General features: G+C 36.0%; 6 protein-coding genes across 6 annotated transcripts in view; all 6 read left to right on the top strand.

Moving 5' to 3' along the window:
* Positions 1-69: 69 nt before the first annotated feature.
* On the top strand, positions 70-483 carry LOC132543715 (uncharacterized). The gene has a single exon (XM_060207234.1). It carries the CDS (start codon positions 70-72, stop codon positions 481-483), a length of 414 nt encoding a protein of 137 aa, XP_060063217.1.
* Positions 484-21,492: 21,009 nt separating this feature from the next.
* Positions 21,493-37,095, top strand: LOC132543714 (uncharacterized). The gene is made up of 6 exons (XM_060207233.1): positions 21,493-21,506; positions 21,892-22,041; positions 30,481-30,564; positions 33,287-33,463; positions 35,693-35,776; positions 36,773-37,095. Exons 2-6 carry the CDS (start codon positions 21,924-21,926, stop codon positions 37,093-37,095), a joined length of 786 nt encoding a protein of 261 aa, XP_060063216.1. The 5' UTR covers positions 21,493-21,506; positions 21,892-21,923.
* A 23,248-nt stretch (positions 37,096-60,343) lies between these two features.
* Positions 60,344-80,911, top strand: LOC132543681 (serine-rich adhesin for platelets-like). Its single transcript, XM_060207197.1, has 6 exons — positions 60,344-61,596; positions 61,863-62,227; positions 69,047-73,732; positions 74,058-74,215; positions 74,643-74,755; positions 75,089-80,911. The coding sequence occupies exons 1-6, from the start codon at positions 60,344-60,346 to the stop codon at positions 75,231-75,233; spliced, it is 6,720 nt and encodes a 2,239-aa protein (XP_060063180.1). The 3' UTR covers positions 75,234-80,911.
* A 1,800-nt stretch (positions 80,912-82,711) lies between these two features.
* Positions 82,712-93,692, top strand: LOC132543684 (alanyl-tRNA editing protein Aarsd1-B-like). The gene is made up of 13 exons (XM_060207200.1): positions 82,712-82,750; positions 84,398-84,526; positions 84,945-84,962; positions 86,208-86,349; positions 86,895-86,952; positions 87,366-87,525; positions 87,745-87,864; positions 88,105-88,235; positions 88,559-88,625; positions 89,534-89,625; positions 91,596-91,650; positions 91,883-91,977; positions 92,813-93,692. Exons 1-13 carry the CDS (start codon positions 82,712-82,714, stop codon positions 92,961-92,963), a joined length of 1,257 nt encoding a protein of 418 aa, XP_060063183.1. The 3' UTR covers positions 92,964-93,692.
* Positions 93,693-97,617: 3,925 nt separating this feature from the next.
* LOC132543719 (uncharacterized) lies at positions 97,618-100,915 on the top strand. The gene is made up of 3 exons (XM_060207237.1): positions 97,618-97,682; positions 99,296-99,649; positions 100,490-100,915. Exons 2-3 carry the CDS (start codon positions 99,322-99,324, stop codon positions 100,648-100,650), a joined length of 489 nt encoding a protein of 162 aa, XP_060063220.1. The 5' UTR covers positions 97,618-97,682; positions 99,296-99,321; the 3' UTR covers positions 100,651-100,915.
* Positions 100,916-116,879: 15,964 nt separating this feature from the next.
* LOC132543692 (bone morphogenetic protein receptor type-2-like) overlaps positions 116,880-144,179 on the top strand; it is a 79,928-nt gene continuing 52,628 nt past the window's right edge. Inside the window, exon 1 of the mRNA XM_060207210.1 lies at positions 116,880-117,183. Coding sequence (XP_060063193.1) covers positions 117,129-117,183 — 55 coding nt within the window. The 5' untranslated portion in view covers positions 116,880-117,128. The remainder of the gene's footprint in view (positions 117,184-144,179) is intronic.

Below are 144,179 nucleotides of genomic sequence, written 5' to 3'. Positions count from 1 at the left end.
ACTAAGTTCACACCTACATTTTTCAAAGTGTTTTCAAAGTCTTTTATCGATTGTATACCGCGTGCAGCTATGCCTAGACGACGAATTAGTAACAATGAAAGGTGGCAAATCATTGGCATGCATAATACGGGAATGTCATGTAGGGAAATTGGACGACAACTCAATATTACCCACACCGTCATCAGTCGTCTAATACGAAAGCACGTGGCTACTGGGAATGTCCAAGATCGACAACGAAGTGGAAGACCCAGAAAAACAACTGCTCGTGATGACAGAATGCTTTTGAGACTGGCTAGGCAGGAGCCAAGATCGGCAAGTCAACGCCCGCACGTTGAAGCGGAGACTAATAGCTGTTGGACTTTCTTCACGTCGTCCTATCCGACGTCCTCTTCTCACCCAGAGACATATCCAGGACCGATTGCAGCGGTGCAACACACGGCGCGGTCGGAATATTCGGTCATGGAGACGTGTTCATTGGTCTGATGAAAGTCTTTTGCACGTTATTGACTGGAGAAGCCGGATATGGCGACCACGAGGTACTGCCTACCATCAACATAACATCCAGCCAGAAATTCCATATGGTGGTGGGTCTGTGATGGTATGGGGTTGCTGTTCATATGATTGTAAACTTGATCTCGTCCAAGTCCAAGGCAGCCTCAATGGCGAAAGTACCAGAATCAGATCCTTCAAACAGAAATTGTGCCTCATTTTGATAACCATACGCTGGCGAGCCGACCCATCCTAATGGACGATAATGCCAGACCTCACCGAGCCCTTGCAGTTAGGGAATATCTTTAGCGTAACGCCATTGACACTCTTCCTTGGCCGGCGAGAAGCCCTGATCTAAATCCCATAGAACATTTATGGGATACTTTAGGCCACCGTGTGCGAGCACGAGTCCCTGGTGTGCAAAATCTGGCAGAACTTGCACAGACTCTTCGGGAGGAATGGGATAACATCCCCCAAATGTAAATCAGACTCATCACCAGTATGAGGAGACGTGTTGAAACTTGCATTCGTGCAAGGGGCGGTTACACCCGATACTAACAAATATTTGTGTTAACAAAGAGAGATGTATCACTAATTATTGCATCACTTTTTTGATGATAAAAGATTGACTGGTTTTCGTTAAGATGAAAACATATTTTGGTTACTAAATTTGATGAAAAGTTTCAATTTTAAATTACTGCTGATAAAATATCAAATATTGAATTCATGTCGTCATTTATAATCTAGATTACGAGTTTACAGTCGTACAAATACAGAATTAACATTTTCAACGGTATTTGTGCAGAAACTATTGATTCTCAGTTATGGTATTTTCAACCCTGTCCAAAAAATCTGGGGGTGCTTAGAAGAAAATGTCAGATAATAGCTGTATCACTCAAGATTATAATGTCATAAAATCTGTTGCACACAAGGAAAGAGTCTACAAACTACTCGCACTTGTCAATGCAAAATGAAACGTTAAATTGTCAATATCGTTGATGATAAGTCTGTATGAAAAGTTCAAATGATGATCAGTGACTAGAGATCAGTTCCTTGAGTCCTACTTCCTTTGGCACATGTATACCAAATGTCATGAACATAGTTCCATAGTACGGAGCTCCCTGTAGAACGATGGACACACAATCTTAACAGTAAAACTGCATAAACAACTCAATTGAGATAATTCCATCAACTGTCATTCACTAATAGAATTTGTCTCTGCTGTACGATCTCACGGGTACTCCATTCATGTCAATACAGAAAGATCACAAAGTTCGAACATCACATAAATGTCAATGAATCTTGAAAACCGTGCTAGAATCCCCAAAAGGTTTTTGTAAAACTTTGCAAACGTGCTGGTATTGCTCCATCCAGCTGTACTTAATATTGAGGTTATTGGTACCTTTAGTCTAGATGCTGCAGAAACTGATGCTGCTCTTGTGCTATGCGGTGTTAAGATATTCATATCTATACCAGCACTAGCCAACGTTGTCTTAATCCATCTTGTTAATGTTGCTTTAGACACTGATTTGTAAGGCTTTTGAAACACCAAAAACAGTTTTGAGTGTTGTCTTTAAGAGGTTCAGTTCTTGTTAGGTAGTTTTAACATATTGACACAACACATGGCTGTTTGTCCTCAATCTGCGAAAGGGTTATCTCCCTTTGTTTTAAACCTGGGCGAGTCTGTTTTAGTGCATCTCCAAATATAAGTTTCAGACTGTTAGGGAAATGTTCTTTATATCCAACAAATGAAGGGATTGTAGTCGTTGGCCTGTTAATAATACCAACAAACCATGAAACATTGTTCCTGGGAAAAGCCGATCATAAATTGAAAACTCCTTCCATAAATCTCTTGATTAAGGGATGAGTGCCATTACCTTGGTTATTAATAACAACAAATGTGGACAACATCGACCTAGCGCTGTTAATGGCACTATAACCAAGTCCTTTGTGGTAAAGTGATGTTAAAAATCACAATCTCTTATATTAGGCGAAACGACACAAATGTGTTCCAAACTCGCAAATGTTGTCCATTTTTTTAAAAAGTGTTGAATACTGCATGACTGTTGATGGTCGCCATGATGACAATATGATCTATTCAACATCTGGCGGAATTGACAACATTTGGAGGGATCTCCTGACACCCAACAAGCCATTAATGTCATCTTTGGAAGGTTGTTCCTGTCCCTGGTTCCTCGGAATGGATGTCTGAGGATTCTGTTGACCGTAGGTAAAATAAAAACACAATGAATACAGTTCAGAAGATGTTAATACCATGGCTGAGTAGGCCACATTGGTGCTATTAATAAAGCTTGTGTTTTATCCTCACATATTTTGTGTCGAATTTTACCCAATAAAGAGAATGGCGGAAAAATTAAACTGTATGAGTTCCATGGTAATGTAAAAGCATCCACTGCACATGCAAAGGGATCAGGCTTCCAAGATAGATACTTAGGAAGCTGTGGATTCAGTCTGGAAGCAAACAAATCAATTTGTGGTCACCAAGATTTGAAAAATATCTGTATTTTCATGTTCATGTCTACTTTTCGTATCAGCCTTAACATTTCCACGACCTGGAGTGTGGGCTGCGGGTAACCATATATGCCTATCAATAGCCCAATTCCAGAGTTTTACAGCCAACTCATTACGGGCTTTTGTTTTCTTTCCCCCCATGTTAGAAATGTATGCAATAGCCGTTGTATTGTCAATGTTCAGTCGAATATGTACATGATGTAGGTCTCTACACAATGCCTGACATGTAAACCATGCTGCTTTCAACTCCAGATAATTAATGTGATCAAGGCTTTCCTCAGGAGATCATCGTCCACCTGCTTTAAGTTTGACCTTCCCATCATTATCAAATAATGCGCCACCCCATCCTTTTTTAAATGCATCGGAGGTAAGGATGACAGTGGGTATACCATGGGAAATAGGGTTTAGGGCGGTATGTACATTATTCACCCACCATTCTAGGTCTACTTTACTCCGTGGTGAAAGTGACATATGAGCCATATAACTACCATGTGCAACTTTAAGTGCAAGAATGTTATCTTCCTCTAGAGACCTATAATGTAAAGTACCATACAGCACCCCTGGAAAACTTGACACTAATACCCCAATACATGGAGCTATTGATTGAATACTATGTTTGTACCCACAAGCAAGGTTGAACAGACATTGTGTTCCTTATCTGTCTTTTTGTCAGTTAATCTGGTTGTCATGTCTTCTGAATTTAACATGAAAACTAAGTATTCAATTTCTCGAGTAGGTACAAACACTGGTTTTTCTGGGTAGACTGTAAAACCTGTAAGATTGGACAGCAACACTGTATTCATAACATTCTCTCTACATTCTTGAATACTATCCCCAATGAGTAGGGAATCATCAATGTATGAAGTATTGCTATATCCTAGTTTACGCAATGTGGAGAAAAATGGTTTTGTAACTTTTGTAACCATTCTGGGTGCAGAAGACAGCGCATTAGGTAAAGTATGGCCCTCTAATTGAAAACACAAAACTATTTGAAATTGTTTGTGTACTGGGATAGAATAGTAGGCATCCTTCCGATCAATCAAAGCCATGTAACAACCAGGTGTAATAAGGTTCAGAACACTCTGTAGAGTGTTCATCTTAAAATGTCAATATACCACAGATTCGTTTACATTTTTTCAAATTTAAAATGAGCCAAATAGTTCCATCTTTTTTTTTCTTTTTAAAAATATTTGACATAATATGTTTAGCAGATGACTACTTCTATCAAAACTTGTTTTTTTAGTAACTTGCTAATTTCAGTTCGAATTGTTTCTTTTTCTTTCGCACTGAATTTGTATTGTTTTATTTGCGATTGCCCATAAACCTGGTCATGACAAGGTTCATCAATAAATTCTATTTTTACACCCTGAATATTTTCCAGAATAACAAAATCTGATTTGTTTCCAATACTCAAGAATTTACTGACATTACCAGCAGTGAAGGTTTTAACTTTGTCAGACAATACTGATCTGATAATACTAAAAAAAAACTTCCAATCATGTTCACTTACCACAGAGATAGGAAAAGTGTCAGCTGGGGCAATGTTTGACGGGCTTCTAACTTCCTGTACTGTCCTGCCCCTTAATCAAGTTTTTAGACTTTGTTGGTTTTAACCGTTTTGTGGTTTTCCTGGATATTGAAAACTTCTAGATGGACGGTTATCGTATGGCTGGAAACGACCCCTGTAGCCACATACCTTTCCCCTGTTTGAGAATTTTGATTGTCCCTTGTATGTTCCATAATAGTTCCCGTACGAAACCTTGGAAGCCACACGATTTGTTTCGCTGATTTCCTTCATGGCCCTATGTAGGTCATCACCAAACAGCTGTGTTGTTACAGGGCTGTTTGTAGAGCATAATGACGAGAACTGGTTGTTCAAATCAGGTTTGATCAGTTCCCGTCTTCTCTGACTTATCTCTTGCGAACCCGCACTGATAAGCATAAAGCTGTCGAGTGTAGACTTCATCAACTCGTCCAGAACCGCGTTCACATTGTTATCCGTAATTTTCTGTCATACGAAAGTGATATTCTGGAGAATTCTAGCAAGGGGAACTAACCCTTTCAATATTTTTTCCTGTGCTTTTTGCATGCGCAGGTCTCTGCTCTTATGGCAAATTTTCCGCCATATCTCCGGGTTGGTTCTAGGTGCCTAGAGTAGTTGGACATTTGCAGGTCGGGGATATTCGTCCATTTTAACTTTAGTTTTCTCGTCTGCCATTCGTTTAACTAGCAGATTCCCGATGAGATTTGACAGTTGTTCATTTGAAAGCTCGGGGCCAGTGGCGTCCACGTTTGAAAGATCTTGTGCTAGGCTTTTCATGTACTCAGGTAGTTCATCACCATGATTAGCACCTTGGTCATTATTACCCCGCAGCGGGTCTATTCTCACTTTTTCTCTTCGTGGTCAGATTCACTGTCCCCTAATAAAGCATCTATCCGATCGCACTGATCGACGAATCCATTGTCAACATTCGTGTCGTCGTCGGAACCGTCCCCCGTGATTAACGATCTCTGATCGGATGTTTGCTTTTCCGCAAACATTTGCATTTGCTAGGCCATCATGTTCTGCATATTAGCAAGAACAGACGTGAGAATCTCTTGAAAACCCGTAGAGAGTTGTAAACCGGACGGCCCCAGCAGCGATGGCTGTTCCGTGTCCATAGACACTTGGTTGGTCGAGCCGACATCTTGTGCCGAATGTTTGTCGGCAGTACCCTGGGAGGAAGAAGGCTTCCCGCCAGTGTTATGCGTAACATTGGATTTTTTGCTTTTTTCGCCTTTTTTGTTGGGGTTTTCCGTGTAAAGGGAATCCGTATTGTTGAGAATGTCCCCAACAAAATCAAATTCACTCACGATTTTAAGTTTTTCCAAGATGGCAGCCATAAAGTGCGCCCGAGAGGGAGCCCCTCCTCACAAGAAAACGTGAAAATATGCCGAGACGGCAGTGTTCAGAAATGTAAAAAGTATTTACACGAACAGTGAAAACCAAAAAGTAAACCCTAGAGAGCCTCTGGGGATATAAAACAAAATATGAAAGTATAAAAGAAGATATAAAGTCAGAGGAGACGCAGGCTATGACTGCTAACGATGCGCACGCATCTCATGGGATCCAGGATGTACCATCCAGGAGTGAATGACAGAATATGTATTTTCTGCTCGTCAACATTTTCCTAATATACATCTGATGCCCATCTCTTTCTTTTCACGTACTTCACCCTATCACTTTTTGTTTGTCTGGATCCCGAAATGATTTGTTTTACCTAGTCCCCGACACACTCTAGAGAGGATGATAAATTCAATTCAAATAATTTGGTATCTGAAATCCACACAATCACATAGCATCACCCCTACAAAGCGGGTTTAGATCTAAGCGAGGTACCAACGATCATTTGTTTAGACTTGAAACCTTTTTGCGTCAAACTTTTTCTAAAGAAGGAGCACTTGGTTGCTGTTTCCTTCGATTTGGAAAAAAGGCTTACAATACAACGTGGAAATACGGATTTACACGATAGAAGCATTAGAGGTAATCTACTAAATTTTGTTTCAAATTTTCTATCAGATAGAGTATTTCAAGTCCGGAATGGAAAGACCCTTTCCGATGTTCATCAGCAGGAAATGGGTGTACCACAAGGCAGCATTCTTTCGGTTACACTTTTTAGACTTAAAATTGACAGTATTGTCGAAACATTAACCTCTTTAATATAGGGGGCTCTGTATGTCGATGACTTCATTATATTGTATCTAAGCATATGAATACCATCGAAAGACAACTACAACAATGTCTGAATTCACTACAAATTTGAGCAGATGTAAACGGATTTCAATATTCCCAATCAAAAACAGTTTGTATGCATTTTTGTCAAATGCGGAAACAACACGACCATCCAAATCTATCTCTCTGTGGTGTACCCATTCCGGTTGTTGTGCAAACCAAATTCCTAGGTGTAATATTCGACAGGAAATTCCAAATATAAAACACCTTAAAGCCAAATGCCTTAAGGCACTGAATATTCTAAAGGTGGTGTCCTACACTGGTTGGGGAGCTGATAGAAAAGTTTTCCTAATACTTTATAGAGCTCTCATCAGATCAAAATTAGACTACGGTTCCATTGTGTATGGATCTGCTTAGACCTTCATATCTTATTTATTAGACACTGTTCATCACCAAGGTCTGAGACTCACTCTCGGAGCCTTTAACAACACACCTACAGCAAGCCTCTATGTAGAGGCTAACGAACCATCACTATATAGCCGTCGAAATACATTAGCTCTGCAATACACCATTCAGCTAAAGTCAAACTCTTCAAATCCTGCTTTTTCACTTATATTCGATCCTAAATATAAAACATAGTTTCTACACCAAAGACCATTGCACCATGCGGTATTCGAATTTCCGCTCTTTTACAAAACACAAATATTGATATTGACCAAATTCAATCATTTGGAATAATAGAAATTCCGCCCTGGGTCTTGAATTAACCTGAAATTGACTTTTCACTTCATGAAATGGTTAAATCAGGCACTGATAATTTCACATTTCGTTCATCCTTCTTAAAGTTGCAGTTAAAAAATAAAACATTTCTACATTCATAAAATGATGGTTCAAAAGATAATGATAAGGTTGCCGCGGCCATGATTACACAGGATGAAACCTATGAATGTCGGTTACCGAACAACGCCTCAATATTCGAGGCTATCTACCTCGCCCTTGAATATATTCAAACAAACAAAGTAATTAGAGCTGTTGTCCATTCAGACTCTCTTTCTGTTCTTCAAAGTCTTAGCAATAGAAATATCGTAAATATTTTCATTCGTAATACATTGGTATTATATCATGAACTTGCCTCAAACTGTCGTATTGTGTTTTGCTGGGTTCCTGGGCACATGGGAATACCAGGCAATGAAAAGGCAGATCGTGCCTCAAAGGAAGCTTTATCGCTACCACCTGTTGTTTTTAAACTTCAATTAACCGATTTTGAACCATTTATTAAACAAATTTTAAAAGCTCAGTGGCAGCAGGAATGGAATACATATACCAATATTAAATGGCACTCCGTAAAACCTATTACCGGTTAATGGTCTCCGTGCTATACAGACAACCACCGAGACGAAGTTGTCCTTGCCCTTCTTTGGATGGGTCATACATACCTTGCACGTTCATATATGTTGAAAGGCAAAGATAATGCTCGGTGCATAGGATGTGTTGGGCCATTCACCGTTAACCTTTTTTTTATTGAACTGCACTGACCTTCTGTCTACACGAGAATGTTTTTATCGTAAAGTAAGTCTAAAAACCCTTTTTGAAATTTGTAAAATTCTAGGTTACCTAACTCAATAGAAAATATATTTTCCAAAAACGGGCATGGACTAATTAGTATGTGGGCTTTTGTCATCCGGTCCGAAGGGACAGGACGACCTAAAGCCCTTTGTGTTTCGTCCATCGTCATGTGCCGTGTGCAATGCCTAAAACTTTCCATTCAAATGAATTCTTCTCAATAACTAAAAGGCCAAGAGGTTTCGATATTTTGGTCTTTGCACTGCTGGGTAAAAGGGCAACCAGGTTTAATCATATTACTGATTTTGACCCAATTTCAAGGTCACAGGGTTTAAATGTTGAATGGCCTCTTCACAATAATCAAAACACAAAGGATGCTGATATTGGTCCAGTAGCATGCTTACATGCAGGACTATCAAATTTGTTTGTATTATTAACCTTTACCCAATTTCAAGGTCACGGAAATGAAATATGTCAAACTTTTCTCAATAACGAACAGACACAGGGTGCTGATATTGTGCATGGGGCATGCTTGGATGAAGGGCCACTGGTTTGTTAAAACTTATTACCTCACCTTCAAGGTCACTTTCGAAATCTATTAAAATTTTTGGACGACTTCTTCTCAACAACCAAAGGTCCATGGTGCTGATATTGGGCCTGTATCATGCGAAAAGAACGGCTAAAAAGTATGTTTGCAACTGACCTTGACCCACTTTTGAGGTTATAGGAATAAAAAAAGTCAAAACCTTTTAATAACATTTTGAGCACTATTAAGGTCACAGGTGTCAAATATGTCAAAATCTTCAACAACTTCCCAACAACCAAAAGACGCTGAGTGCTGATATCAGGCCTGCAACATGCTGGGATGAAGAGCAACTAAGTGTGTTCAAATTATGGACCTTACCCACTTTCAAGGTGACAGATGTTATATGTGGCAAAATCTTTCAATGTCTTCTCAGTGACGGCAAAGACAAGGAGGTTGATATTAGGCCTATAGCAAACTGGAATGAAGGGCTACCAAAGGTGGGGTCAACATTTGGCCCCCACATAGATTTTTATTATTTTTTCGCCATATGTAGATACATGAAAATAACCTACAACTGCATATAAATGATTAGTTTTTATAACTACTTATAGTCATACTGGACCTCCTTCTATAACACCAGGATGAGTGACAAAGGTACCCTTACACAATGACAAATACTTGCTACATGAAAATTTTAAATGAAAATATTTATACGCCAGCTTAAAGAACATAAAATGTCCGTTTTTATACCACATATGTTATATTGGCATAAAAATGTAAGCATATTGATATCTTTGATTTAAAAAAAATGCTAAATTTTCACAAAATAAAGAATATATCAAAGTTTGTCAAGTTCCTTTTGTGGAGTTGCAATCTCAGTCTATATTTCATACTTTTTTACAACCTTTCTACGTATATATGCTGTCTATTAAATAAAATTGGTAAACTATATTTATAGCAATTTAAGCATGCTTTTTACATGATTTGCCATAATCATGAAGATTTAATTTCGTTGTTTTTTGTGCCAAATACGGCTATGTTTTCCTGTTTTGTGTAGTACCAAAGCACATTAAGTATTTTGTATTTGTTTTGAAATTAAATTCATTTGGTATAAAATAACAAAGTGTTTTCTGCACTAGAAATCTATCCTCTAAAGAACGACTGACAGTTTAGTTTGTATTATAAAAGCTTAACAAAGATTAAATAATCAGTGTTACCGATAACATGTTATCGTTATTCCACTTTTCTTCGTTTATCAATAAACATAGCAATAAGGGATATAAATTAGTTAGATATTCTAGTTAATAATTAATAAATGAGGCTAGAAATGATAACCTTGTCTGCTACCTGAATGTGCAAGCATTATAATTTCTTGAAACATATAAAGGTATTACTATAAAGTATTTATATCATTTTTGCTAAGTATCTATAGACAATTACATAGACAAAGTTAGACAGTCATCAAAGGATTTGTTAACGGCTGCTAGTTAAATCTTCAAACTGTGAAACTTGCACAAAAATGTCTTTATTTTAACAAATTTCATTTGTGAGACCTTGTACAGAAGTCAAGTTCAGCAATGTTAACCAAACTGATACAAATTGACATGAACAACCACCCTGTCAAATAGCAAGACCTACAGACTTTTGGTTATTAAGCTGTCACTTTTTTAATGAAAATGAAAACAAAATCAGTGTTTTTTGGGTTTTTTTTAAGCAAATGTGTAAAATGACAAATTAACCGGTTTTCATTTTTTCCAAGAATCCTCGTTTTGAAAGATATCATCTGTGGCCAACTTTTACGTTTCTCCTGAAAAAGTGTGATATGTGGTATCAAAATGTTGGTTGGTACAATGTTCACACATTAATGACATAATTCTATTGGAATTGGAACATAATAATGCACTAGAAGGAATTACATAACAATGGCTTTAACACCCACCAAGGTGTTAGTCAAGGAGCTCCCATTTTATAAGAAATCAATTTCGAGACTAAATTTTCCGTATTTAAGCTTCTGATACCCATATCGTTTTATGGTTATCATATTTTGAAATTCCAAGTGGGGCCGATGCTAATGTAAAATTCTCATATATGTTGACCCCACCTTTGTTCATATTATTGACCTTGACCCACATTCAAAGTTACGGGTATAAAATAAGTCAAAATTTTCTCTATATCCAAGAGACCCAGGATGTTCATTTCAGGCTTGTGAGTCAAATGACTACATTGTCCCTTCAGAAGAAATTCGTGCCTTGTTTTTGTTGTTATCTATCGATTCCCTTAGTCCTTTTGTCAGACGTCGACGTTTAAGCGAAATTCATTATTTTGAAAACACATCGAATTATTGATTATCAACATATTTACACCATACGTTATAGAAATATACATATATAATATCAATATATATAAATATAGAAAGTATAGCGATCCTTGTCTTTGTCTTTCTTCCATTGTTCTATTCATTTTAAGAATCAGCGTACAGAGTTGATACGAAATGCAATTTTGAAATATGTAAGATTAAATTGTTTCTTGCCTTGATTTGAGCTTTTAAACATTATGTTAGTAGCATTGTACATAATGCACATATCCCTTTGATTTGTATTTATTTTAGCAAGTGCTGAAGCATGCGTAATTGCCCCCATGATATACAAGTGAAATAGGGGCTTTCTCGGATGGTGACGGAGCATGCTGATAGAATCGATATAGCCTCATAAATACATGTGAATCATACGTTAATTGCTAGTGCCCTGGTGTATATACATAAGTTGCTTTAACGCGATAGTAATTATTTCTTACAGCTGTACACACGAGAGATATTGTATAGGAGGGAAATGGTAAACCAAGAATGATGTCTATGATGTAAGTATATCATTATTTTGTGGCAGAAGACTTCGTATCATCATGAATCTTATTTACACGTTACTCTTAGTTCTCCGCCACTCTTCCGTATCATTAGTCTTTACCAACTTCTCAATGGGGTTCATCAACGCTTAATAGTCCTAAGGTACATTCTGTTTAGCTTATCACGATACGCTGCATGAACGGTTCCATTCGAAACCAGAGGGGCAGAAAATGAAGAAAGTGAGGAATTGTTAGAAAATCAGTAACAGGCTTTGCTTTTACATAGTATATTTACAATGATTAACAATCTGCAAAAAAAAATTCAAAAAAGTGTTTCCTTTTCTCCTAAATAAAATAATATGTAACAAAACACCGACAGATATACAAAACAAAAACACACTGATTACTATATTTCTTCAGATTAATGAACAATGAATTTTTTTCTTATTTTCATTTTTTTTCAGACTTTCATTGATTAATCATATTTTGGGTTTCCAAGCTGAGATAGAGAACAAAGGAAAATCATATAAATGTAAATTCATATTTCATATTATAAAAATCAAGACTTCAGAAAGTGGCATTATTTCATTAGTTGCGTGAATTTTGACAGATTTTAGAATCTTGGGTTAAAGGGGCTATGACAGGACATTTCCTTGTAATACGAGTATATATATGTCATATTTTACCCCAGTTTCATTGAATTTGAGTTTGATTAAATTTTCTGTTGACATGTCGGTATGTTCGATAGATGGAGGTGCCCACTGCATGTGCACGTAATCTGTCTGTATGCCAAGTTTATACCACGCCAGGTAGTAATGTACATTGATTTAAGTGCTAGTCATAGGGGACGAATACGACATCTGCCTGGAAATAAGCCCCCAGGCGTGACCATGGAGATCATTTAAAGCCCCTAGAGTCTTAGCTTTAGGGAAATATCGTGGAAACCCATCGTTAAACTACACCTAAATTTGCCGAAAACGGGCAGACAAATTCGCCCATCCATTCCTAATTGACTCTTTCGTGATCCCTAGCCCCGGGTTTCCTAGCACGGAGATTAAATCTCGAAATCAGTTGGTATCCCCACCAAATAACTACAAATAAATTTGCTGAGAAAGTAGAGACGAATACACTCATGCCTTCAAAACTGACTTGCTGGACATTCCTGGCCCCTGCGGTCATAGTCCTGGGAGCGTAAACCTGGAAATAAAACACGGAAATGGTTTGCATCCCCATCCTAAAACTGCATGTATGTATACATGTACGTTTCTTCATAATTTAACCAGGGGCATTCCTGGCCTCTATGGTCTTAGCGCGGGGGTAGATGCATGAAAAAAGTTGGGATCCCCTAGCCTTTAACTGCACATATATTTACATAATATAGAGAGTCGGATATATACCTTAGATGTTCGCTCGCTGGACATTCCTGGGTCTGGGGGATTTTGTCCAGGGTCATCGCGTGGAGAAAATATACATTTACTGAGAACTGAGGATCAAATACACAGGTACATTCGGATTAACATGGGGTATTACTAGCCTCTGGTGTCTTATCCCAAGGCTCAAAACAAGTAAGCAGATGGGACCCAACCCTTTAACTGCAACAGGAAAACCGTCGCTAAGTCGGGAAAGACGAGTATATTTACTGAGACAGGCGAGGCAAATGTAAACCTGCCTTCAGAATTAACATTACTCACCTATGGGATCATAGCCTGGCTGTCATATTAAGTATGGAATCCCTCTCATGCAATTCATTATACTTCAGTTTCATGTACATGGTAGTGTGACGCTATCCCATTTCTATTTAACTGTAACAGGTGAAAATTACAACAGGTAGTTTCATCCAAACGACCAGTCGAAAAGGGACCAAAGAATATGACGTACCTTTCTCCCATAAAACTGACCCCGGGTCCATATCCAGCGCTGAAAAGGACGCTCATTTCTGGCTCTGTTAGTGGGGAAAATGGTGCTATATTCTATTGGAAAAGGATACTACATTATGATGCACATTCTTTTTATAGCATTAAGATACTACGGTCCTATTTTCACCGTTGGAAAATGACTCCCGAAAATAGAAAGTCGCTCATTTCTTGCTTTATTATAAAAATAGGATCACGGCTCGATATTCAACATTTACAAAAGACTCCAGAATTTGAAGACGAATAAATCATTTTATATTATATAAAAATGATATCACAATATTATGCCCCAAATCATCATGAGGCACATTCATTGATATATTACAAAAATGGTCCTGCCCATAAATTTAGTGTTGAAATAAGGCTCCAGAATATCATGAGGTGTATGTCTTGATATATCAGTATTGAACATTGGTGAGATACCCTAAAGTATTTTGCTGCATTTTCTCTTGTCTTCTCATACAAAAATACTCCAATCTTGAAAACTGAATTTTATGTCCCTATTCCTGTTAATCAAGTTCACAATCGTGTTTTGTCCGACTTGAGAAGGGACTCTAGAAAATAATGACATGTGATCCCAGTTTAAAATTCTATGTTTAGAATTGATGTCAGATTGCTTTGACTCTATTTCTTATTTAGCCAATAATAATCACAACCTGTCGATGTTCACCCGAAAAGATCCGGGGATATTATGATGTATTTGTTATCTTATCAGAAGCTACCCTACAAATAAACATTGAAGATGGACCCAAGAGCATAATAACTCTGTTTACTGTTGAGCTTAACGTTTAAATCAGACCCAAGAATACACTGACACAATTTGATGGTCTAAATTGGAATTTTAAGTATCTGGACGAAATAATTTAAGACGTTGAATGAAGCAAAACAGTTATATATAAACGGATAAAGCATACGATATTCAAGGTCAATATATATATTGAGTTATGTGACTGTCATAGGTTCATAGAAATAATGCATTGCTAAAGGTAGGAAACAACTCATCAAAAGCAATAAAGAAAATATCAACATGTCGGCAAAATATGAATGTTTGGTGGTTCTAGAAGAAAAGATGAACACAAGAAATATTTACACGGAGATTCCTCGAGAAAGAAATGGAGAGTATTACCCGGTGTCCTGGAGATGTAACTGTATTTCGGTTAAACGACGATATCTGCAATGTAAAATCATGTACAATCAAGTAATGTCACGTTCCCAAATGAGGACAAGGTTAGCAAAACACTGAACCAACAGGCACCAGTAACGAGCACATGACAGGCTCATCCTGAAATCAGACAAGGACATAGGTTATTTTCCATATGAAATGGACGCGTTCGATGTTCGTTAGTTTGCCTGTTGGTTCCGTTGTTGTATACATTGTTCTCATTTAAGAACGAGATATCACTTTCTGTGATTGACCAACATTTACATTGTAGGTGTCTTCAATGAAGAGGAAGATAAACACATTTCCCAGAACCTTACGTAACATCCGGTCTTTTTCTCTGGTTTACTTTTTCAGGAGCCTCCTTTTAGATCTTTCCTCTGTTCACATTTTCCCCTAGTGGTATTAAATATGTGATTGTGTAATGATTTTGTTTACATTTCCCCCTAGTTATATCTAATCTGTGATTGTATTATGATTTTGTGCAGATTTTTGTATTTTTTGTTATTATGTAAAACTTTCCCACTATACGAAAGTCCTGATATTTCAAACAAACCCTTAAGTATGGAATCAGTTGCTACTTGTGAAAACAATACGGAAATGAAATTACTACTTAGATATTGCATTGGATGAAAGTTGTCTTATTGGATCAAACCATCCAACAGATTGGGAGATTGAATAATAAATGTGTCCCTATCAAAAATACAAAAATACAAAGATACAACAGCACATATATGATAATTCTAATCAAAAACTTAAAGCAACATACCAGTGGTACCCTGTAATAAATCAGATTCGATGTCAGTTAATTTTACGTTAATGTTTATCAATTTCAGACGATCTGAATCCTTTGAAAAGTCAGTAGAGCTATCGGTTGAGGAAGCAAGGAAGCAATACTCCATACTGAAACAGCGAGGTAAGAATGATCTACTGTCAACAGGATCAAAGGGAAACAACTCGACAATCCTAGGTGTTATGTAAACCAATCACAAATCAAATCAGTTAATTAACCAGGTTTATTTCACGTGCCTTCTCCATCAACTAAAATAGCATTAATTAAATTTAATATTTAGATATAAGGATTATGAGGATGAATATATAAATATATAAATAATCTAGTAAGTAATATCGACGGTATGATCTAATATTGGTTCTGGATCCTAACAAAGTTCGTTGGTTGCGTATTACTGTGATAGATATAGGCTCAATGAAGTAATAGCAACAATTAATTGTTAATTTGCAATCACATATATGTTCAGTATCGAGAGTGAAAAACATACCTAGATTTATGTAAACATTTTTGATATCTTAATCACATACAACAAACTGGGATGGTTTTTGTTCACTATAAAGGGCCTTCGGCGTCCATCGGCCAAAGGGATTATCGAGACACCTAAATTTACACAACTGCTCTCGATTTAGATTTATAACTTTGTATCTGTTTTATGTTCTATATACGTAATGTAATTTATGTCATATTTGTGTTTTGATAAATAGACAGGTTGTCTCGAAAATTTGACAATTCACTTGTCCGTACTGTCGTGATTACTTCATTGATTATATATATTGGTTGAATATCCATAATAAGAGCTTCTAACGGAAGTCAGATTTATAGTAGCATCTGTTAAATTGTAACTTACCTGAAGCAATTAGCTCCAAAATGGTTACCAAATGATTATACTCAAAAGATTGCTAATGGAAAAAAAAATTCAAAAAATTATTTTCCCTGAAGAAAGCTTGTTAACATACCTTTTTATAACATTAACAATTTGATATTAACTATATTTTATTGCGTGTGTAGAAGGTCCATGACAGGAGTGGGATTAAGACAAAATCATCGTTTAAGGCCATTTATGTTACAATCCGATCATCCGTTCGTTGGTAAAGGCTTCATTTCATGACCAAACTCATAACCGTAGATAAGACGTGTTATGTGTGAGAATGTTGACATTAAGAATTGCTATGAGAGGATAAGAATAATATAGAGACGAGGTAGAATGTGTCGTGGTTGAATGAGATGAGGTTGGAAAGGTTAACTTTAAAGAAAAGAAAATTACTTATACTTATCTGGTTATAAGGAATAATGTGTCATTTTTCAATTGATTATATGATAAGGAAAATGAAGAAAATGTGGTGATGCATCATATATTGTATTTTACATCTCTGCCATCTGGCTGCGAATAAAATAGCGTATACGCTTTAGTTTCCAATATGGCGCCGGACTTCACGCTTCAGCGAGATTACATCATCACGTGTTAAACGTGTCTTCAGAAAGTTCACATTAAAAGTCAAGTACATAAAATATGCAAAAATATAATAGTAAGAGATGAAATCAGAAAAAAAAAATAAATTACTAAAAATGCATTAAGACTCACGTGTATGTTTTGCCGTCTGCATGTAGACAATGCCATTTGGTTCGGACAACGACAAGAGCTGGACAGAACTGGATTTGGAATTAAATAATACATCCAAAGGTATACATTCAATGAGATAATCGGATGTACTGTTGCACAGCTTCTAACAATGCTACCAGTAGCAATAGAGGAAGAATGCTTACAGATTTGGGCGATGTTCCCCCAACTTCGACTTCGGACAACCAAATAAGGGAAAAGCCATATTGAAGTTGGAAAGAATACATCCCCAAAACGATTTTAGAGCGTGAGTGATGAGAAGAGGAACGAAATTGAAAAGTTTTCTCAACCTATCTAAAAACACATACAAGAACATATTATGGGAAGCGATGATTTCCCAGGAATGAAAATATGAGATAATTGAACTGAAATAAACAAACGTTAACCATGGAATAGAGAAAAGGACGGTTATAAGTATTAAAATCAGTTAAAAACCATGTATTTTTACCACAACTGAATAGAAATGGATTACCTTGGCCTTAAAAATGTCAAATGATTTGATGTGTTATTGAATCCGTGTAAAAGGCATAAAATGCTCAAGTAATCTTATTTCACAGCAATTATCAAGCAATTTAACCTTTTACACAGATGGCACTTAGCTTCATTTTCTCTCCAGATTGGAGTACAGAGGTGTTGTTTTCCCGGAAAGACGTTTTCCGGGAACATGCCAATTATTGGCAAAAGTGAACGTTTGCATGATATTGATATGGTAGAGGCTGGAATATCTCAGAAAGCATGATAGTTTGGTGCGCCTGTTCACATGTTTACTGTGGTGGCGCTTTCAGGAGACGAACACAGTACAGGGTCGCCTACCTATAGGACGTCCGCGTGTGTCGTCACGTGAATACACATGGACGTCGCACTTGCGTAACTGGTGCCATTCTTCTTCATGGACCGGTTAGTACATTCCAGGACTTAGATGAATCAGTTTCAGGAACGCTCGAAATAATTTCCGACGTCCTGCTCACCGTTCAGTTTTGTTTCAAAATCACAAAGTTACACGACATCTGCGATTCATTAACAGGGACTTGTCTGATGAACTATTCGCAGATGAGTCAAAATTTTCACCTTGATAGCAGGGGCGGCATTATTCGGGCCTGGGGCGGCATTACAACGCAAGGAAATTGTTTGGGATGAAATCTGGAGCGACGTCTGCGTCAGGAGCCAAGCTATCATGCAACGCTTGGCGCATTGTGTCGTACAGTGTCGTGGGATATGGCAGCATTTCAGCGTTATTTATTTAGTTCCCTGAGTCTTAGAGGTGTAGCACGCATCCATAAAAATGGTGGTAATACACAGTATTGAACTTTGTGAAGCTGGATTTACATCCTCAGTCCCCCTTTTATTTCAGTAGCTATTCATTACCAATTAGCCGACGTTCAGATTCACTTTGTTACTATGAAGATGAAAGATACAAAATGTAACATATAATTTTGTGTATGGATTATTAAATTAAACGGTCGAAATGCACGGTGACCATTTTCAAATTGTATATGCTATACGTCTTGGTGCATTCGGTATCGGGTATAAGATGTATTTGAGAGCACTGTAAGTATCGATCAGTCACGTTTCTCCGGTCTCAAATTTACAACTTACGATTTAATGGAACAGTCTGGTCGATTACACACGGTTTCAATTGGCATTTCAATAGCTCTTGTAATATTTCTTATCACGCAACCAGTAGAAAATTTGAGTTTAACGTTTCGACGACTACAAGGTCACTTTTGTGAGTCAAATGACCAGTGTGATGCGTACGATTACCGTAGGGTCATGGGAGGATTTCACTGGGAATTTCAATACCATATATACTACCTGCAGCATCAATTTACCTATGGTCATTGCATGAAACAGCCATGAAATCTCACAAGTCTCTTCGAAATGTCCCAGTCAATCCTAAGAATAAAAATATCCCAAATAGAACGTCGAAGAGAGCTATACAAAATCGGACTGCGACGTACCACTCAAATCTTCTTCCGGTTTTTTTTTATATACAATCCGTTATTCTCATTATACAGATGGTTTACTGTATTTTCTGTGTGAGGGTTTAAGTTTTAGTAAGACTATAACTGCTTGCACACGCACAGCCGTCATGTTTGCTCTTCGGGAAACAAGATAGACCGAATTTGTTTCAGAGACACTATACCCTTTGCAGAAATGACACTTGTCCAGGGAACATGGAGATGCGCCTCTGATTATCCACCTTCTCACGGAAAATTCAGCTTCAGCTTTCCAATGTGAGGCAACAAGTAATGGAACGAGAACATTTTCCGAGTTCGAGTATTCTGGGAGGTTGTTTCGTCATGGGTGCAGAACTTCAAGAGTCCACGTGGTGTTTCACGCTGTCAGCCATTTAATACCAGATCACTGAATGTTTGAGTATCAAATATTTTGGTCTGCTCAACATGAGTTTCATCCAGAAAGGCCTGTTGTATACTTCCTGGAAACAGAAACAACAGCAATGATCTACGTTCTAACATCCTATCTACACACTGCGGCTGCGACCGATGTCCCCACGATCTACACGTGATTTCTAACACCCTATCTAAACACTGCAGCTGTGACCGATGTTCCCACGATCTACACGTGATTTCTAACACCCTATCTAAACACTGCAGCTGTGACCGATGTTCCCACGATCTACACGTGATTTCTAACACTGTATCTACACACTGCAGCTGTGACCGATGTTCCCACGTCGAGTTGCGAGACTCGCCAAACGCAGCTCGTTCTCATTAGAGATTCGGTCCGACTCCAACCTTGATATCAGGGTCGTCAAGTCCGGATCTTACGGTTTCAAATACAGTTCACCTCGTCCCTTTGTTTCTTGACCATCCCTTGCAAGTGATGGAAAGGAGTTTTTTTACTTGATTATTGTATGTAGTTCACCATCAAACGCCCAGGTGTACTCTATACGGCCCAGGGTAAGACAGTAAACTGAACTTCAGGTTACGCTTAGTCCTTGGTGATTCTTTGACACTTGAATTAACCATCGTCCTCCTGTCAGAAATTGTCCCAATTATGTTCGCTACGGGTTTTTGGCCATAGTTTTTCAACACTATGTTCTTCAGCAACTCACTGCTATCTCCCATCAGGTCCAAGGGAGGTAACTGCTATGGTGACAGGCACTCCAAAATGCAAATACAATAATTATTTTTAAGGTAGTAACATTAGCCACTATACAAAAAATTTATCCCTGTAAATATTGACTACATTTCACGATTTCATAGGAGGATACAGAGGGGAAAGCACCGTCGCGCGCCCCTATATAATTTGCCAAGTGACCGTTATTTGTAAGAAAAATTAACTGAAATTCCATCATCACATCCAGTGTAGAGATCTAATGTAATATTCAAATCGCATACGTATAACTCGATTGAGAACCATAATTATTTTTACTCAAAAACACTTCGGAGTTACTCCCCGAATTGCATCTTAAAACTTGACTTGTATAACTGTTAACTTTACCAGAGTCATATACTTCAGTAATTGTAATATTTTGGTTATATGAACACTTTTTTTGAAATATATTGATCGATATCACAGAGTACGTTCATTTATGTTCAAACTAGTTCATCTTCTCTCTCTTAAGACAAGAAAAAGTAAGTAATCTAGCAAAATTTCTAGTTGCTGCTTCTAAGGTTAGATCAAATGTCAAATCCTATTGTCCATCCTCCATAATATGTCTGTAATCACTCACAATTGTATCATAATACGTTGTAACTGTTTGAGCCGAAAGGCTAAAGGCCAGTAAGACCGTATAGTTGCATAACCAAGACTTAATGGTGCGAAATGTACATACTATCGAGGGATTGTCTCCAGTCAGTTAACGTTATCATATTTTGAAGATATTTAAAGAGTTGTAACTGAGAACTATTGCAGAAATATTACTCCTAAGACGAAATCATATTAATACCGAAAACAATGTTGATGATAACTGCCAAATTGTAGCTATGATTTAGCTGTAAGTGTTCATTTCATGTATATAGGAGCTATTAAATTGTACCCCCCCCCCCACCCAAAATTTTTTTTTTTTAAATATTATCAATGTTGGCTTTCATCCTTATTGGCACTTGTTTCTACATATGTGTAAATGGATTATGAATGATCTTTGATATGTGCTTTATGAAAAGATCCCGTTGGCTGTTTATAAAGTGATCATTCTCATCCATTGTTCTCTCGTGTATCACCTTAATCCTATATTATTTTATCTGGATAGCCAAGGACAAGCTGGAGTCTGTGAGGTGGCCAAAATCAGATGGAGAAGTTAAATCTCCAAGTCATTCCATCCCTGACCTTACTGTTTCGGACAGTATCGAACACCGTGCCATCAAGTCACCGTCAAGACTTAGCCTTGACACAGATGGTAATACGCCAGTCTATACAGTCCTTACCGCCGAATTCTCTGTAAATTATTTGTTGTCATTTAAGGTTCCCGATTAGCTCATGTTTTATAAGGCAAAGAAAGATGTTGTTATATGAAGACAATGAGAAATCAAGCCACACTTTCGATTTTGGCTCATTTTGTTTTCATTGTCAAATTCAACTAAAAGTATTTCACCACAATCAAAGTACGAATCAATGATCCTAGAATCAAAAACAATTTACCAAAAGCCGTAAACATAGTACATAACACTCATGCTATGTAACGTAATTGACCAGTTCGGTATGAATTTATTCCAGTCCAAAGTCGGATATTTAAATGAAAATTCTTACTGTAAGAGAATATGATAAGTGACGTTTTTTAACAGATAGCGACTTGGACGGCGCACCTGCTTCTGCCATGCCATCAGATGACCCCAGTAATTTACACGCCGTAGCGTCAGAACTATCGTCAATGGAGCCGATTCCTGCTACAGAAATCACTTCAGCAAATACGGAAATAGATGACACGCCACTGGGTAAGATCGATTGTCTTAGCTCTAACAATTTATCAGTTGGATATTCCGGATTATCTGAAATATGTCTATAAATAAGATCAGTATCATAGTGACATTTCAGTGATATCAAACGTCTCCGACACTTAAACATAGTATAAAAACAATAAACTTTACAAAAATGGTCTGATTTGTCCAACATTGTGTTTACCGGACTTTAGATGTGTCCAACATTGGGTTACCGGACTTTAGATGTGTCCAACATTGGGTTACCGGACTTTAGATGTGTCCAACATTGAGTTTACAGGACTTTAGATGTGTCCAACATTGAGTTTACAGGACTTTAGATGTGTCCAACATTGGGTTACCGGACTTTAGATGTGTCCAACATTGAGTTTACAGGACTTTAGATGTGTCCAACATTGGGTTACCGGACTTTAGATGTGTCCAACATTGAGTTTACAGGACTTTAGATGTGTCCAACATTGTGTTTACCGAGCATTAGATGTGTCCAACATTGGGTTACCGGACTTTAGATGTGTCCAACATTGAGTTTACAGGACTTTAGATGTGTCCAACATTGAGTTTACAGGACTTTAGATGTGTCCAACATTGTGTTTACCGAGCATTAGATGTGTCCAACATTGAGTTTACAGGACTTTAGATGTGTCCAACATTGTGTTTACCGAGCATTAGATGTGTCCAACATTGAGTTTACAGGACTTTAGATGTGTCCAACATTGAGTTTACAGGACTTTAGATGTGTCCAACATTGTGTTTACCGAGCATTAGATGTGTCCAACATTGTGTTTACAGGACTTTAGATGTGTCCAACATTGTGTTTACCGAGCATTAGATGTGTCCAACATTGTGTTTACCGGACTTTAGATGTGTCCAACATTGAGTTTACAGGACTTTAGATGTGTCCAACATTGTGTTTACCGAGCATTAGATGTGTCCAACATTGAGTTTACAGGACTTTAGATGTGTCCAACATTGGGTTTACAGGACTTTAGATGTGTCCAACATTGTGTTTACCGAGCATTAGATGTGTCCAACGTTGGGTTACCGGACTTTAGATGTGTCCAACATTGAGTTTACAGGACTTTAGATGTGTCCAACATTGGGTTACCGGACTTTAGATGTGTCCAACATTGAGTTTACAGGACTTTAGATGTGTCCAACATTGTGTTTACCGAGCATTAGATGTGTCCAACATTGTGTTTACCGAGCATTAGATGTGTCCAACATTGTGTTTACCGAGCATTAGATGTGTCCAACATTGAGTTTACAGGACTTTAGATGTGTCCAACATTGAGTTTACAGGACTTTAGATGTGTCCAACATTGAGTTTACAGGACTTTAGATGTGTCCAACATTGAGTTTACAGGACTTTAGATGTGTCCAACATTGTGTTTACCGAGCATTAGATGTGTCCAACATTGTGTTTACCGAGCATTAGATGTGTCCAACATTGTGTTTACCGAGCATTAGATGTGTCCAACATTGAGTTTACAGGACTTTAGATGTGTCCAACATTGAGTTTACCGAGCATTAGATGTGTCCAACATTGAGTTTACAGGACTTTAGATGTGTCCAACATTGAGTTTACCGAGCATTAGATGTGTCCAACATTGAGTTTACAGGACTTTAGATGTGTCCAACATTGGGTTACCGGACTTTAGATGTGTCCAACATTGAGTTTACAGGACTTTAGATGTGTCCAACATTGAGTTTACAGGACTTTAGATGTGTCCAACATTGTGTTTACCGAGCATTAGATGTGTCCAACATTGTGTTTACCGAGCATTAGATGTGTCCAACATTGTGTTTACCGAGCATTAGATGTGTCCAACATTGAGTTTACAGGACTTTAGATGTGTCCAACATTGAGTTTACAGGACTTTAGATGTGTCCAACATTGAGTTTACAGGACTTTAGATGTGTCCAACATTGTGTTTACCGAGCATTAGATGTGTCCAACATTGTGTTTACCGAGCATTAGATGTGTCCAACATTGTGTTTACCGAGCATTAGATGTGTCCAACATTGTGTTTACCGAGCATTAGATGTGTCCAACATTGTGTTTACCGGACTTTAGATGTGTCCAACATTGAGTTTACAGGACTTTAGATGTGTCCAACATTGAGTTTACAGGACTTTAGATGTGTCCAACATTGAGTTTACAGGACTTTAGATGTGTCCAACATTGTGTTTACCGAGCATTAGATGTGTCCAACATTGTGTTTACCGAGCATTAGATGTGTCCAACATTGTGTTTACCGAGCATTAGATGTGTCCAACATTGAGTTTACAGGACTTTAGATGTGTCCAACATTGAGTTTACCGAGCATTAGATGTGTCCAACATTGAGTTTACAGGACTTTAGATGTGTCCAACATTGAGTTTACAGGACTTTAGATGTGTCCAACATTGTGTTTACCGAGCATTAGATGTGTCCAACATTGAGTTTACAGGACTTTAGATGTGTCCAACATTGTGTTTACCGAGCATTAGATGTGTCCAACATTGAGTTTACAGGACTTTAGATGTGTCCAACATTGAGTTTACAGGACTTTAGATGTGTCCAACATTGAGTTTACAGGACTTTAGATGTGTCCAACATTGAGTTTACAGGACTTTAGATGTGTCCAACATTGTGTTTACCGAGCATTAGATGTGTCCAACATTGAGTTTACAGGACTTTAGATGTGTCCAACATTGAGTTTACAGGACTTTAGATGTGTCCAACATTGAGTTTACAGGACTTTAGATGTGTCCAACATTGAGTTTACAGGACTTTAGATGTGTCCAACATTGGGTTACCGGACTTTAGATATGTCCAACATTGAGTTTACAGGACTTTAAATGTGTCCAACATTGAGTTTACAGGACTTTAAATGTGTCCAACATTGAGTTTACAGGACTTTAGATGTGTCCAACATTGAGTTTACAGGACTTTAGATGTGTCCAACATTGTGTTTACCGAGCATTAGATGTGTCCAACGTTGGGTTACCGGACATTAGATGTGTCCAACATTGGGTTACCGGACTTTAGATGTGTCCAACATTGAGTTTACAGGACTTTAGATGTGTCCAACATTGAGTTTACAGGACTTTAGATGTGTCCAACATTGGGTTACCGGACTTTAGATGTGTCCAACATTGGTTTACCGGACTTTAGATGTGTCCAACATTGGGTTACCGGACTTTAGATGTGTCCAACATTGGTTTACCGGACTTTAGATGTGTCCAACATTGGGTTACCGGACTTTAGATGTGTCCAACATTGGGTTTACCGGACTTTAGATGTGTCCAACATTGAGTTTACAGGACTTTAAATGTGTCCAACATTGAGTTTACAGGACTTTAGATGTGTCCAACATTGGGTTACCGGACTTTAGATGTGTCCAACATTGGTTTACCGGACTTTAGATGTGTCCAACATTGAGTTTACAGGACTTTAGATGTGTCCAACATTGTGTTTACCGAGCATTAGATGTGTCCAACGTTGGGTTACCGGACTTTAGATGTGTCCAACATTGTGTTTACAGGACTTTAGATGTGTCCAACATTGAGTTTACAGGACTTTAGATGTGTCCAACATTGGGTTACCGGACTTTAGATGTGTCCAACATTGGTTTACCGGACTTTAGATGTGTCCAACATTGTGTTACCGGACTTTAGATGTGTCCAACATTGGTTTACCGGACTTTAGATGTGTCCAACATTGGGTTACCGGACTTTAGATGTGTCCAACATTGGTTTACCGGACTTTAGATGTGTCCAACATTGGTTTACCGGACTTTAGATGTGTCCAACATTGGTTTACCGGACTTTAGATGTGTCCAACATTGGGTTACCGGACTTTAGATGTGTCCAACATTGAGTTTACAGGACTTTAGATGTGTCCAACATTGGGTTTACCGAGCATAAGATGTGTCCAACGTTGGGTTACCGGACTTTAGATATGTCCAACATTGAGTTTACAGGACTTTAGATGTGTCCAACATTGAGTTTACAGGACTTTAGATGTGTCCAACATTGTGTTTACCGAGCATAAGATGTGTCCAACGTTGGGTTACCGGACTTTAGATATGTCCAACATTGAGTTTACAGGACTTTAGATGTGTCCAACATTGAGTTTACAGGACTTTAGATGTGTCCAACATTGGTTTACCGGACTTTAGATGTGTCCAACATTGAGTTTACAGGACTTTAGATGTGTCCAACATTGTGTTTACCGAGCATTAGATGTGTCCAACATTGAGTTTACAGGACTTTAGATGTGTCCAACATTGGGTTACCGGACTTTAGATGTGTCCAACATTGAGTTTACAGGACTTTAGATGTGTCCAACATTGAGTTTACAGGACTTTAGATGTGTCCAACATTGAGTTTACAGGACTTTAGATGTGTCCAACATTGAGTTTACAGGACTTTAGATGTGTCCAACATTGTGTTTACCGAGCATTAGATGTGTCCAACGTTGGGTTACCGGACTTTAGATGTGTCCAACATTGGTTTACCGGACTTTAGATGTGTCCAACATTGGTTTACCGGACTTTAGATGTGTCCAACATTGAGTTTACAGGACTTTAGATGTGTCCAACATTGAGTTTACAGGACTTTAGATGTGTCCAACATTGAGTTTACAGGACTTTAGATGTGTCCAACATTGGGTTACCGGACTTTAGATGTGTCCAACATTGAGTTTACAGGACTTTAGATGTGTCCAACATTGAGTTTACAGGACTTTAGATGTGTCCAACATTGGTTTACCGGACTTTAGATGTGTCCAACATTGAGTTTACAGGACTTTAGATGTGTCCAACGTTGGGTTACCGGACTTTAGATATGTCCAACATTGAGTTTACAGGACTTTAGATGTGTCCAACATTGGTTTACCGGACTTTAGATGTGTCCAACATTGAGTTTACAGGACTTTAGATGTGTCCAACATTGAGTTTACAGGACTTTAGATGTGTCCAACATTGAGTTTACAGGACTTTAGATGTGTCCAACATTGTGTTTACCGAGCATTAGATGTGTCCAACGTTGGGTTACCGGACTTTAGATGTGTCCAACATTGGTTTACCGGACTTTAGATGTGTCCAACATTGGGTTTACAGGACTTTAGATGTGTCCAACATTGAGTTTACAGGACTTTAAATGTGTCCAACATTGTGTTTACAGGACTTTAGATGTGTCCAACATTGGGTTACCGGACTTTAGATGTGTCCAACATTGAGTTTACAGGACTTTAGATGTGTCCAACATTGAGTTTACAGGACTTTAAATGTGTCCAACATTGAGTTTACAGGACTTTAGATGTGTCCAACATTGGGTTACCGGACTTTAGATGTGTCCAACATTGTGTTTACAGGACTTTAGATGTGTCCAACATTGAGTTTACAGGACTTTAAATGTGTCCAACATTGTGTTTACAGGACTTTAGATGTGTCCAACATTGGGTTACCGGACTTTAGATGTGTCCAACATTGAGTTTACAGGACTTTAGATGTGTCCAACATTGAGTTTACAGGACTTTAAATGTGTCCAACATTGAGTTTACAGGACTTTAGATGTGTCCAACATTGGGTTACCGGACTTTAGATTTGTCCAACATTGGTTTACCGGACTTTAGATGTGTCCAACATTGAGTTTACAGGACTTTAGATGTGTCCAACATTGAGTTTACAGGACTTTAGATGTGTCCAACATTGGTTTACCGGACTTTAGATGTGTCCAACATTGAGTTTACAGGACTTTAAATGTGTCCAACATTGAGTTTACAGGACTTTAGATGTGTCCAACATTGGTTTACCGGACTTTAGATGTGTCCAACATTGAGTTTACAGGACTTTAGATGTGTCCAACATTGAGTTTACAGGACTTTAGATGTGTCCAACATTGGTTTACCGGACTTTAGATGTGTCCAACATTGAGTTTACAGGACTTTAGATGTGTCCAACATTGTGTTTACAGGACTTTAGATGTGTCCAACATTGGGTTACCGGACTTTAGATGTGTCCAACATTGGTTTACCGGACTTTAGATGTGTCCAACATTGGTTTACCGGACTTTAGATGTGTCCAACATTGAGTTTACAGGACTTTAGATGTGTCCAACATTGAGTTTACAGGACTTTAGATGTGTCCAACATTGTGTTTACAGGACTTTAGATGTGTCCAACATTGGGTTACCGGACTTTAGATGTGTCCAACATTGGTTTACCGGACTTTAGATGTGTCCAACATTGAGTTTACAGGACTTTAGATGTGTCCAACATTGAGTTTACAGGACTTTAGATGTGTCCAACATTGGTTTACCGGACTTTAGATGTGTCCAACATTGGTTTACCGGACTTTAGATGTGTCCAACATTGAGTTTACAGGACTTTAGATGTGTCCAACATTGAGTTTACAGGACTTTAGATGTGTCCAACATTGAGTTTACAGGACTTTAGATGTGTCCAACATTGAGTTTACAGGACTTTAGATGTGTCCAACATTGAGTTTACAGGACTTTAGATGTGTCCAACATTGTGTTTACAGGACTTTAGATGTGTCCAACATTGTGTTTACCGGACTTTAGATGTGTCCAACATTGGGTTACCGGACTTTAGATGTGTCCAACATTGTGTTTACCGGACTTTAGATGTGTCCAACATTGTGTTTACAGGACTTTAGATGTGTCCAACATTGGGTTACCGGACTTTAAGTGTGTCCAACATTGGGTTACCGGACTTTAAATGTGTCCAACATTGGGTTACCGGACTTTAAATGTGTCCAACATTGGGTTACCGGACTTTAAATGTGTCCAACATTGGGTTACCGGACTTTAAATGTGTCCAACATTGTGTTTACAGGACTTTAGATGTGTCCAACATTGGGTTACCGGACTTTAGATTTGTCCAACATTGGGTTACCGGACTTTATATGTGTCCAACATTGGGTTACCGGACTTTAGATGTGTCCAACGTTGTGTTTACCGGACTTTAGATGTGTCCAACATTGGGTTACCGGACTTTAGATGTGTCCAACATTGGGTTACCGGACTTTAGATTTGTCCAACATTGGTTTACCGGACTTTAGATTTGTCCAACATTGGGTTTACCGGACTTTAAATGTGTCCAACATTGGTTTACCGGACTTTAGATGTGTCCAACGTTGTGTTTACCGGACTTTAGATGTGTCCAACATTGGGTTACCGGACTTTAAATGTGTCCAACATTGGGTTACCGGACTTTAAATGTGTCCAACATTGTGTTTACAGGACTTTAGATGTGTCCAACATTGGTTTACCGGACTTAAGATGTGTCCAATATTGTGTTTACCGGACTTAAAATGTGTCCAACATTGGGTTACTGGACTTAAGATGTGTCCAACATTGTGTTTACCGGACTTAAGATGTGTCCAATATTGTGTTTACCGGACTTAAAATGTGTCCAACATTGGGTTTACCGGACTTAAGATGTGTCCAACATTGTGTTTACCGGACTTAAGATGTGTCCAATATTGTGTTTACCGGACTTAAAATGTGTCCAACATTGGGTTACCGGACTTAAAATGTGTCCAACATTGGGTTTACCGGACTTTAGATGTGTCCAACATTGTGTTTACCGGACTTTAGATGTGTCCAACATTGGGTTACCGGACTTTAAATGCTATTTTAGAGCAAAGCGTATGCATTTCCGCATGTTCGGCAGCAGAACAGAGTCTAGTTAAACACTTAAAGTGAGCACAAAGGCACGATTACCTGTCGCCATTTGTTTAGATCAAGAAAGATGATAGAATAAAGTCACTTTTTCAGCATCGTTAAATCCTAACCTGACTTTATCATCCCAATCTTCATGTAACATATATAGGTACTTCCTAAGTAAACATTCATACCGTTAGTTACAAAGCTGTTCCCGTGTTAACGTCAACACTATTTGTATGTAGTATTGATGGACACGGTACTATCTATAACAGTAACGTTATTTGGAAGTAGTTGGACAGCGTGAATATGTCAGATTAAAAAAATAGTTTTGTGTTACTTGTGCACAATGGCTTTTAAACCTACGTACGAATGAATGAAGCATTGAAATACAGCATTTAACTGTATGTAGATGTAGAAACTAAACTTATCTGTTGATGTCGTGGATTTACACACAACAAAGAAATACGTATGTTGAAAACTCTTTTTCACTTTATCTCTTATTTGTTCATACCTGTTGTCTATTTTTTTTCAAGTTATTTAAGCAGTTTCCATATCCATCTTATCAATTTAACGCTGTTTGTAAAGTCATTTGCCGCGTTTAAATATGGCATAAACGATATATAGACTAATGTTCAATGATGAAAGCTGAAGTGTACCAAACAGTTCTTTTCCGTACATCTAGCACAAAAGATAGAGTGATGGAATGTAACTTAGAACCACGTCTTATTTGTATTAAAATGTAACCTCTACGTGTAACAGGTTACCGGTCACTGGTTAAAGCACCAACACTTGAAAGATCAGTTGAGGAGGCTCGGAAACAGTACATGATTTTGAAACAAAAAGGTATGTACCTATGATATCAAAGACCAGAACATTACCTGCCAATAATATATCCTAAAACTGCAATACATACTAAATGTATGCACTTACCAATCATTATAGACCGAGAAACAGGAACAGTTTGTCTCTTACCAATCATTATAGACCGAGAAACAGGAACAGTCTGTCTCTTACCAATCATTATAGACCGAGTAACAAAGGAACAGTCTGTCTCTTACCAATTATTATAGACCGAGAAACAGAGGAACAGTTTGTCTCTTACCAATCATTATAGACCGAGAAACAGGAACAGTCTGTCTCTTACCAATCATTATAGACCGAGTAACAAAGGAACAGTCTGTCTCTTACCAATCATTATAGACCTAGAAACAGAGGAACAGTCTGTCTCTTACCAATCATTTTAGGCCGAGTAACAGAGGAACAGTTTGTCTCTTACCAATCATTATAGACCGAGAAACAGGAACAGTCTGTCTCTTACCAATCATTATAGACCGAGTAACAAAGGAACAGTCTGTCTCTTACCAATCATTATAGACCGAGTAACAAAGGAACAGTCTGTCTCTTACCAATCATTATAGACCTAGAAACAGAGGAACAGTCTGTCTCTTACCAATCATTTTAGACCGAGTAACAAAGGAACATTCTGTCTCTTACCAATCATTTTAGACCGAGTTACAAAGGGACAGTCTGTCTCTTACCAATTATTATAGATCGAGAAAAACAGAAACAGTCTATCTCTTACCGATCATTATAGACCGGTAACCAAAGGAACAGTCTGTCTCTTACCAATCATTATAGACCGAGTAACAAAGGAACAGTTTGTCTCTTACCAATCATTATAGACCGAGAAACAGGAACAGTTTGTCTCTTACCAATCATTATAGACCGAGTAACAAAGGAACAGTCTGTCTCTTACCAATCATTATAGACCGAGTAACAAAGGAACAGTCTGTCTCTTACCAATCATTATAGACCGAGAAACAGGAACAGTCTGTCTCTTACCAGTCATTATAGACCGAGTAACAAAGGAACAGTCTGTCTCTTACCAATCATTATAGACCGAGTAACAAAGGAACAGTCTGTCTCTTACCAATCATTATAGACCGAGAAACAGGAACAGTCTGTCTCTTACCAGTCATTATAGACCGAGTAACAAAGAAACAGTCTGTCTCTTACCAATCATTATAGACCTAGAAACAAAGGAACAGTCTGTCTCTTACCAATCATTGTAGACCGAGAAACAGAGGAACAGTCTGTCTCTTACCAATCATTATAGACCGAGAAACAGGAACAGTCTGTCTCTTACCAATCATTATAGACCGAGAAACAGGAACAGTCTGTCTCTTACCAATCATTGTAGACCGAGAAACAGAGGAACAGTTTGTCTCTTACCAATCATTGTAGACCGAGTAACAAAGGAACAGTCTGTCTCTTACCAATCATTGTAGACCGAGTAACAAAGGAACAGTCTGTCTCTTACCAATCATTATAGACCGAGTAACAAAGGAACAGTCTGTCTCTTACCAATTATTATAGACCGAGACACAAAGGAACAGTCTGTCTCTTACCAATCATTTTAGACCGAGAAACAGAGGAACAGTTTGTCTCTTACCAATCATTATAGACCGAGAAACAGGAACAGTCTGTCTCTTACCAGTCATTATAGACCGAGAAACAGATGAACAGTCTCTTACCAACCATTAAGGACAGAAAGCCTTTCACATACCAATCTGTTAGCAACAGACAAAGAGTCTCTGATCATAATTTTCAGACCGAGAACAAAGAAATCAATTACAGTTAGAAAATAAAACCTCTCTCAGCAATTAATTACAAAGCAAGAAACATTGAAATAATTATCAAATACAGACAAATACACTGATAAACAGCCCCAAAAACTATTCATATCAGAGCCACATGCAGAAAATCGGCGGTAAATGTGTCACGGGAATTAATTCATTTCCACGTGTTATTCTCATTTTTTCTTGGACATCCTTTTTAGAAATCCTTTCATTACAGGGTTATAGTATGATAGTTGGATGTTAAATAAAATGTGTCAAAAGGTTTTGATTGTCTTTCACGAGCTTAACACTGTAAAGCACCAAAGCAAAAACGAAACAAACAAAAACAAACAGGAAACGGGATGAAATTGATTTCGGCTCCGAAAAGGAAAGTCATTCATCAATTCGAAATTCACAAATTTGAAATCTGCGATTTATAGCGATAATTCATGGACGATTTAATTGAAATATACCCCAGACTTCCACAGTTATACTCCAGAGAATACCTTAGTAACCAGAAAACGTTGAAATCGTTGCCACTTTTGGCCTAGTTACTCTGTCAACTACGCTGTCAGAAAATCTAGACCTCGTGCGACCTTTATTAAAAATGTCTTTAATGACGCCCCATTTTCAGGTTATAAGTACAAGTATAGATTTAGAAAAGTACAGCTTTAGAAAAAAATATTGCGCTGAAATATGTCTCCCTTCGGTCAGAGCAGTACATCCTTAATAATGAAAAAAAAGAGTTACAAGTCTTAACATCTGTTAATAATAATATAAATATCAACATAGATGAATAATGATAATTGTTGTTCAAGAAATAAATGTTTTATTAAAGATGACTCAATCATAAAACTAAGCAAGTTTTACTACTGATTGCGCTTGACACAGAATTGATTCTGTCAACAAATGCTCACTTGTATCATATTCTTATTTCTTATATCAAGCCAAGGATAAATTGGATTCCATCCGATCGTCCAAACCTTCTGATGACAACAAGCCGATGTCACCAATACATGCACCACCAGAGCATCCGAACTTTTTTTCAAGCTCAGGAACATACATGTCCCAATCCGACAAGATTTTGGAGTCTAACAAGGGTGTGGAAGGACTAGATATGGACGGTAGTGTACTTTCTTGTATTAAGAACATAGATTAATCATTTATGCAAAATATAATACCGCATCAAATAAACTTGTTCTAAAGAAAATTGTATAACCAAAAGGTCTTACATCCTGCCAACTAAATCTGTTCCTGTATAGGAACAACAAGAACTCTTACGGTAAGTGTTCAGTGGTGTCGTAAGGTCACGCACAAATTTCGCGAAACACAAGTAAGCACAAACAACGTAACCATGTTACAGCTAAAACTGGTCATTCGATGTTTTAAGATATCAATTAAATATGTTGTAAAATAAACTGAAATGAACACCAGACAAGAGAAAACAGAATTGTTTGCCATATCTTATTCGAAAAAATGATAAGGTTTACATAAATCGTGGTGCTATCGAGTATCAAAATCATTTATACAATAAAAGTAATAATAATAAAACCTGTTTACTTCAATATCAGATAGGGTGCAAACGAGCATTGTACTTCAACAGAGTTCAATATCAGATAGGGTGCAAACGAGCATTGTACTTCAACAGAGTTCAATATCAAATAGGGTGCATACGAACATTGTACTTCAACAGAGTTCAATATCAGATAGGGTGCAAACGAGCATTGTACTTCAACAGAGTTCAATATCAAATAGGGTGCATACGAACATTGTACTTCAACAGAGTTCAATATCAGATAGGGTGCAAACGAGCATTGTACTTCAACAGAGTTCAATATCAAATAGGGTGCAAACGAGCATTGTACTTCAACAGAGTTCAATATCAAATAGGGTGCATACGAACATTGTACTTCAACAGAGTTCAATATCAGATAGGGTGCAAACTAGCATTGTACTTCAACAGAGTTCAATATCAGATAGGGTGCATACGAGCATTTATGTTTCCATCCAGAAATTATTTCATGACCATGTTCTTAATATAGATGTAAAATAAGCATGCATACTTTATATATGTGGTGAGTGTGTAATCTGAACAAAGTTCCAGATCAATTTGTCTTATATCACTGTTAAGTTTACTTAACCATTGGATAGCGGATAGACTGTCGTTTCCAGTGAGACTTATTACAAATGACTTAACTTGCTAATAAATACATCTACTGATAGAAATTTCGCATTTGTATTTGGTGAAAGGTCAACATGAGCGACTTGAAAACATGTTTTGAAATTATTCATTAACCCAATAAAGAAACATCTGTGGACAAGTCATGCGAAAAGGAACGCGCTTTTGCTAGTAATACGGAGATCAACACACAACTACATGAGGAAAGAATGGGTTGTCACTAAATGTAACATTTGGCCGCTCACAGACGAAGTCTGATGATTATTCGAACGAGGTCAGAGTCATTCATACTGCTGTGACTGTCAGTTCTTTTATTTCTCAGTGTTACATGTGATGCCGATATAACATGGTATTCCCCAGCTAGCACCCATGTCTGTCCGTGTTGTACGTCTTGTATGTTTTTGACAGGGTTGGAATTTCAAGTGCTTTTAGAATCAGATGATAATATTGTGAAAACGATGGGAAGAATAGATCAAACGTTTACCACGAATCGACAAACTCGTCCCATGCTAAAACCAGTTTTATCACATTATCTAGAAAGCAAACAAATAAAGAAAATGAAAATTTGTTGAACAAAGCTGTAAAATGTGTTATTTTCCATAATTCTATTTTATAATAAATAATTAATTAGCTTGACATACAATCAAATATAATTTACATAATTTATAGGACGTATGAAATTATGTGTCTTTTTAGAAAGGGTTTTACCAAACGTATTCTCTGTAGATGTACATGTACAAGTGATGGTCACGATAAGCCGATGTGTGTCACCTCCCTTATAGTCTTACAGAAAGGTGTCAAAAGATCCTTTATATCAATGGTTTTGCTTAATGTGGTTACCGTATCTGATCTACTGAATACAAATATACCCAAAATAAGGCTGAACCTGATATAATGGTTCAATTACACAGATACATCGCTTATCTGATTTCATACACTTTACGGTCACACCATTCCGTGGAAAATTATCCGACAATCAAGGGGATGTTTCATAGTCTTCTCCAAACACGTTAAAATGCAATTAAACATTAATATAAGTCTGTAGCGAACGCGACTATCGACATTGTTCAAGGTTACGTTGATTTTTCTGAGTCTTAAAATAATCAGGTCTCAGATTGACCTTAAAACCATTCTAACTGAGAAAAATTCTTACAATCTGATGTTTGTTCTTCAGACAGTGACCCAGACACCGATAGAAGGTATGATGTTACAACAAAGTATGGAAATGGGAAAAATCAATCTCCGGATGGCAAAGGAGGTAGGTATATTAGTCATCTATCCGCAATACCTTGCATCAAATTAGAGAGGATGGGGAGGGAGCGTCAAGTACGGTTATCACAATTCTTTCATCAAAATCTATATTCCTTGACTAGTCATAACAGAAATAATAATTAGTTTTTTGTTCCTTGAACGGAAAATGCAGCTTCTTATTGATAGATTTGTAGTTATTTTTCAATGAAAAAGATACATAGCCATAGGCGTATCCCAACTATTTGGATTGTCATCACTTTATCTCAACAAGTTACAAGGTCATCACTTTATCTAAACAAGCTACAAGGTCATCACTTTATCTCAACAAGTTACAAGGTCATCACTATATCTGAACACGTTATAAGGTCATCACTTTATCTAAACACGTTACAAGGTCATCACTTTATCTAAACACGTTACAGGTCAACCCTTTATACAATCATACTTATATTAAAAGTTTTTTCGTGTTATAAAATTTACCATCCGTTAGATTTTCGTTTTGTGTCTTCTCACTCCGATTGTCCCGTGGCCTACATTTTGTCTCAACACTAATGGTAATTCTGTGATTTATGTTCCACTGCAACAATAAAAATCTAACTTTGAATTCAAAATTTATATAGGTTGAAAATTAATGTAGATGAATTACATACACGTAAACTGAATATACAGGATATAGTAATTAATATATTTTACAAAATATAACCCACATACTTATGTTTCGCATCTACATAATCTATGCTTAATGTAATGAATTGGAGAAGTAACGTCATCAAACATACATGTATAGTAATCATTTTCTTTCTTTCTTCGGATGGTAGATAGAAATTGCAACGACTTTGAAAATTAGAACAAAAAATGATTGCAGTTATTGGAAAGAAACACGCGGTTTATTGTGGTCATTATAGCAGTATAGATTTTTTCTGCCTCCTCCAATTTTATAATTGGAAACAAATACATGTCAACAGTATTGTATTATCAGGTTATTTTTCGTTTCTAATTGTAGGACAATTCAATCAAGCCCAAAGGAATAAACATCACTTTCATGGGCCACGTGTCTCCGCCACTCGAGGGGAAACAGCCAATAAAGCTAAGGCACATTATGTACAAGCACTTTCGAGAACAGATCCTGACCTTGGACGATATGAAAGAGAAAAAACTTTGTTAGAAATCGTTAAACTTGGAGAAGAGATCCAGTACTACAAAGGGAGACAACGTTTGCTTGAAGACGAAAAGGAGATATTTAAGCTTAAAAGGGAAAAATCGAGAATAGAGATCGAGATCCTAGAAAAACGGTTGCTGGGTCACATCAAACAATTCCGCTTATGACTATGATATATCTTGAGGAGGGAGCGTTTCTAACACGTTATATATCTATGGTGAACAATGGTGATGAAGTAATATAGTAATTAGTCTGATGTATATGGTAATGCCTGATTAGTAGTAAAATCCTTCGTATTTATATTTATTTTCTAGGTACCTAGTATGACCTTATGACGGATACCCCCTTATTGAGCAAGATATAGATAATGTCCATGTCATGGAATAAAATCCAAAAGTTTGCAATAAAATATATGCTTAAATAAAACAGCATTTTGAGTTAATTTGAAATCCATGGAAAATAAGATACGTCAAATCACAAATACCCCGCTAGGATGGAAACAGACAATAGATCGTGAAATTACAGCATGTAGCTCTCGGATGGTTCCGGTGAAAATATAACAACAATATTTAAAGTGTTATCTTCAAATCACAAATAATCCGTACATGCTAGGATGGAAACAGACAATAGTTCGTGAAATTACAGCATGTAGCTGTCGGATGGTTCCGGTGAAAATATAACAACAATATTTAAAGTGTTATCTTCACAACTACTTGTCCGTGCAGAACCAATCACCACCCTCTTTAGTTTGATGATGATATTTCTAGCGCACTTTATGCATATCAAAAATCCATGTATGTAATATATGATCAACGTAGAGGATGGAATGTAGAATCAATGTAGAGAATGGGATGTAGGATCTACGTAGTTGACAGTAGTTGACCTAAGTTAAATACATTAATCGCAGTTAGACTTAGTTCAATGTCAGGTTCCAAAATAAGTTTGTCAGTTAAAAGTTGACTTCGTCCGTTAGTTTCCTTCCAACAACAATGATACTAATATCTAAATATCATAACTGTAGCTAACAATTCAATGTCATCCCCACTTACCAAACCGTACGATAACGCACCTTCACATTTGTGAGTGAACATACATTAGCGAAACTTTAATGAAAGAAAAAAGAGTCGATATAATACAGAGAAGATGTTATTTGATGTAATGGACTCTCTCTGACTAAGTATACCTAGGACACGTGTTTTGTAGAATCTTCCCCAGATTCGATTCGTTACAGTTCCTTACAGTTAATCAATTATAAGGAAATCCTACATTTTTAATCATATTGACAACGCTTGTGAAATATACTCACAGGAAGAGATGTTTTTTCTCACCAATTTACCGGAGATACGCCATTACCCATGCATATTGAATTGAATATTTTATATATTCTAATATGAAATAATACATTGACTTCATATCATATTTTACACAAACAGAATGTCAGATAGATGTCCGAGATAAACCCCGTGGATAGCATCAGAATGATATAATTATATAAAATTTTATAACACTGTCACTTTAAAGAATTTATTTTTATATCAATATTATGCTCTAATTCAACTGCATAAGATATGTTAATACATATTGTCATACAACGTACATTTGACAAGAAACCACATATGAAAAGATCAGCGCTTCCGTGGTGCCTCATCGTCCAGTTATAGCTGTTTTCACATTTTCTTCAAGTGAGTAAGCGAGGTCATCATAAATACCACAAAATCTCACAACACTGAAAATGAAATATAGAATCATCAATAAAACACAGCCAATACGTACAAATACTACCCTGCAACTCTTTATGATAACTTAAAACCATATCATTGCTTGAAAATTAGGTTCGGACACAATCCTGTCACAGCTTATTAATGTCCTTTCTATAGCATAGGTATGCTGCCAATAATCGCATCATTAACAACACTGAACATCATTTACAAACAATTTGGAAAGTAGAAGAAATAGAGCATTAGGAGTCGAACATTAGGTATGTAAATGTCGGTATTCTATTACGTGTAAACTCCACTAGAAAACATTCAAGCCACTACCTTAAAATATTGATCAGATGACTACACTGTTATCAGTGTAATAACATCCATTACATAAGTTTTGGTGAAAAAGAGACCTCTTGCGTGAAATGATATGTTTTAAGGGGAGTGAACCCTGGACTCCCAACCCTGGCATTTCTCCAATCTTGTGTTGAGGGAATAGCCCTATATGAAGAAGGTTAGTAATTGGAGAATACCTTGAATAATATTTATACTCGACTGTTGCTCATGATTTTGTCATTTAATTGACACAGTACAGCGAGATAATATACATATATGTAGATTAGATTACAAAACAACAAACTGATGTGGCATATAGCATTGTGGGATGCATGGGTAAGGGTTTCGCATGAATAGATATTTTTTATTGATGATTTATGAGTAATATCTTAGCACGTGCCAGCTGAATGAGCATTACCAAGTTTGACAATTATTCAATGTTACGTCAAATATAAACTCCGCACTAGTGCTGTTTCGTCATTCTGGATGTGTTAAGTTTCAGAAAATACAAAAGCATGACATTATTTAAGACTGATGAACCTTAACATCTAAATTTGCATTTCATAACATTGATCACATTACGTTTGCCGTAGGCAGTGCCTACTTTATATTAGGAGTAGATGATTCCAGAGGTCTTCTAATCACCAATCTCTATGAAAGGTGACTGCAACTATTTGGAACCAAACGGACATATCATGAACTACGTCATGGACTTTTCATTTGTTAAGGAAATGAGTTCCTTCAAGGAATCAGATTTTATCCACTGATCTAAGATAATATAAAGCAAATTTTGCTAATCAAGACAACGAGGTTTCTAACATTTTCCACAAAATATACAATAATGAACATTAAATCCCTATAACTTCTATTCGATAAATTTACAAAAACTAAAGAAGAACTAAACAAAACAAAAAATTATATAAAATCCTATGTTATATTTCTCATAAGTTTTTCATTGCAATTTGAAAAACAAGAAGACCATGAGCGTTAACAGTCACTTGAGGTCTCCATGTCTTTTAGAACCTGTCGATCAGTCCCAGCATTGGGACAGACAGAACAGAACTGATATAGGCACACTTACAAAGTTTTCATTGTTTCTAAATTTGAAGGCTTAATTTTCAATTAAACGGACTGGAAAAAACTGCCCACTTGTTGCGCTTTAGCATATCTAGACCCTGTGACCTTGAATAAAGGTCAATGCCATTCATTTGAACAACTGTGATAATCCTTCATCCCAGCATGCTACTGGCCCAATTTAAATACCCTGAACGATTTGATTATTAAGAAGTCAAACGTTTGACGCATGTGATTTTGAATATAGGTCAAGGTCAAGTCATTCATGTGAACAAATTCGGTAGCCTTTCATCTCAGCATGCTACTGGCCTAATATATCATGATCCTGTGTCATTTTGTTATTGGGAAGAAGTCGTTTAGAGATTTTTAATACATTTGACACTTGTGACCTTGAAAATAGGTAAAAATCATTCATTTGAACAAACTAGGTAGCTCCCGGCATGCTTTTGGCCCAATACCATGACCCTGGGCCTTTTTGTTATTGATAATAAGTCGAAAATGTAAATTCTTTACGACGCACGACGCCTGACAAAAAGGATATCATCATTTCATATTTCGTAACATTTTCTTCGGGTTGATAATTTCAAGTGTTCTTTTATCACACCAGTAAATGATAATTTAAGTGTGACGTTTCGATGACAACACGGTGACCATCTTCAGACGAACGATTAGTGTGAAGAGCACGTATGTAGTGCACGAGATGGTAAGGAATCGGTCAACATTTTACGCTGCACTATTATCCTATGAACACTAATTTCGAAAAGGTCGAGATAGTAAACAGCTTATAGAAAAAATACATTTGAAGGTACAAAATGTCGGTTCGCTTTGTTTACCACTTGATCATAAATGTGCGAGAGTCTGTAGCTCCCCTAGTCTCTGTTTGAATTACTTAACTTACCCTGAAGCTGATCAATTGATATCAAAAGTGAAAAGTCTTTAAAATATATGAAATTACCTGTAAACAATAAAGGAAGAACGCATTGCACTTAAACAATTAAGTATGGACAGAACTAACATGATTATAATCAGCAGACCAGGAAACGTCGGAGTCGTCATGGACACTGACGAATATGAGAATATAGACAATAAAAACATGAAATTATCAAGCACAACCATACGGAAAATCTCAAGAAGGCTATCAGGAGCTCATTTTACACAAAGTAGTGTCTCTTTTTTTCACCAACAATCCCAATGGCAAAGCAATATATCAATATCACCGTTCACCTTTCTTGGAGAAGAAAGCTTTAAGAATAAGAGAATGAATGTGTTCTTTCTGTTTAGAATGGGATATGGTGGTATACAGAGTGGAGAGAAATAAGCAAATGCTCTTATAGAAGAGGGCGTGGGAGATTGGACGAAAGCTCTATGGACTGCTTTAAAAGTCACATAAAATTCACTTCTTAAGTAAACAGTATCACACAATGAGACTTTTGTACGTTTCAGTGTCTCTCACTGAAAGTTATGTGGTGCGTTTGTTCAAAAGAAACAGAGGCACTGTCATGTCAGGAATTCACAGGTGCTCTCAGAGATGAGTCCATACCCTCAGACGTGAACCATATCTACATCAGGGACAAAGGTAACTGTATTACTTGGTTTAACCCATTCAGATATGTTTATGAGATAATATTAAAAAACCAGGTAAATGGATGTGCCGGTGATACAATGGTAAAGCACTCGTCTTTCACGCGGACGATTGGACATTAGATAGTCTGGTTCCCTTCCACATTAGGATTCCATGGGCCACTTAGGTCTGGGCCAATAAAAATCATAGAAGTTAGTTTATATCTTGTTTTGCAATCGTATAAGATAAGTTTATAAATATTTGAAAAGGGGGTTTGTTTGTTGGGTTTATCGCTCCATGAACAGCCAGAGTCATTTTGAGACGTAGTCACCTTGCAGTATATGGTGGCACAGTCATTTGACGTCATACGAAGTCGTCTTCTATTAAGAGTAATTACGGTAACCAGCACCACAAACCACGGTTTCCTGAAAAACCTGCCATTATTAGGGACGTTGAGCCACGCACCTCGGATCTTCACCTGATGTAAATGAGCAGGAAAAGGGCTATCTATGTACTTCTTAATATACTTCTGCCCTCCATTTTCTGTCTATGTGAAGGTTATATGTGTATTTCTACATCAGATATGTGTCTATGTGAAGATTATATATGTATTTCTACATCAGATATGTGTCTATGTGAAGTTTCTAACAATGCATCGGAGATGTGCATCAAGTTCTTTCCGCACGTGAATTTAAGCTAGTTTCAAGTGAGTGACTAACAAAGGAGGAAGACTAGTGATTGCCGACACGATGGACAAGTTACATTACATCGTAGACCAACTCAACAGTGCCAGCCTGATAGGTTTGTAAACACATATCAATATCCTGCATTCCTCAACATCTTCACCTTTTAAAATTCAAATAAGAAGTCAACGTGACCTTGTCATTCGGGACATCATCTAATGGGTCACATTTATCGACCCCTATGTGTTTGATAATTCATTGAGACTATTTCCGGATCAGGCAACACATTGTTGGTTTTCGTCCCACCACAATGACATCACTGGGCGTGGTAGCATGTCACATCATATAGACAAAATCCTACGAAATCCCCGTAGCTTTCCTCTGTAGGAACAAAAGTGAGATGTCAGAAAAAGGTCTTTAGTACAGAGGGTGGAAAGCAGCATGGGTACCATGTTCGATCGTTTCTTGCTATCTGACAAAAATATGCAGCTGCAACCTGTACCTTCATCATCATCTTAAGCCATACAGCTTTAACAAATTATGAAGAAATGATATTGTACTAGTCAAATAATTCAAATAAAAACCTATCCTTGCCGTTAACAGGTAACAAAAACGAAATAAAACACAAAATAAACCAAGAATTACCTTCCTGTAGGAATCTGAACAGAACGAATAACTGACACTTTTAAATAAAATTGAAAAGACCAGAATATTATTGCTGTAAAATATTGTCGTTAACGATAATTTGAGCAGTATGTTTGATAAAAACATTCTTGTTGGAATTTTCAATAGGCCTTAAATAGTAATTGAGGTCAGAAGCACAAAATTCATGCTTGAGCATGAGAATGGTTTCATGAATACGGGTCCAGGTCTTCTCTCCTTAACCCATTTAAGGGATCTGCGTATACATTTTTTTCATATTTTGCCCTGGTTTTACAGAAATTTAGTTTGAATTCACATTCTTTTAGCATGCCAGTTTTATTTCGTTGGTATCAAACAAATCTCTGTCCAAAGGGAGCATACTCTTTGACATAGGATAGACACACAGTGCATGATACGCTATTCTCTACTATGAATCGTCAACTATTGTTCTACACGAATTTTGAGAAATCCCACAGTGTACATAGTAAACATTCAGTGAAAGGCATACTTATACAGCTATTGCTGGAAGGTATCATTGTGATTGCTCTTATTTAAAACAGTTGATAAAAGATGAAGATTCCTGTTTTAACATGTTTTAAGTTTTCAGTAGTGGACGGTCGGTGCTCAAAACGTTGATGATGGCTGGGTTTGGTCTACAAGTCAAGTGCTGTGTACAGACATGCATGCGATTAATAATGAGCAAGGCACTCCCTCTTCCCTGGAATTCTACCTAGCAAACCTCGATGATCGTTTTTGCTTTTGAATTACAACACCCAAACGCGAAAAATAATATATATTAACTTATGTCAGTACGGAAGGTTCATATTGTACTTCAGTTTTTTTTCCAGAGTGAAACGATGTGATTTCACTCATAAGTAGCTTGAGTATTGAACTCGAGAGGTAATGCTCCAGTAGTATTTTGTATTATCTCGACATCATGATACTCGATTAAGTTACCTAGATCCTAGATATTCGCCAGTATTTTCTGATCACTCCTACATCTATATATATCTCAGATCACAAATTTCAGTTTATGACCGATATTGTATCATCTAAATATGATCACATCAATTTCACAGGTTTAATCGACAGCCAAAGCGAAATCGCATAGTTACTAAACTCTAGACTATGTAGTGTACCTGTGTATGTCTTATCTCTTTGAACTCAAAGCGACTAGTACATCGGGGTCAATACGGAAGAGACATGAAAAGGTGAAGGGTTTAGCAATAGCTTTCGTGCGATCTGCTATTAGACCTTATATTGTCATTATCTTTGGCCTTATTTTTAATGTACATTTTCATGAGCCTCCCTGTAAATCTTTCTAAAATGATAAATTTGTGTTTTGATTTATGATTCTGTTGACAAGTTGTCTTTGTTTTTTTGTTTTTTGTTTTTTTTTTTATTATTATTTTTTAATTATCACTATTCTATGGCGATATTACATAAACTTGTCTTTCCAAATCTTCGGTGTTTATCGTGTTTAAACACTCGCGGTATGACTGAGAAATCACTGTGAACCGACAATAAATTATCCCTAGGTTTTTGTTGTATTGGTTAAATGTTGCATTCGTGTTATCTACAGATCCCCGGTTGCTCAAATGTTACTTCACAGTTAGAATTATCCAGCGGTTAGGGGAAATTCAAATACTTGCTACTGAAGAAATATCTATGTTATAGGCAAAAGTACGAGTGTCTCTCAAACTGTATCGATCTGACCTTTCAACCTGGTAAAGAATGTTTCCAATTTTATTCATATTTGCAATTTTTCTCACATCACTGGTTATATCTAACCAGCCTTTGAAATCTCTAACTAGCTTTGAAATCTCTCACCAGCCTTTGATATCTCTAACTAGCTTTGAAATATCGAACCAGTCTTTGTAATATCTAACTAGCTTTGAAATATCCAACCAGCCTTTGAAATCTCTAACCAGCCTTTGAAAGCTCTAACCAGTCTTTGAAATCTCTAACTAGCTTTGAAATATCTAACCAGTCTTTGAAATATCTAACCAGATTTGAAAATATCTAACCAGCTTTGAAATATCTAACTAGCTTTGAAATATCTATCTTTGAAATCTCTAACCAGTCTTTGAAATCTCAAACCAGCCTTTGAACAACTGGAGCCAGGTTTCACCCAGAACGATTATAAATAAAATCTCACTCTAGGTGATGACACATTGGCATCAACAACTTGAATTTACATCAATTACATGGAGGTACTTGTAAAGTCAATGATTTTTAACATATTGTGAAAAGAAGTACCTATTGCTTGAGTGTTGGTGTCGTGGAGGAACTTGTTTAATAGTCAAGTATCTTTGTATCTCTATCTATCCTGCGATTTTACTTTTCTTTATTTAACTTGCCACATACCATACGAGGTCCAAAACACTTTCCAATTGCTCATTTTATCAAATGATTTTTCATCACCTCTTCAAAGCCTATCAGTGTATTTTTAGAGTTTTTAGTAGTTTTATCTCTCCTGCCATTGCCTCTGTCGCTTCTTCAGTTCTGACGTATCATTCTTCCAGGCTTGCATTGTTCATCTACTTCCAAAATGTTTGTTTTCATATATCAATTTTTTATCAATATATTGCTCACGTATAATATCATAAATGAAATTATGCTTCCGTCATTTTGAGCTCACCCTCATATTTTCAAGCTAGCTATTGATGAGTGTTTCAATGTTATTTTACTATATATAACAAGAGACCCATAGGTCCTGTATTACTTACCTGGTTTGGTTTGCTAAAACTGATTTATTTAAACTAAAGGTAAATTACTTAAAACACTTGTTTCCCCGTAAATGAGTCACCCCTCCTCCCAAAAGGTGTTAGATGCACTGCTTGTACAAAACAAAGCTTTCTTCACCAATTTTATTTTCAGTTCCAACAGAAAAAGGATTTTAAAGAATTTGCTCTATTTTCACTACTAACAGTAGTTACACGTTACAACCAGTGAGATCAGTTTTCACTACAACATAAAATAATGAAAAACAGAGGAGATGACACACACAAACTACAAAAGACTGCTGAAAGAATATTCTATGGTAATGTACAAACAAAATTTTCTTATGGTAATGTACAAACAAAATTTTCTTTATTATATGAGAATAGACTGGAGAGGTTTTCTTGGTTACAGGAAAATAGACTGGAGAGATTTTCTTGGTTACCGGAAAATAGACTGGAGAGATTTTCTTTGTTACAGGAAAATAGACTGTAGAGATTTTCTTTGTTACAGGAAAATAGACTGTAGAGATTTTCTTTGTTAGAGGAATATAGGCTGTAGAAATTTTCTGTGTTACAGGAAAATATACTGAAGAGATTTTCTTTGTTAGAGGAATATAGACTGTAGAGATTTTCTTTGTTACAGGAAAATAGACTGTAGAGATTTTCTTTGTTAGAGGAATATAGACTGTAGAAATTTTCTGTGTTACAGGAAAATAGACTGAAGAGATTTTCTTTGTTAGAGGAATATAGAATGGAGATATTTTCTTTGTTACAGGAAAATAGACTGTAGAGATTTTCTTTGTTAGAGGAATATAGAATGGAGATATTTTCTTTGTTACAGGAAAATAGACTGTAGAGATTTTCTTTGTTAGAGGAATATAGACTGTAGAAATTTTCTGTGTTACAGGAAAATAGACTGAAGAGATTTTCTTTGTTAGAGGAATATAGACTGTAGAAATTTTCTGTGTTACAGGAAAATAGACTGTAGAGATTTTCTTTGTTAGAGGAATATAGACTGGAGAGATTTTCTTTGTTAGAGGAATATAGACTGAAGAGATTTTCTTTGTTAGAGGAATATAGACTGTAGAGATTTTCTTTGTTACAGGAAAATAGACTGGAGAGATTTTCTTTGTTAGTGGAATATAGACTGGAGAGATTTTCTTTGTTAGAGGAATATAGACTGTAGAGATTTTCTTTGTTAGAGGAATATAGACTGGAGAGATTTTCTTTGTTAGAGGAATATAGACTGGAGAGATTTTCTTTGTTAGAGGAATATAGACTGAAGAGATTTTCTTTGTTAGAGGAATATAGACTGGAGAGATTTTCTTTGTTAGAGGAATATAGACTGAAGAGATTTTCTTTGTTAGAGGAATATAGACTGGAGAGATTTTCTTTGTTAGAGGAATATAGACTGAAGAGATTTTCTTTGTTAGAGGAATATAGACTGAAGAGATTTTCTTTGTTAGAGGAATATAGACTGAAGAGATTTTCTTTGTTAGAGGAATATAGACTGGAGAGATTTTCTTTGTTAGAGGAATATAGACTGAAGAGATTTTCTTTGTTAGAGGAATATAGACTGGAGAGATTTTCTTTGTTAGAGGAATATAGACTGAAGAGATTTTCTTTGTTAGAGGAATATAGACTGAAGAGATTTTCTTTGTTAGAGGAATATAGACTGTAGAGATTTTCTTTGTTACAGGAAAATAGACTGTAGAGATTTTCTTTGTTAGAGGAATATAGACTGGAGAGATTTTCTTTGTTATAGGAAAATAGACTGAAGAGATTGTATTTGTTACAGGAAAATAGACTGAAGAGATTGTATTTGTTACAGGAAAATAGACTGGAGAGATTTTCTTTGTTAGAGGAATATAGACTGAAGAGATTTTCTTGGTTACAGGAAAATAGACTGAAGAGATTTTCTTTGTTAGATGAATATAGACTGGAGAGATTTTCTTTGTTACAAGAAAAATACACTGAAGAGATTTTCTTTGTTAGATGAATATAGACTGGAGAGATTTTCTTTGTTAGATGAATATAGACTGGAGAGATTTTCTTTGTTACAAGAAAAATACACTGAAGAGATTTTCTTTGTTAGAGGAATATAGACTGGAGAGATTGTCTTTGTTACAAGAAAAATACACTGAAGAGATTTTCTTGGTTACAGGAAAAATACACTGTAGAGATTTTCTTTGTTATAGGAATATAGACTGGAGAGATTGTCTTTGTTAGAGGAATATAGACTGGAGAGATTTTCTTTGTTAGAGGAATATAGACTGAAGAGATTGTCTTTGTTAGAGGAATATAGACTGGAGAGATTTTCTTTATTACAGGAAAATAGACTGGAGAGATTTTCTTTACAGTATTTATGGACACGAGTTGTGTGACAAATAGAATAAATCTCTGGTACTGTAAATATGTGTTATTGATGTTTTTCTTATTTGTAGCATATTTGATGTTATTTATTTTGTAAAATGGACAAAAAGACATGTATGCATGGACTTTGTAGAGCAATGATAGCGCGATGTTGCTTGTTTAATTCACGTCCGAGTCAATGATAGTGTTATGTTGCTTGTTTAATTCACGTCCGAGTCAATGGTAGTGTGATGTTGCTTGTTTAATCCACGTCCGAGTCAAAGGTAGTGTGATGTTGCTTGTTTAATTCACGTCCGAGTCAATGGTAGTGTGATGTTGCTTGTTTAATTCATGTCCGAGTCAATGGTAGTGTGATGTTGCTTGTTTAATCCACGTCCGAGTCAAAGGTAGTGTGATGTTGCTTGTTTAATCCACGTCCGAGTCAATAATAGTGCTATGTTGCTTGTTTAATTCACGTCCGAGTCAAAGGTAGTGTGATGTTGCTTGTTTAATTCACGTCCGAGTCAATGGTAGTGTGATGTTGCTTGTTTAATCCACGTCCGAGTCAATAATAGTGTTATGTTGCTTGTTTAATTCACGTCCGAGTCAAAGGTAGTGTGATGTTGCTTGTTTAATTCACGTCCGAGTCAATGGTAGTGTGATGTTGCCTGTTTAATCCACCTCCGAGTCAAAGGTAGTGTGATGTTGCTTGTTTAATTCACGTCCGAGTCAAAGGTAGTGTGATGTTGCTTGTTTAATTCACGTCCGAGTCAATGGTAGTGTGATGTTGCTTGTTTAATTCACGTCCGAGTCAAAGGTAGTGTGATGTTGCTTGTTTAATTCACGTCCGAGTCAATGGTAGTGTGATGTTGCTTGTTTAATTCACGTCCGAGTCAAAGGTAGTGTGATGTTGCTTGTTTAATTCACGTCCGAGTCAATGGTAGTGTGATGTTGCTTGTTTAATTCATGTCCGAGTCAATGGTAGTGTGATGTTGCTTGTTTAATCCACGTCCGAGTCAATAATAGTGCTATGTTGCTTGTTTAATTCACGTCCGAGTCAAAGGTAGTGTGATGTTGCTTGTTTAATTCACGTCCGAGTCAATGGTAGTGTGATGTTGCCTGTTTAATCCACGTCCGAGTCAAAGGTAGTGTGATGTTGCTTGTTTAATTCACGTCCGAGTCAATGGTAGTGTGATGTTGCTTGTTTAATTCACGTCCGAGTCAATGGTAGTGTGATGTTGCTTGTTTAATTCACGTCCGAGTCAAAGGTAGTGTGATGTTGCTTGTTTAATTCACGTCCGAGTCAGTGGTAGTGTGATGTTGCTTGTTTAATCCACGTCCGAGTCAAAGATAATGCGATGTTGTTTGTTTAATTCACGTCCGAGTCAAAGGTAGTGTGATGTTGCTTGTTTAATCCACGTCCGAGTCAAAGATAATGCGATGTTGTTTGTTTAATCCACGTCCGAGTCAATGGTAAGGCGATGTTGTTTGTTTAATTCACGTCCGAGTCAAAGGTAGTGCGATGTTGTTTAATTCACGTCCGAGTCAATGATAGTGCGATGTTGTTTTTTTAACTCACGTCCGAGTCAATGGTAGTGCGATGTTGTTTGTTTAATCCACGTCCGAGTCAATGGTAGTGTGATGTCGTTTGTTTAATTCACGTCCGAGTCAAAGATATTGCGATGTTGTTTGTTTCATACACAGGTGTCCAAAGTTCCAGGTGTTACAAAAGAAAGTTATGTGGTAAATAGAGCCTATTAAATGCGCATTTATATTTAAAACGAGTCTTAGATTTTTTTGGGGTGTGTATTTTTTGTTTTTATTTTGTTGGGGTTTTTTTTGTCAGCCTAGCGAACAAATATCAAAACTTCCAGACAAGATTCATAAATTATCATGACATGAAATCAAGCTGAAAGATGTTTTTATCACACAACTCCGAAAAGGAACAGATAGATTTTAAAGTCAAAATATAAGGACAGAATCAAATTGAGGCAGTAATTTTATTACACTATTTTCAATTCATGACGTAACGTCATTGTCCACGGTACAGGTATATTACCCACGTCACATATATGTTACCTGAGCGAATTCACTGAAGCACGGGCCTGTTATATGATAAAAAGATTTATGAGAGATATGAGAGATACACGGAATGTAATCGTTCACTGATATTTATTATTCATAATAAAACAGCTATTAAATGTAACACTTTCGAGTGATAAAAATGGAAATCCTGCCTTGTAACTGCAACTTGGCTGTATTTATATAATAATGGGACTTTAATGGCCTGTATCTTAAATAGCTTATGTAGAGTAACAGAAATGCATATGATTGTGTATAGTGTATGTAGCTGTAGCTTGTGTATAGTGTATGTAGCTGTAGCTTGTGTATAGTGTATGTAGCTGTAGCTTGTGTATAGTGTATGTAGCTGTAGCTTGTGTATAGTGTATGTAGCTGTAGCTTGTGTATAGTGTATGTAGCTGTAGCTATAACGCATCTAAAACAGAAAATACACATAAATATATAATTGTGTATAGTGTATGTAGCTGTAGCTTGTGTATAGTGTATGTAGCTGTAGCTATAACGCATCTAAAATAGAAAGTACACATAAATATATAATTGTGTATAGTGTATGTAGCTGTAGCTATAACGCATCTAAAACAGAAAATACACATCAATATATAATTGTGTATAGTGTATGTAGCTGTAGCTATAACGCATCTAAAACAGAAAATACACATAAATATATAATTCAAAATGAATTAGCGATTGTCTCACCTTATCAAATAAATGTAAGGCCAAATACATTTGACATATTGGACGCCAATCGAAATACATTCGGAAACTGAAAGTGAATGCGACACAGCAAGAAAATCATTTTTCATCCGAAATCTGTTACAGCTCACTCATTATAGTTCTGTTTCTGGTTCAGCGATGACTTTTATTTTTGGTCAATACATCCGACATGAAGTGATACTAATGATGATCACACCACTGATGTATAATGGTTATAAAGTTTAAAACAGTGTTCCAAGAAAACATTATATTAACCGGAAAGTACCATCAACCAATGTGGCATAAACCGGATTTCACTGTATGAAAGGCTGAAAATGTCGTCGTCAGGTATACCACGAATTTTAAACTATATCAAAACCTAGAATTACTTATAATGTTCCAATCAGTTGTGAAATCAGGTTGTTAGATTACTTGCGATTACCACGAACGAGCATCAAATGAATTTGTCAGACTCCTGATACAGATGTATGGTATTGTTTGATACGAGTGGCTGTATACAGATGTATGGTATTGTTTGATACGAGTGGTTGTATACAGATGCATGGTATTGTTTGATACGAGTTGTTGTATACAGATGCCTGATATTGTTTGATACGAGTTGTTGTATACAGATGCCTGATATTGTTTGATACGAGTTGTTGTATACAGATGCATGGTATTGTTTGATACGAGTTGTTGTATACAGATGCCTGATATTGTTTGATACGAGTTGTTGTATACATATGCATGGTATTGTTTGATACGAGTTGTTGTATACATATGCATGATATTGTTTGATACGAGTTGTTGTATACAGATGCATGGTATTGTTTGATACGAGTTGTTGTATACAGATGCCTGATATTGTTTGATACGAGTTGTTGTATACAGATGCATGGTATTGTTTGATACGAGTTGTTGTATACAGATGCCTGATATTGTTTGATACGAGTTGTTGTATACAGATGCCTGATATTGTTTGATACGAGTGGCTGTATACAGATGCCTGATATTGTTTGATACGAGTGGCTGTATACAGATATATGGTATGAATTGTTTTATATGAATGTATCTATACAGATTTATGGTATATAAATTTCATGTATGATAAGTTTTTATTAGAATGTTTTTATTTCGATAAAAACAAATTAAGTTAAAAAAAATCCGTTTGTACTCTAACTTATCTCGATCGGTCAGTCAAATCAAATACTTAGATTTTTAATGTTTTGATTGACAAAAACGGGGAGAGTTCATATAGTTGAAAAAATCAATTTGTTTTTAAAACAGTAATTATTTAAAATATCTTACAGTAACTAAGGTATCTCACAAAAATTAAGATATCTCTGATACTATATATAGATATATATATCATTATTTAAGATTGTACAACAGACACACAAGTGACAATAATAATTAAGAATATTATACAGCAGTGCCAAATAATGAAGTTAACTGTGCCGTTCAACTATTTTGTCCTTCTACACCTGTCAGTGATGCTAAGGCCCTACTAAAATTCTGGAACTCAATCTGGAGGCGAATATAATTACATAATATGTCATACGGAAATGCCATAAACGTCTTAAACATGTGTCCAATAACACAGCGTCATTAACTTTGGCCATGTCTTGATAACGTTACATGATTTACATGGTAAACAGAATCTTATACTTGTGTTAATGTTATATGGAATCTATCAATCTCGCTCAATTATTTACTATATCCATGTACTAAATTCTATATTTAAACCCGTGAGATGCCAAGACCCTTTGGCCAAGTGAGATATCAAATTAACTCGTTTGATAAATTCCATATAGCATCTTTCATGACCTACATGACTCGCCTTCTCCTCCAAGAGTTATCTCTCTTGTACCGCAGTAGTGCGACCTGCCCACTTCTAATCTACAACATCATAGTTGACACCAGATGCGCTGACGATGGTTATTTTAAATGCAAGACGAAATGTTTATGGATATATTTTTTCTCGCTTGATTCATCATTATCGCTGAACTAAATCTACAAAGTACGTCCAAATTAATAAACCAATACACAACAGGTGCTCGTTCATCAAGTTGATGATCTACAGTTGTGAAAATAAAAAAGTACCATAAAATTTCTTCATGCCATTAAGTGGACGAAGTTGTAATTACCACAAATAAGAAATGTGTAAATTCAATGCGTGTAAGATTCAATCGATAAACGTTATGAAATCATAAAACTAGCTAATCCTCGCAGTGTATTGCAATGTTCTGCATGATAATTGCGTTGACATCGCATTGCATCATGGGTATTGACACATGCGCAATGAACCGTCAGCCATTTTCTGCAGAATGTTTTGCCTGATGAAAAATTCCGTGTAAATATGGTTTGCTTTGAATCAATAATTTGTGAAAATGGATTCATCGTATGGATCTACAGCTATACAGGGACATCAGACTGCAGTATGTACGGTATGTTATTATCCTTTTTCGCTTGAAGAGACGATGTCTTCCGTTCAGTGACCCTAACGTTGACACTAAACGGGTGCTCGCGTCCGGGTTTGGGATGGTAAAGTTATTAGGCAAATACTTCCAGAAATACTTTGACAGCTTCTCTATAACATCGTTCTTTCAGAAAACAATTATCAACATCGTCAGTTACACCAGTATCGCAAAGTCGGCGTGAAATCTGCTTAAATGTGTTGGAAAGCATTTCAAAAGGGTCCATGTGTACATTATCGTAACCGCAGAATGTCAACAAAAAGCCAGGGGACATACATATGAGTTAAATATGATGCGAACAAGTTCAGTCTCATTGCTGACACTTATGGAACTTATTAAACATATTTTATAGATGTAAATACACAGGTTACGTCATATTTTTGAAGGTTCATATCTGAACCTTGACAAAGTAAGCGAACAGACACAACCGTCTGCTTTCCAATTATTTAGGTCATGGAACCAGACATCCCTAGACACTGTACTACCATGCATCGGCTTTGCCTCTTTTCCCTTATCCATTCAACATTCCATATTACTTATGTAATTGATTTGCCAAGACAAATAACCCGTGTCACTGTTTTGAGTTAAGAACTGTCTTTATCCATATCATATAAGATTTATCAAGACTGGTAGGTAACCATAATGTTCTCAGGTGTATGTGTTGCATCCAACCCTGCAGTATTTTAAGGAAACTGGGACAGTTTACATAATTTCATGGACTTTTATAACACTAATGATAATAACAGCAAACCTAATAATGTATTTCATCAACTCATGGGGCTCTGTTTTCAGTGGGTTTTTTTTCAAAATATTACTATTTTATGAACAATTTCTTTCATAAATATATCTATTTATACTAATGTTATAGTTTTAGACACATGAATTCTAGATCAAGGGTATCCATGTATGAGGTAAACAAAAAGGAATCTCCCATGAAAATCGGTGATTCACAGTACTTCAAAACAAAAGTAAGCAACTGGAAAAAATGGCTACAGTTAACACTTATCATTTGGACGATGAAAGATTTAGGAGAAGTGAGTAGCAGGTTTTACTAACACACCATTGAAGTATGTTTTTTAGCGATATTTTTATGAAATGGTGAGATTATCGATATTATCAGAGGTCACCATTTGTGTGTTTAGTGTGCAATAACTTTTAAAACATCAAAATTGTAAAGAATACCTTCAAAATAGATATTGTTCATTAAAGAGGCATTTTCAAAGAAATATTAAAGACATATGGCTTCTATTCAAATGGATATTGTTTTTCAAAAACTGAGCTGCAGTCCTTTACATATTAGAAAGGAAAATTTTGACACATGGTAAATTTTCATGACATGAAAAAAGATTTTTTCAGAAAAAAAGAGTTGCGCCCGATTGCATTACCTCCCTTGAAAACATGAAATTGGGCTGGCTATGAATTAACCAGATGCCGACCAAGAAATAAATAAATAAGATAAAACAAACAGATATTCCATATTTTGCCTAAAATTGTTATACCAAAATATCAACATTAAAATATGCTTGCAATATTCCTAGACAAAACAAATGAACATGAATTGCCATTTCGTTGTTAATCAGTGCATTAACAATGTCATACAATTCTTTTATTTAATGCTATTGTGTGCTATAAGAAATATCAATTTTGCTTTCATCTTTCGAACTCGGTACTGAATAGAGAAAAAAATTGTGTTGTAAAATGTTCAAGTCAGCTACCTGTGCTAGGTTTAGTCAACCAAAACCTTTACTGTCACTACTGATTACATGAATAGGACTCCTAATAAGGCCCAAACAAATAGAACAAGAAAGAAATTGTTAAGTATAAACTTGATACCAATTTTTTCTCACAGCCTTTTTTTATTGCATTGGTATGATGCCAGTCGTAGTTTTATGAATATTCAAATATTTTGATAGAGGCGTTGTTTGGAAAAGCTGGCCTATTTAGCAAGTGTTGTGTTTTTTCAATAAACATACAATGTCTTTTCTCTCCCAGAAGTCCAGTTTGACATCTCATATTCTAAAATCAACAGAGAATGGTGACAGAAAAAGTTTAATATTCAAACCAGTGTTGTGTTTCAGGGCTTGACATTACCATTTTTCTCACCTGTCCATTTGGAAAACCATGTGTCTGACTGTTCAATTCACATTAAAAATTTCAAGTGGATATCAGATTTCTAGTAGATTGAAGTTCCAATAAATAATGAAGGATGTAACAGACTATTGTAAACTTTTGCTATGGCTTTCAAAGGGATATAAGCCTAGGGAAAAAGCTGGGGCTTATAATCCGGAAAGTATGGCACATGTAACGATCAATATTTTACTTCATATCAATACACTTATAGAGGAACTTGTTTAAAAGTTTATCAAATAAACTGTGCGTATTTGTAAAAAATACAAGTTACTGTAGACCGAAAATTTCTGTCTCTAAAATGACAATTCTATTCACATTTATTATGCTGCTATTGATTTTTTTTTACATATTTATGTCGCATGCCAAAGGCAACATATAGGTAATATTTATGATATAGGTGAGGTTTGAAGGTCAAAGGTCAAGGACAGTATTACCATATATAGAAGATTGGTTTACATACAATAAATTGAGTTTTCTTTGGACAATTACACTAAAATTTCATGCAGTGCTTCCTTACCAAAGGGGCTTGCTTAGGTTTGATTTTGATGTTTGAAGGTCAAAGGTCAAAGCTACTTCCTATAAATAGAAAATTTTGTTTTCCTACAATAACCTTACCAAAGGTACTTGCATGGGGTTGCTTTTCAGGTCAAAAGGTCCAAAGATCAATTGGTTTTGTGTGATTACTTAAGTTTTCTTTGTACAATTAGACTCAAGTTTCATACATTGCTTTTTAACCAAAGAGGCTTGTTTGAGATTGCTTTTAGGTGGGTTGTCCCTGTTCCTGCAATATTTGCAGCAAATCAGTATTTTTGTATACTGTGGATTCATTTTCTTTCGTGGGGGTCCAATTTTCGTTGTTTTCGTGGATGAGCAAATCCACGAATTTAAAAACACAACGAAATATGAACTACTTACTAAAGTAATTTTGGAATTTGACCAAGTAATCTTTGCCGACACCAGAAACGTCCACCGGTAATGACAGAAGCCCCGTAATTAGTCGGGAGTCGGGTAGCCCAGGAACGTCAGGCTTTCGCAGATTCAATTTCCCGGATTTTAACCACTGTGTTAACGACATGATGGATAAGATACATAATGATATGTTCATCACTGTGATTTCTTTATACTATCGTCAGTGAGTTGTGTTTTTACTTCATAATTGTTTCTGCAGATCTTGTTTACACACCTGTTTACACACATGGTCCAATCGATACGCGTGGTGTTTTCATATGACTGCGGTACACCGACTGATCAGCACACAATGTTTATCCACTGAAAACAATTGTTTCTGATAATTACCGATTGATTACACGCCTGGATATATACTGATTTGTGGTTTGATATTAATGCGAGACACAGGACGCCATCTTGGAAAAAAACGTTCTTTTATTCTTGTCATCAGTGTTAATTCCTGTGAACATAGCCTTAATACAAACAGAAAAAATTTCGACTGGAAGCAAAAAGAGAAAATTCTAAAGTTTTTATTTTTTTCCCACAGAATCAAAAATCCACGAATTTATGAGTCCACGAAACTGTCTAATTTGTAGAAACAACGAAAATTGAACCCAACGAAAATAAATGAATCCACAGTATACTAATTCTGCATGTAATTGTGATGTACGGATCTATCCTCGGTATTCAATTCCCTTCAACACTTTACATCTAATCTGCAAGTATACTCATCACATCTCAAATAAATGGACAAAGTATATAGAGTCGTAACTTGTTATCTCGAAAGTCGTGGGACCGTGGAAAATATTTCGATTTTGCCATATTTCGAGTCAAACAAAGTGTAAACTAAGGTTGACAATATCAGTTTCCTGAACAAAGTAGGGCGATGGTAACAAGTACACAACATAGTTGAATCTGATATTTTAAATGACAGTAAATCATCAAATGAATTTATCCTACTTTTTCCTTTTATTGTTTATTTATCCAAATAGCAAAACATGTAATAACTCCAATCAAATGCAACTGTACTCGCATCATTCCATCCCACACACGCGTACAATACCCTTACTTACCAAGCACATATACATCATATATTTTATGGAATGACATAAAATGAAATTTAATTTTGCTTTTGATACACTACAAGATCATATCAATATGACTTTATTATGAATATAAATATTATGAAAATAAGCGCAGGTTTTTCCAAAAGGGCCGGTCGCCAGCCAATTTTACCGGCTACTTTGATCATTTGGCCACCTACACCAATCCAGTACAAGGCAGGCCAGCATCCTACTTTCACTACACAGCCTACTTCTAACAAAATTATGGAAAACCCTATAAACGTATGAAAAGGTGGCACTAGAAAGTTTTTACCTGTTACAGAAAACATTGTACAAGTGGTAGGCTTAACAAATGACATACAGATATAGACTCTATCAATGAAAAATACTTTCAGCACTTCATTGTCCAAACACTGAATCTGACAAAGTGACAGATCACAGTCATTTAATTAACAAGTTCAAAATTAGTTTCTTTCGGAATTATGGGGATCAGATTTCGTTAAAAAGTTAATACTGGTTTGACGGTTTCGTTTTTATCTTTCCTGAAGATGCATGCAACCAAGCTAAATGTTTTCATGTTTTGTGTAAAAGCGCTACTTTTTTAGGTCGCCTGAGCCGAAGGCTCATGGTGACCTATTGCCATCATGATTTGTCTGTCGTCGTGCGTCGTTAACTTTTCACATATTCGACTTCTTCTCAAGAACCACTGAATGGATTTTGACCAAACTTGGCACATAGCATCCACGTGGGAAGCCTCTTAAAGTTTGCGAAGAAAAATGGCATGGCACCAATAGGGGCCCCAGGAGGGGGGAAAAGGGGTAAAATTAGGTAAATCTTTAAAAATCTTCTTCTCATGAACCGACAGTCAGATTAAGTTCCTATTTGATATTTATGGTACTTATGGCATGGTCTACAAAGTTGGTGAATGAAAAAAAAATGGGGTCAAAAACGGCCCCACTAGGGGGCACTCAAAAGGGTCAAAAATTCAACTTTGACCAATTTCAACCAAATTTGGTAAAAAGCATCCCTTAGTAAAGGACATATGAAATTATGTTTAAAAAAGTGATTATGTCCCCATTGGGGCCCATAAGGGGTGTAAAAGGGGCCATATATAAAAACCTTCTTTAAATGACTTCTTCTCAAGAACCATTGGATGGATTTTGACCAAACTTGGCACAAAGCATCCCCATGGGAAGCCGCTTCAAGTTTGCGAAGAAAAAGGGTGTTGCACCAATAGGGGCCCCAGGAGGGGGGAAAAGGGGGTAAAATTAGGTAAGTCTTTAAAAAAAATCTTCTTCTCATAAACGAAAAGTCATATTAAGTTCATATTTGATATTTCGGGTCCTTATGGCAACGTCTACAAAGTTTGCGAATGAAAAGAAAAATCGGGTCAAAAACGGACCCAATAGGGGCCCCAGGAGGGGGAAAAAGGGGAAACTTGATACAAATGTTCTACACAAGGTCCTGGCAAGTGTTTAAACTTTTTGGGGCGATTCAAAATCCAAGATGGCCATCCTGGCCTCTGTTTGGCTAAGACATTATGGACTTCCTCTCAAGAACCATTGGGTGGGTCATGTTCACACTTGGTACAGATGTTTAATACATGGTCCTGCACAAGTGTTGTTACATTTTTGCAACATTTTAAAATCCCCAGATTATTGACATATATTCCTCAGGTGGCTGTTAAGGCCCCTTGGGCCTCTTGTTTAATGTACAGGTAAGTCACTGCAACAGGATGGTGACACTTATTAAGAAGCCAACCTTAAATTGGATAATTAAACTGGTAATTAATCATAAGTGTTTTGTGTATGATGAACAGATAAGCCGTAATCAGCCATGCGTTATGCACAAGTGACTTTCTACTGTGTGTGTACTGACCAATTTCATTCGAAGGCGTGCTGATGTTTTGACAAAAATTGTTTTCAAGACAACGAATGACTTTTCCCTTGCTTTACAATTGAAAGGACTGAAAAATCACTTCAGCTCAACTGAAATTTCCACTTGATGGAATTGAGTCATCCAAACTGAAAATACAAAGATATAGAAGGGAAAAAATGGTACTTGAAAATTACTTTGACTCCAACTAAAGACAATTTTTAACTGTAAATGGAGTAAATACAATGAATATCAATGGCTATTGTTCAATAAAACTTTAGGCATTGATTAGAAAATCAAAATGGCTGACAGGTGGCCTTTTTGGATTTTGCCAAGTAAAGTATGTCATCACTATTTCTTGTGAAGTACTAGGTAGATCTTTCTCAAATTTCATATGTAGGTTCCCCATGGCCCATATTTTTACCCTTTTGATTTTGGGACTGATAAGGGGACAGGTTGCCATTTTGTATTTTGACAAAGAACATTTGTTCTCACATTGTATGAGGAGTGCTGGTTTCCCTTGGTCTGTCATTGTGTCTGTTTGATTTGAGGCTAATCAGTAAAAAGCAATTGCTGAGATATTAACATCTTAGATTTGGCAGTTAAATATTATCACTATTTCTACAAAAGAATGTTCAAATTTTATATCACTAAGAACGAAAACAGAGAAGAGCAGGAAAAAGACCCAACTTTTCAATAACAAATGAAGGTTAAACAATGATGAGTGCCATGATCTCTGTGGGATCTTTTGTACATGTTTGTCCCAGTCTGGTATGGGAGGTACATCAGAAATTATATGAGGAATGTGTAATTTTATACCAGATTATGTAATGATTCTATTTTTATGTAATTACTTGTGTCTTTTCAGATGCCTTTAGCACCCTAGATCTTGCAGCATGATGTGTTTGTCTGGATGGAAACGGAAAAAATAGTTTGTAAATTTATGAAGACATTATTTAGTGAGTGAACTTAAGGCCACGGAAAGGAAGCGCTGTGGCGTTTATGACCCTTAGGCTAAAGGCTATTGTGTTAAATGATGGGATGAAGGCTACGGGAGAGGTGGTGTGATATAATGGATCCTAACCACCGAAATGCTCAGCCGATGGGAGCTGGCATGTCCCATATGTTCCCTGTGGCCCAGGGAGCAGGGTATGAGCTGCCGTATGGGCAGGTACAGGGATTCCAGCAGACACAGAACAAACCCTTCAACATACCTGGCATGATGGGAAATAACGCCTTCATTCCAAATTATCCCATGATGCATCAAGGCCAGGGATCTGTCCTTGCCAATGTACAGGGTGGGATGCCAACAGCTGGGTCGGGAAGCACTGGAACTCTACCATCCATGGGCACGTTTGTTGGTAATTTTAATCAGGCTACTATCACCATGGGGCATTGTGTGCTTCCCAACACAGGTTATAAAGGGCTGGACAGTTGGCCTAGTCCCTCCCAGCAGTCTGCAGGGACAGTCAATGCTCTGCCAAGTTTTGGACACTTTCTCATGCATCAGCCATACCAGCAATCATCTACACAGCAACAACAACAACACCAGCAACATCAACTTCAGCAACATCAACTCCAACAGCAGATCTTTCAAACTAATCAAAACCAAAATCGATTCCCAAGCGCCTTAATACAACATGGAAACCTTGGTCAGTTTGTATCCAACTCTTCAAGTGTTTCTGGAATGATCGCAAACCTTGGAAATCAACCACAAAGTTTCAGCAGTGTGAATATGAAAATCAACATGAGTGCTAACCTAGTTGGTAACTTCAGTCAATTTTCAAATACAAATGTGATGGGATGTCAGAATCTGCCTGGACCATCCAACCCCTGTGGTACTACTGTGTTGACCTCGTCGGAAGTCGCCAGCAGTAGTGCCATTCCCTGTCCACTGCCACAGTTGACTCTATCGTCACCACCTATCATGTCCTCCCATGTTGCTGCCAGTTGTAACCAGGTAACCAGTACCACTTCCTCAGTCATTACCATCACCAGTACTACGTGTACTACTCCAGTGATGGCACACATGCACAACACATCAATCACACCAGCTGTTGTTCCTTCAACACACATCACTATGGCAACATCACATAGCAACATATCAAATGTGGTAGACAGGAAGTTGGTGAGTACTGCGACTACGAAAAAGGAACCATATCTACAAGGTTGTGATTATAAGGAGGATGCCAAATCTACACTCCAGTGTTCTAGTAAGGGAGGGTCAGACACTCCAAGTCAGTCAAGCACTCCCTCATCCAACCCTGTGATTGTCCCCTTTGGTTGGAGAAGGGTAGTGGAAGAAGGTGCTATTGTCTACTACAGGTAATTACAGAGAAACTTTGTCATTTTATTAAATGATGTAATACTGTATTAATTACACTGAAATACCACATTGAAATCAGCTGTTAATCCAACTGATTGCAGGGACAATTCTAGATTGATTTTATTTTCTTTGCTTGTTGTTTAATTTTGAAGCTTTTACATGTCTCAAAATGATTTTAAACATTTTAAGAAGTAACCACAACATTGCTAGGAAATTTTGAAAAACATTGTTTTCCTTATTTAACTAATTTTTTCCTCTTTTGCAGCCCAAGTAATACCAAACTGTCTTCAACCCAAGAAATTGGTCAGTATTTGTCTAGGGAAGGTACTTGCAAGTGTGGGCTGGAATGTCCAGTGCTGGTGGAAAAAGTGTTCAGTTTTGACATTACTATTCAATCAAGGCAGTGGACGTTAGATGTTCATTGTGCAGAAGATCTGACCAAACTCTGCAACCATAAACGAAAAATAATTGCAATGGCAACATTTCATAACAGTAGAACGTTTCAGACTTCTTTACCTGTGACATCACCTGTTTCAATGCAGTGTGTATCCAGTGTGGCTGTCAGTTCCAGCCTTTGTACATCAACCACCACCAGTATTACGACCCCGGTCCCAAGTAACACCAAAAAAGGTCAGTATATTTACTTTAATACTACTACTTATAATGCAACCTTCGCTGCCTTTGTATAGCTCTACATGCAGTGAGATAAATCCCAATTTATTAAAATTTTCTTGAAAATTGGATAGAGAAATATATTTTTCTCTTCAAGTTTGGAAAAAATGGTTTTAGTTTGAAACTGCTAATATTTGGATCTTAAGCAGAGCAAAAAATAAATGCACAAGTATTAATTACCTCCCTTGTATACTAGCGTGTACCTCCCTTGCCTGTTTGCATCATTATTACATTCCATGGCTACTAAAGGATTTGATATTATTACTTCCATCCATCATCATCATGGTCTCCCCTACATACACTAGACTATACTACCACACTACTTTTTAATATATAAGTAATTTTCTTGTATATATGATCAGATGTTATGATGCATATATTTGTTCTCAGTTATTGTAAATATTTGTTCTGTTTATTTATTTTTATTAAATTGTAAGATCTCATCTTCACGCAGTATCTAGGTAGTTATAACCTATAAATCTTATCATGTTTCAATTGTCTTTGTGATTAGCATATGTAAGCAACATTTTCATCTACTTCTCAAAGGCTTCCGTGAAGAAAATTTTACCAGATTTTGAGCTCACATGGCAAAAAGCCCAAGTGAGCTTATGGCATACACCATCATCTGTCATCCATCCGTCAAATTTAGTCTAAAGCATTGTTGGATGAAGGGGAATCAATTTTGTATATGAGTCAAAATTTTGGCATCATGAAATATTTGTAATGTTTGGGACCGCTATTTTGGAAAATTTAAAACCAGATGAAACACCATGATGTATAGATGTCATATCATGACATAATGTTGTATGCTGACCAATAAAGATAGTTCTGTTTTGAATGATGTAGAAAATACAGCAGGACACCAGAGACAGTGCATTTAGGAATATATTTCTTTCTCAAGTAAATTTTATTGTCAAATTCATGAAAAATTACTATCTGTTTAATTAAGGTATTGCCATGAATATTTGTAACTTCAATTTTAGGTCATCAAATAAGTTTTATTTACAAAAATAATTAGCAGACATAACAGGACACCAAAGTTTTTTGTTTTGGGTACTAATAGATGAAGATGCATTTTTTCTATGTTGCAACTGAATATATACCATATATCTATGAAGATTTTCAAAATATTGTTTTAAAGAATTTTTAGCCCACCATCATCATATGCATATGTAGGTTCCCCTTGGTCCCAAGTAGTGCCTGTTTGAGTTTTTGGGACTGATCAAAAACACAAAATGGCAAACAAGCAGCCATCTCAGATTTTTTCAATGATGTTTGTTAGCTCTATTTCTTGAAAAGTAAGAGATGGATCTCTCTCACATTTCATATATAGGTTCCCTTGGTCTTTAGTTGTGCCCGTCTAATTTTGGGAATGATTAGAAAAACAAAATTGCAGACAGATGGACATTTTAGATTTTGACTTTGAAAGTTTATTATCAATATTTTTTCAGAAGTACAGAATGGATCTCTTTCAAGTTTCAAATCTAGGTTCCTTTTGGTCCCTAGTTGTGCCTGTCTAATTTTGGGACTGATCAGAAGAAAACTAAATGGCCTGAAGGTTGCCATCTTGGATTTTTACTTTGAAAGTTTTTTATCACTATTTCTTGAGAACTCCTGCATAGGTCTTTCTCAAATTTCATATGTAGGTTCCTTGTGGTCTCTAGTTGTGTTCAAGGTATTTTTGGATTGATCAGAAAAAAACAAAGTGGCCTAAAGGTGGCCATCTTGGATTTTGACTTTGAAAGTTTGTTATTGCAATTTCTTTAGAACTACTGTATAGATCTTTCTCAAATTATATATATATATATATGTTCCTTTTGGTCTCTTGTTGTGCCCATGATATTTTGGGATTGATTGATAAAAGATAATGTCCAAAAGGTGGCCATCTTGGATTTTGACTTTGATAATTTGTTATCCTTTTTTCTTGAGAATTATTGCATAGATCTTTCTCAAATTCCATATGTAAGTCCCCCTAGGTCTCTAGTTGTGCACGTCTAATTTTGGAACTGGTCAGAAAAATGAAATGGCCGACAGGTGGCCTTCTTAGATTTTTACTGTTCAAAGCTAATTGTTCGGAAGTACTAAATGGATCTATTTCTAATTTCATATGTAAATTCTCCTTTGTCCATAGTTGTGCTCATTTAATTTTGGGTCTGATCAGAAAAACTCAATGGCACAGACTGCCATCTTCGATTTTGCTTTGCAAGTTTGTTATCGCTATTTCTTTAGAACTATACCATACATATTTTACGAATTTCATGTGTATGCTTTCTTTGATCCCTAGCTGTGCCTGTTTAATTTTGGTACCGATGAGAAAAAACAAAATGGCCCACAAGCGTCCACCTTGGATTTTGACTTCAAAAGTTTGTTATCACTATTTTTTGAGAACTACTGTATAGATCTTTCATGTATAGGTTCCTTTAAGTCCCTAGTTGTGCCTTTTTGAGTTTGGGACTGACCAGAAAAACAAAATGGCTGACAAACAGCCAATTTGCATTTTGCTTAGTAAAGATTGTTGTTATTTCTTAAAGAAGTACCGAATAGATATCTCTCAAATTTCATGCATATGTTCCCTTTGGTCTCTCCTTGTGCTCATTTGATTTTGGGACTGATCAGAAGAAACAAAATGACTTCCAGGTGGCCATTTTGGATTTGGTAGGTAAAGATTATCATTGTTATATCTGCAAAGACATGTTCAAATGTCTTATCATTAAGAGCAAAAACAAAGAAGAGAAAGAAAGGGAAAAGATCCAACTTTCAAAGAGCATATAAAGATAAAAAAAAAAATGGTGAGCGTCCAGATCCCTCTGGGATCTCTTGTATCTCTTGACAATGATTTTATTTATCAGTTGCAGTTATGGTGTCCTGCATTACATCCTGTTCAGAATCCAAGTCCATGTTACATCCCAGACATGTTTTGTTTAAAAAAAATTAGATACATCTGTCATACACCAGAAAATTTTAGTGTTAAAAGTAATGTCACAAAGTTGTTTTACAAAGTGTATTGTCTGTGCAAATTTCATCATCAAAATAGTAAACCTATTGCAGAATGAAAAGATCTAATGAAGACACTAGGTTGTGTTTGGTGTCGTGTGCGTCCTATTAACAACTAGCGATATAATATGCTACATGCTTCTTATAAACAATGTGCTAAATGTAGAAAAGTCTCTCCTGTATGTTTTTGGATTTCTTGTGCTTTATGAGGCTAAGAATCAAACATATCAGTCACATTTGAGAGTAAGATATCAGGACATAATGATGGCGACTAAACCACATCAAACAATAACGCAAATCTTTACTAAAATTGCAGCATTTTAAACTGTTAACTGTCATTTTGCAGTAAAATGTATCAAATACTTAAAAACATGAAATATTAGATTTGTTACCAATGACTTCTGTCATTTCAAACAAAATTTTTAATGATTGACCTACAGATCTAATATTTAGGATACAACATTGGACTTGCATTGCATCACTGCCACTCAAGTATATAGGTCATCGTTTGCGTTGTGGTAGTGCAGACACCTGTTAACCAGCCAGAAACTGATCTGTGATATGCACCTCAAATATTTAGTAAAACATATAAATCAACATATTCATAATAAGAGGTATATCGCTTTTAGCCTCAATGGCAGTGACATAACATTATGACACAATTTACACAAGCGCTAAATGATTTAATTTTTTTTTTTAAATATGTTCAGAAGATTTTTCACTACATTTGCTATAATCAGGACGCCAACCACTCAGGAGGATATACACAACCACAATGTGGAAATAATACACAAGTTAGGTGCTAATGTTATTTTAAGTATATGTCATGTCCAGGTGCAGAGGGTAAAGTTTACTATAGTTTATGTAGGAAAATTAGATTTTTGAGCAGAATTTGTTTAATTTCCATTGGAAATATTTTAAACTTGGTTAGAATTATAAGTTAAGGGTGATGGCTTGATTGTATGCATATTTTGGTCCTGACTGACCCCCAGGTGCTGATGGGTAGGGCCAAAAGAGGATCAAATTGACATAAATTTCAATTATCTCCTTCTCAATACCCAGATATGATAAAATCAGATGTTCTGCATGAATGAAGCATCTTCAGGTGTTTTGCCAAAAATGTGGATTTTATAACCCCAGAATCTCCTATTTTCCCATGGGGAGGGGGTAAAGTTTACTATAGTGTATACAGGAAAACTAGCTTTTTGAGCATAATTTGTTGAATTTTCATTGGAAATATTTCAAACTTGGTTAGAATTATGAGTGAAGGATGAAGGGGGCTGATGGGCCTGGCCAAAAGGGATCAAATTGCATTTTTGAGCTTAACGTTGGTTATTTCCCTCTAGAAATAACTTTATAAGAATTACAGTGTATCAGTATAGGATGACAGTTATGATGGTATGCGTGTATTGACTTTGGCTCACTATATTCATTGTCACGATTTCTGTTTCATGACACTTGATAACTATCGTTTAACCTTTATATTCAATATTGCTTATCTCAGATGACCATCAAGGCTGCTAGGCCTCTTGTTCAAAATGTTGTTAATGTGAATTAATATACATTTCTGAAAAATAAACACTTTACTTTTTAAGTTAACGTTTATTTTTACTAATGAAAACACCTCTCGACTATGGACACTTAAAAATGGCTTGGTGCCCATGCCAAAAGAGACTTAAAATAGAAATTGTGATGTAAATATTTCATAACATTACAAAATGTTTTGGTAGTTCTTTTCTTGTTTGTTGAACTTTCAATTTATGTAATTGATGTTTCATTCAGCAAACAAGATTTGAGATATATTCAAATGCAGCAGATGTATATATATTTCATAGCTCCAAATTCTTCCTCATTGTACTTGTACCTTGTCAACATTCTTCATGAACATCAATTATCATATCTTCAAAAAATATTGACAGAATGTAACAAAATTAACAACAATATAATACATGGCCAGATGAAAATAGTATATTGTGATCCTAAAACTGCAGAATTTACAAACCAAGGCATGAATCTATAGATAGGCAGGTTTTGTATTAAACAGTGAAAAAATGTCCAGATCAATAATAATGGAACTGGTGAGGTAATGAAAGGCGGCTGATGTGTAGATACAATCAACAACTCGGGTTATCTCCAGTTACTAACCCGCAGACATGCGTGCAACAATCGATTGTTTTACTATTGGAATTTGCAGTGTTTACTTGGTTTCTCATGCCCATCTTGCACTTGGTAGATATATATATGCCAAATCTCCAGAGCAATCAAAGTACATGACATCTGATATAGGAGTTAGCTGTGTGTTTTGAATGTTAGGTTTTTATGTGCGAGTGGTACACCATTTTACTCTGACTGCTGTATTGATTAGTTTGGCAATGCCTATCATGCCTTCAGCTTTGTAATGTTCATGATGGAGCATGATAAAAAACAACTTCTTTCATATAGCTTTGATTGTAAGAGATTCTGCTGGAATTGTAAAATTCAGAGGTGATGAAAAAGACATAATCTAGATCATGCAGTTCAGTAAATTGAAGTAAAGTAAAATTGCTTAAAACATAAACATATAACTACATGCTAGTCAAACTTTTAAATGTATAGTGACTTTTAGGACTCCGAAATTGGAGTCCTTATTATAACTCATGCTTTTCCTGTGGGACGGGTCAAATTTTTTGAGACCCCGCTATATCTCCCAGTATTGTGACATGCCAAAATCTTGGAATTGATGTTCTGGACTTGCCTTCAAAAATCCTACAAAACATACTGGTGTAGATTATGTAGATGAACCTGCCCTGGTTATAGTGATACATCCCATAATCATGTTATCATTTAATCTCTATTGATTTCCTAGTTTGAGTTGATTTATCATAAACACAGATTTTGACTAAGGCCAGCGTTAAATAAGAATTTCAAAGATTTACATTCAGGGGTTTTGATAAGAAATATAGATCTCCTTTACAAAATTTGTCATTCAGTTGAATAGTAACATCAAACATATCATATTCCAGGTCAATTTCTGCACTGGTAAGCACACCTGCCTCCTTTCTCCATCTGCTTTCCCCTCCTTTTTTATGGGGGAGGATATATCGAGTGCTTATAATTTAATTTGACTAGAATCCTTGCTAACTTCATTGGCCTGTCAATTAATGCAGTAACTCTTTGATTCCTGATACACAACTTTGTAGAGGTAATAAAGTATGGCTGAAATTTTATATTTCAAGTATATTTCATGTGGAAATTTATTCCTGTAAATAATGTTTAAAAAAAACACACAGGTACCATTTCTTTGTTTTTGGAGGTGCACAGTGTGCAAATTCTAAGTGAAATACACATTAGTTCCTGTATCAAGTTAATGCTAACAACAAAATAGCAATTTGAAAGTAATGATTTGGACCTGTCAGGGATGGGAGTCATGGTCTGATTTTCCAAAGTATCAAAATTATGCAGTGCTCAAGCTATAATTTATTTCCTTTTCAACCTTATTACTAAAAGCAACTGGTCCCTAAATGGAAAACTGAAGTATTTTCAGAAATTCTTTGAAAAATTTATGAGTACAGGACTGGGGACTTGCATGTAGATAGATCTCTGATTATATAACTGTTTTTGCTAACTCATGTCAAATTCCCTTTATATTGTAAAACTGGTAAGTATTTAAAATATTTTTGTTTTGGCTGTTAGGTACAATTATTGAGATTATCTTGATTTAAGTGGGGATGGAGAGGTACATAAAGTATGTTGCATTCCTGGATTGTGAACGTTCTGATCAGTGTTGCTTTGCTTTACTTTCAGAAAGCAAGGGGAAGAAGAAAAAGGGCAGAAGCGGCAGCCAAAATCCATATGACCGCCTCCTAGTCTCCGAGCTTTTGGCACAGAGAGAAAAGCTGAAGAATTCTGCCCTTCAAGCTGCCAACCGTGAGAAAATCACCAGTCCCAACTCATCAGAATCTCAGACAGCGGGACTGACTGGCCAAGGAGGAGTTAGCGGAACCAGACAGACTTCAATCGATCCCTTCACTGAGCAGAATTTGTCAAATTGCAAACAGGACAGTAAATCACCAGGTGCTCAGAGTGACAGATCATGTGTTAAATCAGGATCAGCAGGTAGTGATCCCAGTGATGACTTGGGGCCAATCAGTTCTAGTAAGATGGTGAAGCTGGACTTCAGCCATGGCCCTGGTAATCAAGAGGACAGTGGTATCCTGCCTGGGTCAAGCAGTGACAGTACTGCCGAACAACCAGCCCACTTTCTACATCATCAGAACCAGCTCACAGTGCAGACAGTCTTCTCTCAAGAACATCTCAAAGAACAAGTATTCATTCAGCAATCTCCCACTAACCCATTGAGGAACTCGCCAGGTTATGGGTTCATTCCTCCAAACCATACCCTTCCATGTGGAAACTTTGGCTCTAACATCCAATGTGGAACTTCCCCAGTAAATGTCCCACAGAATATGGGTGTTGTTGTTCAAGGTGTTCACCAAGCTAATTTTCCAGTATACCAGCTTCAGAACACGTCCACTAGATTCATGAACCAACCATTGGATCAGAACCATATCATGGCCAGCGCACCATATCACATGAATACTATGCATGGAATGGGGTTCGGAGGACGGCCACCGTACAGTGTGAGTCAACAACAGTCAATGTATCATCCACCCAACCCTGTGTTTCAATCTGTCGACCCTCTATGGACTGAGAAAAAGAAAAGCAAACCCAAGAAATCAAAGCCAAAAAAGGAGAAACAAAAGATGAACAGTGTATTTGAAAGTGACACTCCTCCCCCAAATGTTGATGTCAGTCAGCTGCATGATCAAGGGAGAGGTCCCATTCCAAAAGTCAAATCTTCCTCGTCTTTTCTAGAAAATCCCACAGCATTTTTGGCAGAACAGACAGCACTTATAAGTAATTCTATGACCTCTACTCTTTCTAGTCCAACTTGCTCTTCGGGCAATACGTCCGAGAGCGCTTCAACTTCTGTCAGTAAGGATGGAAAAAATGACACTGTTGACGGCGATGTTGTTGTCAAGGCCAAAAGTATGTCTCAGACATCAAGTAGTTCTGTGATGAACACCACCAGCATTTCACTTTCAAAACCTATATTTACCTCGACACAAGCATTAGCACCAATGTGTGGGGGCACAGCATCTAAGGAGTCCTCATCATTTATCAAATCTTCACAGCATCCATTGGAAAATGCTGGCATATTCCTGAAATTACCCTGCACAGGATCTGAATCTCATATACCACTCCCTGACACTAATCAGGACATGTTTACCAAGGACCGATGTGAGTCTCTGTCACCAGATTCTGGTAGTGAAAGCTTGGTGTTTACAGAGACAATCACACCTAGTTCTGTGGTTCACCACACACCATCAAACACCGAGGATGACACGGAGAGCAAGAATGACTCGCAATCTAAAGATAAAACTTTCCTCATAGACAAAAATGTGGCAACATCACAAGGGTTTTCTGGACACAGTGTATCTGCACCATGTAAAACTGGGAGTGAGGACCACAACAGGGAAAAATCATCGCCTCTGGATACCACCCTAACCAGTGGTCCTAGATTTAACAGGAATGTTGGAAGCACAAACCTGATACAGCAGATGTTAGGACATCACAGCTCCACCGAATTCCCAGCAAGTAATCTGCTATCAGCTGCAGCAAGGGCACAAATGGTACAACAGCAACACAATCATATGAACATTATGATTAACCAGCAACAACCTCTGCCCAATATCCAGATTAGTCAATCATTCCCAATGACCATTAACCCAGCATCCACTCTGCCTGTAGGAGTGGATGGAAAGTTGGTCCCGACTTCCACTTTGGTAGGAGCTGGAACTGACTGTGGTCCGATGGTGGTCAACCAAAGCTTATCTGGTAGTCTTGGTATTGTTAGCAATCCTTCACACTCAAGTAGCATTGTATCTGCTTTACAGAGTCAATCGTCAACGGATTGTACCTCGTCCTTAAACACTTCCCTTGGGAAAAGTTACCCAGGCGAACAGGATTCTGATGCATCCGGCCCAGGCACAGACACGATCTCCAAAATTCTTGCCCAGCCTGTCAATGGTATAAATACAACAGCATTACTTAAACAAGGTCATTTTGATGGCAATCTGATGAAACACTTGGGCAGTTTACCTGTGCAGTCCGTGATGGGTCCCGCTGGCATCGGTGCCCTGGAACATGTTCAGACTAACAGTGTCAATACACCCATGCCACCAATATCCCTGCCACTGGTTACTGCAGTGACTAACTCATTGACACAAGTGATACCAGCAATAGGAACCAATGGCTCTCAGAATCTCCTTAGTCAGCAAGCAGTGATGAATCTTTTTAACAACCTGGGGCTCAATACGATGCAGAACAATGCAACAGCTAGTGGTCAAGGAACCCAGATGGTGTTGACTGGTCAAGTCCTGCCTCAGGACAACGTGCCTTGTCTATCACTGGTCAATAACACAGTTGGGCCTAATACCTATCTCAATGGCATGAACCAGTCTAACTATCCACGCTTCATTGGTTGTAATAATATTGCACAAAACATTGACTTGGGTAACATGGTCTCAAGTCAGCGTAACCTGATGGACCCTAATGTTCTCAACAAAGCTGGCCCAGCAATGACACAGTTGATACCCACAGAACACCAGGGAGGCACCATGCAGATGAAATCAACCATGACAACACAACCCGAGGACTTACAAGATCAGGTTAACAAGATGCAGTTGCCATGTGAACAGGTGTTGCCCTCTGTGACTACCTCTGCAGGACAAATGGTGCTGCTCCAAAACATGCAAATGCCTCTGCTGCAAGTGCTTAACGCTAACCAAATGTCAGCAGCCTCTAATCCGACCTTGCTTGACAAGACGGCTGGATGTAGCATTCAACAGCAGCCTTATCCCATACAGAGCCAGGCAGATATCCAGGCACTGATCGGTCAGCTTCAGGCAGGTCTTACCCAAGTTGGCACGCCTCTCAACATGATGAATGTCCAACAGGTGTGGAACAACTTGACGACAGGAAGTAACCTGACTGCGATGCAGCTGCAGACACTTCAGCTTCAACAACAGCTACTGCAACAGATTCAGCAGCTACAAGGAATGCAAACACTTATAAGTCAGTTCAACATGCAGAGTAACCCTGGTAACCCCATAAGTAGTGTGACTAACAAAACGACCACCACCACGGTCAGCAATGGCCTCGCTGCTGTCGCCATAACCACAGGAAACAGTGCAGAAACTTGCCTAACAGTAGATGGCAAAACCTTTCTCACACACCCTGTTACAGGCAACAATATTGTTATGCCTGTGAGAACTGCAGTTGATATGAGTATACCTGATCTTAAAATAGACACTCCAGCATCTACAGTTGTAAGCCATTCGGAAAGCAAACCAGATTCTTTTGATTCTACATTTGAAAGACATTGTAGAAAAAACAGTGAAAGCGAAGATAGCAGGACTAATGTGAGTTCTTCTGTGGAAGGTGGTAATTCATCTCATTTAGAGACATCACAGCATGCATCTGAACTGCCAAGTGCAACATCTAGTACAGCTTCAATTGGTGGTACATTCTACAAGTCCACTTCATTACCAACCAGTTTGGAACCTTGTGGTGACACCCTGTCTTGTTCCAGCAACCAGAAATCTATCACAGAGGATGCTATAAACAGTACACAATGTTCACTAGTGACCACATCCTGTATCTCAGAACAAGATGTATCTCCTCAAAGTAGCAATAATTCACTTTCTGTTGACTCTAGTAAGCAAGAAAATGAAAATGATGAGGATGAGAACTTGAAAAAAAATAATGGAACAGTATCACAATATAAGCAGTCAAGGACCTCTGATACTGAGAGACAGTTGAGTATTGACCAAAGCAGTGATCGAGTCACAGACCACAGAAACTCTAGCTCTGTGATGTCGTGCTCTGAATCAGAAATACAAGATACTCAAAATCGAGCCACATCTTCCTGTCATACAAATTCTGAATGTGACAATTTAAACCCAAAATCTAATACTGATGATAGCAAGGAAAATTGTGCAAACACACCAACTCATGTTCTAGATGGTGGTATCGTGTCATCTGGAAGAAACCTAACAGATTCCTCAAATTTTGAAATCAGTGATGGCAGCCAGCAGAGTCACCCGCGTCCTCAACTAGCTGTAAGTACTGTGTCCTCAACTGTAGGCGCCATCAACAAGACCCATAAGATCCGTCAGAAATCTAGTCCAGAGCACGACCCTAGTATTGCCGAGAAACCCAAGGAGGCAAATCTTCCATCAGACGTAGTGACAGCTGTCAAGTCTGACCTAGGACACAGGGTCGAGGTCAACTTCTTCCAAGCCAATCACTTGATGAACACTGTTGAATTGTCCAGTGAGCGTGCCCAAAAAGCTGCAGATGCTCTCACGCTTGTCAACAGGGTGAGCAAGCGCTCTCGTGAGATAGACACTGACTCGTTTGATGACGGTAAGTGACTGCATGCAAATTGACATTGTTAACCTATACTCTGTGGAACTTTCATTTTGGAACAGAATTTCCAAACTAAAGAAACAATATTAATCACTTAGTTGCAGTTAAGTTCCAAAATGTCTTAACACAAAGTCACACTTAATAGCATTATGTTATTCACAATTACTGAGGAAGCATAGCTTGGTAGATAAGACAGTTTGGGATTCTGCTGTCCTAATTCAGACAAATAGTTGATACAAATGCTGTACTAAGAAATAAACAATTATAGGTCAGTATTTGTATGCATAACTCAATAGACCAACTTTTTTGTTGCATTATTCAGAAGACAGTTCCTCGTCAGAAATATCACTGTCATCATACCCTCACAACTTTGCGGCCGGTGATCTGGTGTGGGGACAGATTAGGGGCTTTCCCTCCTGGCCAGGCAAGGTTGTGGATGAGAAAGAAGTGAAGGAGGGGCATACACCTGATGCTGGCAAGGTATTCTACTATAATATACAACCCTTTTCTGTCATGATTTAAACTGTAAGATATCATTTCAACAGTGAAAAATTCTGTTGAAACTGTTCATATGAAATTTTGTTCCTTCTATTTTATTTTCCTTGTTAATATAGTTTTTTTTTTTAAAAAAAAAGAAAAATTAAACAAATAAACTCTTTTAATGTCATAATTGAGAGTTCATGTATATTAATATCAAAAGTGACCATTGGCCTGCATGTTACAGTGCTGGGTACATTGGTTTGGGTGTATTATAACCGGAATGACTTTTGACCTGTGTGTTTCAGAGCTGGGTACATTAATTTGAGTGTATTATAACAGGAATGACTTTTGACCTGTGTGTTTCAGAGCTGGGTACATTAATTTGAGTGTATTATAACAGGAATGACTTTTGACCTGTGTGTTTCAGTGCTGGGTACAATGGTTTGGTGATCACACATTCACAGAGGTAGAACCTGATAAGCTCAAGAGTCTGTCCGAGGGTTTGGAGGCTCACCATCGTGCCAGGAAAAAGTACAGAAAGTGAGGCGATCTTTTACAGTTAAGGTCAAAAGGTCATTTCAGTGATATTAGATCTATGAGTTAAACACAAAACATACTTTTTTTTTTTTTTTTTACATTTTAAATTTAGGTTTGTTAAAACTGTTCATGTTTAAAATGTTCATTTATATTTTAATGAAGTACTGTTATGCTGTTACACTGTTATTTTATTTGTAGGTTTTCAAAAACTTGCTGTGTATACTGCTCATGATTTCATTGAGCTTAAATTTCATAATTTGTCAAATGTTTTATTTATTTTCATGTATTATGATGTTAATTAAAAATTTTGCTTCATCATTATTTACATCTTTACAGGGGAAGGAAGATGAACTCAAACCTTGAGGCGGCCATACATGAGGCCATGACTGAACTTGACAGACAAGCACAGGAAACGGAGAGTAAAATCCAAGCTAAAACTGCCATTCGGGGCAAAACCAACAAAAAACGGAAGGCTAGGTGACCTGTTGTGTTTTTAGGATGGTGAAAATTTGCATTATTTAATGATAGAATATTGTTGCTTCTGTTGATATGATGTTCTGGTAAACGTACTGGTAAAAAGAACTGACATACAACAAAGCATCAGACATTTTTGTTATGATGTTCCATAGATGTAATTAGTTTACATGGTAAGATGGAATATGGCAGAATGATATTGAAAGTGTTTTATTATAGAATTGAATTAATAGACATCATGCCTAGTTATTTCTCATGTTTTGTGATAAGTTTAAGTTTAAATGAAAGCTATGGATCAACAGATTTTGGTTTAAAGGGGCATTCCATCGTTCAACAGCAAAAATATGCTACACTATATACTTTAAAATTATATACCTAAATGATGATCGTTAAAATACATGTGCCTGACAGTGATGAAATAAGTATGGCATTGAACAGAAAAAACATACACACATAATGTTTAAACTCTGTCTGAACACTAATTGGTACTAAAATATTTCATCACTGGTTCATTAGCTTTGTCTAGATATCACATGATCTCACAGACATAGCACAGCCTGATGATTCCCCACCCTACAACCATGTGTACCATGTAAACAGAAATTGAAATAAGGTCTCCAAATTAGTTTAAATGATTTCATTACTTACCGCTGTCTAACTGAAGTGGAGCCAATTTTTGTTATTTGTTGAAAGTGCCGCAGCTCTGTTTGCCGTCTTCTACCTTTCAACGGCTTTTTTAATGATAAATGATTTTTCTCTCCCTCACTTGTTTAATTTTTCTTTGTTTCTTAACTGATTTTGATTTTAGTGAACTTGTAAATAATCTGTTCTAGCAAATTAGTGAATTGCAAACGTCAGCCATTGGTTTTGTGTTGAATTACTACAACAACTCAACTGGGCATTGCTCGTCTTTAAATTCACAGGTGGTATTAATCCTCATGCTTCTGGTCGAAAGAAACACTTCAAAGAATTTGTGTCTTTGGACTTCTACATGATTTTCATTTAATTTCGTTTTTTGCTCACCTGGCCCTTCTCTGTGGCATGGGGTCCATCTTCTGATGTGAATTTTTTACTTCTTCTCAATAACCAATGGACAAATGTTTTCATATTTGGTTGGTGTGTTTCTATAATGAAGCCCAACAAAGTGTGCAAAAAGAAACAAAATCGATGTATATTTAGATCATAGGGGTCAGATTTGTTAAAACCTTTAAATGACTTTGTCTCATGAAATAGAAGGCCTAGAGACATGATATTTGACTGGTGTATTCCAATGAGGAAGCTTGAAAAAGTGTGCAAAAATAAATTACCTCCACTGATATTGAAGGTCATAGGGCTCAAATTTGTTGAAACATTTAAATGACTTTTTCATGAAGCAAAAGGTCTAGAGACATGACATTTGGCAGTTATGTTCCTAGGATGAAGCCCGGCAAAATGTGCAAAAAGAAATTATTTTGACTTGTTAAAAACTTCTACTGCTACTACGTTTGTATACTACATAACGCCTAGCCTTCTTCATCATTAGATTACCATTAAGGTCCATTTACCGTGTGTTTTTTCATTTACATAATTAATTTTATACCCACTTTTTAAGTTTGTTTAATGAATTTTTAAAAATTTAATATATACACCAGGTGAGTGGTGCAGGCCCAATGGGCCTCTTGTTATAACTTAAAATTATTTCAACGACGGAACTTAAAATTATTTCAACGACGTAATGCCCCTTTAAGTAGGTAGGGAAATGCAGGTATGAACGAAATACCATGATATGAACAGATTAACTGTAAAACATTTTTTGATTGTTGATTTTATGAAGAAAAAAAAAGAAAAAAAAACATAAACCTGGTATTGGTGTTCGGCATAAGATTAGATGCAATATTTTCACATAGTTTTGTGAAGGCATGTTGTGAAACATATTCTGTTCATCAGGTGTCAAACAAGTTAATGGAAGGAAATTAATTTAAAAGGCCCATAATTCCATGCCAGATAATGATAATCTTGACATTTTAGCTTTGTTTTAGATATTTACTGTAATTTCATCCTCGATACTACAGAGGTTACACTCCCTGCACCCCTGAAATATTTCATAGCAAAATTGAAGACACAAGCAAAGTCGTTTAGTTGATCTATGTTGGGTTTCAGGAGAAAAACCATAGATTGGGTTTCAGGAGAAAAACCAGACCGATCAAAGACTGATTACACTCTGTTGTAGATTGCTAACAAAGATACTGCTGGGTGAAGTCGAGATTGGTTTGATGTACATCAAAGGATCAAACTAGTCTTCTTGTCTTATCCACAAGTTGTCGCACATGGAACCTTCAATTTTGCCTTGAAATTTTTCAGGAAGACAGATCAACTTGAGTTCGTCTACAAAATTGACAAGATTCCTTAAAACTCGCCTTATGTTGTAGTGAATCAAAAGTGATAATGGATCTAAGATTATAATACAATTTTGTGCATTCCAAAAACAGGAAATTGATTTGTTACTGGATACATTTTTATCATATTCTGCATTTGGAGAAAAAAATGGTCTACATGTGTTTTGGCAATTTTTCATAGATTCTTGAATTAAATTCCTGTAGTTATACCTTATTGTATACATGTCCTTCTGGGAAAATTGTTGACGCTAAATAAATACAACTTTGTTTGACACTAGTACTGCTAACAACAATTGTTCAGTCATTATGTTTGCCATGCATTTGTCATTGTTTTTCAGTACCAATATTTTTACTTTACAAATATATTGGTGAGTTTCCTCAAATTTACCATACCTATTCTTGATATTCCTTTAACTTTTGTTATCCTCATTTCTTTTTAATGACAAATGAAATAAGAGACGTCATACAAAAGTTTGAAATTATACATGAATATTTCAATCCTGTATGAAACAAGCATTGTTATTGAACAGTTTTTAAGTTATCATCCCCTAACATTAAAAGTTTATAGTATTTTGTTACAAAAACTGTCAAAAATTGAGTCTAGAAAACAGAGTAAAATGTTTCAGTTTTGTACAAGTCCATTACCTGTATTACGTCTCTGATGATAAACTCAGTATGTGGTGCTTGAACACAAACATCACTGAATAAGTACAACATTTCAAGTTCATACATAGTCTTATGGTATTGATGAAACCTGTTTGTTTTGATATGTGAATTTGTGGCTTCAACCTTAAAATCATTGGCTTGCTCTGAACATGGTAGGGAATGCAAGATTTACTTAATATTGTTATTTTTAGACAATTTGTTTACTGTTGAATTAAGTAAATAGGCTTTTGTGATTTTGTTGTATACAGAGGTGAGGGGAATTAAGAAATAATAATACATTACATAAAATTTAACTTTTATCAGAAAGATGATGTCCAGTATTACATTTGGCTTCATTCATCAGTAGTTATGAAAGAAGAGGACTTACATACTTCATTATTTATGTCAGATTTCCAGACATCTACTTATTTATAGTTATAATGTCTGTATTTGTTACACCTAGTGCTAATCACGCCATGATTTTGTTTTACTTTGTGTATAGTGTTTTAGAAACAACAACGCTTGAATAGTCTGCTAGTGCTATTAGGAGGAATCTATCGGAGTCACAGGTGCCCATCTTTCTATAGAAAAATCTTTTGTTCTCATAACTACTGTTTGGTTTCATTCTATGTCCCATCATCAATTTAAATTGTTTAAAGTGCATTAGTAAGTGGGTGGTAAGTGTATCGTAATAATTCATTGAAGCAAATGAAATGAATTATTGGATGGATATTAACACAATTTCAATTTTTTTTTCTGTATCAATTTTAGAAGTTTCAAAATGGCCTGCCACAAAGAATTCATCTTGTGTTTTGATAGACACATGGATGTAAGTCTTGCCTAGGCCACATGATGGCTCTAGTATGAGGATGAAGTTTATTCATAAGTGAATAGGCTTTTTACTTGTGTTTTGCCAAAATAAACAACTGCAAGACATTTTTCAGGAACAGAATTAACCTGGTAAATTAAACAATCTTCCTATGATCAGATCATGCTGAATGTCTGAAATTTCTTTACACTTAGTAATTTTTTGAAAGTTCAGAAAGAGTTATTTTAGGGAAGATAATTAAAATTCTGTTAATCGAATAAAAAAGGTGAAATATTGGTCTCTTTTTATAAAAATGGTTTGACTTATAGTTTGTTCAGTGTTAACAGTGTATAATTATACTGTATGGGTGAGAAGTTTTTTTTCTTTAAAGATAATCTGAGGTTTAACACATACAAGAGGTCTTTAGTAATATTCTGAAGTATCTTTGTTGTTTTTAAAATATTTACAGAAGTGCTCCTTTACATTCATGTTATACTATGGAAGCTACAGAAGGCTTGATTTTATGTATAGTGAAAGTATACTTTTATCTCCCACATGCACAACACCCGAGGGAAGACTTTTAGTGCTGTTAGATAGTAAATACAACAACGTTTTCATTGAAGACATGTGCCATAATACCTTCCTCTATATATTATATATATTATGTATTGTGATTTCCTCAAACTAGTGCAATTTGCTATTATAAAGCTATAGTAGAAAATAGCCAAAATAACTGTGAAGGATCTGAATATTTTTATTGTCATGTTCAGTAAGAAATTGTTGAACATTTTTAAGGTGCATGGTTGCAGAGATTCAATCGTGGATTTAGTAAAATTTTGTTGATATTGATACATAGACTTGTTGATACATGTAAAAGTTTCGTTTTTAAATATTTTCATTCTAGAGCTTTAGAACATATTAATGGACAGACATTGGATGTTTTGGGGGTTATTTGTGTTTTTGTTCTAGAGCCTTAGAATGTCAATTGACAACATTAGAAATCTACTTTAAAACACTTTTGTTCTAGAGCTTTGGAATATGAATAAGCATTGTATGTATTCTTGTTTGAGTGTTCTTACTATTGAATGCTGTCCATTCATACACTTTACGGAGTTGTTACATTTGTATATAGTGTACATGATTCATCATCTAATGTATGTGATCTTGTGTGCTCACTGATACTGCAGAAACTACACAAACTATTATATATGTATATAAAACTATAGGAACGACCTGTAAACGTGTGTATATAGTTAAGGGATGAATGGAATTGCCTTGGGCAGGCGAAAGCATCTGTTACAATGTCTTGTTAATTTGTGATGTTAATTGGTACTTGTAAAGTACAGCGGAAGATGATTAAGACCTTGCAATATTTGCAGTGCTGCGTTTAAATTATTTTGTTATTGTTATGTGAAAGTTGTGATACACATTATTTAGGTATGCAGAGGACCATATCTCCTGAATCCTCTCTAAGTACTGCCAATAAAACTTACATACCACTGATTCAGCTGTGACACAGTGATCTTCAATATGTTAGTTTTATTTGTCTGTAGAATTGTATTTACCTTGCATTTAATTTTTTTGCTTGGCATATTTTGCCGTTACTTCTTTTTACATGAAAGTTTAAAATATACTAAGCTTTTTTAAAAAAATAAAACCACTAAATAAATGGCTCTTTGAGAAAAGATATGTTGATGAAAAGCATTTTTGTGTAATTTTATCATTCTATATTTCTGTTGTTTATGTCCAATATCATTCAATATATATTGTTCTAAGGAAACCCTATTTTAAGCATTGGGAGTATACTACACAATGTGCACTGGAGTTGTGCATAATGTTATAAAATTATCAAAAGCTCATGTGTCTCATTGTTGTTCTTTTTCTTTTTTTTTTTTTTTTTGAAATGGTATCATTTATGTGGAAAAGACACTGACTAAGAAATGAAAGTAACTTTGATGATAGGAATGTTCACCTTTGGGGAAGAGGCACAGATGTGACCTTGGTGATGAGGCTGAGGCATAAATTACTGTAAATCACATAGATTTTGCAAAAAATTTTGAATATTTAGGTCTTGAGACCTATTTGCGAATTCATGATTTTGCAAATGCTGATCTAGGAATGACTTCAAATTTGGGAATGATGATCAGTTAGAGGTATGAAATCTTCAAGACTGGGATATTGATAACCCAACTCATCATTGATGCCCCCAGAGTTATTTTTGTACAAATAATGGTGATAGGTTTGAATTAGCTTTTTACTCTCCTCACATATTAACATGAAAATAAATCCCACATGAAACAGAAGTGATTTACAGTATGTGACCTTGTTGATCTGGCACAAATGAACCTAATGGTGAGGCACAAAGGTGACTAAGGTGATAAGGCACACAGAGAAACCTGATGGAGAGGCACAGGTATCACCTTGGTGATGAGGCAAAGACAGTTTATGTGACATTGGTGATAATTTAAAAGGTTGATGATAAAATGTGACATTGATAACCAGACAAACATTTGACCTTAAATATACAAATGTAACTGATAAGGCATTAAAATTATTAGGTTCTGATGTGAACTTGTGACCAGAAACCAGGAATATCAAAGTAGAGAAGTGACCTTGATGATACACAGTAAATACCTTTATAGTAAGATACTGATCAAATTCATGTGAGCTGGATAAGACATCATCATTACACCTGTATACACAGATATGGCCATTATGTGACAAGTTATAACCTCATTAAAAGACACTGATGTAATCTTGACAAGACCATGAGGAGATATCTGAATGATGACACCTCTAAGAAAAAGAGACCAATGTGATATTTACAAGACAAAAATAGGACTAACGAGACACTACTGTAGCATTGTTGATGACACCAATGTAAACGTGGAACTGGTCAGTTTGTTGACCTTTTTTTCATCTCCGTGACTCCTGCCGTATCGTCTCAACCACGAGCGTCAGTGTTCTGGCGACTTGCATCCCCCTCAGTAGGATGGGACACGTCTGTAGCGGTGATCGCTTGATTATACTGATTTTAGTAGACAGCTCCATGGCCTTATCATAACTCTACTCTAACAGTTGTGACATGTCCAGAAGCTGAAAGGAAGAGTTGGGGGTCTATCTAGATTCGGTTTGTGTTAGGGTAACTTTGAAGTCAGTCTAATGCCTTTAAATTCGAACTTGGAAAACGAGACACAGTTATATTGTTGAGACCAGTTTGTCCTTAACGACACCTGATGACCTCCTTCGGGGAGAGACACCAATATGAAGACTCTTATTGTGACCTGAAAAAACATAGCAATTTAAATGATGAGACACCGCATTGTGACCTCAATGACGTGACATCAGTGTGGCTTAGATGATGACCCACTAATGTAATTATGAGCCCGATGTCACGGTGAACGATGGTAACATTTGGTTGTTTATTATTTCAAATTAAATATAGAAGTGTGTCTTGATAAACCACACAAATTATGAGAAATAGTAAATGGTTAACATCATGACGGATGCAGTACTGGTTTGCCGACGAAAAGCGAATGGATGTACACGGTCAACGGTGCTTAGAGGAAGCACACGGAATTAAAGCATTTCAAAGACCTGAAATAATACAAGCGTCTGCTTAACGTCGAGTCTGAAAGTGAAACAAGCATTGTCGAAATGGCGTTAGCATGTCAAAGGAACAGTTACCTGCGAGAGGTAAAATATTAAACTTGAAATCTAGTTAAACAATACTTCAAACATACTGAAAGGGGCCATTCACTAACGAAATCAGCTAACTTCAATTTCAGTATAACTAACACAGACGCTCGAACCTGGCCAATAGTAATAAACAATATGATGCAATATCACTCCTATGCGTCGTCATTAGAGAGTAATTCTCTCGGGAGTCTTGCGAGACTCCTGTGATTTTTCTCCTGTAGAACTCTGACACATTGGTGGACAAGTGCTTCCATATAACGTTTAAAAATCATTCAAAATGGAATTATCAACAACTGATTTAAGTCTCGAAATATGTTAGCTATATAGGATTTTTTTTTCTGACAAATGGTTTAATTAATGTGTTATCAGAGGCAAGACTGAATATTGTCATTGTTGATCAGTGGGTGTAAAAAGGGTTTTTTATCACATACTGGTAAACCATAGCAAAGTAGACAATTATATTAATGTGAATCAAAATTTAAATGCCTGTTTGTGTGGTTATTATTAAAAAATACTTATTAATTACCAACATATGTATGTGTACACCATATGTGTCAGATAAGAAAAAATCCTCTTTAATGAAAGGATTTGTGGGAATTTTATGCATCCTTGCAAATCCTTGGATGTTCTCAACATATTTAAACTCCATAATCCATAATAGTGTAAACTAAAGTGGATTATGGAACTTTAAAATTGGGACTGTTAAATACCAGATATAAGCACCTAGGGTGTGATAGTCCTATTTCGACCCCTCCCACCCTTCCGCGATGTTATGTGTTTAAACTGCTAAATTGTCAATACTTATTATATACTTATTGATAGCCATAGATATAGATATTCACGATATATATTCAAACAAAATATGACAGTACCTACTTGTTCTAGGTCTTAAACAGTTGTGGTAGGGAATTCCAGACGTTTATCACTATATTTGGGAAGTTGCTCTTTCATATGTTCAGTCTAGAATTTCTTTTACTAGTTTCTTGCTGTGCCCTCTAGTTTGTATTTCACTTGATGTAAACAGAAATGTCCTTGTCGCGTATGTCAGTGCTGTAGATTTTATTTGTATGGTTGCACATCTTTTAACATTCTCAATGGAAACTTCGTCCTTATTGGTATTTATTGACCAGACATAATCAAAGCAGGATCTCACCAATGATTTGTAGAGGTCACCAAATAAATTCTTCTTTAGATATTTGAAACTTCTTTTAATTACACCAAGTACCTGTTGGCTTTATAGCTGATGTTTGAATATGACTCGTAAACTTTTTTGTCTATGGTTACACCCAGGTCCTGCTCCTCTTCGACTTTTTGAATTGTGATATTGTCCATTTCGTGGTTTACAGTGTCTGATATCTGTTCCTAGACAGAGGTGTTAATATTTCTGTGCTTTAACTTTCAGATGCCAGTTGTTGGTCCATTTCAATAGTTTATCAATGTCAGAAAGCATACTTCTGTGATCACTGTTGGTTTCATATCCTCTGTAAATAACCTGACCACATTTTCAAGTACATCTGGTAGGTTTTTAAGTATAATAGAAAGCGGATCAGGAATAGAGAAAAAGAGAGCTTGCCACAGCTAGTTTTCAGTGTACAGGACTTACACGTACTTCATATTGTAATCTTTAAATTTTATCTATTAAAGCTCAAATCTAAGGTGAAAAGTTGTGTGCCAGCGGAGGCCACACTTGTAACAAATGGGAAAAAAGGCAAAGTCAAAGGTTACGAGGTGATCTTGGAGGATACTGTTCTATTTCCTGAAGGCGGTGGACAGGTATTAAGAAAATATCTTTCTTTTTTTAATACTAGATAGTAATAGTTAAAACCTCATTAATAAAATCTCCTGTGGAACTGAAGTTTTGTTATTTGAGCATTATTTTCTTAACTTATACTGGGAAAATATAAATAAACAAGCAACAGCAAGTTTCAATGGAAACATTGAAAAACAGGCATATTTTGTTTATTTTGAAATCTGTTGAAAAATGACTTGTTAATGAGGTCTTGTTTAATATCTACAATTTTACAACAATTGTTCCTGTGAACGTATAAATTAAAATTGCAGAAAAAATAATAAAATTGTATGTTAATAAGATTATTTGTTATTGAAAAAAGAAAATTAAGTGTTTTAATAATTGTAGCACATATTTCTATGAATTGTCAATATTTGTAAATTTTGTGGTCTTATATTTCAGCCAGACGACAGAGGAACAGTATGTATACTTTACCTGTACATTGATATGTATACATTTTATCACATTAAAATCCTGAGGTCACTGAGGTTTTAACACGACCTTACACAGCTGTGATTAGCTGAATGTCCCTCGTTTCTATTGTAATGTCATAACTTCGCGCCACCAAAAAAGAGATACGTGTAAGAATATTTCCAATTTTGTGCTAACAAAATGTTGTTTTCAAAATGTTTTCAAAAATATCTCTTAAGTTATATAAACATTTATTTCCACATTCCAGAAACTCAGTAAAAATACAAAATTCTTAAGACATTTTGAACCATTTCAAATGAATGGCGTTTAAGATTCTCTTTATAACAAGCAATGTTATTTATTAATTATTTTTCTAATTTATTTTTTGTTTTTATTTATAATAGCAATAAATTTTATTTATGATTACCATTAATTATTTTTTTCTAAGTTACCTGAGACAGTGTCTCATGGCGACCTATTGTGATCACCTCTGGTTTTGTGCATACATAAACAATTTAACATTTTTGACTCCTTCTCAAATGAAATTGTGTATTTCATTGCTCCAGGATCTCACATTTCCTTGTATGGAAGGGGTAAATTATACTATAGTTTATAAAGGCATAATAAATTTTTAAGCATAATATGTTTAATTCCCATTGGAAACATTTCAAATTTGATTAGAATTATGAGCAAAGGATGACAATTGATGGTATGCCCATATCGATGGTGGCTGATCCCCAGGAGCTGAAAAGTGGGGCCAAAAGGGGTCAGATTGCCTCAGATTTCAAAAATCTTTTCCTCAACACCCAGCTATGGTAGGATAAATGCTCTTCATGCATGGAATGCTATTTTGAGGTGCTTTAATTAACATAATGAGTCTCACATTTCTTCCTGGGGAGGTGGTTATCTTTACTGTAATTTTCATAGAAAAATTGTGTTATTTGATCATAGCATTCTGTATTTCCCACTGGGAATAACTTTGTAAAAACTCTTAGTATAGGATGACAGTTTTGATGTTTTGGATGTATTGGCACTGGCTTACTATCATCATTGTTACAATATCTTTTTCATGATGCTTGAAAGCTACTTACCATTTAATCTTTATAACCAATATTGCTTATCTCAGGTGACTGTCAAGGCTGCTAGGCCTCTTGTTATTCAATTGGTAAATGAACAAATAAATATCTTTTTAAGAAAAATCCCTCAAAATTCACGAAAACTTAATTCATAGTTTTCATTTTTTCTAATTGTTAGATTAACAGTATAGATGTGCTACGTATCACAAGGAAAGGGGCAGAGGCTGTAAACTTTGTAACCACAGAAATCCCCACAGATACCGAGGTTGACATGAAGGTGGACTGGACTCGCAGATTTGATCACATGCAGCAACATACAGGTAAGATGATTATAAAGCACTTGAGTCAAGCCTAGCTGTCACAAATATACTGGTCCAGATTGGTCTCATCTTTTCGCTATACAGCATGAATTGATTATTGTGTAAAAATCTTTGAAATTAAGACTCAGAATGCATACATGATAAGAAATTGATATACAAAATCTTTGAACAACTATGTTTTAAGGATATCCAAGAAAAGCTTGTACAATAAAACAATATTTTTTCTTAAGTTTAAAATTTCAAAACAGTTCTTATGAACGTAACATGTTGTTAAAATAAATGTATTATTTTTTATATATATTATACTTGTTTCTATTCCTTTGATGTGAATACCAGATCCTCCATAGGACCGAGTTCCTAGCACTCTCCCATTGGCTCAAACAATAATGCAACTTTCACCTTGGGCCAAGGAAGTCAGTAGCTCAATCATAAAACAATTACAAATAACTAGATATATGTTGAAAATTTTGATATTAACAGAAATATTTCACTTTTGAATGTGTACCAAAACCCTCAATTGTTGTGATGATAAATTATGTTCCCAGGCCAGCATCTAATCACAGCTATAGCAGAACAGATGTATGGATGTCCTACAACGTCGTGGTAAGAATTCTGATATTATTAGAGTTTGTATGTCATGTATACTGTCTTCAATACTGTCTTCACTTACATTTTGTGGGTAACAATTTTCATGATAATGTCAGAAGTTGGAAGACGGGCATTGGGGGTTGGAGGTTGGTGGATGGGGGTTAGAGGACGGGGAGAGGAGGGGAACGGAGGTTGGATTTATTACAGGACAATGATTTAGCTATTAGTTGTAATTCTACTGAATAGAAATAGCAACTGATAGGGTTATTACTAGATACTATATATATTTTTTGGAATTTGTTCTGTTAATGAAAAGATTATTTGCAATATACTGGTAGACTTGGTGCTTGAAGCAGAGTTTTACAATCCATTTATCTTTACAGTTTTTTTATTAAGATGTTAATTAAATGTAAAACTTTATCCTGTAGGTGTTTGGGAGAGAAAACATCCTTTATAGAGTTAGATATTCCAGCCTTGACAGAAGAGGATGTTGTCAAGCTGGAGGAAACGGTCAACGAAAAAATCCTGGAACAGATCCCAGTCACATGCCATATATTTCAGGAAAAAGACGATCCCAAACTGAAGGAAGTACGGAACATACACAACAGATAGTTACATGTCTTTATTCATATTGCAAATAAGTATATGACATCTTCCACAATCCAAATCTAATTTATCTAAATATCCTAGTTTCCCCAAAAGTAATCTTGTGATCCATTTATACAGTTACCACAAACCTTTTTTATTTTATAGGGCTTAAAATTTCCTGTACAGTAGTAAATTTCCTGAATGTTCTTTTGACAACAGTTTCGTTGCCGGGGGCTACCAGAGGACCATGTGGGACCAGTTCGAGTGTTGGACATTGAAGGTATTGATGGGGGCACGCTCTGTTGTGGAACACATGTGTCAAATCTCACTCATCTACAGGTGAGTTAGGCTAAGATCGAGTAAAAAACATCTGTGTAACATAACAAGTTCATTCAATCAATGAAAGAATATATTGAATCATTAGTTGATGTAATTAGGGCAGTGACTGAAGCAATTTTTCATTTCCTTTTCCATGAGACTATGTTAGATGGTCACTATTTCATCTTAATGTAGACTTTACAGAAGTGTTACTAAGCGTAACGCTCACTTCTTATTAATTTACTCATATTTCTGTTGCAGTTGATAAAATTGCTTTTTGCTGAAAAAGGAAAGAAAAACAAGACGAATTTACACTTTGTGGCTGGAGGTCGCCTGAGGAACTACATGTCAAGGAGTGTACAGACTGAACGATCACTGACAGGACTGCTCAAGTACGACCATACATAACAAGTTTCAGAGTTTCCTGTTAGATTTGATGGATAGATTTCTACTGATATTGTATAATGTCTGGTGTTACAGCGATTTCCACTGTGTTCTGATAGTATTGTATCAGAACTGCTACAGTATAATCATAACTAAATGTATAGGATACAACAATAATTTATCTCCATTCCCCACCTTCTATCTGTTATCTATGTTGTTACAGTGCAAGACACTATGTTGTGATAGTGCAGGGATTCTTTGTTTCGCCCAGTGAGTAAATTTCTATACCTAGGTAAATTCTATTAATTGCTGACATCACATGTTATTTCAGGGGTCCTCTAGATCAACACTTTGAGTTAGCTGACAAGGCCGTGAAGGGATTTAAGACTTGTCAGAAGGTAGGTAATTGGATTGAGTGCTGGTTAAAAGGTAGGGAGGCGAGGGGCAACATTATTCCATTAATTGTTTTTAAGTCACCTGAAATGAAGTCCCTAGAGACCTATTGCAAATTTCCTTTTGTCTGACAGTGTTCATTGTGCATCTTATTTAAATTTTTATAAAAAACTTTGACAGTTTCTTCTCAATAACATAGTGGTCCAGGGTCATGATATTGGGCCAGTAGCATGCTGGGGTGAAGGGCTACCAAGTTTGTTCAAATGAATGACCTTGGCCTATTTTCAAGGTCACAGGCATCAGATGTGTTACTATCTTTATATGACTTCTTTTCAATAAGGAAATGTTTCAGGGTCATGGTATTGTGCCATTATCATGCTGGGTTGAAGGGTTACCAGGTTTCTTAAAATGAATAACCTTGGCTTAATTTAAAGGTCACAGGGGTCAAATATGTTAAAATCTTTTAATGACTGCTCAGTAATAAAATGGTCCAGGGTCATGATATTGGGCCAGTAGCATGCTGGGATGAAGGGCTACCTTTTTGTGCAAATGAATGACCTTGACCTTCATTCAAGGTCACATTGGCCAAATATTCTAAACTGCAACAACAGACAGTGTTATCAGTTCCATTCAATTCAAAATTAAGCCTTAAAATTCATAAACAATAGAAACTGTAAAAATGCATAAATCAGTTCAGTCTGCCCCAATGCTGTAACTGATGGACAGGTTATAAAACTGTCCAAAGACCTGAAGCCCTCAGGTGAATGTTGAGTTCCATGGACCTCTTGTTTTTGTCTGCTATGAGAAAAATCATTGAAACAACTGTCTAAGACTATTGTTTCTATATTCTAAAAAATATGTTTGCAGAGGCAAAAAACAGGACAATCATAATTACAATTTTTGCTTATTATAGAATGTAACAAACTTACTGAAAGATCTGGCTATGTTAGAAGCACAGAAGTACAAGTCTCAGACTGACCCAGATCCTGTGTTTGTTTTACATCGGTGAGTATACAAACATCTTACTGACTCAGATACTGGCAAGGTGTTGGTATAATATAAATTGGAATGACATGAAGCAAAATATAACGATTGGGTAAAGTATGCGGAAGTAATTATTTCTGCACTAATATTTTGTAATTCAAAAAAACCTGTGTCACCTCGTTTATTAAGTAGCACTGTCTAATAAGACCAGTTTTGGCTGCACCCTTGGGGTGTTTGATTAGGCAGGTTTTACTCTATGTTTTATGTGACAATAACCCCATCCATATCTCTGGCTCTTGTGGTCTTATGTCTGGATGTTTATGATAGAGATTACTGTAAAACTACATATTATCATGGAGGTTTTAATTTGTTGATTTTTGTGCAAAATCTTAATCCACAAATTTTTTTTAAATTAGTGTAAGTAGATTTATTGAACTACATTCATTAACAAAATCAAGTGTCAACTGTTGACGTAGCTGACTGTTATTGGCTACAACTACCAAACAAATAAATAACAGCTGAATACAATATATACATTTATTTTCTTACATTAAGTTTAAACAAATCTTATAGGCACATCATACACTGCACTCTCATAAATACAATGGCATATAAGATTTTACACCCTACTTACATATATACACAATATTACACTATACCCTAACAAACAAATCTGGGATCACAGTCTATAGCTTTCAATCATTGGTCCCACAGCTAGATATCACAAAGTCAGAGTAACTGTTCCTCATCAAACAACAATTGTTCTTGTTCACCAGATAATTGATCTACTTACTCCCCAGTATCGGGAGGACTGGCGACATCATAACCATCTGATGAGTACTTTCAGCTTCCACACACTATGTAGTAATACAATGATGCCAGGGTACAATGGTCATAACTGGTGACCATGCCGTACAACCATACAATGGGTTTGTTGTACACGGGTTTCCATAACCTCCATAAACTGGTGAATACTCGGACAAAGATTCAGCTGAACATTCTGGTCTTCCATAGTTCTCAGTCAAGCAATGGCTATACATTGAAAAAAATGGGGACGCTGAAAGCTGCAACATATTAATGAGTTCCTATGACTAATTATGATGTAATGATATAGTAATCTTGTATATATAATCAATGGGATACAGCATTATAACTTGTTTACTTTTAATATTTCACAACATACACACACTTACCTCTCTACTAGTGTAAACACATGCAAACATCATCATTAAACCTTACATACACATTTTATACACATTGCAAATTATAAACATAATTGTAGAACATATCACTCACTATATCCATAGATATTCAACTTAGTCATAAACAACTCACACATACCCATTACAATACTACTACCCTGTCACCTCCATGTATACATTCCTTACCTGTAAATATGTGTGCTATCAAACACTTAAGCTAGATTACCTATAGGTATTGATACACTGTAACACATTTTTATTTCACTATAAACAAATCACATAGGTACAGATGAACTTACCTAAGTTTTAATAAAGTGAAAATTAGTTTGTAACTTACCATGATCAGTATTTCACACTGGTATTATGGCAACCCTGTTTCTTTGTATGCATTTCAAATCCGTTTTCAAGTCTCCTCTATACATGTGCACTGATCCTCTACCTTACTAACATGAATAGCCCTTCAAGAATCTGCATGTAATTCAAACCGTGCATATCTATACTACTTACATACTGATGTGTGACACCCACAAAATAATATATTTTTTAACCACGAAAACAGAACCTCACAAAACCAAATGATTTTACAGTATTTGTGTTCTTAATAAGTTTTTATATTTGACTCCAGTTGATAAAATAAACAGTGATATTATGTGAATTAAAACTCCTGCTGTCTTAGTGTTGTAGAGTAAAAATACTGATTCTTTTATAGACCTTGTATGAGGGTTTTTGATTTTATATAACTGCAAAGCCAATATTAACGGATGTCAATATTTATATTCAATAATACAGGAAGGAAGGTGACAATGATTTCATGAACATTATAGTACGAGAAATCAGTGACAAGGTAAATAGCTTGATTTTGATATAGAAGTATGTGTTGTTTTGACAAATTCAGTATTTTTCCAGTAAATTTATTTTTTTAATATAGACCAATTATCTTTAAACAATAGTGCATACTCTGAAAAATGCAAAATCACTCAAGATTATTCAATCAAACTTACCAAATGTAAATCAAATGATGTGTGTTGTTTACATATTGAATGAATTATCAGTACTGATAGGCTGTTGCATTCCAGGATGTGAGCTGTATGTTAACTGTTGGAGATGACAAAGGGGCGGGGCTGTTCCTTCTCTCAGGCAAGGAGGATATCCTCAAGGAAGTTGGACCAAGGTAATGTTAATATGATGACGGCAAGTTAGTTACACAGGCCATCACTGAGGGGTTGGGGGATGTTGGATCAAGGTGAGATTATCAATCTGTTGGTGAGATACACAGGCCATCACTCAGGAGTTGGGGGATGCTGGATCAAGGTGAGATTATTAGTCTTTTGGTGAGATATACAGGCATCATTCAGACTTTGGGTCATGTTGGATCAAGGTGAGATTATCAGTCTGGTGGTGAATTACACAGGCCATCACTGAGGGGTTGGGTCATGTTGGATCAAGGTGAGATTATCAATCTGTTGGTGAGATACACAGGCCATCACTCAGGGGTTGGGGGATGCTGGATCAAGGTGAGATTATCAGTCTGGTGGTGAATTACACAGGCCATCACTGAGGGGTTGGGTCATGTTGGATCAAGGTGAGATTATCAATCTGTTGGTGAGATAAACAGGCCATCACTCAGGGGTTGGGGGATGCTGGATCAAGGTGAGATTATCAGTCTGTTGGTGAGATACACAGGCCATCACTTAGGGGTTGGGTCATGTTGGAACAAGGTGAGATTATCAATCTGTTGGTGAGTTACACAGGCCATCATTGACGGGTTGGGTCATTTGGTAATTTTTTCTTCTGTCATCTTCAACAAACCTCGTAGTTAACATTTATCTCCCTTCTCACTCCATTGCTGCAAGTCTCTGAATTGAATTTTATTTAAAAAATTCTTGTACTTCAGTGGCATAGATTAGAGAGGTATAAGATAATCTACAAAACCTTTGTGTCAGCTATAGTGAACTTAAACACTTGAATTTGTTTTGTTTAATTTAGTTTAACATTTCTATTTATAGAATGGCAGAGGTCATGGATGGTAAAGGGTCAATGAACCGTGGAAATTTTCAAGGAAAAGTTAATAAACTAGGTCAGCGACACAAGGCAGAGAAAATCTTTAGAGAGATTCTACAACGAAGTGCAGAGCAAGCAGTGGCCAATGAGAGTTAAATCTGATTTTGATATAGTGTTGTGTGAAGTGTTTTAGACCATTTCTAACCCAGTTGGACTATGTTTATTTCTAAATATGTAAAATGAAACTTGTCATTATTCACAATTTTCAGCAACAAATATACAGATAGTTTGAAAGTTACTACTTGTAATCACTGTGTTCCAGCTAGAATGGAGCTTTACACATAACTAGTGTTTAATGAAAAATTCAAATCGTTGAAAAAACCAGAGTAGTAGAGGCAAAAGAAACATTAAAAATCTATCCATCTGACATGTCTTAACAAATCTCCAGCTGTGAAACGATAAAACGTGTTTCCATTGTAGTCTGATTCATGTTACAAAATGTTCACTGACCACTAGTTATTTCTCACCAGCCTTTCAACAACCAGGACCAGAGTGCAGCACCCAGCACACATTTTAAGAAACTAAATTGCATGCTGTCTTCTTTCTGAGCACCCTGTCTTATCCCTGGGAGTCCTGGTATTCTTTCTGAGCACCCTGTCTTATCCCTGGGAGTCCTGGTATTCTTTCTGAGCACCCTGTCTTATCCCTGGGAGTCCTGGTATTCTTTCTGAGCACCCTGTCTTATCCCTGGGAGTCCTGGTATTCTTTCTGAGCGCCCTGTCTTATCCCTGGGAGTCCTGGTATTCTTTCTGGCATACCTTTCCTTTTTCGGGGGTGATTAAAAATGTTGCCAAGGTCAAGAATACAATAAACTTTCATCATATCTCTGTGGATGTCTGAGTTGTGTCTTAAGTAATAGGATGTTACTTAGAAATGGCAACTAAGTGATTGGGATTTTTTCAAATCCAATACATGTGTAAGGCTTCAGTTTCAAATTAATGGAGGTTACTTTGAGTAGGAGTAAGAAAACATGTGATGATCAGGTGTTTGAATTTGAAGACATACAACCATAATTCTTTTCAGACGAGTTTTCTATTAAGAAAGAGCAAATGCCTGTTGATGCTGAATTTTTTGAAGATTTCACTAAAGCATCAATAGGAATATATTTTAGTTTCATTCTGATAATAATTGTAGTTAGACTTATTTTGAATTCTTACAAACGAACATTAATATTCGTTTAAAAAGGAAAATAGATTTGCAAACTGAATGTCTTTCATAACAGTTTGAAACTAAAAAATATTCTTTTCAAAGCTAATAATTGTAAAATAAAATAATTCCTAAATGTATCCGTTTTTTTAGTTTAATGAATGATTATTTATAAGAAATCACTACGTAAAACATCTTTAATGACAGTACATTACTGACAGGTAATTTGTACAATTTTCAGGGTAGATAAAGTGGACAGTGAGGCTCGGAGAGCATGTATGTGAGAGATGGTTTGTTTACATTTTTAGTCGGAAAGAGTGTTGTTGAATTAACAGCAGCAGTGGTTTATGACATTGGTGAGTGGGAGAAGAGCAAATTGGCTAGCAGCTGATGCTGATCTTGATACAATAGATAAGGTGTCGCTGATGTTTACTAGATTCTCATCTAATTCACAATTCAGAAAATCATTTTTGGCACCAAAGTCACTAAGGCTGAAATCCATCCTGTAATCACAAGGTCGATACAAAATTCATAAGCAGACAATGTTTTGATCTGATGGTTTAATATTTGCTTTCAGCCCAGTGTTCGAAATGTGTAAATTATAACACTACATATTTTTCACTGATAAGTCTGTTATTGATTTGTTGTTAATTGTTTTTGTACATTGTAAGGTAGTTGAAGTTTTTATGATGTTGTATTCCATTTTATTGTTTACATCATGGAATGACAGTGATCTACACACCAAGTGAATGTGTAAATAAATGTTCCATTGATACAAAATAGTGACTGATCTGCCACAAAGTGGTGTGTTACCATTCATAACTAAGTAGGCGGAGCTAGATGTTATTTTTTCATCAAGAAATCAAAATTTTGACTTTTTGTAATTTTCTTCCAGAACCCCTTGAAAGTATCGACCACTACACCAATACATTTTTGAGGAGTATTTTTTTTTTTTAACTTTTTTTCATTTCAGGTATAATTTACAATACCATTCAACAACATGCAGTAGGCCTGTTTTGATTCTTTGTCATTAAATAAAACATATTTCAACATCCAATAAGATGACAGATTCATTTTGAATTCTTATTACAAAAAAACTTTATGTTCAAAACATTATAAAGTTTTATGGCTTTTTAAGAATGTATTGAATAAATTTTATTGCAAGCGATCAATTTACAATGCTGTTATTTTATGTTCCTATTTACTGAAGAAACCAGGAATGACGTTTCTGGGAATTCTACTTCAGAGGTCAAGGTCACAAGTCACATGTAATTAATTATAAGCAGCAATACTGGTAGTTCTCTTAAGAGAACAGTTCCTCATTTCTGAAAAAATATAGTTGACATAAACAGGTATTTGTATAATACAAAAAGAAGCATGCCTTTTTATGTTTCCAGAATCCCACTATGTCAGGGCCATGAAATCAGGTTAAAAAGGGGTCAAATGTAATATTAGGAGATATAACTAATTTGAAAAAAATATCTATTACCTGGTACTATTACTATGCTGGAGACCATGCTCAAGATCATGTATCACAAGAAATTCAAAGCCCAAATGGCCACAGCGATTTATTACGATAGGGGCTGTTTTAAAAGCAACCAGTGTAAAGATTACAAAATTGGGTTCAAATTAATATACATGTACGGTAAAAAATCAATCTTGTTCTCCAATCATAAATACATGTATGTGTTTATATTGGAATAATTGAATAAAAATATCATTTCAGCCAGATCAACAATCACTTTTGCTCTACCCTATTCTGCTATTCTTTATCTTTCTAAATGGTGTTACTGATAACCATTCTTATCAACGATCTTGTTTCGCTACCAAAAGAATGAAAATATCAGCTGCGGAAGCTGTCCTTTCTCTCTAACTACCTGTTTAAAATTACCAAGTCATTAGACCGTCCTATTATCTGCCGCAAGCACACAGATTAAAATTAAGACCGTCTAATTACCTATCATGAGCGCATAGAAAAAATTAAGACCGTTTAATTACCTACCATGAGCACACAGATCAAAATTAAGACCGTCTAATTATCTGCCATGAGCACACAGATCAAAATTAAGACCGTCTAATTATCTGCCATGAGCACACAGATCAAAATTAAGACCGTCTAATTACCTACCATGAGCACACAGATCAAAATTAAGACCGTCTAATTATCTGCCATGAGCACACAGATCAAAATTAAGACCGTCTAATTACCTACCATGAGCACACAGATTAAAATTAAGACCGTCTAATTACCTACCATGAGCACACAGATCAAAATTAAGACCGTCTAATTATCTGCCATGAGCACACAGATCAAAATTAAGACCGTCTAATTACCTACCATGAGCACACAGATTAAAATTAAGACCGTCTAATTACCTACCATGAGCGCACAGATCAAAATTAAGACCGTCTAATTATCTGCCATGAGCACACAGATCAAAATTAAGACCGTCTAATTACCTACCATGAGCACACAGATCAAAATTAAGACCGTCTAATTACCTACCATGAGCACACAGAAACAAAATTAAGACCGTCTAATTATCTGCCATGAGCACACAGATCAAAATTAAGACCGTTATTAATTACCTACCATAAGCACACGGAAAAATATAAGACCGTTTAATTACCTACCATGAGCACACAGTAAAAAAATAAGACCGTCTAATTAACTACCATGAGCACACAGAAACAAAATTAAGACCGTCTAATTATCTACCATGAGCACACAGAAACAAAATTAAGACCGTCTAATTACCTACCATGAGCACACAGATAAAAAAAACTTTTTTGGTGCGGAGCCTGGGTCGGTGTCTGGACTTGTCCACTGTTGTGCACTGATACCTTAGATCCATGTTATATATTGAAAATTTGTTTTACCCCGACTTTCTTTCAAATAAATTACATATGAAATAATACTTTGGGAGGTACTTGGTTATACATTCTACCAGCCATAGTACAACAGACGCTGGGTTACTGACGATGAAAAAAATTATAAAAAAATGATTTTTGTAACTTTGATCTCATATTCCATTTCATTTAATTAAAGTTAAAACAGTTGTCTACTCGTTTGCTCTCTGCAGCTGCGTGCAGTCAACTATGTATATTCGATGCATGTTGGTCTTGCACCTGAAGCTGGATAAAAAAATAATGAAACATCCTTTCACAGAGACGTAAATAGAAAAGGTACTTTTACTTAGTTTGTCATAAAAGAAAATAATTTGAAAAGCCAGGGATGTATGTTACCACAGACTTTAATGTAGACACGGAATCGATATATAGGAATTAGGGCGTGTCTCTACAATTTAAAGGGAAATAACTCGTATATTCAATAATTTACGTCGAAACCTGCGACTATCGCGACAATTCTATGAATTGTAAAATCATTTGATTCCTAGTCAATAGCGCTGTATGTGTAGAAAAAACTTGCTTTTCAAAACGATTTTATTGACAGGCGATTCCTTTCCGGAATATAAACATTACACATTCCTCAAATGACTCACCTGAGATTTTTACACCTGCGCGCATGCGTACTTGCATATTATTGTTGGCGTTGATTTCCGCTTGAAGGTTGAAGAAAATGTAAAGACCAGACGATGAAAGTTGATAAGAAACGACTTCTTACTCATAAAATCTCACGTTGATGTAACCGATTGGATTAATATACAGGTAAATCATTTCAGGTGTGCTTAGGATTGCATTACCCACCTGTACAACGCTACAGGTGGCATACAGTATTTGAATTCACGTAACCGCGCCATGCACTTCCTACTTTTCGTCCATAGTATCCTGACCTAGATTCAACATAGAATTTTCCGGTAAACCTTGCCGTTTATGGTGCATCATGCCTTGATGTATGTTTTTCTATGGTCTACATATACCTGGACTAGGTTTAGTGATAAATAGCCAGAGCAAAAACACAACTTTCGATATGCGAAATCTTGTCATATTGAATACAGGATATGAATCACTTCGCAGGATTGCTTATACAACCTATACTTTCAAAATATATTATCATTGTTTGTTTCAGCTGACTTTTAAGCCACGAGAGTGTGTTTACAACTAACGATATGTTTTGTCCAACCGCCCATGTTCCCCTATGCCGTCCCCACCATCTTGAACCATTAGTGTGTCTTGTAAGATCAAGATCAGTTTGAATAGAGGTGCAGACAAGCATATCTATTTTTGCCTTCAATTAACATATATCACAATATAGCTTGATAATTAGCCTCATAACAAGGCTTCTACCAAGTATTTAAAGGTTAAGAAAAAATATTGCAAGAAATGAGATACCAATGAAGGGCACCCTCAAATTTAAGTTACACGACCATCTTTACAACCAACTGTTGAAGGTACTCCTCAGTTTTTCACTATCAAAAGGATGCTTACACAAAGATACTGCTGAAAATATGCATTTAACATATGTTCTCACCTCGAATACTTGTGGAGGCCATTCTTAAATGACTATAGCTATTGATAAGATGTTTAAAACAAAACCGATACAGGTCTGTTCACCAGTAAAATAGAAGGTTGTACTATCAATCTAAAATAATTGTCCCCATGTTTGTGATCAAATTGACTGTTTTATATGAAAAATGGTTCCCCTATACAGGCTGTTAGATAAGACAGTGCAAGGTTTACTGTTTGTTTTAAAAAAGAAACTTGTCCCCATATTGGATGTTAGATCAAACTGGTTAATTTAATGGTTCAGAAAGTACATATGTACTTGACGCTATTCTAAAATTATCTGATGTATGTAACTTTTGATATTTATTTAATTATTGGGCTGTTGGACCTCCCAGTCTAGATTTTGACTTTTCTTTTGATCACTTTGGATTTTCCTTAGCCACCTCTAGGCTTCACAATTTAGTCCCATAGCATCAATGGTGTGTCCTAGAAGGACGAAACAGCTGTATGATGCAGTTAAATTCATTGTTTGGTTCTAGTGTATCCCACTCTAAATAATAAAAAGGTGCTAGTCACTTGTGTGTCTTTTGTACAATCTTAAAAATGGTTCCTCTCCAGAGTGTTGGATTAGACAGATTTTATATTAGTGAATAAAACGCACTGGTTGTTGGAATAAACCGATTAATAAAAAAGTTTCCCAGTGGAGGGTATCAGATGAAACAGCTTTAAGTTGATCTATAAAAAAGTGATCCCTGCACTGGATTAAACAGGTTGATTTTTGCAGGGTGTCAGATTAGAAAGGTATCACTGTGAACACTGTTGATGAATGTAAATAGACATGATCTGTCCTAATATCTTTTGTCTTATCCCCACAGATACTTGCCATCTCTAGATCACCATCATGTCTAACTATCCCCCGATGGGTTCCAACTATTTTGATGACACTCGTGGCAGTACAAACCGCCTCGAGTCTGCCTCCGAGCTTGGGAGTGCATATGAGCTTCGTCGACTGGGAGACTCACGTTACACATCACAAGCCAGTATGACCATGTCCTTATATGGCAGTCGGAGTATTTTGTCTATGTACACACCCTCTCAGGCATCCTACATCCTCCCAGTCGTCACTGACGCTCCAGATCCTATCAAGAAACCTGCAGATAACTGGGGCTTTGCCTGCTGTTCTGTGTTTTTCAATCCTCTGTTTGGCCTGATTGCTGTGTTGTTAGCAGGTGAGAAAATAATCAATATGTTGTAATCAATCTAATGAACACACTGCTTTAACAAAATTCTAAAGGGTTGTGCTTCCAGATATGGTAAGTTCTGTTATGTCAATGTGTCAGTACAAATCCTGCTAATCATCAGTCACATATCATACTCTCACCAAGACTCGCAAAAATATAAACTTTGAAGAAATGCAAAGTCATTTCAAATTAAGATACATATCTTGAGTCTGATTTTACTTCTCCTAAATACACAACAATGTACTGGCTATGCCTTAACTACTGAACTGATTCCAAAAACACTTACTGGCTGTAATCCTCACACATTGTATTCATTGTAATCTACATCAGGTTTAGTTACAAAGTGAGGCCTCTTTGCAATATTTTTGACATTTATAAAGGACTCTTTTCTTTGACAATTTCTTACACGACTGCACTAGCAAATCAAACATGACGTTGCAAAATGACATCAAATTTTTTTTGCTATTGGCTGATAGCATAAAACAATTGGCCAATGAAAGTGCTTGTCTCATATAAGATTGAATTATATTTATACAAACAGACCAACTCAATGAATTATCATACACACAATTCCTCCATATATCGGCATGCAATTTGTTTTTATGACTTGACATCCAAACTTCCAGCATTTCATGGGCTTGTCCGTAACTCAATATTTGTACAAACATGTTCAAATTTGGCACCAATTACTCACATAGAACATATATCTCATGTCAAGAAAATCAGATATTTTATTTTTCTTCAAAAAACTTTGGGAGTAAGAGTTGCCCCACCACTGTAGAAAAGCTGTTGTTCTAATTCTTCATCATATTTTTCATTCTTTTACAGAAATGTCTAAGGACTATTTCAATCGCTGTAAATATGTCCAGGCCTCAAAATATGGAGCTTACGCTAAAGGTACGGCTTTGGGCGGTATAGTGTCTATGATTATTGTACTGGTCCTTATCATAGCTCAAGTGGTGCATTACCACCTGAAGTTTTATTACTGATCCCAGGACAACACAAGGTTCTTCTTCAGACAAAATTTTCTAAAATTAATTTTCAGATACCTTCGGTTCTATTCTTCACAATTTCATTGACTTAAAAAAAGAAATAAATGGTTTGTTTATTAAACATCTACAATGTCAGAAAAGTGACTGACAACGTCAGTCCTTAACTATACTTGAACGAGAACTGTTATGAAATTCAGGCGTATGCGTTTGTGACGTTGTTTTCTACTTAAGGTCTGCATAAGTACAAACACTTGCCCAGCAATGTCCAATGTTTCAAGGTTGTACAATTCCACTTTATAAGTGACTTGTCATTCCGTGTAACATATGGAGGCAATTTGTTGGTAGCTAATATACACAAATATGTACTCAATGTTACTGCAATGTCTTGTAAAATTTGTAGTATGAAAACAGATTTTTTTTCAGCTAGTCAATGAATTTGCTGTATATATCCCAATTCAGTTACACTGTTGTAATATTTTTGATGTAATAATTGTTCAATTAGACAAACTAATTCTGTGTAAAAGATACGTTGTAATACTAAAAGACTGAAAAAATCGAGATGACATAAAAATAAATGTACTTTGAGGTAAACATGGGATGATTTTTTTTATATCATCATTTTAGTTGATTTTATCTTTTATAAATATCACATGTAAATATGATCAAAGTATATATATATTTTTGTATGCCAATGTATAGAACGTTTCATGTAATATTACTGTGTATGGTATCTCTCCTTGTCTTCTGTACATAATTAGCCAAACATCACCTGTCAACATTTGTTTTTTAAACTTTTAATTAATCATTTCATAAATTGTTAATAAGAAAGCACTTTGTATTGTGTGAATTGAAGTGCTAATTTCTCACTATGCAGTGAAATGTCTTGAAATCAAAGTTAATGAAATAAAGAAATTTTTAAAAACTGTAAGTGTAGAAACTTTGCACAAGTTTACAAAAACAGTGTCTTCCAACTTTTGCTCCCCCCAACCATCTCACTTTTGTTACAAATCTGTTTATTTATATCACAAATAAATGGACTTTATATAGATGGTGTATCATCATATAATCCCTGGTATTTATGTCATTTTGAAAAAACAATTTTTTTTACAAAATCAATAACCAGTGTTGAAGAAAACAGGAATAATTTTTGAGATGTTTTTGATTAAGAAAATTAAAATTTCATTTCACTTTCTGATCATGTGATTTGTTCCATTCCTTGAAATCAAATAACAAACAGATTTCCTCCGAGCGTACCAGGATGTATGTTTGTGAGCATTACTGATGGTTTTTATAACTTAATGTTGTGTTCCTACAAGTTTATAAGGCACTAAATATGTAGAATTCAGATAGGCTCTTATTAATGTCATTTCATGAAGATTAATTTGTACATATATATTTTCTCATTTTACCTTGTGCCATATTACCTCTCTACCTATAGGTAATCCTACAGTAATTTTCAGTTCTAAAAGCTGTTTTTCATTATACAGGTTATATATGGTATGCAGCACAATGTCGTAAAATGCTAACAGATACACAGTATACAATTATTAAACTTTTATATTTGGAGGTATCAACATAGGAACAAAGATTACTAGGATTTATTATAACTTAGATGTCAAAAATCCCTCTTATAATATATATACATGTATATATATGTATATTTTGAAAAAAAAATTCAACATTTTCAGAATATGATTTAAGTTGAGTATGAGATCATCTCTAGATAAAATTAACAAAAATCTTTGTTTACAGGAACAGCAGCGTGTGAGTGCATAAATTGATCCTTATTGTTGATAATGATTTTCTATCGAGTCTAAATATGCTTTTGGCACCATGGAATATATATATTTTCATAGCTTTCTCGTTGATTTGAGTTGAATATGTAATTTTACAGAATGTCCAAAAATGCTTACATTATCATTGTATACTATATACTTCAGGATCCTATACTGACTTATCAGGAATAATATTATATCAAGAAATTATTGTAAATCTTACTTACATGGAGATGATTCTGAGCATCGTAAACTGGTGAAATAAAATGTATTCTGCAACATGATAGCACATACAGATTATTTTCATTCTTCTGATTTTTGTTCAAACAAAAACTCTTACAACTGCAAGTCAGCAAATCTTTCGAAATCACCTGAAGCAGCAGTTCTACACTTAATCAATATGAATCTCTCTTTGTTTCGTTTAATAGAAAATCTAAACACAGCTGATTTTAAGGTGGCTTAACTACAGCAGCTGTACAATCTTGGTGTTTGTAGAGCTACAGGTGTGTTGTAAATAAGATCCATGTCATTCTCTCTGTCAAGTGCAATTAGGTGTTTTAGTCATTCATTCTTATTTCATGAAATATGTTCTCATCTTTAACAATCTTTTATATCGATTAAAAACATGATTTTTAATTAATCTTAACAGTTGATTTGTGAATGTAATTAATGTATGTTTATTGGTTTAGTAAGGATAAAAGACAAAATATTTTTTATCATGCCACACTTTATGCTATATTTCTGTTTAAAACAGGAAGAAAATCATCTCTTCAATCAGTTAAAACAATGGAATTTTGCTAATTTTTGATAGGTAGTGTAATTGGTTTAAAAAGATGAAATAATTAAGTTCATGGGATTACTTAGTGAAATTGTGACATCATCACTAGGTAACATATATATATAAGTGTGTGTACTTACCTGGTACTTGGTATTTATATATATACATGTAAGCTGGAATTTATTAAAGTGATATAATACTTGAGGAATTGTGGAAAGAATGGATAAACATAAATAAAATGTCATGATCAAATTCATAATTTTTTCTGTTTTCTTTTTATAACAATTTTTAATGACATTTCTTGAAAAGCCATGAAATAAGAAGAGAGGGGAAAAAGAAAGATTTATGAATCTTACACCAAACACCTCTGTTTCTGTTACAATAAGTAGCTCTATACAGGTGGTTTTATACCATTACAACCACTGTGGTTTTAGTGCAATACAGCTGAAGAAGGCAACATGTAGTCTGTTTGACAGTTTCTACCAAAAAGAATGAATAGGAGATTCAATTTCACGTTCATGCCATTCGGGTGTGGTTTGTTTGAAATACATCTCCCATATGAGATTTTCAATATTGAAGTTACCAATATTTACATGGTAACAATTCCTGAACCAAGTCACACTTTACACATGGACTCTGTCAACTCATACAAGAAAAGATCTGAAGAATATGATGTAACAGTGTTTAAATCAGTGTGGTAAGAATACTGTCTAATGATTGTTTACAAATTAGATGAACTAACTCTTCGAGCATTAATACTGGCTAGTAAGGCATTTCTGTCTGGTCTTTGAGCTGCCGGTCCTGTGACAGTCTGGGGAGGTGGTACTGCTGAAGAAGGTGGTGGTCCACCCATAGATAGAGGAGCCCCTCCAATGACTGGGGGTGGAGGAGGGGGTGGTCCACCCATAGACGGGAGAGTCATCCTTGTCCTGGACTGGTAGTGAGAGTCTTGTCGATGCTCAGGGGGACTAGGAATATGCATATCAGAAGTGCGAGATCTATGGTGCTTTGGAGAATGGTGGTTTGGACCTGTAGAGGAGTAGGAAGTTTGTCTATAGGGTGATAAGTGGCTCTTGGAGTTCAAATTTTTTAATGATCCAGACATCCCAGCTCGACTTCTTGATGATTTCCGTCTTGCTGGTAAGTTGGTGTCTGATTTTTTTTCTTTTTCTTCCTGAAAATTGTTAGAACTCTGTTTATTTATATAGACTGTATGCAAGAAGAATCCTATTTGATAACATATCCACACACCATTTCATCTCAACATCAATGCACACACTACCTTACTAATAGTCCACACAATCTGATGATCTTAGTATCTTTATATACATATCTTACTACCTACAAAGTATCACCTAAACATTACCCCTCACACCTTAGCCATACATTGTACACACGTTTTACGAACTACAGAGATCTTCATTATGTATATCAGTCTTTTTCACACATATTCTTTATGTAATTCAGAGATCTTCATTATGTATTTCAGTCTTTTTCACACATATTCTTTATGTAATCCAGAGATCTTCATTATGTATTTCAGTCTTTTTCACACATATTCTTTATGATCCAGAGATCTTCATTATGTATTTCAGTCTTTTTCACACATATTCTTTATGATCCAGAGATCTTCATTATGTATTTCACTCTTTTTCACACATATTCTTTATGTAATCCAGAGATCTTCATTATGTATTTCAGTCTTTTTCACACATATTCTTTATGTAATTCAGAGATCTTCATTATGTATTTCACTCTTTTTCACACATATTCTTTATGATCCAGAGATCTTCATTATGTATTTCAGTCTTTTTCACACATATTCTTTATGATCCATAGATCTTCATTATGTATTTCAGTCTTTTTCACACATATTCTTTATGTAATTCAGAGATCTTCATTATGTATTTCACTCTTTTTCACACATATTCTTTATGATCCAGAGATCTTCATTATGTATTTCACTCTTTTTCACACATATTCTTTATGTAATTCAGAGATCTTCATTATGTATTTCACTCTTTTTCACACATATTCTTTATGATCCAGAGATCTTCATTATGTATTTCACTCTTTTTCACACATATTCTTTATGATCCAGAGATCTTCATTATGTATTTCAGTCTTTTTCACACATATTCTTTATGATCCAGAGATCTTCATTATGTATTTCACTCTTTTTCACACATATTCTTTATGTAATTCAGAGATCTTCATTATGTATTTCACTCTTTTTCACACATATTCTTTATGATCCAGAGATCTTCATTATGTATTTCAGTCTTTTTCACACATATTCTTTATGTAATTCAGAGATCTTCATTATGTATTTCACTCTTTTTCACACATATTCTTTATGATCCAGAGATCTTCATTATGTATTTCAGTCTTTTTCACACATATTCTTTATGTAATTCAGAGATCTTCATTATGTATTTCACTCTTTTTCACACATATTCTTTATGATCCAGAGATCTTCATTATGTATTTCAGTCTTTTTCACACATATTCTTTATGTAATTCAGAGATCTTCATTATGTATTTCACTCTTTTTCACACATATTCTTTATGATCCAGAGATCTTCATTATGTATTTCAGTCTTTTTCACACATATTCTTTATGTAATTCAGAGATCTTCATTATGTATTTCAGTCTTTTTCACACATATTCTTTATGATCCAGAGATCTTCATTATGTATTTCACTCTTTTTCACACATATTCTTTATGATCCAGAGATCTTCATTATGTATTTCACTCTTTTTCACACATATTCTTTATGTAATTCAGAGATCTTCATTATGTATTTCAGTCTTTTTCACACATATTCTTTATGATCCAGAGATCTTCATTATGTATTTCACTCTTTTTCACACATATTCTTTATGATCCAGAGATCTTCATTATGTATTTCAGTCTTTTTCACACATATTCTTTATGTAATCCAGAGATCTTCATTATGTATTTCAGTCTTTTTCACACATATTCTTTATGTAATTCAGAGATCTTCATTATGTATTTCAGTCTTTTTCACACATATTCTTTATGTAATTCAGAGATCTTCATTATGTATTTCAGTCTTTTTCACACATATTCTTTATGTAATCCAGAGATCTTCATTATGTATTTCAGTCTTTTTCACACATATTCTTTATGTAATCCAGAGATCTTCATTATGTATTTCAGTCTTTTTCACACATATTCTTTATATAATTCAGAGATCTTCATTATGTATTTCAGTCTTTTTCACACATATTCTTTATGATCCAGAGATCTTCATTATGTATTTCACTCTTTTTCACACATATTCTTTATGATCCAGAGATCTTCATTATGTATTTCACTCTTTTTCACACATATTCTTTATGTAATTCAGAGATCTTCATTATGTATTTCACTCTTTTTCACACATATTCTTTATGATCCAGAGATCTTCATTATGTATTTCAGTCTTTTTCACACATATTCTTTATGATCCAGAGATCTTCATTATGTATTTCAGTCTTTTTCACACATATTCTTTATGTAATTCAGAGATCTTCATTATGTATTTCACTCTTTTTCACACATATTCTTTATGTAATTCAGAGATCTTCATTATGTATTTCACTCTTTTTCACACATATTCTTTATGATCCAGAGATCTTCATTATGTATTTCACTCTTTTTCACACATATTCTTTATGATCCAGAGATCTTCATTATGTATTTCAGTCTTTTTCACACATATTCTTTATGTAATCCAGAGATCTTCATTATGTATTTCACTCTTTTTCACACATATTCTTTATGATCCAGAGATCTTCATTATGTATTTCACTCTTTTTCACACATATTCTTTATGATCCAGAGATCTTCATTATGTATTTCACTCTTTTTCACACATATTCTTTATGATCCAGAGATCTTCATTATGTATTTCAGTCTTTTTCACACATATTCTTTATGTAATCCAGAGATCTTCATTATGTATTTCAGTCTTTTTCACACATATTCTTTATGTAATTCAGAGATCTTCATTATGTATTTCACTCTTTTTCACACATATTCTTTATGTAATTCAGAGATCTTCATTATGTATTTCAGTCTTTTTCACACATATTCTCTCTGTAATTCAGAGATCTTCATTATGTATTTCACTCTTTTTCACACATATTCTTTATGTAATTCAGAGATCTTCATTATGTATTTCACTCTTTTTCACACATATTCTTTATGATCCAGAGATCTTCATTATGTATTTCAGTCTTTTTCACACATATTCTTTATGATCCAGAGATCTTCATTATGTATTTCAGTCTTTTTCACACATATTCTTTATGTAATTCAGAGATCTTCATTATGTATTTCACTCTTTTTCACACATATTCTTTATGATCCAGAGATCTTCATTATGTATTTCACTCTTTTTCACACATATTCTTTATGTAATTCAGAGATCTTCATTATGTATTTCACTCTTTTTCACACATATTCTTTATGATCCAGAGATCTTCATTATGTATTTCAGTCTTTTTCACACATATTCTTTATGATCCAGAGATCTTCATTATGTATTTCACTCTTTTTCACACATATTCTTTATGATCCAGAGATCTTCATTATGTATTTCAGTCTTTTTCACACATAGTCTTTATGTAATTCAGAGATCTTCATTATGTATTTCACTCTTTTTCACACATATTCTTTATGATCCAGAGATCTTCATTATGTATTTCACTCTTTTTCACACATATTCTTTATGATCCATAGATCTTCATTATGTATTTCAGTCTTTTTCACACATATTCTTTATGTAATCCAGAGATCTTCATTATGTATTTCAGTCTTTTTCACACATATTCTTTATGATCCAGAGATCTTCATTATGTACTTCAGTCTTTTTCACACATATTCTTTATGATCCAGAGATCTTCATTATGTATTTCACTCTTTTTCACACATATTCTTTATGATCCATAGATCTTCATTATGTATTTCAGTCTTTTTCACACATATTCTTTATGTAATCCAGAGATCTTCATTATGTATTTCAGTCTTTTTCACACATATTCTTTATGTAATTCAGAGATCTTCATTATGTATTTCAGTCTTTTTCACACATATTCTTTATGTAATTCAGAGATCTTCATTATGTATTTCAGTCTTTTTCACACATATTCTTTATGTAATTCAGAGGTCTTCATTATGTATTTCACTCTGTTTCACACATATTCTTTATGTAATTCAGAGATCTTCATTATGTATTTCACTCTTTTTCACACATATTCTTTATGTAATTCAGAGATCTTCATTATGTATTTCACTCTTTTTCACACATATTCTTTATGATCCAGAGATCTTCATTATGTATTTCACTCTTTTTCACACATATTCTTTATGTAATTCAGAGATCTTCATTATGTATTTCACTCTTTTTCACACATATTCTTTATGATCCAGAGATCTTCATTATGTATTTCACTCTTTTTCACACATATTCTTTATGTAATCCAGAGATCTTCATTATGTATTTCAGTCTTTTTCATCACAGTAACTAGACCATGAAAATTCCCCTAATCACCCTAGCGTACACAGATTGTACTGCCAGAGTAGGTATTGTCCTACCCAGGGTTATAAAGATTAATTCAACTTTTTATCAATGAAATATTTCGTATCTTCTGAAACTATTTAATGGAAAATGAAAACATACCTTTTCACTCTTGGCATTTTTCCGATGACGCACACAGCTAATATTTTTTTTAATGAAAAAAGAGAAAGTGTTAGAATATATCAAAATTGAAGCAAACCCTTAAAGACTATATATTGCAGAAAAAAATTACAGGAAAAAGTTAAACCCACAATATTTCAATCAAAACCACCAGCTGTAAGTAAAATATGTTACAATTTTATGTCAGAATGTACAGCCATGTAATGGTGAACCATTATCCTCTAATAAGCCCACCTATTGATATATATATATATATACTCAACAAAAAAAGAAAGGTTAACATGTTTCCTTGGTGAATACCTGTAAATGAGTGAAAACAAAATGACGTTTGTGCAATATCAGAAAATGGTAATGTTTTACATTACAAAATCCAAGGGGGTTACCAAAATCATTCAAGCATGAAAGTCTGTATTAGCGAAAGAGCTGCACGAGGTTTTCTGCGACTAACTTGTATCTTTGCTTGAATTTCATAAACATTCAAACTGACAACTGTTCCTTAGATCCTTAGGACTTAGAAATCACAGAATCTTGCTATCTTTCAACTTTATCATTATGCCCCGGCTGTCACAAGTACAGAGAGAAAGGACTGTAGGCATGATCCAGGCTGGGGAGTCTCGCCGTCGAGTTGCACTGCATTTTGGTTGCAGTGTTAAGACAATTTGCCAGTTGGTAAGTCGTTTAAACCGAACTGGGTCAACATCCGATCGTCCCCGAAGTGGCTGACCCCGTAAAACGGCCGCCAGGTATGACCGTCGTATACGATTGATACACTTGCGCAATCGATTCGTAACCGCAGTAGAGACTACAAGGACATTGTTTGGGCATCATGTGTCTCCCCAAACAGTCCGCAACAGGTTGAGGGCCTACCAATTGAAAGCGCGGCGTCCCTACACTGGACCCAATTTGTTGCGACGTCACCGTAATAATCGGCGTAACTGGACCCGTGTTCACCGTCGTTGGGCCTACAACAATGGAACAATGTTCTGTTTTCAGATGAGTCCAGGTTTTGTCTGCAACACGGTGACGGAAGGCGCAGAGTGTGGAGGCGATGAGGGGAGCGTTTTGCGAACTACTGCGTTTCGCGAACTGCTGCGTCGCAGAACGGGACCACTTTGGAAGTGTAATGGTTTGGGGTGGTATTTGTGGGGGGACTTGTACCAGGCTTGTTGTGTTAAATGGCAATTTAACCAGCATTCGATATCGGGACGAAATTTTAAGACCAGTGGTTCTGCCATTCTTAAGATGCCATGGCGTTGGCGCCATTTTTCAACAGGATAACGCACACCAGTCGCGTCAGCAGAACTTTCTTGCAGCAGAATAACGTACAGGTGTTCGATTGGCCATCTAAATAACCTGATTTGTCACCGATTGAGCATGTCTGGGACACTCTTGGGCGACGCGTGAGAGAACGTCAAAATCAGCCGTCAAACTTGCAGGAGCTGGCCCAAACCTTGATCGCTGAATGGAACAACATCTCTCCTCAAATTATTCGCCGGTCTACAAGTTCCATGAGAAGACGCTGCAATGCTGTTTACTTCGCAAACGGTGGCCATACCCGTTACTAATGGTGTTACCTTTGAAATTGACCCCAACGTCCTTTACAGTCAAATAAAATCAACTGAACTCAAAGTTTTATAATGAACCATGACTGCAGTTTTATCAGAATTCATCAATTACTTTATTCGTACATGATTGATAAGGATTTATGAAGGCGTTAATTAATTAATCACAGAATAAAGTAGTGTTACCTTTCTTTTTTTGTTTAGTATATATATATATATATATATATATTTTTTTTTTTTTTTGACATTGTAACACAATTAACAAAGGAGAACAATTCTTTACTTGTGCCCTGTCCAGACTTCGAACTCACAATCTGCTACACCAATTTGTTTAGTCAAGAAATTCCAGACTGCCTAACCATTACATCATCATGACATCCTAAAAAAGATGTTTGGAAGTTGTATTGATAGACAGCTGGAATTTTGTACTTTTGAAGATTACAAAGGAGTGACACCCAACTTCGAAGCCATAACGATATACCGTTATGTGACCCTGAGAATCATTTGAATTACATTAATGGATCAAACTAGTCTTTTCATATTGTCCACACGGTGTCACACATCGAACGTTCAATTTTGCCATGACATTTTCCAGGGTTGCAGAGGGCAAAAGTGATGGTAACTCCTGGAGTATTGAGGACGCAGAGTTGCCAAATAGTAATTACATTTTTACTTATTGTAAGAATTATGTATCAGTTTTATAGAAAAGGAATTTGGCCATAAATGTGTTTTGTTGGGATCCTAGAACCCCTGTACCATATAAAGACTGAGTATGTGAGTGATATGTGATTAACATTATATTTCATACATGAGGAAATATGTACGCATCATGTATTTAATTTATTCCAGAGTTTGTTTGTAAGGTATTATGTAAGTTCACCATTCTTGTAATATCAGTAATGTTATCATTTACATTCTTGATAATGTGTCTTATGAATGTATATCTGCTACATGTAGTGAGTGTTAAAGTGTGAGAGTTATGTCCCTTGATTTTAATATTTGTAGTCTAAATGAGTGTATGGTCTTCTTATAGGGTTATCATATGGACATTCACAAACTAAGTTGTGTGAAGATGTTTTCCTTTCAACACTATTACATTATTGTAATAATACATATTTATGGACTGTCAGTTGAGAATTCATGCCAAGTCCCTGTGCCTACAAATATACAATAGGTAAAACAGCAGCATACTTATACCATCAATACATTATCATGACAACAGTATGTAAAAGATAATCTACCTCAAGGCAAACATCACAATATTTCTGAATCCATGTGACTCCGACTTACCATATGACGGTTATAACCAGAATGATCACGAGACCAATTATAGCAATCATTTCAGTGACAGCAAGATCTGCATAACTGACATTTTCGTCCTCAAGGAGAGTAGCAACTGCCGAAGGAACGTGTTTTGGGGAGCTTCGAGCTTTGGTGGTTCCACCTACCAAGAAAAAGCAGTATCTTTAATTTTAAAACTTTTTGAAATTTTTTCACTTCTTAAAGTTAAGCTAGCATGTTAAAAGTGTATTGTTTATAGGGCTTATTGTACCCTGAGCAGTAGCTGGTGGCAGTCTCAGCGAACATCATGCAAGAGACACCTGACACACAATATCCTGATTAAATGGGGTAAATTAGAGAGCAAAGGTTTTCAGCTTTCTGACAAATAACTCCATACCAGCTATTAGGGACTGTACACCTGAGGAGATCTCTTGAAGCAGCATTTGTCAGATGTCCAATGCTCTTCTGACTGTTCTACTATCTTTCGGACAAGGATTCTGTAATTGACTTCAACTCTGAAGGACAATGACTTACCCATTTGCTCAAAATTGGGAAAAGCATAGAAAATTATACAATTGTAGGTGAGAAGTATGAGATCATTCTTGGACAAGGTGATAGATAAACAACAGACAGATCCTGATCTGATACTCTAGCCCCTGTAGAAGTAGTAGAATAAAACCTACCACAAACAAGGGTCCTGTTAAAATGAAACACAGTTTCATGTTGATGTCTTGTACCATCATTTATCCTTTTAAACTTGTGGACACATTTGAAGAGACCCTCTTCCTCACAAGGCTCCATAGGTATGTGTATAGTGAAAGACACTGAAATGGATAAAAAGAACGCAAATGATGGCTAAGTGCCTGACAGTGACATTGAAATAAAAATTTGAACCATGTAGCATATGTCCACATCAACAAACCAAATATGGTAACAGTACTGTAGTAAGCCCAGGGGTCAAACCGAAATTTTTTTTATAAAAAAACATCAATGGTAGACTTTTATTATATGACAGTGAAAAAAGATTTGATTGAAAGAAAAATAATCAATTAATTAAAAAATTCACTTACCTGAACGAATGTCACTTTCGGCCATTTGTTTCTCCTTCATCTGCTGATATTTTTTCCATGAAATTTCACTGTTATAGTTGGGCCAAACCAACGAGCCAACTGGCGACATTGCTACCAGGAGTTTGAATGCTTGCTGCTGTGGCCCTTTCCTTAACCATCTCAAACTATTGTCGGTTTTTAAGTCCACATTCCCAGCAAAGCATTTAAGATCCAACACTTGAGTTCCATCATTTAAAACACTCTTAGTACTGTGGATTTTCATAAATGGTGATCCTGGTTGTAGACAACAAATGTGAATTATACAAATGTATTAAAAGATCTGAAAATAATCCAGTTATGTCAGAGGAAGATTGTTCCATTGAATTTGATGATTTAAAAACTGAAAAAATCAATCCTTGGTACTGGATACAAAATTCACAAGGGATGATTGTAAAATCAAACAATAGGGTTATAAGGTATGAAGATATACAAGTCCCTTACCATACTGGTCGCCAAATTCACCTGTGATTGTCCTCTTTTCATCACTGATTAGAATCTCTCCATTTTTTCCAGGAATTTTTTTAATAGGGCCATATTTCTTGGAAACAGAAAAAAATTTTTACTTAATATTTTGTGTTTTACTTTTTTTCCATTAATTTTTTTATTTCCTTTCTTAATTTGCATACAATTTTAACATGAATAATTATTTTGACAATTATGTCACCAATAATCTTATTAAACCGTATAAAAAATCTTTGGAAATTATAGTGATGTTCATGAAGATTTAGCGCAGTTTCATTATTCTAACATGAAATTTTTTTTAAAAAATGCGAGATATGCTAAGATAATCTTCGATTACAATGAACCTTGAAATAAAGAAAAATACATTTATGATACTAGACTATAAAGACTTAATGAAATAACCTACTCAGTTGATTATTTTCTACAGTAAAACTGTAGAATGACTTTTTTTGTGAATTATGATAAAGGTGATTTGGATTTAATTCTAATGCTTATAAGACATTAGAGGAAGTGCAATATAGCTTTTAAGCAAAATCATATACCCTTTTAGGGGTAGCCGCCTCCTGTGTCAGTGCTGATACAAGCAGAATGGAACCTGCAAGATACAAATATATTTCGGGTTATTTCCCTTCCATTGCAAAATATACATTCTCTTGCCTTGCCAGGTCATTTTACAAAGAACGTTTGTAATTAGTTCAAAGTATCTCCGTGAATTATTTCAGGAAGAGTTTGAAACAAATAACTCACCGTAAATAAGACAAAAACGAAACATTTGCAATATTCAACGATACTTTTTTTCCCGACGTCGTTTTTTGCTGACGTCACAACACCGAGAAATCGAAGTTACATTAGCTCTTGTAATACAGAAGAATGGCGGGAAAAGGTTGTGTGAGAATACGTGTTCCTTGAAGCCATCCATTCCTTTGATGATTTTTTTTTTTCAATGCATTTCAGCATTTATTTGAGTAACTTTATCTCTCATTCCGGACCAGTGAGTAGATCAACAGGTCATTAAAAATGTAATTATAAATGACTGCAATTTATTACATTTTAAAAAAAAGAAATGGAATGTGATGTAACATGGAAGGTTAATTGAATTACTTCTAACTCTAGTTAAATTGATTTCATCACAAATTTCCTGTATTCTCCAATTACATTTTAATTGATGCAAGGATACATGGGATTCATACTAGATGCTAGGCTATATGTTCAGAAGATGTTGTGAAGCAGACCTATATATATAAGACTATGTATTATTCAGTATTTTCATTGTGCCGTTATAACACTTTGTATCAGCAGTCCGTCGGTTTTCCCGCCTTGTAATTTATCCAAATCAAACGTGTGTTTTATATGGGTAGATCCAATCGGACTGAGATATCTCGTCGACGAAAGAGACCAATATAAGATTTTATTTATCTCATTCGAAAAAAAAATCTATTGAAAATGCATGTCACTTTTGTCTCTTAACTCTTGCCACATCAGCTTTTACACTGATAATATTTATTCTACTTAACCTGCACCGATTTTTGTAAAATCAGACATTTCAACTGTTTGTATTCAAAACTTTCTTTTATCTGACATTGACGTAATGTCGAATAAGGCAGAATGACAAATGTTCCAACTCGGATGTCATAGTAAGTCTACGACGTCTCCTGAGCAAGCACTAAAATACAGCCGTCCCTGCCGAATATTTATATCATCTTACTGGAAATAAACTGTAAAATGTTTTGTTTTTTGTCTTTCCTCACCCTTATACATTTTATACTCTGTGACACTGGCCATGTTTTCTCTCTGTTTGTCTCTTATCATATCCTACGAATTGGTGTCTTATTATTATTTTTTTTATTTTATTTTATTTATTTATCTGTTTATGTATTTTTTCTGATAAGATGTTTTTGCGATATTGTCATCGTTATCTGTTACCTTGGGTAATAATTGTTTAACCTTTTTAAAATTGAAGCGACTAAAAAAATCCAATTCAAATTTCAACAAACATGACCGGAAATATTATGTAAAGTTATGTGTTACCATAAAGTACAAATCAATTTCATATCATTTTCAGTCGGTACAAATGTCAATAAAGTGTGGCTTTGGAATGACTTGAATTAACTACAAAAGTATTAGAAAAAAGAGTTATTACAACTATTAATCGCTCTTTTATGTAATAAAAATGGTATTGAGTAAAAAATATGTTTATGAAAATCCAAGATGGCTATTACGTTTTTCCGATCAGTCCCAACTGGACTATGTACAACGAGCAATTTGGAGATCTACATGTATGACTGTCAAAAACCAAGATGACCGCGTGTCGGCCATTTTGTTTTTCCGATCATTACCAAAATGAATTATGGACAACTAGGGGACAAAGCGAGCCCATAAATGAAAGTTGAGACTGATTCGTCCAGTCCTTCAGAGCTATCTACAACAAGAACAAGGCAGAGGAACAAATAGCGATTTGAAAAGACGACCATTTGGTGGTGGTGATTTGATGTGAAATGACAACTTTCCAGGTGTAAATATGGTGGGTAACCTCATCTGACAAAACAAACAGAATGGAACCTGCAAGATACAATTTTGATTTGAAAGCTCTTGCGTTGTTTATCATAAAGTGAAAACATTGCAAATAGGACAAGAACTTAACAAGTCACGTTTTTCGTCGTAGTCTTCCTGACATTACGTCAGTGTTTGTACTGTTATATAAATTAATGGTGGGAAAAGATCAGGTATGACACGTGTCATCTGAAGTCTTTTATATAACTTCATACGCGTGACTCTTGCACGGTCTCGGGAAATTTTCATTAAATTATGAATTTCCGTGCCACCATTATGCGACAATCTTACTTTGATGTCACTATCCTACCATGTGTTCTCCAACTTCAAGTATGATTGTAGGGCTCTATGACGGGCATTCTAATTACGTGGACTTTTGGGATATCCTTTAGATACTTTACAATCTTACGAAATTTCATTATTTTTCATGGTCAGTTATATCAATATTTCTTTTTTTATGCCGTTTCCCAATTTTACATCACATCGTGAACTTTGTCCCTTGAATTGCAGGATTCCGTTGCACCAAGGACCAAGGAATAAGTAGATATCGAATCTAGATATCCAAGTCCATGGTTGCACCAATCAAATGTTCATAGCATACGCGTCAGTGACTGGAATATTGAGTTTTACCACCTCTCAGTGCACAACTTCCCTTTTCCGCCAGCGCTCAATAATATTGATCGATTTCGGATGAATCACCCTATCAAGTTACGGTTATGCGTTTCAAAAGAACACAACCCGAAATAAATTTTAATTTGCTTTATTTTTATTTCTAACATCCAAAACGCAAAATATTTTTCCTCTGCGAAGTAGGCTGTCGTGCTCAGCAGAGCGAGCTTTGTGATACGTAACTTATTACGTATAGCGTATTCATATGTACGGTCTAGTACTCTGCAGTCTGTTATGTCATGAAATCGGTTGAGGCTGTGTTCCCTATTTATTGAATGTAACCGCCCAATTAAATACTTCGCATGCTCGCAGGGTTATGGTGTGCCTTACAGATCACTTTAAGCGGCCTGTTAATACACTGAGAGCTGAGTGTCAAATTCGTGATAAAATAAATTGACAATCTTTCATAGGTCCATGGATTTATCAATGTCGCTCGTGGTCAAAGTTCTATTGTAATCCGGGCCGCAGATCCAAGCTTTTCTGTCGAGTCGAAGTCAGTGAAAGCGTTCGAAAGACACGGACTAGGCCTACAGAGATAAACAGACAAGGGAATATAGAGGGGAGATCCCTCCTCACAGCTATGGTTCCTTTATGGCTGTTTACAGCTAGCTTTGTTGGAGTTTTACTTCCAGATGGTAAGTTCTTTTTATCAATTTTCAGCATAATGTCATTTGGCTATTTCATTTGTGTCTCAGTTATTTGATTGGAAGCGACTGAAGTGCATATTTGTTCGTGACCGACATTCACGAACGTCTCTCTCTCTCTCTACTTTCTGTTGCGAAGTAATCATTTTTAATGCAGTTCATAGTTTGAAATAGTTTATGTTAATTTCAGACGTGCTTTTTGAAACAATTCGGTTATTATTTCTCATCCTTATGTTATATACTAAGTATAACACATACGCTATGTTGTATTTGATGTTTAGGTTGTGTCTGACGCTTGGTCGAACAGACACAGGTAAATCTAAGGTAAAGGTCAGGTTGTCGCCGTCTAGACGGGTCAATTAGGAACACCTCGGGGTAAACATCGTGCAAACGGACGAAAACGGCATTGCATCCGAACTTAGTTACTCGTTTTAATTTTTTATATACATGCTATATATAACAACGTGGAAATGATTTTTTTCAATAAATATTACATTCAGGTCATGTCGGTGAACAAAACCATGACTTTGATGTGGTTCATGTCACTCATTGAGCTCGTGATGTGTTTTGAAACTGACATATTAGAAGAAAAAATAAGATTGTACATATCAGTGTCTAATTTTCAGTCATGAAGTTGAATATTGATACTAGAAATTGATTACTTTTAGATGGTTTCAAGAACCAATCAAAATATAACTGGTGTATGAATGTTATCTACATTAGCTAATTAACCTGTACATCAGTTCACAAAATTTTGTTAATTGGTATTGGTTTGGTTGTGGTGTCAATGTACATTAAGTGTGTAATATAGTATTTTGTGCATAATTGATTCTTCAAATTTTTCACAGGCAATGAAATGATGATTTTTTAAAACAAAGATAATGAGAAAAAAAACACCAAAAAACAGAATGAGAATTTGACAATAATTTGTTTAGGATACGAGAAGAAATTTGTATGGATATATGCAATGTTGATGATAAATTGTTTAATGGCGAATCAATGTCCATATAGAGTTCACTTGACAAATTCAATTAAAAAAGATAATTTTGTAAACTGAGAATTCCTATTTTTTGTCGCTGTGTATTCTAATATATCTAATGTTTACTTATTGTGTTTAATCGAACTACATTTGAAACATCTTTTTTTTTCAAAACTGAAAATTTTAAATGTCACTAAATATGAGACATATTAATAAATTCATTAAATTTCTTGAAGACATTCTTAATAAGTAAATACTTTATAGTGTTTTAAATGGGGTAGTCATTAAAACAAAATAGTGAAAAGTGGAATGTATGATATAATTTTCTTGTATTTTGTGCGTGTGTACACTAACTGAAATACTATATAGGTAGCTATTGTATAAAAATGTTGACTTTGTACCTAACACACTTAAAAGTAAACATAACTTCCTGTCCACTTTTATAAACACCAGTGGAGAGACTCCATGTGAAAAATACGTTGTCTCTATAATGTGATCATTACACATATTTGAAATGAGTTTAGATCAAATTATTCATTAAAAGCTTCCATAATACTTCATATATATTGGGTTGTGCATCAGTGGATTTCTATTGTAAAATCATACAGTTGTGATTTTCAAATTGATGAAATTCATATCTAATATCACATTCAGCATGTTAGAGCACATAAAACATCATTGTCATTTTCCTGAAATTTTAAAGACAATTCTTAATAATTCTTCCAAAATTGATTTCTCTACATGTTTTCAGTTATTACATGTATCAATAATACTCTTTTAGATAGAATATCTTTCTTTTTATAAATCAGGATTATAGCATGCTATTTCTTATTAAAGGGTTTTTTCGTAAACATTAAGAGATGTTTTGAGTTATTTACCAAAGTATCAATATTATATATTTCTTTTACTGATAATTTGAAATCATGTTTAGATATGTCAACACTATGTACGTATTTATGGTCAGTCTTCTTTCTATTGGATCTGTATTTTAATAGGATATCATGATATCAAAATACCATCATTGACTTCATACCACAGCACAGAAAGCAAGAATGCATGCAACTCCAAGCACAGTCCACAATGGAAGGTGGAGTCATGTAATTTATCAGGTTAAAATGATTTTTCTGGTTTTCATTCTTAATTTCTTCACTTTTGACTCCTACAACAAATATCATAACTAGAGGAGTCACAGAAAGATAAAACCTACTGACAGCTGTATGAATGGATGTTGTTGCTTTTATCAATCCTCACACAAATTGTATAATGAGGGTGTCAAAAAGAATTTACTACGATGTACAAAAATTTTAATGTAAGCTATGTCACTGAATTCATGCTTGAAGATGTGTTCTTTAAGTATGTGCATCTTTCCTAAAATGTTTCTCAGGTCATGAACACAAGCATCTGCCTGCAGATAGACCTCTAGACTGATGCACTCACAACTATGCTACATTATGGAATCCAAAGTAACAACTACATTTCTCTAGTATTAATGGATTCATCTGTGTGATATGAAATTTTCATGGAAGATTTTTAGCCTCACAATACATATATGTGTGTAGCTTTCCATCATGAAAGAATGACTGTTGGCAATTTTAAAGTGACAAGAGGGATTTGCAATCAGTTATTTTTAGATGATGATGTCATTCACCTCAAATCTGATGGTTTTCGAACAATGCGCCCGTATTCGATCGCAAGAATATTATGAAAATTAAAACATTTTGCAAGTTAAAGAATTCAATATAGACCATTCTTCTGTGCTATCAACAGTTAAATAAATTTTGTAAATGAAGTTAATTAGGGGGAAAAATTGAATCTGCATAGGTATCGTATGTCTTAATGGAAAATTGTAGTAGCTAAAAGTAAGTAATCATGATGATGGGACTTGTCACATTTTAGATTTAAAACTCTTCAAAATATGAGTGCGATGTGGTCAATTTGTGTTACAGTTCGGTAATTATGAGTTGATTTTTTCAACATTATGTTATTCTGTATATCAGTATGAATAGATGATGTTTTCTCTTCAATGTTTTAGTGGAAGTTGCAAATATTGGGGCTATGGATCTTACAATTATTAATTTGACACTATTCATGCAGTCCAAGCACAATTATTACCAACATCACCTCTGCTAATTTGACAATACACATGAATATTCCATGCTGTGTGCTGATTGCTTGTTGTGCAGATCTAGGGCAGCAAGTTGTGTAAGCACATGTTTGCACAATGTTACTATGAAAGAGATGAAAGAAATCAAACTGAAACGCTATGATAACTCACCAACAGGGTGACAGAGTATAACTGTAAGAGTTGATTATGATGGTCATTTAGAATTGGCCACCTGCTGTGAAATGATCATGACTTCTTGGAACTATTATTGCTTACCATGATGTCGCTAAGGTGTATGATCTCAACTCGATTACTATTCAATGTGTTCGAACTATCACTAGACAGAAAATTATTACTTTAAGTGAAAAAAGGTCATTGAGCTATTAATTAATTTGGACTGAGTGGAAGATAATAGTCTTATTTCTCAAAGAAAATCAAAATAATTGCATTGATCAAACATTCTCGCTTTGTGCATGTTCTTTTTTATGTCTTTGATCATAGTACAATAAACAAGTAAAAAATGTGATATTTGATGCAACCATCAATAAGATTCATTATGGTTACAAAAGCATCTAGTGATTTCCTGAAGCCAACAGATCTAGATCTAGGGAGGTTTTAGAAGGGAGAAAGGCTTGTTCTAACTGACTTGAAAATGTAGGAGGACCACTACAGTGTTAAATGTCAACTTACCATACCCATGTGAAATCCAGTTTGATGTTGCACCACAGGATCTTTGACCTATGTTATCAAACAGTGCCAAATCTTAGTCTTCACAAATTGTCTTTTCAAGAAGGAGGTTAGATTATTGTCAGGAACATTGGCTTTCAAAAGGTGTCGACATCCCAGAGTAAAACTATTATCATGAGTAATAGATGTTTGTGGACTTAGTCTTAGATATTTTTTTTGGCGCGGACTAATTCAAACTGAAATGGATAAATGTTGCCCTTTTTGAATGATATAAACCTGCTCACTTGCTAAGTTTAAGTTAGATCTCCAAACACATATTGATAAATAAAAAAAATTATAGGAATTGTTGTTTATCTGAACATTATCTATTGTTGAGTTTTGTTGGATAGAGTGAATGGTATTGTTGGAGATTTGCTGTCCTTTATTTTGGTTGTAAAGAAGTTAAGATGAACCTAGTAAATTGGTAGCTTGATAAATTAGATAAAACAGGAAATGACATAACCAGCTCACATTCAAGGGAGGTAAGTCTCCTCAATAATGGGTTTATTGGCATTTTAATGTAACAACTTTAGACTATATAGAGGCAGACTGGTCAGTGGACACTAATTAAATCAAACTGGTCAAAGAGATCACTTGTCTGACCTTAATTCAGTCTAGTGTGCTGATTGTCTGTCACCATGGTAACAGAAATAGTGGAGGAGTGATGGTCGTTTTATAAATGAGCTGCTTTACAAGAAGAGGCAAGAAATTTGATAACATGTATGACTTTCATAAATTATGAGGTGGTACAGCATATGGGGACACAGGTAAAGTATATTGCATAGTAAATCTTGGTATACAGGGGAAATACAGAGTCTACAAAGTGTGAAGGTACAAGGCAAGCACAGGCTACCAAGTGTGTGATTACAGAAGTACAGGCTACCAAGTGTGTGATTACAGAAGCACAGACTACCAAGTGTGTGATTACAGAAGTACAGGCTACCAAGTGTGTGATTACAGAAGCACAGACTACCAAGTGTGTGATTACAGAAGTACAGACTACCAAGTGTGTGATTACAGAAGTACAGGCTACCAAGTGTGTGATTACAGAAGTACAGGCTACCAAGTGTGTGATTACAGAAGCACAGACTACCAAGTGTGTGATTACAGAAGTACAGGCTACCAAGTGTGTGATTACTGAAGTACAGGCTACCAAGTGTGTGATTACAGAAGTACAGGCTACCAAGTGTGTGATTACAGAAGTACAGACTACCAAGTGTGTGATTACAGAATTACAGGCTACCAAGTGTGTGATTACAGAAGTACAGGCTACCAAGTGTGTGATTACAGAAGCACAGACTACCAAGTGTGTGATTACAGAAGTACAGACTACCAAGTGTGTGATTACAGAAGTACAGACTACCAAGTGGGTGATTACAGAATTACAGACTACCAAGTGTGTGATTACAGAAGTACAGGCTACCAAGTGTGTGATTACAGAAGTACAGACTACCAAGTGTGTGATTACAGAAGTACAGGCTACCAAGTGTGTGATTACAGAAGTACAGGCTACCAAGTGTGTGATTACAGAAGCACAGACTACCAAGTGTGTGATTACGGAAGTACAGGCTACCAAGTGTGTGATTACAGAAGTACAGGCTACCAAGTGTGTGATTACAGAAGCACAGACTACCAAGTGTGTGATTACAGAAGTACAGGCTACCAAGTGTGTGATTACAGAAGTACAGGCTACCCAGTGTATGATTACAGAAGTACAGACTACCAAGTGTATGATTACAGAAGTACAGACTACCAAGTGTGTGATTACAGAAGTACAGGCTACCAAGTGTGTGATTACAGAAGCACAGACTACCAAGTGTGTGATTACAGAAGTACAGGCTACCAAGTGTGTTATTACAGAAAGTACAGGCTACCAAGTGTGTGATTACAGAAGTACAGTCTACTGAGTGTGTGATTACAGAAGTACAGGCTACCAAGTGTTTGAGTACAGTAGTACAGTCTACTAAGTGTGAGGGTAGAGAATAAGTAGTGTTAAGTTTGAGGATACAGAAGAAGTACATTGTTAAGTTTGAGGATACAGAAGAAGTACATTGTTAAGTTTGAGGATACAGAAGAAGTACATTGTTAAGTTTGAGGATACAGAAGAAGTACATTGTTAAGTTTGAGGATACAGAAGAAGTACATTGTTAAGTTTGAGGATACAGAAGTACATTGTTAAGTTTGAGGATACAGAAGAAGTACATTGTTAAGTTTGAGGATACAGAAGAAGTACATTGTTGAGTTTGAGGATACAGAAGAAGTACATTGTTAAGTTTGAGGATACAGAAGAAGTACATTGTTAAGTTTGAGGATACAGAAGAAGTACATTGTTAAGTTTGAGGAAACAGAAGAAGTACATTGTTAAGTTTGAGGATACAGAAGAAGTACATTGTTAAGTTTGAGGATACAGAAAAAATATAGTCTACTGAGTTTGAGGGTAGGAGAGAAAGTACAGTGTCCATTAGTGGAGATATCAGGTTGTAGCAGTTATGGAAATGATAAACGAGCCCTTCTACTTATAAAATTGACAACATAATAAGCAAGTGAAGTTGTCACAGGTCACACATCTCATATTCACCTCTGCGTAATTGACGATTACATCAGAAGTTCTCTTTAAAAATGGCAACAGCCCAAGTTAAAACCATTTATAGAATTGTAAGTGAAATGGATCTTTACTTTGTACAACTTTACTCTCTCTCCAAACTTCAAAAGATTTGTTCTTATTTTAAGTAAACTGCAATATAATGCTAACTGTCCACTTCAGATTTATTATAAGCGCCTGTGGGAAAGGAAATGTATGTATTTCTTGAAGTGAAGAAAATATTTATAATATCAATATAATGTCATGGCATTTACATATTAAAAGACAATGAAAGCTCACAATTTTTTAATCCCTCAGTACCTAATTCCTGTGTGGACCAATCATTGATAAACAACTATGCCCATTAGCCCTGTTTTGACCTATAGACGAATGTATCCTATATGGACCTTTTTTTATATGAGAGTATAAAAAACTGTGCCTGAATGTCCTGTATGGAGGAATAGATCACTGTTCCTGTTTGTCCTGTATGGAGGGATAGATCACTATTCCTGTATGTCCTGTATGGAGGAATAGATCATTGTTCCTTTATGTCCTGTATGGAGGAATAGATCACTGTTCCTGTATGTCCTGTATGGAGGAATAGATCACTGTTCCTGTATGTCCTGTATGGAGGGATAGATCACTGTTCCTGTATGTCCTGTATGGAGGAATAGATCATTGTTCCTGTATGGAGGGATAGATCACCGTTCCTGTATGTCCTGTATGGAGGGATAGATCACTGTTCCTGTATGTCCTGTATGGAGGAATAGATCACTGTTCCTGTATGTCCTGTATGGAGGGATAGATCACTGTTCCTGTATGTCCTGTATGGAGGAATAGATCACTGTTCCTGTATGTCCTGTATGGAGGAATAGATCACTGTTTCTGTATGTCCTGTATGGAGGGATAGATCTCTGTTCCTGTATGGAGGAATAGATCACTGTTCCTGTATGTCCTGTATGGAGGGATAGATCACTGTTCCTGTATGTCCTGTATGGAGGGATAGATCACTGTTCCTGTATGTCCTGTATGGAGGGATAGATCACTGTTCCTGTATGTCCTGTATGGAGGGATAGATCACTGTTCCTGTATGTCCTGTATGGAGGGATAGATCACTGTTCCTGTATGTCCTGTATGGAGGGATAGATCATTGTTCCTGTATGTCCTGTATGGAGGGATAGATCACTGTTCCTGTATGGAGGAATAGATCACTGTTCCTGTATGTCCTGTATGGAGGGATAGATCACTGTTCCTGTATGTCCTGTATGGAGGGATAGATCACTGTTCCTGTATGTCCTGTATGGAGGGATAGATCACTGTTCCTGTATGGAGGGATAGATCACTGTTCCTGTATGTCCTGTATGGAGGAATAGATCACTGTTCCTGTATGTCCTGTATGGAGGGATAGATCACTGTTCCTGTATGTCCTGTATGGAGGAATAGATCACTGTTCCTGTATGTCCTGTATGGAGAGATAGATCACTGTACCTGTATGGAGGGATAGAGAGCTGTGTCTGAATGTCTTGTATGGGGGAATAGAGAGTTGTGTCTGAATGTCCTGTATGGAGGGATAGATCACTGTTCCTGTATGTCCTGTATGGAGGGATAGATCACTGTTCCTGTATGTCCTGTATGGAGGGATAGATCTCTGTTCCTGTATGGAGGAATAGATCACTGTTCCTGTATGTCCTGTATGGAGGGATAGATCTCTGTTCCTGTATGTCCTGTATGGAGGAATAGATCACTGTTCCTGTATGGAGGAATAGATCACTGTTCCTGTATGTCCTGTATGGAGGGATAGATCTCTGTTCCTGTATGTCCTGTATGGAGGGATAGATAAGTGTTCCTGTATGTCCTGTATGGAGGAATAGATCACTATTGCTGTATGTCCTGTATGGAGGGATAGATCACTGTTCCTGTATGTCCTGTATGGAGGAATAGATCACTGTTCCTGTATGTCCTGTATGGAGGGATAGATCACTGTTCCTGTTTGTCCTGTATGGAGGGATATATCACTGTTCCTGTATGGAGGAATAGATCACTGTTCCTATATGTCCTGTATGGAGGGATAGATCATTGTTCCTGTATGTCCTGTATGGAGGAATAGATCATTGTTCCTGTATGTCCTGTATGGAGGGATAGATCACTGTTCCTGTATGTCCTGTATGGAGGGATCACTGTTCCTGTATGTCCTGTATGGAGGAATAGATCACTGTTCCTGTATGTCCTGTATGGAGGGATAGATCACTGTTCCTGTATGTCCTGTATGGAGGAATAGATCATTGTTCCTGTATGGAGGGATAGATCACTGTTCCTGTATGTCCTGTATGGAGGGATAGATCACTGTTCCTGTATGTCCTGTATGGAGGGATAGATCATTGTTCCTGTATGTTCCTGTATGGAGGGATAGATCACTGTTCACTGTTCCTGTATGTAGATCACTGTGTATGTCCTGTATGGAGGGATAGATCACTGTTCCTGTATGGAGAGATAGATCACTGTACCTGTATGGAGGGATAGATCACTATTGCTGTATGTCCTGTATGGAGGGATAGATCACTGTTCCTGTATGTCCTGTAGGGAGGGATAGATCACTATTGCTGTATGTCCTGTATGGAGGGATAGATCACTGTTCCTGTATGTCCTGTATGATCATTGTTCCTGTATGTCCTGTATGGAGGAATAGATCATTGTTCCTGTATGTCCTGTATGGAGGGATAGATCACTGTTCCTGTATGTCCTGTATGGAGGGATAGATCACTGTTCCTGTATGTCCTGTGTGGAGGGATAGATCACTGTTCCTGTATGTCCTGTAGGGAGGGATAGATCACTATTGCTGTATGTCCTGTATGGAGGGATAGATCACTGTTCCTGTATGTCCTGTATGGAGGGATAGATCACTGTTCCTGTATGTCCTGTATGGAGGGATAGATCATTGTTCCTGTATGTCCTGTATGGAGGGATAGATCACTGTTCCTGTATGGAGGAATAGAACACTGTTCCTGGATGTCAGGTATGGAGGGATAGATCACTGTTCCTGTATGTCCTGTGTGGAGGGATAGATCACTGTTCCTGTATGTCCTGTATGGAGGGATAGATCATTGTTCCTGTATGTCCTGTATGGAGGGATAGATCACTGTTCCTGTATGGAGGAATAGATCACTGTTCCTGTATGTCCTGTATGGAGGGATAGATCACTATTGCTGTATGTCCTGTATGGAGGGATAGATCATTGTTCCTGTATGTCCTGTATGGAGGGATAGATCACTGTTCCTGTATGGAGGAATAGATCACTGTTCCTGTATGTCCTGTATGGAGGGATAGATCACTATTGCTGTATGTCCTGTATGGAGGGATAGATCACTGTTCCTGTATGTCCTGTATGGAGGAATAGACAGCTGTGTCTGAATTTCCTGTATGGAGGGATAGAAAGACCACCTGATGTAAAGATAACATAAACAGTTGTAAAAGTAAGACCAGTGTACCAAAGTGCCAGTAGGATTTTCAATATATTCTTTATAATAGATCATTTCTGTCTTTTTATTGATTCATTAAATGGCCCTCATTTTCGATTATTGTTAGTTCATACAAGTATATATGACAGGAAAGTTTGAATACTGAATTTAACATGATGATAATACACATAAGTATGACTCGGTACAACAAAGACTTATACACACAATGTTATAAGAAACAATGTCAAAATATAGTTTGTCAACATATTAAAAATACTGTCAAATGTGACCTCAGTGCATCCGCTCCACTACACGTAATAGTTTGTCATGGGTGATTGTGATGCCAAGTGCTGGTCACAGCTTCCCTACAATACAGAGGGTTGAAGAGCCAGGCACTCAAAACGTGTCAAGCTTATAAAAACACTCTCCAGTACAGAAAGGAATCAGGATGTACGAGGGCACTTGAAGTAATGGAGGAGAATTAACATTATTTCCTCAAAATTCATCAGATTAGTCGAGATGTATATTCTCATACTGCTATGTATATGATACATCATGGACGTGAACTGAAATATTGGTTTTCAACGTGTATGGGTCATCTTATTGATCCATATAAGGTATATCAGTAAAGAGTTACATAGGGTGAGGTCAGGGTCAAAGGGCAAGGATTTAGGTTGAATGAAGTCAGTGGCTTAACAAGGTGGAAGTTGGTGGCAATGAACTTTAAGGCTGGAAACATGGCCCAATTACATATGAAATATGCAGGATATTTGTGATAGTAATAACCTGGGTCAGCCTGACAAATGGAATACATATAAATGTTGTTAGTCTGAAGAAGTTACTGAAAATCTGAGTCTGAACCCTTACCTAGACAGTTTGTTGACAATCTGAGTCTGAACCGTTATCTAGAGAGGTTGTTGACAATCTGAGTCTGAACCATTACCCAGTGAGGTTGTTGACAATTTGAGTCTGAACTGTTATCTAGAGAGGTTGTTGACAATCTGAGTCTGAACCATTATCTAGAGAGGTTATTGACAATCTAAGTCTGAACCATTATCTAAAGAGGTTGTTGACAATCTAAGTCTGAACCATTATCTAAAGAGGTTGTTGACAATCTGAGTCTGAACCGTTACCCAGTGAGGTTGTTGACAATTTGAGTCAGAACTGTTATCTAGAGAGGTTGTTGACAATCTGAGTCTGAACCATTACCCAGTGAGGTTGTTGACAATTTGAGTCTGAACTGTTATCTAGAGAGGTTGTTGACAATCTGAGTCTGAACCGTTTATCTAAAGAGGTTGTTGACAATCTAAATCTGAACCATTATCTAGAGAGGTTGTTGACAATTTGAGTCTGAACTGTAATCTAAAGAGGTTGTTGACAATCTGAGTCTGAACCATTATCTAAAGAGGTTGTTGACAATCTGAGTCTGAACTGTTATCTAAAGAGGTTGTTGACAATCTGAGTCTGAACCATTATCTAAAGAGGTTGTTGACAATCTGAGTCTGAACCGTTATCTAAAGAGGTTATTGACAATCTAAGTCTGAACCGTTATCTAAAGAGGTTATTGACAATCTGAATCTGAACCATTATCTAAAGAGGTTGTTGACAATCTAAGTCTGAACCATTATCTAGAGAATTTGGGGATCTGCAATCACTTCAAACCATAATCTGGAGAAGTTGCTGAACATAATCTTTGCTTGATAGATTTTATGATAGGGCTGGAGAAGAGATTAAACTTTTAAATATAGATTGGCTAGTAAAATTTCAGGAATCTGCCATCTGAATGGTATTTTATTCAGGAATAGAATAACATTTTAATTTCCTTGAATTAAAAAAAATTCTGGAAAACTTCTCCAGTTTCAAAAAGTTTCGTGTGTGAAGAATGAAATTTACTGATCAATCCTAGGCCACCTTGGTACTGAAATGTGCCATGTCTTAAACTGTCAGTACAGTAAAACTTGATTATAATGAATTAAGTTTGTCCAAATTGAAAAGATTCCTGTCTATATCTTATTCGTAATATAATCTCTTGTACAAAATTTTTTACTTATAATGAACTCATTTTGACCCTGCCTCATAGTTCTTTAGGTAAAATAAAATGAGTTAATACTGCTCAGTGTAAAGGTGTCATTTCCCTGGGATATCTTTTTTGCACAAGTAAATTCTTAAAACGAAAGAAGTGGCTTAGCTGTCGCTTAAACATAAGGCTTTGACACTAGAGACGAAGTACATGATAATTTCAGCCATGGATGAAGGGAAAAAACTGTCACAAAAAGATATGTTGCTGATCATGAGGTTGAAAATATCCCCTCATAGCAAGATTTCGAGATGGTGAAGATGAAGGTGACAAAGTGCACCTTATGCACCTCATTGAATGAGAGCAAAGATAATCATGGGACTGTGTCAATGTTGACAACAATCTAGTTAACACTGACGGCGATATCGTGAGATCTGTTTTAAAACAGGATTCCGATAGTGAAGAAGAACACAGAAGCTAGTGCCAACCTTATACTTGACCCAAGAACACTTTGGGGAATTATCCCGTTTCATTGCGGCACCATCTAAAGTTTTCGACAACACATTCAGAGCGATGCACTCCATATCGTAATCTTTAGATGAGATGACTGACAGGTGTTATCAGTAAAAGTCTATCTGGACTTTTTTGGGGAAAAGTGAACTAATGAACATATTTTTGGATGTTATAATATGTACCCCTTTGGAATAAAACATAATTTGTATAGTTATTTATGTTAGATTTGTTTGAAACACGTATCGTTATGCCGTCGTTAGACATAGCTTGGCTTACAACAAATTTTATATTAGATTTTACTTCCTCTTCGTCCTGACTATACAATGAACTAATATAGCTAATTAAAATCAGAAGTTGATATAACCTACATGTATTTTCCTACCTGGTTGGGTGGTGCGGTGGTAACACATCTGCCGTTTACCTGACCGTCCAGGGCTAGATTTCTGGAACCAAAGTGAAAAGGCGAGGAGTTACCTAACCTACCAGGTGGGTTTTCTCCAGGTACTCCAGTTTCCTCCCACAATAAAACCCCTCGAACACTTACATCCTGGCCAACAAGAGTGATTACCATAAAAACACATGTAATGTGTTCAGTTTTTATTTTTTGAGAAAATAAATGTCCAAAGTTCGGGGTGTACACATTACATAGCTGTAGGATTTTCAAGTTTTTTCATGGAAAAAACAGATTCTGGTGGGTCGGCACATGTATTATTCTTATGTATTTGTAGAAGTTAGCGTTGACATAAATATGCGAAGTGTGGATTGAGACTTATCATCGAATCATGGATTTAACTCATTATTTATGAATATTGGTCTTATTGATGCTTACGAAGCATATATCGTCTAATGATAAAGAGAGAATAGTCTTACAATCGCTTACATATACAGAGTTGAGGCTTCAATTTTTGTCAGCTGGCGCACGCTCAATGTGACAGCAAGACATGAAGAAAAGTTGACTCGCCTAGATCGTATTTACCTGGCGTGGGCATGAATAGGTAGATAATGACTTATACCTGTGACTTCAACACTGAACACTGTTGATTAGGGCTAGTTTGAAGATGAGTGTTTGTGTACGTAATAAATAAGGGATAATTGGATATGTAAGTGAATGTGTAAGCTTTACATTCTGAGATTAGCTTCTTGGCTCCTAGAGATCGATTTTGACAGAATTTTCCGGTGCGCACATTATGCAAGTAGAATGTTTTTTTACCATTCACAGCCCCAGAAAGTACCTGCACACATTATGTGGGTTTTTATGGTAGTAGTATACATTGAAATAACTTCTTGCGCAATTGTTATAAAAATGGTAAAAAACCAAGTTTATATATATGTAAATTTTTTTAAATCACACAAAGGAGGGGGAGGGAGGAGGGAAGGAAAACAAGAAGTTAAATGCCAGTAGGTAGTCTGGTTGACAATTTTATCTTCCACATAAATTTGTCAGTTGTCAGATAATTCTACAGAGCTTAAAACCTGAACATTTAAAACACCTGAATTCTAATATAAAGAGGCATGCTGGTGTATCAAGTTTTGACAGTTAAAGGCTTTTTGCATGCTTGTTTACTGCAGAATGAAGGAAAACCAACAATTTATATTCAGTAGGCGAGCAAAACCTTGTTGAGTGCTTTTTGTCCATGTAATCAGTTTAGGTGTTCTAGTTCTAATATTATCTTCAGCATTTTGATATTTATCCTGGTTAGATGAAAACTTTACTTTTATATAGACATTGTACTATCAAAGTTTTACAAAACATGAAGTAATTGCCTTGTATATATGATTACAAGTACCTGGCAAAGAGTCCACAGACAGTTTTAATCACAGGTCCTTTGGGACATCTCCTTCAGAGGTCCACAAAAAATAACATGATGGATTATCTGGTGGAAGATGTACTGCCAAAGGAAAGAAACAATTTTATGACAAAAAAATGTCTGTAAAATGTTCAAGTTCAAGGTCAGAGATAAAGTAATGCTGTTTCCTTTAAGAAATGCATTTATAAGGGAATAGAGCAAATGATGGATGGGAGATACTGTTTCTTGAAAGGTATAATAGGAAGGATAACCTTATATAACGTAATGACTATGATGGTGACGGGATCAAAGGAACTTTATAACTGTCTGAACTCCAGAGGGTGAATAGACACATGGAAAATCAAAAAAGGTATTAAAAACTAGAGGAAATTGATGAAACTACATGAAAATGCTTATATTGGCCCAAGAATTTCAACTTAAGGGCATACTTGGCGGACGTACACGATTTGAAGAAGAGTGAGCTCCCCTAGAAAGAACTCCTTTTTTATTAGTAAGAGTATACAATCAAAGACAAATTACACTAGTACTATAGCATTGGTTGTAGAAGACTCATGTTACAGATGTAAAAATTGAATTTGATGTATATTATAGGGTAGGTAATCTTTGTAATGATGGATATGTGTCGTGGCTGTTTGACCCAGTCATTCCATCGGGGAAAATATTTTATGTTTTCATTTTCATGCCCACTGATGATGATCCAACAGTTGTAATATATACATGATGATGTTTGTGGCAACCTGTTTGCCGTTTTTGAAGAAGATGTAATTGATGTGCTGTCTAGATATAGATTTATCATGAAAATTACATGACATCTTTTGCTCCACTCAGACATTGGATGGAGGCACCAGTTGGAGGTAATGATTGTTAGAAAAGGGGACAGTGTTCCCCTATGCGTTTTGAATCTGGGGGTACAGTAATATTATAAAAAAGTGTGACTGTTCTTCCTTGCCTTTTGAATTACGGGAGTACAGTAATATTGTAAAAAAGTGTGGCATTGTTCCTCCTTGCCTTTTTGAATCTGGAGGTACAGTGTACAATGTTTTTAGATAGGAAAGTGCTTGAAAACTACAGGTACGAGTCTTACATTTCCTGGGGTTTTGTACTCCCATTGGGGGGAAGAAGGAGGGGTAATGGGAAACACTGGTAGGGAACTGCATCTTCTTTTTCCATACTTAAAATATGGATAATTTTTTGCTGTAGCTAGTTGCAAAGCTGTTGATGTGGTGATTAGGAAGGTCTCGTTTTAGCTTGCCACTGTTGTTTTCTGACATAGATAATGAAATAGATTAATATTGTATCGAATTGAAACTACTGGACCTAAGAAATTTTATCTTACAATCTTAAAGATAGAAAATTTCTCTGAAATACATTTTCTCTGTGTGAGCTGACAGCTGATCTACATACTATGTAACTTACTGTATTTGTCCTGCAATAAAGCTTAATGGGAACAACAGAGTTTACTCCAAAGTTTTGTCAGTCTCATTGAAGTTCTCAGATTGTACTATTTTATTCAGGAAAAAACCATACATGCACTTCATGTAAAAACATTTCCCATAATATTTATGTCCCACAATTTTCCCTGTGCTTGCATTTCTCCTTAAACTTGTCATGGACATGGGTGGGCTTATTACCAGGCATAGGCTTGTTGCCTGATAAATATGGTAAAGTGCACACCTCAAATGCGCAATGTCCATTAAATGCCTGAGAAGTCAGCATCAGTGGACAACCTGCTTATTACTCACCCATTTGCAGCATACTGGCATTTGAAATTTGTTCATTAAGTTTGCATGTGGAAGAACAATATGGGAATTTTTTGTCTGAACTTTAGTGCCATAAGGCAGACTATCCTCTGAAAAAATACTGATCCAATATGTCAGTTGTGTTTCAGAATGGGATCTGATAATATTAGCTGACATCATTGAGCTGTTCAAACAAATTGATCTTCTTAGTGGGGTGTAACCTCGATCGTTACATCAACATTATCATATCATGGAAACCAAAGAGTATTATTTCCAAATCACATGTATGTTCAATATCATTGATAAAACACAAATACCAGATGTTCAAAGACCAGAAAAAAATTTTCAAAGACCGTACAAAATGTTCAAGGACTATTCATCATCAGGTTTTTATTACACATATTGATGTTTTTGTATTATGGTGCTCTACAGGTATGACAATTGATATTTCTTCACAATGGGAAAAGAAACAGTCGAATCCTTTGTCATAAACCTATGTTATAGCTCTTTCTGTGCTCTCACAAACTGCATAAGAAAATATATATTGTTACTAGTAACAGTGGTTTGATATTTGTTTTCACTATGTATAAGAAAATATATATCTTTATTAGTAACAATTGTCTGATGTTAATTTTCACTATAAGAAAATATATATTGTTATTAGTAACAATGGTTTGATGGTTTGATTCAGGAAAGATTCACCTTAAATTGGAAATTTTAGAAAATGGTATACATGGCACTCCTGTAGAAATGTATTTTAGAGAATAAAAACATGCAGGCTTTTGCTTAGGTAAGAGGTATAAAAAACAAAAGTTGTATATGATTAACACTGGAAAATAATTATCATTATATGTTTTCGTTAATTACTAATTACCATTGTTATGTTGTATGATTATGGAAATTGACCAATAGAAATTAACCAAAACTTCAACTTTTTTGCTCAGAATAGCTGACTTTCCGGAGATAAACTCTTGTTTTGACATTTGGTAAATAAGGGCAGGAAAACAAAAAGCTTAAATAATTGTTGGGTAATTGTGCTGTAATTGTCAGTGATCCGGTGAGCGTGTCGTAATATAATTAATGGGATATTATTACAGTGTTATATTTCGCCTATTTTTGTTGAATATAAGTGGTAAGTGCATTGTCTGCGCTTATATGTGCACATGCCAATTTTCACATGCAGGGCGTGTTGCAGTGTTGGGTGCTTGGGAAATGACTGTTATGATCTTATGACTAGCGGTTACTTGTTAGAGGCTTCTCATATCAACAACTTAGTGACAGTATGTTACATCAGCAAATGTTTCTCTAAATTTAGATATTTATAGTTAGAGGCAAAAAAACTATGTTATTGGAAATATGGCATATCGTCAAAAATAACATGGTACCAACATGAGATTATCTCTCACTAAACACATGCATACAAAGGTAGCATACATCTTTAAGTCTACATGTTTATATGTCACGGTAAATATCTGAGTTTTCAGGACAAATTTCACTGTAAATTCTTGTACATAATACTGTATGCTGACACAAGAATTTAAGGGATTTTTTTCATCCTTTGAATAAAAAATCCAATCTCTATGACAACAACCTTTCACCAAAAATATTTTATTGATTTGTTTTATTATTACTTGAGAAAACTTAGAAATTCAATACACAACATGTATTGGTTCAGATTGAAAACTTGTAGTGCCAATAGTGGAAATATAAAATGTTGGATGTAAAGGTAGTAGTGTCTGTGGAAAAGTAGTTCACTTCTATGTACTGTAGAGAAAACCAGAGTTACTGATAAATGGTGTAGACCAGTATGAAATATAGCTATGTTGTAACACAAGTCTAGAATTGTGCTGGACAGCTGCTGAGAATGGTTTTTTCATCCATATCTTATGTATCTGTTGCACAGATATTGGGAGGCTGGCCAGCTTAGACACATTATATGGGTCTGTCTGGGAGGGTAGGGCAACTGGGCAGCTGAGGTGATTCTGTCTGAAACGGCAGGGCTGGACAACTGTGGTGTTCCTGTCTGTAATGGTAGGGCTGGACAACTAAGGTCTTCCTGTCTGGAAGGGTAGAGCTGGACAACTGAGTTCTTCCTGTCTGGAATGGTAGAGCTGGACAACTGAGTTCTTCCTGTCTGGAAGGGTAGAGCTAGACAACTGAGGTCTTCCTGTCTGGAAGGGTAGAGCTGGACAACTGAGGTTTTCCTGTCTGGAATGGTAGACCTGGACAACTGAGGTCTTCCTGTCTGGAATGGTAAGAGCTGGACAGCTGTGGTCTTCCTGTCTGGAATGGTAGGGCTGGACAACTGAGGTCTTCCTGTCTGGAACGGTAGGGCTGGACAACTGAGGTCTTCCTGTCTGGAACGGTAGGGCTGGACAACTGAGGTATTCCTGTCTGGAAGGGTAGAGCTGGACAACTGAGGTCTTCTTGTCTGGAATAGTAGGGCAGGACAACTGAGGTCTTCCTGTCTGGAACGGTAGGGCTGGACAACTGAGGTATTCCTGTCTGGAAGGGTAGAGCTGGACAACTGAGGTCTTCTTGTCTGGAATGGTAGAGCTGGACAACTAAGGTCTTCCTGTCTCGAAGGGTTGGGCAGGACAACTGTGGTCTTTCTGTGTGGAAGGGTAGGGCTGGACAACTGAGGTCTTCCTGTCTGGAAGGGTAGGGCTGGACAACTAAGGTCTTCCTGTCGCGAAGGGTAGGGCTGGACACCTGAGGTTTTCCTGTCTGGAATAGTAGGGCTGGACAACTGAGGTCTTCCTGTCTGGAACGGTAGGGCTGGACAACTGAGGTCTTCCTGTCTGGAACGGTAGGGCTGGACAACTGAGGTATTCCTGTCTGGAAGGGTAGAGCTGGACAACTGAGGTCTTCTTGTCTGGAATAGTAGGGCAGGACAACTGAGGTCTTCCTGTCTGGAACGGTAGGGCTGGACAACTGAGGTATTCCTGTCTGGAAGGGTAGAGCTGGACAACTGAGGTCTTCTTGTCTGGAATGGTAGAGCTGGACAACTAAGGTCTTCCTGTCTCGAAGGGTTGGGCAGGACAACTGTGGTCTTTCTGTGTGGAAGGGTAGGGCTGGACAACTGAGGTCTTCCTGTCTGGAAGGGTAGGGCTGGACAACTAAGGTCTTCCTGTCGCGAAGGGTAGGGCTGGACACCTGAGGTTTTCCTGTCTGGAATAGTAGGGCTGGACAACTGAGGTCTTCCTGTCTGGAACGGTAGGGCTGGACAAGTGAGGTCTTCCTGTCTGGAACGGTAGGGCTGGACAACTGAGGTATTCCTGTCTGGAAGGGTAGAGCTGGACAACTGAGGTCTTCTTGTCTGGAATAGTAGGGCAGGACAACTGAGGTCTTCCTGTCTGGAACGGTAGGGCTGGACAACTGAGGTATTCCTGTCTGGAAGGGTAGAGCTGGACAACTGAGGTCTTCTTGTCTGGAATGGTAGAGCTGGACAACTAAGGTCTTCCTGTCTCGAAGGGTTGGGCAGGACAACTGTGGTCTTTCTGTGTGGAAGGGTAGGGCTGGACAACTGAGGTCTTCCTGTCTGGAAGGGTAGGGCTGGACAACTAAGGTCTTCCTGTCGCGAAGGGTAGGGCTGGACACCTGAGGTTTTCCTGTCTGGAATAGTAGGGCAGGACAACTGTGGTGTTCCTGTCTGGAATGGTAGGGCAGGACAACTGAGGTGTTCCTGTCTGGAATGGTAGAGCTGGACAACTAAGGTTGCCTCATTTATTATATCCATCTGTAATTTTTCATGATTTTAATTGGGTATTAAATAATTAATAAACCTTATAGTATATGTAGATTGTAGATATAGATGGACGTAGGTGAGTATGACAGATTGTAGATATAGATGGACGTAGGTGAGTATGACAGATTGTAGATATAGATGGACGTAGGTGAGTATGACAGATTGTAGATATAGATGGACGTAGGTGAGTATGACAGATTGTAGATATAGATGGACGTAGGTATGACAGATTGTAGATATAGATGGACGTAGGTATGACAGATTGTAGATATAGATGGACGTAGGTGAGTATGACATTGAGATGGCAAAGGATAGAGAAATGACGTCAATATCTGATTTCAATCTCCTCACAAAACAAAATGTCAAAGTTGTTACAAAGTAAGCAACCCAGGTTTCTGAGATTACTTCTGCTCACAAACTCTCTTAATGTGTTGCAAGTTCCATTATCTTGTTGAAGGATTTCAATGAAAAGGACATAAAATGAGAAATGTTAAAATAGCATGTTTTGTGATCCTGACAGAAGGATTGGGAACAAACACACCTAATGCATTGACTTAAAGATGACTCATCAATGATTTATTGGTGATTCTGTATTTTGGAAGAAATGAAGGTGGGTGACCATTACATAGTGGAATAAGATTGAAAATTGTGATATATACACCTTCCTCTGTGTTCTGGACATGTTGCTTCATGTTGTGTGTACATAGAATATTGATCAATGATATGACTGTGGTTGAAATTCAGGATTGTCTTAAATTGAAACCAACTGTGTTTAAGATTACTATTGGCTTGTTTTGAGCTAAAATATATCTGGATCATGGCCAACATGATTACTGGTATAGATTCAGCACTGCCAATACAATGCTAGACTACTTTTAAAGGAAAACAAGAAACACTCTTATGTCTTTTTTAAATTCAGAACAAAGCCAAAGATAGATTTTGATTTCAATCTTCACTTGTTAACCATCGCAGTGTGCTTTCTGAAGAAATTAGGTTAGTCATGATTTAAGGACTATTTTGGTGTTGGAACAGTCGAGGGACTTGGGGTTTGGGAAATGATAACATTGCAATAATCAAAGATATTCTCTTCATCATTAACTTCAGTTGAATTGACATGTTTTTAATGAAAATCTTCAGCATCATTTCATGAATTTAGTTGTCCAGCGAGGTCCAGGGAAGTCTAGTGTGTTTGTTTTATAATTGACTTGTGCAATCCAAGAATAAACAGTGCTTTTACACCCTTATCTCTTAGAACTTGTCACAATTGTTATGTGTGAGTCTGGGCCATGCTACAAAGTTTTTTTCAAAATACTGTCATATATTCTTGTAGAGTCTTATATTGGGATCAATTTGGAAATAATGAAGATTGTTTTTCAAAAGAAACGGAGTGAAAATATTCAAACCTGAATCAAATTTCCTGTGATTGATGGGATAAATTTTGTTCCATTCATTTTTTCAATGACTTAATTTCTACACAAAAATCATGTCAAAAAGAATGTCAGTGTTGTGATTACAAAATGTTGCTATCCTTCAATTTAGTGAACTTTCTTCAAAAGTTTATTATGTTAAAACAAAAGATTTGACAACGAAATTTCACTCAATGAAATCTGCAATAATTGATTATAAAAAATTAGAACACCAGGTTTGAGATCTGCGTATGTCAGCCTGTGTTTTTGCTGATATTCAATTTTCACCACCTTTTGATTCAGAGCACAAAGGCCAACATATGGTATGGAATATTGATAAAAATCACAATATCATTGTTTACAGTTTCATAAGGTACCTAAAATGTTCTCAAACCAGGTTTTACAAAAATAAAAAACAAAGCAAACTACAAAAAAAAATTGGTCTAAAAATGTCTGTAAGAAACATTAAGTTATGTCAGTTTGGCACATCAGAAGATTCACTCCTCTCATTATATGTGTCAGCTGTAAATATTTCATTCCTGTTATCATCCACTTTGTTCAGACGAGTGCCAAATTTACTGGACTTGTATATTATAGTATTTATTTAAAGGGCCTACATGATTAAGGGACATTGATCTGAGCTTTCCAACTCCGTTTATTTTTTTGGTGCTGACACACTGATCTTCCATGTCTAGACAGTAGGTAAAGGTTATGAGGACTGATTGTAATGAAAATTAACATTTTCGTTCCAACAAGTTACATTTAACACCTTACGTGATGATTTATATTTTGCTTGTATCCATCATCTTTCTAGACTTTGGTGTTCAATTCTCTTCAGATTGACATAAATTTTGGCAAAGGGAGGTAATTTACATACAAAATTATCCCTTTGATTTCAACAATATAGCAAAGGCCTGAAGACCCTCATTAAAGTCCTGTATACATCTTGCTTGTTGAATATTTGTATAAAAATTTTATTATACTTGTCAATTTTTTCTGTGTTTTTTTGGGATTTTGATTTTCTTCATTCAGTAGATTTGACTGCTCCCAGGTATAGGCATTATATAGAAGAAGCAATGACAAGGCTGACTTTATAAGGAGGTGCTGTAACATGAAGTTTGCCCAGTATTTAATATGGTAGTATTGATGTGGAATTCTGTGCATGAGTAGATGTATCAGCTGCTGACTTCATCAGAAAGCTGTTGACACCTTTCAATCGACTGGTATCTTCTTTGACTGTGGGCGTTAGATTATGGGGATCAGTTGACATTTTTCTTGTGTGATGTTTCAATCTGTTTGCAGGAGTATCACCTTGTATCTGTATACCTTCCAAAAGGTCTTCACTTAGGTAATACAACTCTAATATTTCTTCTGCAATTCAAAGGATCATTCTCACTTCAAGCAAGGAAGGGATATTTAAGAATATCAGGCACCCTGTTGGAAATTACATCAGAGTTAGATAGAGGATGAGCAGAGTTTGGATAGCAATAAAACTGTTTGAGGTTATAATAACTCTTAAAAATATAGAAATGCAGAATAAGATTTTTTATATCTTATCAAAGGAAGAGCCTCAATATATACAAATCTTCTCGATTAAATTTTTGAAATCATATCACATGGTGCCTGTTACATGTCCTTAAATATCATGATGATTGTCTGAGATTAGGAAAAACTCCAGCGTCTAGAAATCAACGGAATTCTGCGACAGTTATTATGATCGCTGTTACATGATATGTGTCTTTTCTAACTGTTAAAAGCAGTACACTAAGATTTTAGACAAGTTATGCACAGATACTGGCAATAAATATTTCAATTTGTTATGATATTTTGATCGTTTTGCTGATAGAATTAAAATTTCCAAAACATCACATGAAGAGCTCATTACATTAGACTGTCTCATTTCATTTCCTTCAGAAATTTCATATAACATTGTGGCCAGGCAATATTAAAAGAATTGTCATTTTCAGAAAAGACTTTCAAAGTTTCTAAATATTCTCAAGTTTTCTTTTATGATTCAGTGCTTAAGCTTCAACCCCAGTAGATAATCCAATCACCTTCATTCCAACTAGATAATCCAGTCACCCTTATTTCCCAGTAGATAATCCAATCCCCTTCATTCCAACTAGATAATCCAGTCACCCTTATTTCCCAGTAGATAATCCAATCACCCTTATTTCCCAGTAGATAATCCAGTCACCTTCAATGCCAGTAGATAATCCAGTCAACTTTATTTCCCAGTAGATAATCCAATCACCCTTATTTCCCAGTAGATAATCCAGTCACCCTTATTTCCCAGTAGATAATCCAATCTCCCTTATTTCCCAGTGGATAATCCAATCAACTTTATTTCCCAGTAGATAATCCAGTCACCCTTATCTCCCAGTAAATAATCCAGTCACCCTTATTTCCCAGTAGATAATCCAGTCACCCTTATTTCCCAGTAGATAATCCAATCACCCTTATTTCCCAGTAGATAATCCAGTCACCCTTATTTCCCAGTAGATAATCCAGTCAACTTTATTTCCCAGTAGATAATCCAGTCACCCTTATTTCCCAGTAGATAATCCAGTCAACTTTATTTCCCAGTAGATAATCCAGTCACCCTTATTTCCCAGTAGATAATCCAGTCACCTTTATTTCCCAGTAGATAATCCAATCACCCTTATTCCCAGTATATAATCCAGTCAACCCTTATTTCCCAGTAGATAATCCAGTCACCCTTATTTCCCAGTAGATAATCCAGTCACCTTTATTTCCCAATAGATAATCCAATCACCCTTATTTCCCAGTAGATAATCCAGTCACCCTTATTTCCCAGTAGATAATCCAATCAACTTTATTTCCCAGTAGATAATCCAGTCACCCTTATTTCCCAGTAGATAATCCAGTCAACTTTATTTCCCAGTAGATAATCCAGTCACCCTTATTTCCCAGTAGATAATCCAGTCAACTTTATTTCCCAATAGATAATCCAATCACCCTTATTTCCCAGTAGATAATCCAATCACCCTTATTTCCCAGTAGATAATCCATTCACCCTTATTTCCCAGTAGATAATCCAGTCAACTTTATTTCCCAGTAGATAATCCAATCACCCTTATTTCCCAGTAGATAATCCAGTCACCTTTATTTCCCAGTAGATAATCCAATCACCCTTATTCCCAGTATATAATCCAATCACCCTTATTTCCCAGTAGATAATCCATTCACCCTTATTTCCCAGTAGATAATCCAGTCAACTTTATTTCCCAGTAGATAATCCAATCACCCTTATTTCCCAGTAGATAATCCAGTCACCCTTATTCCCCAGTAGATAATCCAATCACCTTCATTCCAACTTGAAAAACCAGTCACCTTTATTTCCCAGTAGATAGTCCTGTCACCTTTATTTCCCAGTAGATAATCTAGTTACCCTTATTTCCCAGTAGATAATCCAGTAACCTTTATTTCCCAGTAGATAATCCAGTCACCCTTATTCCCAGTAGATAATTTAGTCACCCTTATTTCCAGTAGATAATCCACTTACCCTTATTTCCAGTAGATAATCCAGTCATCTTTATTCCCAGTAGATAATCCAGTCACCTCCTAGTAGATAATCCAGTCACCCTTATTTCAAGTAGATAATCCAGTCACCTTTATTTCCCAGTAGATAATCCAGTCACCCTTATTTCCAGTAGATAATCCAATCCCCTTCATTCCAACTAGATAATCCAGTCACCCTTATTTCCCAGTAGATAATCCAGTAACCTTTATTTCCCAGTAGATAATCCAGTCACCCTTATTTCCCAGTAGATAATCCAGTCACCCTTATTTCCCAGTAGATAATCCAATCCCCTTCATTCCAACTAGATAATCCAGTCACCCTTATTTCCCAGTAGATAATCCAGTCACCCTTATTTCCCAGTAGATAATCCAATCCCCTTCATTCCAACTAGATAATCCAGTCACCCTTATTTCCCAGTAGATAATCCAGTCACCCTTATTTCCCAGTAGATAATCCAATCCCCTTCATTCCAACTAGATAATCCAGTCACCCTTATTTCCCAGTAGATAATCCAATCACCCTTATTTCCCAGTAGATAATCCAATCCCCTTCATTCCAACTAGATAATCCAGTCACCCTTATTTCCCAGTAGATAATCCAGTCACCCTTATTTCCCAGTAGATAATCCAATCCCCTTCATTCCAACTAGATAATCCAGTCACCCTTATTTCCCAGTAGATAATCCAGTAACCTTTATTTCCCAGTAGATAATCCAGTCACCCTTATTTCCCAGTAGATAATCCAGTCACCCTTATTTCCCAGTAGATAATCCAATCCCCTTCATTCCAACTAGATAAGCCAGTCACCCTTATTTCCCAGTAGATAATCCAGTAACCTTTATTTCCCAGTAGATAATCCAGTCACCCTTATTTCCCAGTAGATAATCCAGTCACCCTTATTTCCCAGTAGATAATCCAATCCCCTTCATTCCAACTAGATAGGCCAGTCACCCTTATTTCCCAGTAGATAATCCAATCACCTTTATTCCCAGTAGATAATCCAGTCATCTTTATTTTCAGTAGAAAAACCACCCATGTTTATTTACTTTTGTAAATCCTGGGCCTTTGTAAAGTTTGAAGTGTGTTTTCTTCACTTGAATCCTTAAGGGAACTCCTAGTAGATAATTCATCTGAAAGTGACCTTCAACTCATATTCTAAAATAATGGTTTTGTAACATGTTTTGCTATTGGTTAATTTTCATGATGATTGAAGCCACCTTTCTGATAAAGGCAGATGATCAACATTGACATGGGTTAAATTTAATATTATAATTACATGCTAAAATATGTCAATGAAATGTAAAGTAGAGAGTATGATAATGAAAGTCTTTGAGATATATTTTCACTTTTCCCCATTTCAAGTGAGTTTGTTGGTAATGTCAATATGTTAACATAGACAAACTGTTGTAGGTGATATTCGGAATTCTGGAATCAACATTAGTTATGATATCACAATTTAAGAAATTCATGTCACATGGTAATGTCTCTTACCTCTACATGATACATAGATCCAATCTTCATTTGAAAGACACAGTTTGACAACTGTCATGTTCACTTGTCAATGCTTCTCCATGTTCTCTCCATCGTTCTTTTGATCTACTTTATTGAGTAAATACCTTTACCATTCAGAAATAGATATGACATAATTTGTGTAATACACTAGGAATCGATAAAAGCAAATCCACACAGAGAAATATTTTAAACCTTTTCAAATACCTGACCCAAATCTATCAACAGCTTTAAGTTGTCAGCTTTACTATCAAATGGATTGAGCTTCTATGTCATCAATGTGTGAAAGGAGAGTTTTGATTGGATAAATATTTGAGGAACCATTTTGAACAAAATTGTGTGTCTTTATAGCCAGATGAGAATCCATCTGAAATTCATTGCCAGTAGTTGTAGTTATACAGTCCAACCTGCCTGAGCGACTACCTGAATTAAGCGACTGCTGTCATATGTGACCATAATTTTTCCTTCCAATGTAATTCACTCTACAAATTACCTGAATTTAGCAACTTCCTGTCTGGCACAACTGGCAACCATCATTTCTGTGTCTCAAGCATTGAGAAAACTTTCTGAAAGTTACTTGGTTCCCATAAATGTCAATGTCATTTTGACTCCTGAAATGCGTAGACGATCACGTGACAATCCTGAAAGTTGTGCTACCCAAGCAGTTTAGTCTATTTACAAATGAAATAAGCTGATTCTCTAATCTTAACTGTAAACATATTGATCAGAATAAAAATATTGTATATTGCAAACAAATCACAACAAAAGTATAAAAACAACATTGATATGAATATCAACCAATTTTTTAGGAAGATTTCCAACTGAACATATGGCAGAATAATGGATGTCGTATGGTTAT

This window comes from Ylistrum balloti, unplaced genomic scaffold (assembly GCF_031769215.1).
Source record: "Ylistrum balloti isolate Yb309-2 unplaced genomic scaffold, AGI_CSIRO_Ybal_v1 Utg369762, whole genome shotgun sequence".
In the NCBI taxonomy this organism is placed as follows: domain Eukaryota; kingdom Metazoa; phylum Mollusca; class Bivalvia; order Pectinida; family Pectinidae; genus Ylistrum; species Ylistrum balloti.
Note: the sequence above shows the minus strand (reverse complement) of the source record. Positions and strands in the feature narration are given on the sequence as shown.

Excerpts from the sequence above, each read along its gene's own strand:
- LOC132543714 (XM_060207233.1), top strand. The coding sequence starts at position 21,924 with ATGCCATCAGATGACCCCAGTAATTTACACGCCGTAGCGTCAGAACTA. Across the intron at positions 22,042-30,480 it reads AATAGATGACACGCCACTGG|GTTACCGGTCACTGGTTAAA; the intron begins GTAAGATCGATT and ends TACGTGTAACAG. Across the intron at positions 35,777-36,772 it reads ATCTCCGGATGGCAAAGGAG|GACAATTCAATCAAGCCCAA; the intron begins GTAGGTATATTA and ends TTCTAATTGTAG.
- LOC132543684 (XM_060207200.1), top strand. The coding sequence starts at position 82,712 with ATGGCGTTAGCATGTCAAAGGAACAGTTACCTGCGAGAG. Across the intron at positions 86,350-86,894 it reads TCACATGCAGCAACATACAG|GCCAGCATCTAATCACAGCT; the intron begins GTAAGATGATTA and ends TTATGTTCCCAG. Across the intron at positions 91,978-92,812 it reads CTCAAGGAAGTTGGACCAAG|AATGGCAGAGGTCATGGATG; the intron begins GTAATGTTAATA and ends TTCTATTTATAG.
- LOC132543719 (XM_060207237.1), top strand. The coding sequence starts at position 99,322 with ATGTCTAACTATCCCCCGATGGGTTCCAACTATTTTGATGACACTCGT. Across the intron at positions 99,650-100,489 it reads GATTGCTGTGTTGTTAGCAG|AAATGTCTAAGGACTATTTC; the intron begins GTGAGAAAATAA and ends ATTCTTTTACAG.
- LOC132543715 (XM_060207234.1), top strand. The coding sequence starts at position 70 with ATGCCTAGACGACGAATTAGTAACAATGAAAGGTGGCAAATCATTGGC.
- LOC132543681 (XM_060207197.1), top strand. The coding sequence starts at position 60,344 with ATGGATCCTAACCACCGAAATGCTCAGCCGATGGGAGCTGGCATGTCC. Across the intron at positions 61,597-61,862 it reads GGTGCTATTGTCTACTACAG|CCCAAGTAATACCAAACTGT; the intron begins GTAATTACAGAG and ends CCTCTTTTGCAG. Across the intron at positions 74,756-75,088 it reads GCCAGGAAAAAGTACAGAAA|GGGAAGGAAGATGAACTCAA; the intron begins GTGAGGCGATCT and ends ACATCTTTACAG.